General features: G+C 53.6%; 7 protein-coding genes across 7 annotated transcripts; 4 read left to right on the top strand and 3 right to left on the bottom strand.

Moving 5' to 3' along the window:
- Window positions 1–4898: 4898 nt before the first annotated feature.
- On the top strand, window positions 4899–7319 carry CCL17 (C-C motif chemokine ligand 17). The gene is made up of 3 exons (XM_032424029.1): window positions 4899–5076; window positions 6308–6425; window positions 7045–7319. Exons 1-3 carry the CDS (start codon window positions 5007–5009, stop codon window positions 7154–7156), a joined length of 300 nt encoding a protein of 99 aa, XP_032279920.1. The 5' UTR covers window positions 4899–5006; the 3' UTR covers window positions 7157–7319.
- A 6308-nt stretch (window positions 7320–13627) lies between these two features.
- CIAPIN1 (cytokine induced apoptosis inhibitor 1) lies at window positions 13628–29967 on the bottom strand. The gene is made up of 9 exons (XM_032424350.1): window positions 29872–29967; window positions 24791–24973; window positions 24016–24168; window positions 22591–22667; window positions 20741–20909; window positions 19307–19380; window positions 18355–18470; window positions 15282–15363; window positions 13628–14754 (listed from the first exon to the last, which is right to left on the bottom strand). Exons 2-9 carry the CDS (start codon window positions 24945–24947, stop codon window positions 14644–14646), a joined length of 939 nt encoding a protein of 312 aa, XP_032280241.1. The 5' UTR covers window positions 24948–24973; window positions 29872–29967; the 3' UTR covers window positions 13628–14643.
- Window positions 29968–29994: 27 nt separating this feature from the next.
- COQ9 (coenzyme Q9) lies at window positions 29995–42477 on the top strand. Its single transcript, XM_032424349.1, has 9 exons — window positions 29995–30101; window positions 32311–32479; window positions 33811–33946; window positions 37454–37596; window positions 37880–37964; window positions 39465–39569; window positions 40942–41097; window positions 41417–41470; window positions 41792–42477. Exons 1-9 carry the CDS (start codon window positions 30029–30031, stop codon window positions 41825–41827), a joined length of 957 nt encoding a protein of 318 aa, XP_032280240.1. The 5' UTR covers window positions 29995–30028; the 3' UTR covers window positions 41828–42477.
- Window positions 42478–44127: 1650 nt separating this feature from the next.
- On the top strand, window positions 44128–57684 carry POLR2C (RNA polymerase II subunit C). Its single transcript, XM_032424431.1, has 9 exons — window positions 44128–44287; window positions 44472–44521; window positions 47031–47099; window positions 47246–47298; window positions 54710–54838; window positions 55211–55262; window positions 55486–55654; window positions 55789–55863; window positions 56336–57684. The coding sequence occupies exons 1-9, from the start codon at window positions 44202–44204 to the stop codon at window positions 56478–56480; spliced, it is 828 nt and encodes a 275-aa protein (XP_032280322.1). The 5' UTR covers window positions 44128–44201; the 3' UTR covers window positions 56481–57684.
- Window positions 57685–57828: 144 nt separating this feature from the next.
- DOK4 (docking protein 4) lies at window positions 57829–64684 on the bottom strand. Its single transcript, XM_032424430.1, has 8 exons — window positions 64328–64684; window positions 60788–60895; window positions 60512–60626; window positions 60084–60203; window positions 59810–59999; window positions 59028–59166; window positions 58789–58912; window positions 57829–58696 (listed from the first exon to the last, which is right to left on the bottom strand). Exons 1-8 carry the CDS (start codon window positions 64391–64393, stop codon window positions 58578–58580), a joined length of 981 nt encoding a protein of 326 aa, XP_032280321.1. The 5' UTR covers window positions 64394–64684; the 3' UTR covers window positions 57829–58577.
- Window positions 64685–89667: 24983 nt separating this feature from the next.
- On the bottom strand, window positions 89668–103399 carry CCDC102A (coiled-coil domain containing 102A). The gene is made up of 8 exons (XM_032424426.1): window positions 102809–103399; window positions 100481–100707; window positions 97752–97860; window positions 95634–95750; window positions 95049–95258; window positions 94648–94818; window positions 92666–92769; window positions 89668–90449 (listed from the first exon to the last, which is right to left on the bottom strand). The coding sequence occupies exons 1-8, from the start codon at window positions 103397–103399 to the stop codon at window positions 90320–90322; spliced, it is 1659 nt and encodes a 552-aa protein (XP_032280317.1). The 3' UTR covers window positions 89668–90319.
- Window positions 103400–115884: 12485 nt separating this feature from the next.
- ADGRG5 (adhesion G protein-coupled receptor G5) lies at window positions 115885–131644 on the top strand. The gene is made up of 12 exons (XM_032424033.1): window positions 115885–115922; window positions 122126–122227; window positions 122417–122495; window positions 123151–123317; window positions 123696–123823; window positions 124558–124671; window positions 126164–126316; window positions 127053–127174; window positions 127422–127690; window positions 128477–128594; window positions 130871–131148; window positions 131544–131644. The coding sequence occupies exons 2-12, from the start codon at window positions 122164–122166 to the stop codon at window positions 131642–131644; spliced, it is 1593 nt and encodes a 530-aa protein (XP_032279924.1). The 5' UTR covers window positions 115885–115922; window positions 122126–122163.
- The last annotated feature ends 6631 nt before the right edge of the window (window positions 131645–138275 follow it).

Below are 138275 nucleotides of genomic sequence, written 5' to 3' on the forward strand. Positions count from 1 at the left end.
GGGAGAAGTTTGGTCATGAATAAAAGGAGAAATAGGAGGACAGCACGTTGGGGAGTCAAGGAGGGTTTTACAGAAGCAGAGACCCTAGATCATGTCATCAGCAGAGGGGAGGAGACCATGGAAAGGGAGAACACAAAGAGCCAGGAGGTGGGAGTGTGACTGAGGGAAGGAGCCCTTCCTGGGATGAAGAAGGAATGAGAGCAAAGCCACGGTCAAAGAAATTTAGGTTTGACAGAAGGCAGGAAATGGCCACAACCCACAAGGAAGTTGGAAACTAGATGGGAAAAGAGTCAATGAGTGCCTTGGTTGGATTCTTCTGCCTCATTTATGACAGGAGAATTCAGGTGTGTCTCATGAAATGGTTGGACACACTGGACCAAAAATAATGTGTTCTGGAGTGAAAGAGACCCTGGGATAGAATGTAAGCTGTGCCCAAACTGTAGTTCAGAAATTTGTAAGTGTCCATCCATCAACCTATTCATTCCTCCATCCTTCTACCCATCCATCTGTCCATCCATTCATCCATCCATCCATCCATCTACCTGTCCTTCATCCATCATCCATTCATTCATTCACCCATCCATCCAACCATCCACCTCTTACCTAGTCAATAAACATATTTTATTGAGCACCTACTGGGTGCTAAGTCCTAGAGCTACAAGTAGGAACACAGAAGAGATCCTGTTTTCAAGGAGTTCACAGTCTTCCATGTAAGACCCGGCAAACAAACCAGTGATCACAGTGTAATGTGATGAGAGCATGAGAGGGAAGCCAGTGACCTGTGAGGACACAGAGGAAGGTGGGGGCTGAAGGAAGGAAGTGAGGGTTTAAGCTGTGATCTGAGGAGGGTAGGAGTGGAAGGAAGTGCGGTGTGGGGGAGCAGGAGAGAGAGTTCCAGACAGGGGGAAGAGCTATACAAAGAGCCTGGCATTTTCAAGGAACTGAAAGAAGGTCCATGTGGCTAGAATAAAGTAATGGGGTAGATGGTGGGGCTGGAGGCAGAAGTTGAGGCTGGAGTTGTCAATGAGAATCTGGACTTCATCCTGAGGGCAATGGGGAGGTATGGAAGGATTTCTGAGAGGGGAGAGCCTTGCTCAGATTTGTGTTTTGGAAAGACCTTGGGGCTTTAGAGAGGAGGGTGGATTGGAGTGGCAAGCCTGGGAGCTGGGAGATGAGTGTGGGGCTGGAGTCCAGCAGGGAGATGGAGATGGGGGGCCATGTGGATGGTGACAAGGGAATTGGTTCAGGACACATCCATGTGGCCTGCTGAACAGGTCTTGCCCATTGACCATGGAGGGGCCAAGGAGACTGACGACCTGTCAGGGAAGGTTGACTCATCAGTGAGCACATCAGGCCCTTGGGACAGGGGAGTGGGAGGTATTTTGGGATTGGGGAATGAGGATAACATTTGGGACCTTCACATCTCAGCCACCATGGGAAGGACGAAACGAATCTAGCTTCAGCTGTCAGAGGACAGAGCTCAATGGACAAAATGCTAGATCCTTACTGGGAGGCTCCAGGCAAGTCATTCTTCCCCCTGGAGCCTCAGCTGACATGGGCTGCCACCTCAGTGACAATTGTCATGTGCAATTGGAAGATGACAGAGAGCCTCCATCCTAGCAACCTGGCCCCTGCTCAATGGTTTGGGGCTAAGTTCTTGGGGGTTGTGACAATAGCATCCCTGGTTCTGCCCCCGCCCACGGCAATAATAGAGGTGGGGCAGAAGAACTCCCTCCCTCCCTTTCAGGGTGAGGTACCCAGAATCCAGCTGGTGCAGCCCCTTCAAGCTAAGGTGGGGGAACTTTGATCCTCTCTAGTCCTTAAGGGACTCCCCGTGGCCTCAGTCTCGGGCCCTGGGGCAGCAAGGGTGGCAGGTGCAAAGGCGGTGTGTCTGGCCAGCTTGAGTCAGAGGTGTTGAGACAGGAAGTCACTCTGGCCTCTCCTTTCCGCTCAAGTCCAATTCCCCTTTAACTCTGTTGTCCTACTCGGCCTGCATCTGGCCTGCTTTCCCCACCTGTGACCTTGCCCTTCCTCTGGCGCCCTCTCCCCAGCCAGCCTCCGTAGAACTCTGCCTCCCCACTGCCTCCTCCAGGGAGCATTCCTGATTCCCCTGCCCGACCTCCTAGCCCTAGAGTCTGCCCAGCACCATAAAGGTCTCTTGAGGCCCTTAGCACGGTCCCAGACTCCAGGACATCCCATCTGGAAGGTCCCCGGGAACCCATTTCATAGCTGGGAGAGCCGAGGAGGAATAAGCCAGTTAACCCCTGGCAAGGAAACCACCTCAGAAATGTCCCTGGTCTGTGTTGTCTCCAAAGTGAGGTACTCTCTGCGGCTTCTCCCCAGGCTCTGGGTCCGGCTCACCTCCTTGTCCTTGTTCTTCGTTCGTCCCCTCTGTCTCGGTCAAGAGGGGGCTGTGCATAGGCGCTGGGATACACACGGTGGCAGACGTGCCCCCGTCGTCACAGAGTTTACGGTCTGCATGTCACATTGGGACCGTGTCCCCCCCTCCCCCCAGAGCTCTGGGCTGCTTCTCTCACTTATCTCTGCACATTCCCTCCTTTGCGCCCATGCTAAGCGCTTCCCTCCTGTGAAATGCCCACCCCTCCTTCTCCTGGTGTGAATCCTCCCAGCCACAAGGCCCAGTTCGCTGACCACCGCCTCCAGGAAGCCCTCCAAGGTCTCTCAGCAAGAAGCAACCTCTCCCTGCTCTGGGCCCACAGCGCTTTATGTCGCATGCACATTCCTGTGTTGGGCCGGGCCTTGTTCCCCTCCCGCCACAGCCCCGGGCAGAGTACCTGACACGCAGCGGGTGCCCACTGACATGTTTGCTGCTCTGTGCCCTCCCTTGCCAGGCATCCTGGACCAGGCCAGAGCTAGTCCAGAACCTTCTGCTCCTGCTGTCACAACCAATTCCCTAGAAGGGATAGGGGAATTCGGGTCCTTCTGGAGAAAAGTTCTGAGTCTGTGGCAGAAGAAGGGGGAGACTCAAGCCCCACTCAGGGAGTTTCCCCAGCGGTGGGGGCTGGGCAGCCTCGCTGGTAATAAAGTTGCTAATCATCATTCTCACAGACCCCTCTTGTCTAACACAGGAGAGCAATCCATGCCCCTGTGGCAGGTGGAGAAGCCACTGGGCAAAGAGCCTGAAGGACGGAGAGGGTCAGGAGACACTCCACCCACGAGGGGCAGCGTCGGCAGAGAAATCCTCTGCCCCTCCTGGCACCCAGGCCCTCCCCAAACACCTCAGGGTTTTTGCATCTCCTCTGAGCCCAGGTCTTCTCCAGGCCAGAGTGGTCCTCTCCCAGGCAGGCTCACGAGGGCACCAGCACCCCTTCCCCAGCCCAGGCTGGCCTCCTCTGACTCCTCAGGTTGGGGCCTCTGTTTGGGGTGGAGGTTGTCCTTTGTGCAGGAAGCTGAGTGCCCAAGATGAGCACAGGCAGGAAGACCCCACTCCCCACCCATCCCCTCTGCTGCACATGCAAATTGCAGCCTGTCCCAGAGACAGGAAGACTGGCCCAGCCAGACAGGCTGGGGGCAAAAAACCCCCCTGGCTATGGCTTGAGGAGTGGGGGACATGACCCTAAGAGAAGCAAGGAAATGCTGGTGTGAGAGCCACTGAGAGGACCAAGCTATGTCAGATCTGCCGTTTTGGCGGGGCCCCCTGGGACAGTCTAAACATCCCTCTACCAATGATGATGTGAGGCCCAGAGAGGGTCTGTGCGTTGCCCAAAGGCACACAGCAAGACGGTGACAGATGATCCTGCCCAGGGGACGTCCTGCCGTGGACAGGGCACTCCCCTGACCAGGACGAGAAGAGGGCCCAGCCTGCCAAGGTGGCCCTGGGGTGGGGCCGGGGGGGAGGAGGAGGAGCCCTGCGAGGACTGGCGGGGTGACAGTCTGAGCACCACCCCTCCCCCCATCGGGGTGGCTCCTCCACAGACAGCACCTGCTGTGGTCACCATCCCTGCTGTAACAATGGCCCCAGGTTGACACAGAGCCGGCTGTGGTGAGAGGAACACGTGCATCCCATGGTGCAGGCCCGGGTGTCATCTGAACGGCTCCTGCTGTCATCGGGCTGTCATCAGGACTCCTACCACCCGGCCCAGGGGAGCCCGAAGCAGACCATTGGCCATTTTCTCTGGTGGCCAGGGGAGGCGCCCGATGCAGGGATGCTGTGGCCCATGGTGCATGGAAAGTCTGCTCGCAGCTCACGTTGGACCCTGACCACGTGTCCACTGCAGACTGGGCCCTCGCAGATCCCTGCAACCCGGGGTAAGGGGCCCCATGTTGGGTAGCTGGGCTCCCCAATCTATAGAAGGGCCAGTTTGGACTAAATGGTGATTAAAACCTGTCAAGCTCTGGTCTTCTGCAGTTCAGGGCCCAGCTTGGGGAAGCACCCACAACCAAAGTCATCTGGGCCCTGGGCCTTTCTCAGAATGAGTGGAGCTGGGGTACCCCCTGAAAGATGCCCTGTGCCCGTGCAGCCTGCTGACCCCCCACCCCCACCCAGGAGGCCTGCCCGGAGCCTGGGAGCTCCTCCAGGCCCAGGCTAGGCAGCTCCTCTTGGCTCCTATCTTGCTGTCCCCTTCGTCCTCCACACATACAGGACACCATGCATGAAGGAGGCTCACCAGCCTCAGGGCAGAGGCCAACCCAGTTTACGATAGAGGCTTTTCAGTTCTGCTTAATAGAGGAACCAAGAAATGTTCCTGTGAAAGGAGAAGTATGTCACTGTTGTGGCCCCCGGACACACATACCCCACCTCTGTCCCTAACGGAGTGTCCATTCTCTGGAAAGCCACAAACATTCCAAGACTGGACTTGTGCTGAATCATCTCAAAATCTTCAGACTCCACTGGTGTAGGGAAGAATGTATGGGGGAGGTGACAGGAGGTGGGGCAAGATCCCCAAAGAGGTTAAATAGGTCACCTCCATACTTGGCTGCCATCCTCACCTCCCCCCGAGCAGAAGGACCTACACTCACAGGTCCTCTCCTGGGCTCCTGGCACCATGACCCCCCTGAAGATGCTGCTCCTGGTCGCACTCCTCCTGGGGGCTTCTCTGCAGGTCACGCAAGCAGGTGAGAGCCGAGAAGAGGTGGCCTGGGTCAGGAGGGGTGGGCGCACCAAGTTCAAGTTGCAATGCCCACTATTTATGCATTAGTGACAGCCCAGCTATTCCTCCAGGGACGAGGAGGCTGGCAGCAGTAGGATTTTGAGGGAGGCATTCAAAGGAAAAGGATGAGGCATGGGGAGGAGGATGCCACCCCAGAGCTTGGGGGTCAGCTCAGTGAGGAGCAAAGTGCTGGCCCGTCTCTCTCTGCAGTGACTGAGAGGCAATGACCTGGGTTGGGTTTTGACAGTGGAACATGACCTATTCTCGGAAGCATTGGTTAGCGTCTGTTTTATTCCCGGGTCTTTCTCGACACCGAGGGCATCAGCATGAAGGCAGGAGCGCTGCTTCCCGGGGCGCGTGAAGGGAGAGATGTCTATCCGCAGGTGGAAGAGAAAGGCCGAAGTAAGACAGCCAACGTGGGAACACGGCCACAGCGCCACAGCCTTCACCCGTGGCTCTCACTTCTGTAAAACGCAGCTCAGGGTAGCTCTGTGAGTTAGTCCAACCCAGTTATATCCCCGCGATGGCCCGAGGACAGTTGGGGGCTTCTTAGAAAACACTCGAGCGTGGCATTAATTAAAGCCACGCATCACCGGTTTGCCGATTTGCAAGTGTTGGATACTTTTTCTTGTGCAAAGAGAAGGAAGCTGAGGCCCAGGAAAGTGTTTTCGCACCTTGGGCTTCCATGTAATCATCTGTAAAATGGGGTCGTGGTAGTACCTGTCTCTGGGTGCACCGTGAGGGCTGAAGGATCTCCTGCAGGCGGAGGCTCAGCGCAGAGCCTGGCCCAGAGGAAATTCTTGGGTGGTTCCGGGCTGGTGTTTGAGTGTGTGCACTCAGGGCCCCCCAGAGCACACAGAGAGACCTCACACACACGAATGTGTCCACACACAGACGCACACACACACACCACCATGCAAAGACACACACAGAGACCTGTGCACACAAACCCTCCCAAACACCCGCACATATATGCACAGAGGGACCTACAAGCCCACAGGGATCCCCAAAGTGCGGAGACCTCGGGCACACAAATGTGCACGTACGGACACACACAGACGCTCACAGGACACTCCCCTCTGAGAGACTCCCAAACACACACACGGACCCACTGCGATACCACACGCGCACACGTGCACACACACACACACACAGACGCTCACGGACACACCTGCTCCTGCTTCCTTTCTCCATAGCGCGAGGGACCAATGTGGGCCGGGAGTGCTGCCTAGAGTACTTCAAAGGAGCCATTCCTCTCAAAAGGCTGAAAATGTGGTACAAGACCTCAAGGGAGTGTCCCAAGGAAGCCATCGTGTAAGTGTGCCCGGCCCCCTCACCCTTCCCCCCAGCCGTGCCCCTAGGAGCCGAGTCTGGGAGAAGGCGGCCCTTAGAGCTCCCAGAAGGGCCACTGGGGAGAGGAGAGAGCGGGGCCTTCGTGGCCCCCTTCCCACCCCGAACCTGCTCCTCATAGCAGCTCCTGCACCCCACACTGTGAGTCCCAAAAGGCCCCAGGCCATGAGGTTCAACCTCTTCACCGATTTATGGGGAAACTGAGGCCCCGAGAGACAGGGCAGCCCCATGTCACACCGGCACTCAGAGTGACCGGTGTGGTCACTTCCCACGGCTTGGACCTGAGCTGGGCACCTCCTGGGCACCCCTAGTTCCTAGGCTTTCGGTGGAAGTGAGCGAGCTGAAGTGGGGGGCAGAACGTCCCGCAGTCCTGGCTCCCCGGGAGGGACTGGCAGGGACCTTGGGAGTCAAGATCACTGCCGACAAGCCTGATGTCCCAGATCTGTCACCGAGGTGCTGTGTGACTTCAGGTGCTCCTCTTGGCGCCTCAGGGGCCTGGTCAGTGCAGAGCAAGACTGATTCCAGGGCTCCGGAAGGCCTTCTTGCCCTGACACCCGCTGACGGGTTCCTCCCTCTTGTGTAGGCTTGTAACTGTCCACGACAAGTCCATCTGTTCGGACCCCAAGGACAAGAGGGTGCAGAAGGCAGTCAGATATTTAAAAAGCATGCGGGACGCTGGGCTCCAAGAATCCTGATTTCTGCCTGGACCATTTGGAGACCTCCAGCCTCAGTGTTCACTACCCCAACCCCGAGCTGCCTGAGTCCAGGGGAGTCCCTACAAGGACAAAGGGGACCCCTGCCCCCTTTTCTGGACTGGAACCATAGCAGAAAGAGCCCAGATTAAAGTCTCTCCTTCGTGGACACCTGGGTGGCTCAGTCGGTTAGGTGTCTGCCTTTGGCTCAGGTCACGGTCCTGGGGTCCTGGGATGGAGCCCCACATCGGGCTCCCTGCTCAGTGGGGAGCCTGCTTCTCCCTCTCCCTCTGCCTCTGCCTCTTCCCTCTGCTCGTGCTCGCTCAAATAAATAAATAAATAAATAAAATCTTAAAAAAAAAAAAAAGTCTCTCTCTTCCTACCTTAGTCTGGGTCAGTGTGTTCTGGCCACCAGCCTGTCACACTGGAAGAACATCTAGTCCTGCCCTGTCCAGGCCAGAAAGGGAAACTGAGGCCGAGAGGGGGACATGGCCACTGCAGACCACACATGAGGGGTGAGAGACAGTCCTGGTGAGAGAGGCCCAGGCTGGGGAGCTGGGGCTGTCCGTGGGATGAACCCAGCCTCCAGGAGGCCTTCCCCAAAAGCTGCCCATCGGGTTCTCTCTCCTGCTCTGATTCCTCCTACTCTTAGGGACCGGAGGGCAGCCTGCTGTGATGGGGTTGTTCTCCCAGATGACCGCTGTGCGGGTCTGTCAGTCCTGGCTCCTCCGTTAGAGGGGAGCTCCATGAACCACCCTGAGCGCCCCACAGCCTAAGTGCTAAAAAGGATGGGGGATGGGGAGGTTATGGACTCCCTACCCCCAGACCCCTCTGAGCAAGCCCAAGTCAGGGCCTGAGCCATAGTGTGCTAGGTGTGGGGGAAACAGGGTTTTTGGATTTTAGTTCTGTCTCACTCTCCTGATCAGCCATGGCTTCTCTCTCTGGGATGCACTCTGGGGGCAGGGGCAGGGGGTCCTTCTCTTCCTAGGATTCTGTGATCCGCACTGAGAGGGCTGCCAATTACGCGTTATTTTCAGCAAAGTTTTGCCTCCTGTTGCCCCCTTGTGGTCAGTCGTCTTATTGCAGGCCAGATGACAGACCCAAGCCCGCTTTCTAGTAGGAGCAGGAATAAAACAGGACAAACAACAATCATAATGAGGCTGATGATGGTGAACTGGCTTCTTTGTGACCCCAGGGTTTCCTCGACCATAGGTGGGCTCTTCCCCGGCCCTGATCCCGAGGAGAATCCCTCCAACAACTGCCTTGGATCCGGAATCCTGGGGGCAGCTCCGTCTGAGTTCTTCTGGATCCACGGGGTGGGGCTGGGTGGGGAGTGGAGGAAAGACGATCTCCAAATAGAGGGAGGCAAGAAGGAGCTCCCGTGACAGCAAGGGAGAACAAGGGCTGGGGCCCGGATCCCTCACCTTTGCAGTCCTGAGCTTAAAGACACTCGAGAGGACACCAATTTCATCCATGTGCAAAGCATTTTAAAAGAAGCAAAACCTTTTTGTCTGAGTGAAATCGTCCTCAGAGGCCCATCTGTAAGCTCAGAGGAGTTCAGCTTCGTGGAGAACTGTGAGGATGTTTAACAGCATGATCAGGTTGTAAGGGGGTGGGGTGGGGGGACAAGATGCAGGGGATGGGAGCAGCCACCACGTCCCTCCAAAAAGGGGCCATCTGAAGGAATCGCGACTTGGGGACTCCCCTGACTGGCGAGAAAGAGGACTGGGCAGGGACCAGAGAACAGAGAACATTGTCCCTCCCACCTGGAAAGGGCGTTCCCTCCTTCGACTGAAATCCAGACCCCCTTCGGAGCTCAGCTTGGCTGCACTGACCCTCCGCCAGCTCCCGCCTCCGGCTTCAGCCTCACCTCTACCACATTCTGCCCCCTTTACTATACTTACTGCACCTTTGTCTCACTGGTGAGCTCATGGGGGGCTGGTATTTGGGTCAGGCGACTCAGTACCTGACTCATTTATAAGGGGGGGGGCGGTGCTTTGTGCATAGTGGACATGTGATTTACACATCTACATCAACCAGCCCCCGGCTGAACTCCACGAGGGGCACGAACAGAGAAAGGGAAAACCCGGAGAAGCCGATGCCGTGATAACCGGGCTTCAAGCTTGGTCTTTAAGTGGAATTTAGAACTGAGTTGCTCTGCGCTTGGCCACCAGAGGGCGCGTCGCCACCCCCCCCACCGCCCCATAAAGATCAAGCGGGAGGTGCCTGACCGCCGAGGCGCCCCGCCTCCTCCGCGCGGTCCCCGGGGGCCGGGTTACCCACTTCCGATGGTGGCTGCTCGGGTCCCCGGATCTGGGCGTCTGCAGCTGGTCAGCCCTTCTCCCGGGGGAGCAGAGGCCCGTAAACCACCAACACTCTGCCTGGGGTTAGCGGGATGAAGAGGAAGAAGCAAAAACGCTGTTGGGACGAACAGGGCGGCCCCTTCCAGCCGCGACGTGGCTAGCGCCCGGAGCAGCGCGCCAGGGCTCTTCTCGCTGTGTTTTCTTAGATTCCGTATTTGCCCGTTTGGCCTCCAGTCATGACAGGGCTGAAGCCATGGCCGAAGCTAGTTACACCTCCCCTGCGTTCCAGCTTTGGAAGGCACGCGAAAATCACACGGCAGACTCTCCAGCCAACCTGGAGCTCATTCCCCTAAACGCCTCCTTTCTGTAACTCACACCGCAGACCACTGTGTCCCCTGCCCCAGATCACCCGGGGCCGGGGACCAGACCACTAGGGACGGCCCCCTGCCCAAAGCCTGTCGGAATTATTCACTGAAGCCCACCCTCAGGAGTTTCCCCTGCCGGGAGGTGCTTTTCCCACTCGGACCCCAATAAAAGCTTGGCCTCTCTGTTTTCTCCTCTGCCCGGAGTGGTGGCCCACAACCCCTTCTCTTGGGAAGTGTCAGTAGTCAGACTAGCACTGACCTCTCTCTGTCAACGCAGTTCCCTACATAAACTAAAACCCCACAGGTACATTTTCACACAGGGGTCAGGGACCTGCCCAGTATCTGCTCTGGTCCTGACTGGCTGTGGGGTCTTGACACAATCACTCCACCTTCCTGGGCCTGTTTCTCCCTAAAATGATGAAATCGGACCCTTCTCTAATGGGCTTGAGAATGTGCCCAGTCAAGAGAATGAGGGCTTACAGTCTGCTGCTTTTCTGCTCCCACATCGCCCGTAGGGGATCAGAGTCTGAGAAAACCTGCAGTTTCCTCCTCACTGAACCGGCATTTTATTGATTTGTAAAACCTACCTATTAACCAAGACTAATTACTTGTCTCTCATATATGTGACAAATATGTTTCCCTAGTTTACTAGGTTTTAGCCCTTGCCCATCCCTCCACCTTTAGATTGAAGTGTTTACTAGTTCTATAATAAAACTTTTTGATCGTTAAAAAAAGGGGGGGCATGCTCAGTGCATATATGCCCATGTTCATAGCAGCACTATCCTCCATAACCAAGAGATGGAAGCAGCCCAAATGTCCATCAGGGGATGCGTGGATACACAGCGGCGTGTACATACAATGGAATATTATTCAGCCACAGAAAGGAGTGAGTACTGATAGGTGTTAGAGGGGGATGAACTTTGAACACATGCCGAGAGAAGCCACACACAGGTCACATACTGCATGAGTCCATTCATATGAAATGCCCAGAACAGGCAAGTGCCCAGAGACAGACTGCAGATGGGTGTTTCCGGGCGCAGGGGGGATGGGGGATAAAGCCCAGATGTTGGACAGGTACAGGGCTGCCTTTGGGGGCGATGGAAACGTTTGGAACTAGACAGAAGTGATAATTGCACAACATTGAGGATGCACTGTTGTTCCCATTAAAATGGTTCATTTTATGTTATGTCAATCTGACTTCAAAAAAGGGGAGCAAGCTTCACATAAGCCCTTTTCTGCAGAGAAACACCACAGACGCAGCATGGGTGTGCTGGGCATCACCTTCAGGAGAGAGAAGCCCTCTGGGGGGCGCAGAGAAGAGAAGGAAGGGGGCAACACAGCTGTAACACTTCAGTTATTGAAGACTAGAGCTATCTGAATGCAAAACAACGAATCCAGCTGTGTTACAGTGTATCTCACTCTATTTGAAAACTGGCGAAACGTACAAGACAAAATGTTTAAGGGATGGTCAACGAAGAGAGAAGGGAGAAAGGGAGGGAGGGACTTAGCGCCTCGGAGCCCCGCTGAGCCTAACGCAGCTTCCGGGTTGTTGCCGGGCTTCCTCACAGGTGTAGCCGCGGGCGGTGTGACCGGTGATCGGCGCGCACCTGCCCCGCCCGGAAGCGAGGCCGCCAAGGGCTGCGTGCAGCCTCGCGTCCCTAGCCCGCTGTCCGGCCGGGGGAGTGAGAGCCGCGCTGTCCCCACCGCGCGCGCCCCGGGTCCCCGCCAGGTCTGTCACTGTGACGGGACAGCCGCGCAAGCAAGGACAGACTGAGGGAACCGAGAGGATAACACAAGCACAAACCAGCAACTTTTCAAGACCACAGAAATCTTCATTGCGGTTACTTACGGAGAGCGCCACCTTGTTTCAGAGGTAAGGGGACCTGAGCATTAGCAGCGCCTCCTGGAGATCGCGCCGCCCGCCGCCCGCCGCCCGCACAGGTCCAGGGACCGCAGCTAAGAAAACGCTTATTTTTTTTTAAAGAGATTTTATTTATTTGTTTGTTTATTTATTTATTTAGAGCGCACGAGCACAAGCGGGGGGAGGGGCAGAGGGAGAGAGAGAATCTAGCGGACTCCCTGCTGAGCGCGGAGCCGGACCCGGGGCTCGATCCCACGACCCCGAGATCATGACCTGAGCCGCAATCAGGTGTCCGACGCTCCACTGACTGAGCCACCCGGGCACCCCGGAAAACAGTTATTTTTTAGAATTGAACGTTCTGTGCCACTTTTGCCTTCAACGTAGAGACCCACTCTTGCTTGCTTTCTGGAAACTTCCTGGAATTGTCTCTTTCCATGATGATTCTGAGATACTGTGTTTCTTTTACCTTCTGTGATTAATTGTTGTCTCGCTGCTCCTTTTTCTCTCTTCGTGTCCATCTCATTTTCGTTCGTTTTCTTATTCCTGTCCTCGCTGCCCCTGTTTTTAGCACTCTCTGTTCTTCCTAGTGCTCTCTCCCTCACGGCCACTTCCCCTCTGGGGTTTTATGTTTCTTCGCGTCTAGCCTCAACTCTGCCGTATGGGGTCTCTGCCACAGGAATCCCTCCCTCTTTATGCCTTAGGAATCATGCCCTTGAGCTCGTGTCTCTGCGCTCTACTTCATCCATGTGTGATCCGCAGCAGGTTCTTTTGGCCACAGATAATATCCATCTGCTTTGTTATTGTTAGGATTAGCGTCGGTTCCACTTTTACAATTTTGAATGGAATTTTAACTTGTGCCAACTATTTCCTAGAGGTTCGTGTCAGAGAGGTGCAGGACTGCGTTCTGGGCTAGCAGGCATTTTCCTTAACACGCAGGGTTTTATGTGTGGGTTTTCCTAGTTTTTTCTGTTTTGGGGGTTTTTTTTGAGAGAGGTGAGGGTGAGGGGCCTAGGGAGAGAGAGAATCTTAAGCAGATTCCACGCTCAGCACAGAGCCTGACGTGGGGCTTGATCTCTGAGATCATGACCTGAGCCGAAACCAAGTGGGTCACCTAACCGACTGAGTCACCCAGGCACCCCTTCCTAGTTTTTTTTTTTAAATGAAATTTCTTATAAATACAAAAGTAGATAATGTATACGTAAGGTATACAAACCGGTAATAGAATAAACACGTGTATAGCCACCAGCCACCTTAATAAACAGAACTTTCCTTCTGCTTAGAAGCCCCATTTCCTCTCCTTATAGAATGTCATCTTCCCATCAACCTCCAGAGACAATTATGTTCCTGCATTTTATCATTCTTCTTGATTTCCTTTAGTCTGTCACATGTATGTGTGCATACATAGTATATGTAATATATATCCCTCCCGCTGATGCAGCTTGTGTTTTCAAACCTTGCGCTCTCTGGGAAAGGTAACATACCGCATACACACTCTCCTGTAATTCGCTCTGGTGGCTGTCCGTGGGTGGCCCCCCACACCGACGGGCACAGCCACGGTGCACCATTTTCCACCATGAGACGTCACAACTCGTTCATCCATCCTCTTGTTAAAGGCCATTTGGACTATTTCCAGGTTCTTGCTGTTACAAATACCATTTTTTAGCTTGTCTTCTGGTGCATGTGGAAAAGAACTTCTCTAGGGCAGTGATTCTCAATCCTGGATGCATTTTTTTTTTTTTTAAGATTTTATTTACTTATTTGACAGACAGAGAGACAGCGAGAGAGGGAACACAAGCAGGGGGAGTGGGAGAGGGAGAAGCAGGCTTCCCGCTGAGCAGGGAGCCCGATGTGGGGCTTGATCCCAGGACCCTGGGACCATGATCTGAGCTGAAGGCAGACGCTTAACAATAGCCACCCGGGCGCCCCTTTTTTAAGTAATCTCCATGCCTAACATTGCACTCAAGCTCAGGACCCCAAGATCAAGAGTTGCATGTTCTTGTGACTGAGCCGGCCAGGTACCCACCCAAATCCTGGTCTCTTAAATCCATACGATCTCTCCGACTATTTGGCAAGATCAATTCCAGTCTGTGTGAGTGAGTAACAAAGAGAATGAGAGGTCTCCTGGCCAGAGAGATTTATTATTGTTTGATTTCTGTCCTGCTTCCCTTAAATCCTCATCAACCCGGTCTCTTCTCAAGTAGATGAGGAGAGGCGCTGATCCTTAAGTGTAGGACTGGCCCCACTGGTGTGACACCAAGTCTCTTCAACAAAGAAAGTTCCGTGGTCCAAGCTGCGCTCAGATGGCCGTGTCGGACATCCCCCCACACACGCACGCACACACGGCCCTCTCCACAGCGGACGTGCTCAAGTACACAACTTTAATAACTGTAGGTGAACAGAAACCACAAGACAGATATAATACAGTAAAACAGGGGTGAGGTGGGGATGGAGGGGACAGAGGGACACGGAGTATGATCACAGCAACCAATGGGTGAGTCCTTCGGTGCCCCGAGGAGGCCAAGAGACACGTGACTCCTGTCACCACCAAGTGCGTGTTGAGGGGCCCGCCCCCTCTGGAAGCCCGCTAGTGGTACTACTGCCGAGCCCGGAAGTGGGGCGGGGGCCTCTTTGTCACAGAGCGGTAATACTCCAGGGGGTCTGGGCTCCGAGTGACAGGGCAGCGTCGACGTCGGGAGAGCGGCCTCTTCAGCACGCGTGCCCTAACATGAGGTGGAGAAACAGGTCCCCCCACTCGGAGTAAGCAGGCCCCGTGATACAGAGCCGCACCGCCCAGCACTGCGCCCCAGGGCCCGCTGCACTCTGTTTACCAAGCACGCTCCCTGCGCACGGAGTTCAGGCGGAGAGCGAGCAAGTGCAGAGGAGCCGGGAGGAACCACAGCGGTGGGACTGGAGGGGCGGGGGTCGGCCGGAGGAGCGGACGTGCACCGTGTCGGGCCCCCCCTAGGCGTCACTGAGGTTGGCGCCGCTCAGGAGCACCTGCTCCCCGGGTCGGAAGGCCGGCATCCCGAGGTAGGGGCAGCTGGTACAGCGGAAAGCGTCGCCCAGGTAGCACTGTCGAGAGAAGAGACGATCACACAGGGAAGCTGAGTGTCCGCGCGTCCCAGAAACACGGGCAAGAAAGGGACCCCTAAGTTCGTAACATGGCCACAGTGGCCTGATGGAAATGGCTGGCTGCATTTGTGGGTCCAACTGAAACCCAAATACTAAGAGTTTTTAAGAGCTTTGGTTTTATGAAAAGCAGTGGTCTAGAGAAGTTCCTTAAGGAGACTGTGCTTCTGTATTCTGAGCAGTTCAAATCATAGCCGAGCTCAGCCAAGTGGCTGAATGGCATCAGGCCACTACAAGGTCGGAAGAATGGGGCCAAAAATAAATGACAGGAGCCTCCCCTACCGGCATGAGCATGCTAACCCCCTCCCAGGAGATGACCTCTCTCCTATATAAACGTTCTCACATATTTACCCATTATTAAAATATTTGGGCAGTAACTGAGAGCTGGAGCTAGTCTGTGTTGGGCTTAGGATGAGGCCCAATACCACCGGGGGGGTTTATGAATATTGAGTAACGATCCAGATATTTACATTTCCACAAGCCGACTTGGGCTGGGAGCTCGCCTGTTCCCTTGAATTCTTTTTTTCCAGTTCTTCCGCGAGGCCACAGGTGCTGGGGGAAAATCAGGCGCTTGTGAGTGAGACTTGCCACCACCCAGGGGCTCCAAGTCCATGACAGAGCCCAAATTCGCTCTAAAACGTCTCTCTTTACACCGGGACGTCTTAACTCACAAACACCCACAGGGCCAGGCTGACAAGGTAAGCGCGTGAGGCTGTTTAGGGAGACAGAGTGGTGGGCAACAGGAGACCCAGAGGGGAGATGCCCTGTCTACACAGGCCGGCCACTACTCAGCTGCAGCTGATTAATGCTGTGGGGAGAAGCAGACCCCCTGTTTCCATTTTCCAAAGCTAAGGACAGAAAAAATTTGGATTTTTACTTGAAATCTCCTGATTTGTGAATGCTGGCAACTTTCACACTTAAAAAAACACTGATGATTCAGCAAGCCCACACACCACCAGTTAACTTTTTACCACCTTTTTCGTCCGTAAAATGAATGCAAAAATACCAACACTGAGGTTTTCAGGTTAAGAGGACAGACTGCAGGCGTCTACTTTACTTTCTCTCGAGGTCTCACCGAAACGTCAGTAAAGACCTAACCTGCAAAGAAAGGGACTATGGGGAAGGAGACAGCAGTCAACACAGCGCTGGGAACCGTAGCGGGAGGGGGGGAGCGGTGACTCCAACTGAGGAGAGCCCAACTCCGAGCAGGCGGGGACGTAGCCACCACCCAGCAGGTGGCCGACTCTCAACCTGCATCACACCCCAAAACCGCCAAAGGAACAGGTAGCACCCGAAAGACCCTTCTCTGAGAAATCTAACCACCCCAAAGGGAAAGACCCAAAGGTGCTGACTTTGCGGTATCCCCCACAAGCCCATTCAGGCTCCCTCACTAAAGCACAGTCAATAAATTCCAGTTCAGGGCTCCCAGCTTTCTGTCCTCCCCTCTTAATCATGGAGACAACGGAGCTTCCCGGGAGGTAGAAAGCCTCCTAAAAGAAAAAAGCAAGTTAGGGGTGCCTGGGTGGCTCAGTCGGTTAAGTGTCTGCCTTCAGCTCAGGTCAAGATCCTGGGGTCCTGGGATCAAGCCCCACATCGGGTTCCCTGCTCAGCGGGGAGTCTGCTTCTCCCTCTCCCTCAGCCCCTCCCCCCCTTCATGCTCTTGTGCTCTCTCGCTTGCTCGCTCTCCCTCTCTCTCAAATAAATAAATAAAATCTTTAAAAAAAGAAGAAAGCAAGTTGGAAGAAACAGACTATCCAGGGAGGAAAAAAACCTCCAAAGAACTATCACGAACCTCAAGGGAAAAGAGAAGAGATCACACCTGCAAAATAAAAATAGGACGCTATACTAAAAAAAAAAAAAAAAGTCAAAACAAAAAAAAAAGGAATCACGGAAATTAAAAACACGATAGTAGAAATAAAGTAACTCAACAGAAATTTTGGAGGATAAACCTGTAGAAACTTCCCAGAAAGTAGAGCATAAAGAAAATGTAGAAGCAAAGAAAACGATAGGACCAATTAAAGAGGCCCAATGTCTGAGGAACAGGCCACAGAGAAAGCAAAGAGAGAAGACAAAACTCACATACAAAATCAAAGAATATTTCTCAGGACTATGGGCATGACTTCTAGACCGAAAAGCTGCATTGAATGGCTAGTGCAAAAGATGCGAACAGACCCGTATACAAGATACATTACAAAATGATACCACGGATAAAGAAAATTCTACAAACTTCCATTAAGAAGATTCTACAAACTTCCAGAATGGAACAAGAGGTCTTACAGAAAGGATCAAGAAACAGAATGGCCTCAGATACCTTCGTATCTGGAAAAAAGACAGAAATGTCTTCAAAATCATGTAAGAAAATTATTTCCAGCCTCTAGATTTCTATACCCAAATGACCAATCGTTTATGAGAATAGAAAAAAGACATGTTTAGCCACATAAAGTCTGAAAACAAATCTAAAAAAACCAAACTTGCCTCTCAAGTAGCCTTTCTAAAGCAGCTACTGGAGAATGGGCTCCACCAAAGTGAGAGAGAAAACCAAGAAAGCAGCAGTGGCTACAAAAGCCAGAAAAGCTAACATAGGTCAGAAAGAGGGGAGCCCCGAGGGGAACAGTGCGGGGGACCCCCAGACGTCAGCTCTGCCGTGGACAGAGTCACACGTGCGCACTGGAGTGGGGGCCCAGGAGACGGATGGGCTGACGGCTGCCACTGTCACAAACCAAGCCGCCGTCATACGGTTCTTTGTCCCTGAGCGCAGGCAAGCCAGCCCAGACCCTGTCCCGTGCTTATCTCGACCAGGCGCTGCTAACACGCGGCTCTCCCGTCCCTCCCCGCGCTGCTGATCTGAGGACACGGGTGCTGGGCTCGGCTCCGAGGAGGAGAGCTCCAGCCCCAGCGGGCCTAGAGCAGAACAGCCCGGGCAGCCCACGCCCTCTGACCACACTTGGGCTGGCTGCCCAGTCACCGCGGCACGCCACAGCCCTGCCCGGTGTTCCCTCTGCGCATGCCCCCCGGGTCCCAGGGCTCTCCCACGACTCTCCCTACTGACAGCCCTGGGAGGGACTCCAGGAGCTCCTCAAAGCGCCCAGCCCAGAAGATCACTGAGAGCCTTCACAGATGGAGGGGACTGACGTTTCCTTGTCTCGCCAGGGTTGGGCCTCCTACTCCGTCCTTCACAACTCAAGAATGTATCACTTGGAGCTTCACACTCGGTGGTAAACTATCAAATAAGCCAGGAATGATTAACACGAACTTGGGAGGATGGTAACCTTTGTGGGGAGAGGGAGCAAGATGCAGCTGAGGAAGCATGGAGAGATGACTTCTAAGATACTAGTCATGTTTCTGATTCTTAACCTGGGTCATCAGTACACAGCTATTCATTTTTATTACTCTTTAAAATGTGCCTGATTAATCTACTCCTCCGTATGTATGATACATTTCACGATAAAATAAATATTTCAACAATAGTCAAGTATTATGATTCCTTGAGACTCAGAAGCCACTAGAAGCTGCCCGGCAGACTCTGCTTATGCTAACACTTACCAATTCTTGCAGGCTTTCCTCTTTTTCCCTTCTCCACATGAAGGAGCCCGCAGGGAAGCTGGATCTGGCTTCTTAAAATCCTCTGGATCCAGCAGCTCGTCTGAGTCAATGAGATCCTAGAGAGCGTTCAGAGAAGTTAGTGACACAGTCACGGTCTCTGCTGCTAGAAGGCTGAATAAAGGGCTGTGGTGGCGGGTTTCTACGGCCTGTGTAAAGAGGGCATCCACAGACCTACTTCGGGCTGATCACCACGTTCAAGCTGACCACCACGGTGAACTCAACTACGTCCACAGAAGATGCATGAAATTTGAGGGGGCTGGGAAGTAATTTACAGTGTGTAGACAATTCGAGAGTGTGTGTGTGGGGGGGGAGGGAGCAGGAAGAACAAAAAGAGAGATGTTGTATTTATTTCTTTGCATATACGAAGGGCTGTCATGTGAAAAAGGGAATAAAATATTTTCATATAGTTCCAGAGAAGACAAATAACGGTATATACATTTGTGTAATTCTTCGATAGACGTGTGGACAATTCATCTATAAATTATACGGGGACATGAATCATGACCTGTTTTGCTATGACTATAATGTCAGCAGTTGCAGAAATGAAGAACTTTTTAACAGACGGTATTGATCAAAGACGGACAAGTACTGCTTTTAAGACAGTGAGTGTGCAGGGACTTGCCCGGACCAAGGAGCCAATAACATATTTCAGCCGACAAACTCTTCTCAGGTTCACACATGCCCACCAGAATCTTTAACATATCACATGAAGTGAGAACAAGAAAATCTGTGGGGAAAAGAGATGCCAGAAAAGGATTTTAAAATGCCACCAATGTGGAGTTTCCTTCTCAATCAAAACTGCCAGCCACGGGCAGAGCGCAACACTGGGCTTTACCCCTCCACGTGCCCAGAGGCCACGCCAACGCAGGCCACGGACCGCAGGCCGACTCACCACGCTCTCATCCTCCATGTCGTTGGCGGACAGGGTCCAGAGCTTGGCCGCGGCAGGGTCCACGGCGGGCTTCACTGAGTCCAACCGATAAAAGAAAGAGCTCCGTCAAAGCAGCAGAAACCACCACAGGCCTACTACGTGCGTGCTTTCTCCCGAGACTGCAGAGCACACGGGACTGGGAGCCCGAGGCCCAGCTCCCGCACTTGGAGCAGGCGTGGCCCGGGCCCAGTCGCCTCGCAGAGACGGACCCCAGTATCTGCTAAGCACCTGCTCTGCGCGCCCTGTGGAGTAACTCCCGCTACGACTCTTTTAAGGGGAGTACGTGCTCTCCTAATTCTGTAGGTGAGGGAACTGGCTCTGACATTTGGGCCACTTCTACAGAGCCACACAGAGGAGTCTGTCCGACGTGCCTGACCTCACTCCACATCGCTCTGTCCTCATCTTAGTTTCCGTCCCCAGAACCTGGGGCTGGTCGTCCTCCCTAGACCTACTGCAGGAGACCGGAAGATCAAGCGGGAAAGTGTGCCAAAGCTTCTGCCTCATGGGAAGCCGTCACGTACGAGGAAGCCAGCTCCAGAGCCGGGGGCGGCGGCAGACGCCCACGTTCGCCCCTGTCGACCCCGTCTGTGCAGGAAGGGCCCTGCGAGCTGAGCCCAGAGTCAGTGTGGGCGGGCCCTCAGATGGGCCTGGGGGGGCGGGTGAGCGCAGCCCTGAAGATCCCTCCTGCAGGGGGAGGCTCAGACGGTCCCCGGGCCAACTGCTCCTCTGAGCCCTTCCTGCCCATTCCAGAACCATGAATCCAAAGGCTGCGATTCCAGCGGATTCTTAAAGATTGTGGCTGGCCAGGCAAGGCAGAGCAGTGTGAATGTACCTGCAAATTTTCACACACCTCAGAGCTGGGACAGTTCCTCTCAATTCGGGAATCATGAAATAGTGATGAGGTGAGGGGGTGAGGGGGCGGCAAAGGGCAGGTGCAACTTTCTGAGAAGAAATATTTTTACAAGTGGTTTATGCTCCTCAAAGTAAGAAAGGCTGACTTTACTAGCACAGAAAGGACACGTGGGAAGAGGAGCAGGGCACTCTTATCAACCACGACCACCACTGTGAGATCTCCTGAGGACAACTGTTGTAATTCTGGGGCGTGGAAAGACGTTGTTAGCTAAACCATGTGGCTCAGGCCTCTAGAATCTGGGGGCCTCAGTGTCTTCTGGTGCAGGGGCTGAGCGAGATAACAGCTATACGTTATTTCACATCTGGATCTGAATATGCCCGGGACAAGAGAACATTAAACATTCTTCCATTTGGAAATGACAGAAATGAAGGAAGGCCTAATCCTCTGGAGACATCACCGCCTCCATCTATTTCTCTGGTTCAACGTCAAAGATGTCCTTCGAGGCCCACCCGGACAGAACAATGTCCCCGGGCCAGTCCTACCTGGAGGAGAAGTCTTCTTGGCAAGAGAAAGCTTCAGTTGACTAGAAGAACCCACTTCAAAGTTGGGTTTTTTGCCTGTGATGCTCACAGAGAGCAAGCTGTCGCTTTGGTAATCCAGGTGTTCTTGGACAGACTGTATTTCTTCGGGGCTCAAGGACTCCCGCTGCAGCTGGAATTGAAGACATCAAAAGGATTAGGCCACACTCTTTCCACAAAATAATGTGGTACTATGCCCACCCGTACAGGCGTCAAATACTCATTTCTGTGTTATTAAGCATATGATGGCGGGAGATGACAGATGTCACCTCATGCCTCACGTTCAGTTTCTCAGTGATCTGTACCCTAGAGAGCGTCATTTTGTCTATGTGCTTACTTTGAGCCAACCCTCTGGGAAGTTTTAAAGTGTTTACCAAATCGCTGTCTACTAGGTACAAGGCACCGTGCCAGTCATCCCACGGGTGTAACGACTATGAATATAAAGAGGGGTCAGACATGCTGAACAGGATCACAGTCTACAGCAGGGACGCATGCCCACAATAAACCTAGCAGAAATGAGAGAAAAAAAACCACAGAGGGAGGGAAATGTTTTCTTGGGAACAGGTAGCAGATGCTAAGATAGAAAAAAACGGGGGAGTGCCACCTGTGTGTCCAACAACTACGGAATGGTTAAATCAATCATAGCCCCTCCACAGCTCTCAATATTGTTACATCATTAAGAAGACTGAGGGGCGGGGCGTCTGCCTTCGGCTCAGGTCATGATCTCCAGGTCCTGGGATCGAGCCCCATATTGGGCTCCTGGCTCAGTGGGGAGCCTGTTTCTCCCTCTCCCTCTGCCTGCAGCTCCCCCTGCTTGTGCTCTGTCTCTCTCTCTCTCAAATGAATAAATAAAATCTTAAAAAAAAAAAAAAAAAGAGTGAGGGGCAATGAGCTGAGGTGGATAAATGTGGAAGATATTTAAAGGTGGGAGAAAAAGCTAGTGATTGAATAATGTAGACATATGACCTGATTTACATTAAAAAAGTACGTCTCTCTTCCTCTCTCTCTCTCACACACACACATACACACACCCGTAAATACATAAAAAGGTCTGAGCAGCCACACACACAAAAAATGTGTTGGTGACTTCCTCTGAGGGAGGGAAGCATGAGGAAGGCCTGGAATGTCACTTTCTAATTCTATATTCTTCAGTATTAATTGAATTTATATGAGCATCTCTTAATTTAGATTTAAAAAACAGAAAACCCTAAACGAAAAAGAAAAACAAGAAAGAGTGGGCATAAAAAAACTAAGGCCCTAGGTCATGCTGCAAATCGGTGGTATAACAATTATAATGGTGTCGCACCTACCTCTCACACAAGAAAATTTCAACATCAAAGAAGGATATAGAAATAGAATCACCTCTATTTAATCTAAATATTTTTACTGAATTGTCAGAAATGGGATAGTCTCTCCCAACCCACTCCAGCATCCACCAAGTATCTGAGGACGATTCAGGTGCCCGCATTTCACTTGAACCTAGGATCTGTGTCATTAGGGGACCTGTGTGGCCCTCTCCCTGCCACTGTGGGCGGCGCCACTACACAGTACGGAGACCAGAATGTGCCCCCACCCCCGTGGGCCCGTGCGGAGCCTCTTCCAAGGAGAGTTGTTCCAGAGGTTCTGTCCTTTGAGGCATTGCGTATCCTCCACACAAAGCTCTTCCCAGCTTGCTTCCCAGCCCACGAAACATAGCACACCTCACCTTCAGGGCGCTACTCCCCTCTGATTCTCTCCAGATCGACTGACAGAGATCCTGGGTGGGGTCACCCAAGCTTTCAAATCCCAGCAAAGAAGGTGGTCGACCAACATACCTCTTTCACTTCCACGAGGCCGGAAAGAGTCAGGGCCGAACACAGCTTAGAGGTCGTCCTCACTTTGCTATTGTTAACTGCCAAGAGGAAAACCCCAATTAGTGGCTTTATGGGTCAAACCAGGAAAAATCATAAAGGCTCCACCCTATTTGGGGCAGGCAGCCATAAGACAGTAATGGTGATGGTATTTTAATTTGACAAATCCCTTTGGTTGTTCAAAGTGCTCTTACCCAAGCCCTTAAGGATCATATAACAATTCCATTGTTATTGTTCCGTATCACCCTTGGCTTCTTGGAAGGACCTTCCCAGGGATGCTGAACACTGAGTGAGAAGGAGGCTGAGGAACTAACTGTAAAGCACATGGGTGTTCTCTCTGCGGGGTTCTGACAAAGAGGGGTGGTGGGCAGCCGCCCACGGCCTACGCGCCCAACACAGAACGCCGGTGTCCACTGTCGATGTCACAAGCTTGTATCTCCACACATCCACCTTTACGCATTCCAAAATACTTTCATTCTCTGACTGTATTTACAAATCAAGTCCTCACGTACGGATGGGAAAGGTTACAAGTTCAGAATTGCACGGCTCTTTGGCAGCTTCACCCACCACCAAGCCAAAAGGAGAGGTTTTCGCTTCCTGGATCCCACCCTTAGTTTCACATGAGTCGATAATTACGATTCATCACTCCCAGACTTCCAGTTGTTATTTTCTAACTTTTTATTTTGAAATCACTATAGATGCATAGGAAGTTAAAAAAAAAAAAAAGAAAGAAAAAGAAAAGAAAAAAAAAGGATGCTTCACCTCCTTCCCCCCATTGGAACACCTTCCACAAGTGTGGCAGGCTAGGGAGGCCGGGGAATGGTCACCGGGGGTCCGCAGAGCTACCCAGGTCTCACCGGCTTCACGGGCACTTGTGTGTGTGCGCACGCGCGTGGGGGCCTGTGAGCACGCCCACAGTCACAAGGAGCCCTCCTGCCACCCCTTTCCAGCCTCACACATCCCCTGCCTCCTATTCCGAATGCCTGGCAATCATCAGTTTGGGCCCCATCCCTAGAACTTTGTTATTCCAAGAATGTTATATGAACAGTATCACGTAGCATGCATCCTTTTGGGACTGGCTGTTTTCCGCTCGGCATGATCCAAGTTGTTGTACCAATGAGTGGCTTATTCCTTTTTATTGTTACGAAGTTCTCCATGGTACACATGTACCACAGTTTAACCATTCAACCCGTTAAAGGACCCAGCCATTTTCCACTAGGCAGTCTCCTTCTATTTTACTACCTACTGGGTCGGTCAAAGATCACAGTTCCCTCACATGCATTGCTTCAGATTTTTACACCAAGGAGAAGGATCTCCGAATGACAGCCCCTGCATACCTAAAGATTCAAGGCTGTTAAATTCTGGTCTTCCAAATGAGGATTTCCTTACCTACAGCGGTCTCTACTGGCTCTCTCAGAAAAAGACTTCCACCAGGCCGCAGGATCCGGGCCATCTCAGCCAAAATCTCAGCGTTGTGCAGAGCGGTACTTCCAGGAATTACACCCGACAAAATAATGTCAAAGCTAGATTCTTTGTGGGCAGCTGAAAAGAAGGAAGATTCTAATCAGCAATCACCTGGGCCCCCGAGGCAATCTGCCCAGCCCCCCCAAGACCCCTGATGAACAGCTACCTGTCCAGCAAATGCTATCATACCACCATTACTAGCAGGAGCGCGGTGAAGCTGCTGTTCTCCCTTGGCCTTATTAACTTAATATCCTTTTACATGTTCAGAAAAAGAAGCAAAAAAGGAAGCTGAAGAGTAAGCTTTTTAAAAAAATGTAGAATATCTGGGCGCCTGGGTGGCTCAGTCGGTTAAGCGTCTGCCTTTGGCTCAGGTCGTGATCTCAGGGTCCTGGGATCGAGCCCCGCATTGGGCTCCCTGCTCGGCGGGGAGTCTGCTTCTCCCTCTGCTCGCGCTCTGTCTTTTGCTCTTTCAAATAAATAAAGTCTTTAAAAAAATGTGGGATATCTAATAAGAAACAACATACTTATATAAATCAACTACACTCTTAAGTCTACCGTATCTCAACTGAAAGACAACAGGGTGACCGCCCACTGCCATCGTGTGCCACCCGGAACAAAAATTCAGATATCGAGGAACCACAGTCCTTGCACTCCCATCAAGCCCCGCAGCCATATAAAGACAACGTGGGTAGGTACTTACATTGCAACAGCTGGTTGATGTTTTCCACAGACACTCGGCCCTCATTGCCGGTTAACGTTCGAAGCTTATCCACCAGATCTTTCAGAGCCTCCACGGGGGATGACTTATCCCAGACCACAGCCACAAACTGGCCAGCTGAGATCCCATAATCTGCCATTCCTGCCGTGCTGATGGACCTAAAACCTATGGGCCAGAGGAGAGTCAGGACTGAGCAGAGACAAAAGCACAATTCAATCCCTGAGGTACCAGCAAATTCGATTAGAATCACCACCTAATTCCCACCTCCCACCACGGCATGCTGACCATATAAGAACATCTTCCTGTAGACGCTAGAGAGACTGAAATAATGAACCCATTATTATCTTAAGGATTCATAACCCCAACATTTCCAAACGAGGCAGGCTGCTTCCTTGATGAGAGTCTGGACTTGGCAGTCAAGTAAGGAGGTTGAAGGCACAAAGATTATTTCTGCTTTGATTTGGGACAACTCAGCTTGAGCACAATATAAAACATACAGGACATTAATTAGGCAAAAGTATGACTCAGCAAAGGCGGCAAATAAACTGGCAGACATAACGAGCTTAATGTTTTTTCAAAAAAAGAGACAACATATTTAAATTTGGCCAATTGAATAATGATATCTTCCCTTTCAGCAAAATACAAAAACTCAATCCCATTGAATCTGCAATGATCAATAGTCCTTACCATGACCTTCTGTCACATTTACTATTACCCAGGCTGTTCAAAGCACCTTGTGTACATTATCCCAGCTGAACCTCGGCACAACCTTAAACTCGGTTATTATTCCCATTTTACAGACAGAAAACTGAAGCCATTGACTTTGCCGGATCACACAACTAGTAAATGTGGGATAAAGCAAGACCTGGAATTTGAGTCCAAATCCATGGGGCTGTAAAGCCCCTGCTTTTAACCTCTGGAGATCCCCCGCCCACCGCCAACACCATAGGTCAACTTTCTCTTCCACTTGAGACAGGGAGGAGTATAGAATGTGCTCATGATGCAGTTAGGTCAGGCGATAGCACTCTACTTAGCTCTTCCTTTCTTTCTTCAACATTAATGCCATCAAGTTCCCGACTTAAAACAGCTCTAATAAATGGCATAAAGGCAGAAGCCACGGTAGACGGGTCAAGCATGGCTCAGTCTCGTGCTGAACACTTCTTTCTTCTGCAGAAGTTGCTAACTCGGTCACAAGGATGCCACCACAGACACTCTGGGACTGAATTAAGCCACGTCTGTTACCCCCTTCCTTCAAAAATATTCACTTCAAATGACTGGCTCCTCTGCCTAAAAAACACAGCCAAGTTAGCCAGCCATCCTTAAATACCACAGTACTTTGATTCTGTCATCCAGTTCCTAAAGACGCTTCCTTTCTAGAGAGAAACCAAAGCTCATTCTTCTGGAATCAGGTCCTCCATGATCTGCTCCGTCTGTATTCCCCACCTCTCCAAAGTGAATCCCTCCTTGTTCTATGAAAAACCTCCGCATTTTTGCTTCAATCATGCCTTTGATCTATTTGCTTCTTTTTTTTTTTAAGATTTTATTTATTCATGAGAGACAGAGAGAGAGAGGCAGAGGCAGAGGGAGAAGCGGGCTCCTGAGCAGGGAGCCCGACGTGGGACTCGATCCCAGGACCCTGGATCAGGACCCGAACTGAAGGCAGACGCTTAACCAGGGACCCTATCTATTTGCTTCCACGTGGAATGCCCACTCTTTATTATCCTGACCTGACTGCAAGCCCCAGGGAAAGGATACCAAGTGTTATCAGATAAGCAAGATTCCTTAGTCACTGCATTGTTTTTAAAGCCTTAAAAAGCACACAATCAAGAACTGAAACTTTTAAGCTTTTAACTCTCCTATGATGTTGAGGAAGAACTCCCGCAAATCTTTAAGGTAAGCAACTTGGGATCAATGTCCCATTTAAGAACCAGTCAGGGAAGACAGGAATATGGATTGCTGGGCATTAAGTTATAAGAAATAAAGGACCTGTTTCTAGAACGATACTGGCAGAGGTTCTCCCCTGGGACAATAGAAAGGGACAAGCTCCCTGCCCACCACCACCAACTACAACCTTGCACTGTACTCACAGAAAAACCATCATGAAAGAAAGGAGGAGCAAAAGGTTACTTGTAGGCCAGAGGAAAATAAAATGCCAGGTGTCTAGACCTTTCTGGCAACCTTAATGGAGGCAGTTTTTTTTTTTTTTTAAAGATTTTATTTATTTATTTGACAGAGAGATAGAGAGAGAGCACAAGTAGGCAGAGAGGCAGGCAGAGGGAGAGGGAGAAGCAGACTCTCCACTGAGCAGGGAGCCCGACGTGGGGCTCGATCCCAGGACCCTGGGATCATGACCTGAGCCGAAGGCAGCCGCTTAACCGACTGAGCCACCCAGGTGCCCCTATGGAGGCAGTTTTAATGCACGCAGATGAACTGGGGTTCTATCTACCACTGGATTGTCTACTTAGGAGCTCCATGACCACGGGTCAGTTATAAGCCTCTCCCTTCTCTTATCAATGAAGTAGGAATAATAATGTTTTGCCAGGCTGCTGTAAAAAGTAAATGAGGAGATAAAAATATGCAAAGCACTCAGCAGGGCCTGGCACACTGTGCTCAACGAAATAATGTTCTAAGGGAACTCTTAGTTCTTGGTGGCCAGTTTATTTGCCTTTGCTTCAAAGAGTCCCTATAAAACATATTCTTTCTCCTCAGCCATGCCTGCTGAGGACTCCCTAGGGAGAGATGTGAAGCTTCCTTTTCATTGTTAGAATTACACAGTACAACAGCTGCACTTTATGGCATCGTAGACACTGCTCCCGTGGGACCGTGTCAGTACATTCAAAGAATGTAAAATGCCTTGTGTTCCATATCCCCCCCCAAACTAATCTTCTCCGGCAAGAGGGAGCTCATAAAATGCACTTATTAAACATTAACCCTCAAAACACAGACACAAGCCACCACTCTCGGTCAGCATTTTCCAAATAAAACGGGAGACAACATTCTTCTAGGTATCTAAAAGCCAAAGGATGATACTGTTCATCGTCAGAGTTTTATGTTGTTGGCAATCTGTCTTTTTAAAAAACTAGAAGGAAAAAAATGTCTGGCGCCTGAGCTGACATACTCAGAAGTGTGACTCAGAGCCTAGTGTCATATCTAAAAAGAGGTGGGGTTGAAGAAGTCATTGTCACATCATGGACCTTGTTTGTCAACCACCTCGCCGGCGCTCACTGCTGTACACACGCGCCCATGGGAAAGCAGAGGTCTGCAAATATCTTCTGGAGATGCACTTGTTTATTTCAAAGGTACCCAATAAACATCAAATCTTGAGGCATCTGGCTCCTCTTAAGGATGAAGGGGGCCAAAACTAAAAAAAAAAAAAAAGACTGAAGTTTGGTTATCAGTTCAAACCAAGGATCAAATCCTTTTGAGTCAGGTGCATAAAAAAATTCTGAGAATCCTGACCCTTATCAGAAAGGAAAATTTTAAATGTAATGAACTGACTGAAGCAAGCACACACGCACACATAGGAAAAAAGGTGAGTCAACAAGGAAACAAGAAACTCAAAGGTAAAGAAATGGAAGACTGTCTCCAGGCAATTAGGTGTGTGTGTCAAGAATTGGGAGTTTCAGGAAGGATACCCCAGACCTAGAATTTCCACACGAAAGGCTCATTTGAAGATGGGTGGACAGAACTCAGAAAACAAAACCTCATGGACAGATCAGTAGTGTTTTAATGAAATCCAGAGATGTGGATCTGGAATTTTAACATTTGGGGAGTAGTTTTGGCTTAGGAGGGCTTCCCCCACACCGAGGTAGGAGAGGGCAAGATGTTTTGAAAAGGCTAGAGTTGATAAGGGTTGTGCAAAACAGATACAAAGACAAGGGTCTAACTGCAAACACAAAATTTACGGAATGACATGCTTAGCTCCTGCCATCACTTATCCCTAATCCCAAAATCACTTAGTTCTCCCTATTAATATGAAGTCTTCCCTGATGACAGATATCACAGTGAGGCACTCTGCCTTTACACTTCAGTTTGGTGCCTAGTCCATGACCTCCCTGAGTCACTCAGAGATTAGCACTCAATGTCAGAATGAACACCAGCCTTTCTCAAACTTCAGATCCTACAAATCACCTACAAATCCTAGATGGTTCTTTTGATCTGGCAAGTTCGGGAAATTTTCAATTAAACTATTAAAAGAAGCAAACAGGCCCCAAATGGAGTCACTTGTGTTAAGCCCACATCATCACCAAACAGAAACTAATACCTAACCTCACTGCAGTTTCAACCTTCTCCAGGAATTTAATCTTATGCGGTCAGTCTGGACTTTTCTGGTCAGCATTAGTAAGGTAAACTGCCTAATAGACCCCATCTGTCCCCCAAAGGAAGGTGACCTTGCCTGAAATAATCCTTTTCTCCCCTTATAACTTCCCTGTCTCACCCCCTCTGCTTTTTAAAAAACCCTTTTCACTGTAGCTCTTTGGACCTCCTCTCTACTTAGATGGGATGCTGCCCAATTCATGAATAGTTCAATAAAGCCAACTAGATCTTTAAAAGTTACGCGGTTAAATGTTTGTTATTTAACAACACCAACTCCACACTTTGGAGGTTCTGGCAAGTCACTGGCTCAAAATTACAATCTGGGGGGGTTCAGGTACCCCCAAAGACCGAGACTTCAGCTCCCCCAGTGTTTGAGACAAGGGACTGAGGCCCAAGGTCACAACGGCTGGCTATTAGCAGAAGCGGATCTTAGACCCCGGTCATCAAGGCTCTCCACCCCCTCAGCGAACCGTCTCCGGGGCTTCAGATCTATTCCGGCAGCGTGGGAGACGGAGCAGCCCGGGAAGCGCAAGAAGCCACAGCGCCAGGAGCCCTGGACACGCAGGGCCGGCCGGTCCCCTACACCGGCTTCCCCCGGCAAAAGCCCGCCGTGCTCCCCAGGGAGGTGGTCACGGTTCGGTGCCCACCGCGGGACAGGACTGGGAATAGAAAACAAGAGGCTCTAGGTACAAGGGTGGGACGGTTGGCGAGATCGGGCTCCTGGGCCGCACGCACACAACGCTCACCTGCCTCCCGGCGCTCGCTCCCGGCTTCTCCGGTGCCGCCGGCTTCGCACCTCGCGCCTCTCGCGAGAAGAGGAGGCTGCGGGAGCGCGGCAGGGCGGAAGTGGCCTTGCCGAGCCCCGCCCGTCGCGTCACAGTCGTAGGCGTGCCCGCTTCCAAGATGGCGGCAGCGGCGATGTCCGGCGCGCTCGGCCGGGCGGGCTGGAGGCTCCTGCAGCTACGGTGCCTGCCCGGTGAGGGGGCAGCCGAGCCGGGGAGCGGGGAGGGGGAGGGAGGGGGCACGAAGCCGACTGGGCTGGGTGCGGGGCGGAAGAGGTCGTCGTGGCGGCCCGCGAGCAAGGTGATGTGAAGGGCATCGGCGCGGAGCCGCCGGCGTCTTGGACTCGAAGGGGCCGCCCGGCTGATTCCGCCCGCATTCTCGAGCTCTGAGGGGCAAAGAGTAGCGGAGCAGGGCCTGTCACTCCCATTTAGCGAAGTTAACAAGGCCTCAGAGAGGGCTGTGTGTGCCCAAGGTCACACAGCTGGGCAGTTGCAGACTGGTAGACCCGGACCCAGTCTTTTAATAATTTGTACATCCGAGTTCTTAAAACTATAGATGTCTACTTTAGAAGAGGTTACTTTATGTTGCTACTGTAAATGGAAAAACCAGTGTCACCATCCGTAAATAGAAGGAACACATTGACGCATTAACATAAATATATAATTAATGAAATAATTTCCTGTATTTCATCAGAAATCTTTTGCAATCCTTAGTGGTTCCACAGTTGTGCTTTGGGACCTCTCCCTCCTTTTCAAAGTTTTATAAGTATTCCTTTTTTTTTTTTTTTACAAATAGTAAAATACTGATATTTTTACACATACTGTTCTGCATTTCTTTTAAGATCATTGTTCCCTGAGTTAGTCCATAGATTAAAAAAAAAAAGTGTCCTTTTGTTTTTATACAAAACTCCAAACTACATATGTTTAGTTAAAGTAATGCCTATGACCCAGCAAAGCCACCTAGGTATTTACCCAAGAGAAATGAAAGCATATGTCCACCAAAAGTTCTGCAGAAGTATATTTATAGCAACTTTATTCATGATAGAAAAGGCTGAAACAACCCAGGTGTTCAACAGAGTAGTGTTTCTTAATGGAATATTACTCAGCAATAAAAAACCATTTCCACAAAACTAATCCATCTAAAAAAGACGGTGCAAAAAAAGTTTTACACAAAAAGGATATACTGTATGATTCTATTTAGATGAAATTCTAGGACAGGTTAAACTAGGGTGAAAATTTCAGAACAGTGTAAGTAGGGAGTGATTGGGAAAGAGCATGAGGGAACTTTGTGGGGTGATAATATTCTCTAGATAGAAGTTCAGATTATGCAAGTGTATACCTTTATCAAATCTCAGAATTGGCACAGTTAAGATTTGTGCATTTCGTTGTATATAACTGTCACCTCAATGAAAGAACAGTAAATAAATCTTGAACTCTAGTTAATGGTATGCATGCCAGAATGTATAGAGGGGAAGAATACTGAGGGCTGCAACAAATGCATCAGAAATAAGCTGGATTAAAAAAAAATAAGCTGGACTGATGAATGAAGAGTGTGATAGATCTGTAGAACCTAGGTGGTCGATAAACAGGTGTTCATGCCATAGTTCTTTCAACTTGTATGAATTTTTTTTGTAACAGGGGCACCTGGGTGGCTCAGTCGGTTAAGCATCCAACTCGATCTCAGCTCAGGTCTTTTTTTTTTTTTTTTCTTAAGGTTTTATTTATTTATTTTAGAAAGAGAGAGGGAGAACACAGAGGGAGAGTGAGAGGGAGAAGCAGACTCCCCGCTGAGCAGAGTCCAATGTGGCACTCAATCCCAGGACCCTGGGATCATGACCTGAGCCGAAGGCAGACACGTAACCGACTGAGCCACCCAGGTGCCCTCAGCCCAGGTCTTGATCTCAGGGTCGTGAGTTCGAGCCCTGCATGACCCGTCTGAAGACACTACATATAAACGCTGTGGGAGTCAGTACTTGGACCTTCTAATTTCTAGTCCAGTGCTCTTGGTATGATATAAATATGTAACATTTTCAGGTCACTTTCACTTTTTGATTGGGCTTCACAACACTCCCATTGAGCAAACAGATTGTTACTCTTAATTTGCATATTTAAAAATCATGCTCATTGTGGTGAAGTGGTTTGTCAATTAACACAGTTAACAAACGATAGCAGCAGGCCTAGAAACCAGGTCTTCTGTTACCTGGCTCATGCTTTTGCCACCACATCATATCACAAGGTTGCCAACTTACCCCAAATTTTTGTCTGGGACTCAACAGTTGGATAAGTGGCTCTGGAGGAGACTCAGCCCTGCTTTTCCTATCCCCCATCCCTCACACCATTCTGGGTTTCAAAGAGTCTTCTCTGGTAAGTGTCCCTGACTGACCAGACCAGTTTTTGTTTCAGTGTCCCGTTGCCAATCAGCCATGGTGTCACGTGCCTTCCATGCTTCAGCCATGCAGCTAAAGTCTTCAGATGAGCAGAAGCAACAACGTCCCCCATCTTTTTCTCAGCAACATTCTGAGACACATGAGGCAGAAGAACCCAATCCAGAATCTTCTCGTTCACCCCCCAGGTATGCCCCAGAACTCCCATTCATCTGTTTCTGGCCGTTTTGCATGCTTGGGTATGTCTGTCCTATCTCTCCTTCCTCTCTTCTTTTTATCCCCCTTTTCACCTTCTGTCATTTTCAAGGCTATCCGTGAAAGGAATCTATGGGTTTTTTTGAAAATTGTGCCTGTTCATTCTAAAATATCTAAACAATACAAAGAAGTTCAGAAAAATAAAACAAAAATGACCAGGAATCACAAACCCAGAAATAACTGCAACATTTTGTGACTATCCTTTTAGATGTTTTTCTAAGTATATTCCATGTATAAATCTATATATAATAATTACACTATACATGACATTCCAGAACCTAGTTTTTCACTCAACAATACATTTTTAATGTTTTCTCAGTCTGTATGATTGTAATGGTTGCATAATATTCCAGCAGAATGGCAGTATTAAAATTTGGCAGTATTTTTTTTTTAAGATTTTATTTATTTGACAGAGAGAGATAGCGAGAGCAGGAACACAAGAAGGGGGAGTGGGAGAGGGAGAAGCAGGCTTCCCACGGAGCAGGGAGCCCGATGTGGGGCTCAATCCCAGGACCCTGGGATCATGACCTGAGCTGAAGGCAGACGCTTAACGACTGAGCCACCCAGGTGCCCCTAAAATTTGTCAGTATTAAAATTTATTTAACCTATCTTTTATTGATGAATATTTAGATTTCCTTCACTGGTTAAAAAAAAATAATGGGATTACCTCTCAGCATTGAGAGCACTGAATCAAAGGATGTGCACATTTAGCATTTTGTTACGTATGTGGGGCCAAATTGCTATCTAAGAAGGGGATAATAGTTTACATTTCCATTATATGTTTTTTTTTCTTAATCCTGCCACTGAGAAGTTCCTCTAGCTCTGAAATTAGGGTGTTCCTGTCATTTTTCTGGTGTCCTGATTAAAATACTTTTCAATTCAGCAAATACGTTTTTAGGATCTACTTTGTTCCAGGCCCTGGAGTTATCATTTGGTACAAATACAGATAAAGAAACAGTGTGCTAAGGGCTATAAACGGAGAGATCCAGAGTGCTGTGGGAGCATTTGCCTTCCCATGTCGTGGCCTCCTCGCTCACTGGATCCCTTCTGTCAGTGACTGTATGAGAGGAGAAAGATGACCTCATTTTTGCCCCGTCGGTGTGGAAATAGCGATATTGGCACAAAAGTAAATGTCTTCCCAGAGTGTGCTGGCTGGAGGCACCGAGCCTCTGGGTTCTGGTCAGGCACCTTTGGCCTATCAGGCAGCAGCAGTGAGAGGTGTGCTGGGCTCCGTCGCCACGTCTCTGTTCCGTGTGGGTCTCAGGTACACAGATCAGGGCGGTGAGGAGGAGGAGGACCACGAGAGTGAGGAGCAGCTGCAGCACCGCATCCTGACGGCAGCGCTGGGCTTCGTGCCTGCCCACGGGTGGACAGCAGAGGCCATTGCAGAAGGAGCCCAGGTGTGTATGGGATGGGGCGGGGGCGGGGCAGCCTGACCGGGATTAGCCAGAGCAGACGGCCCAGCTCGAGCCCCTCACTGCTACAGGATTTTCCATGGCGGCAGGTGGGGGGGAGGTTGTTTTTTCCCCAGTAGGGTGAGATGGCTTTATTTTTTAGTATAGAAAGATCATACCATGGAGTTGGTTCTTGCGAGCTAGGTTCTAAAGGCACCCCATTAGGCAAGCATTGCCAATGATCACAACTACCACATTTCATTGACTCGAAGATGGCAGTGGTTGTAAGAAGCACCATTATGTCATGCATCACTAAAAAAGAAAAAAGTTACCTATTAAATTAAGACATGTAGTCAATTGCATAATTCACACTGTTTAAATTGAAAAAATGGGGGGCACCTGGGTGGCTCAGTCAGTTAAGCACCCGACTGTTGGTTTCGGGTCAGGTCATGATGAGGGTCGTGAGATTGAGCCCTGAGTTGGGCTCCCTGCTGAGCCAGGAGTCTGCTTGAGATTCTCTTCCTCTCCCTTTGCCCCTCCCTCTGCCTCCCCCTCAAATAAATAAATCTTAAAAAAAAAAAAATAGGGCACCTGGCTGGCTTAGTTGGCAGAACATGTGACTCTTGATCTTGGGGTTGTGAGTTTGAGCCCCACGTTGGGTGTTGGGATCACTTCCAAATAAAAATCTTAAAAAAAAAAAGATAAAATAGGTGCATCTTAGAACTGATGAAATCTGATGTTTGAAAACTCTAAGAAGGCACCATTGGTCGGCAGCTCTTCCTGCCCATGGGCCCTGTCCCCGTGCTTTAATAAAACGACCATTTTGTACCAAAAAAAAAAAAGAGCACCATTGAGGAGACCATTAGGGAGACAGCTGATTTTTCTCAGTACATTCCTCCTGCCCAGGAACAGATGGCTGCTTTAGATTAAGCCGCAGGCTCGTCCTGAGGCCGTGGCATACAGAATGGTCAAGCAGAGCCAGATACTGACCTGCGAGAGCTCTGTGAGAACAGAGAGCAAAGGAACTCGGGATTCACTTCCCCATCCCAAGCTTGCAGGGAGAATGAGGTGGAAGGATGAGCATGTTTGAACATCGGCCAGAAGAACCCAGAAACGAGGGTGAGGTAAAGGTACAAGAGAAAGTGGCAAAATCAAAAGTGCAAAGTCCCGTGAGGGCAAGAACTAGGAGATCCAGAAAATAAGTGGGAGGACTGTCGTAGGTGTACTAGGGGTGAGGTTGGAGAAGACAGCTGCAGGTTTAGTTTCTAGAATATTGAGGGAGTTCCAGGGGGACAGCTTCTGTTCTCTGTGAAGTAGGAGTGGTTGTCTCGTGAACCTGAAGTTAGGAAAGGGTCGGAGGAGACAAAGAGTTGAGTGTGGCAGAGAACGTTCGAAGGAACCATTCCAGGAAGCGGTGGAACAAGTAGAGGACAGCAATGTACCAGGACTGTGTGGAAAAACACTGAATTATTCTCTGGGTAACTGGTCTTTTCCACTCTGTATCTCTTCATTTATAGGGCTGCATAGTAGCCGTTGTGTTTACTTCACCTCAATTGATAAACGTTTGGGTTGTTCCCAATTTTTTAGTGTTCTAAACCTATTTGTACAACACATTTAAGTGCATTTGGAGAAGTGGAGTGCTACTTCGGGGCGCGTATTCGTCGGGACAGAGACTATGCCAGTTATTCAGATAGAGAGAATTTAATACAAAGAATGGTGAGCTAGGTGGAAAGTTGATAACTGGGCCCCTGGCAGCATAAGAAGAACCCTTTAGGGTGTTACGGAGGCTGCCGCTGCAGGAAGTGGCTCCCATCTCCAGGGCTAAGGGGACAGAGGGAAAAAGTGGAATTGTTAAAACGAGAAGCTTGAAGGAGAGCCCCTGTGGAGGCAGAACTCAAGCCTACTCCGCTGGCACTGCTGTCTCTGAGCTTGGAGAGAGGGTCTCTGGGGGCAGGGGTGGGTGGTGGTTGGCTGGAACCCCAGATCCTGCGGGGGCCACGCTGAAGAAGGTGGTGAGGAAGCGCGGCGGGGGAGATGCCCACAGGAGCCGCTAGCGGACGGGAAGGTGACAGGAAGGGGCAAGTCCCTTCCTCCCCCTCCAGCCTCGCAGTCTCCCTCCGACCACCCACCACCCAGTCGATCTGCAGAGCCTAACCTGGAGCCGCCGGGCTGGTGGGCCTACAGCCCCTGCGTCACGAAGCTGAGGGCAGCCTTGGGGCTGAGACACTGACTCACTACGTAGTCCAGACAGTGTATGTGGATATACGTGTGTGCGTATATATATTTAAATATTTGTTTAATCTCTCCACCCAGCGGGGAGCTTGAATCCACCACCCCAGGATCAAGAGTCGCATGCTCTACCCACTGAGCCAGCCAGGCGCCCAAGTGTATTTTTGAGGGTCTTGTTAGACACATAGTAGAAGCGGTATAGCCTGTTGGTGAAGAGCTCTGGGCCTCAGTTTCCTTGTCTGTAAAACGTGGGTGAGGATAACGCCCAGCAGCTGGAGCTGCTGGGAGGCTGCAGTGAGATCGTGTGTCGTGTGCTTAGCCGAGTGCCTGACACCCTGAGCATCCAGTCCCCGTCAGTATTGATGCCCCTGCACGGCTGTTGTGAAGCCTGCCGAATTGCCTTCTGGAAAGGCTGTGTGAACAGTGGGACTGTCTCGGCTCCCAGCACTGGGGATTAGGGTTAATCATTTTTTTGTTCCTTCTCTGCCCTCTGTCCTTGGTGCTGTCAGAGTTCTGCCTCTAGTAGATGCTCAGTGGGTGCTGTATATCAGGAATAGCCGAGCATCTTCGTGGCTTTGTTAACTTCCTAACAACTCATTAAGAAAAATGTTCTTTGGTTTTGTTTTTTTTATAACTGAGGGGCCTAATTTCCAGGAGATTTAGGTTAAGTGAATTGGTGAGAAAGAGCTGAGTGCTCTTCCCAGCCCTCTTTTTTATATTAGGACTTTGGGTTACGAGTGTCAGAGCTCAATTCTAACTGGCTCAAGCAGGAAAGGGAGTGTTTGGGCTCATTTAATAACAAAAGTCTGGAAGTAGCTCTGGCACAGCGTTCTTAGATTGTGCTGTTGGGGATCGTCTCTTCATCCTGTCTGCTTTCCTCTCGGTGAGCTTCATTCTCAGCAGGGGCTTCCCATGCAGGACTAAAAACGGTTCAGCAGCGCCAGTGAAAAGAGAGCACTTCCTTCCCATCAGTACTAGCAGAAGCCCAGAGGCGGCCTCTTAGGGCCTGGATTGGGCCCTGGGCAGGTCCCTGAGCTAGTCACTGTGAACTCCAGTTATCCAAGCCTGGGCCTCATGCTTTACAGTACACCAGGGGGCTTGATGGAGCGTGGAGGGACTGGTGGTCAGCTTCACCCAAACCACAGGGACCAGGAATGAAGAGTAGGGTTAGCCCATAAAGAATCAACCTGCTGTTACTAGAAAAGGAGGCACTCGTGAGGAGCCGGCAGTACACGTCCACTGCAGCTGTGTGCCACTCCCCTGTTTTCCTCTCTCCTTTTGTAGTCTCTGGGTCTGTCCAGTGCGGCAGCCGGCATGTTTGGGGATGACGGCAGTGAGCTGATCCTGCATTTTGTGACCCAGTGCAACGCTCAGCTCACTCATGTGCTGGAAGAGGAGCAGAAGCTGGTACAGCTGGGCCAGGCAGAGTAAGTCCTGTGGCATTATTGCTCAGGGTGGCAGCTAAGGATCGGGGTAAGGGGGGTCAGGCCCCACCAACTGCCCCAGGAGGCCAATCCGAGCAGAGCCAAAAGAGAGGAGCATGGAGCAGCCCTGCCGCTTGGATGGGCCTGGAACACAGCTGCCTGTCTGTGACAGGCCAGCATTAGGAGCTGGTGGGACCCCCCCCCTTCCCTAGAGCCGAGTAAGCGGTGTAGCACCGAGCCCATGCCTTTGACCCAGAGACACACTGTTTTCTTTTCCATCTTCCAGGAAGAGGAAGACAGACCAGTTCCTGAGGGACGCAGTGGAAACCAGACTGAGAATGCTGATCCCGTACATTGAGCACTGGCCCCGGGTACAGAGTCCATATCTAGGCCCCAGGGCAACAATGTATTATTCATGGTCTTAGTTCTCAGCGCCTAGCCATCAGAGGACCTTGCACATTCTGCAGAAGTTAGCTCGTTAATCTGCACAGACCCGGGGATTCTGGGATTCTCAGTGCACTCGGTAGAGCTCGGGAGCATAAACTGGGGCATGCCAGTGGGAGGAGCAGAGCCACCTGGGTCTCAGTTCCTAGAAAGGCGAGTGGCCCAGGGAACTAGGTCACATTCGTGTTGGGTCCCGGTGGCCCAAGTGTGCCACCAGGTCTTCAGTGAGGAGGAATCCATGACGGAGATTAGAAAACAAGAGGAGTTTCTTGGCCGTCGCCAATAACAGGCCTGAGGTGTTGTAGATGTCTGAGGAGTGGGATAGCTTTGCCAGTTGTCCACGTGGTGCTTGAGAATTGGAGTATTCGTTCCAAGGGCTTTTTATCCCCTTTTTGGAAGCTTCCTTTTTCCGGTTTCCAAGCATGTCACCATGTGGGCCATTCTCTTAGTTAAGAAAGCGGAGTCCAAGCACATCAGGAATGAGAGGACAGCCAAGACCGTCCCGTGTCCCCCACCCACTGGGATACCACTGAGCGTGTACTGTCAGTCAGGGGACAGGCGTTGGAACACCTGGGCCTGAGCCCGGGCTGCGTGTGGAGGGAGTACAGCGAGCGAAGTCCCGTCCCCTGTCCCCTGCCTGTGCCCGCCACATTTGATCTTCAGACCTCTGGCCTGGACTCATTCCACCTTGCAGTTAAAGCAGTGGAAGTACGTGTATTGGGCCCCAACTGCCTTCTGATTCAGCACGTTTTTCTTCTGGGCTCCTTCAATAAAAGAAAGCTTTCCAGCCAATCCAGGGCCTCTGACCAGCTCCCACAGGCCACAGCCAATGGATTTTTGAGTTGGCAAAGTGACAAGACCTTATCCTCTCAGGAGTTATGTCTGCTAAGGAAAAGCTCTGGGTGGTGCCATTGGTTGTATGGGTTGAAGGATTTTTGGTTTCAGGTACCAGAAACCAACTTGAGTTAAGTAAAACACCAGGGAGGCTGCGATGGGGCATCGAGGGCAGGAATGCTGCTGGGCCCTGGGAATGGCCTGGGATTTGGACTTAGAAACCACCCCCAACCTTCCTCCCATATCTGCCTCTTCCGCCATGTTACAGAACGGGGTGCACTCCCCCATCCTTGCTCTCAGTGCTGTTAGAAAGACAGCTAGACCCTCTGGGTGCCCGCCTTCCCAAGTCCACATGCTGGGGATGGAGAAGCTGAGTGAGCCAGCTGAGGGTAGGATCTGCCCCTGGCTCCCATCAGCTGTAGCCAGCATTGTCAGCTGCCAGGAGCTCACCCCAGCCAGGTGGAGATGGTGGGTCTCAGCAGGAGAGTTGGGCAGGCCCTCTTACACACCTCCACGGAGGGGTGAGTCGCCATCCCACCCGTGTGCTGTTATTTCTGTGTGTGGTACCTATTTCTCCGTCCTTCTCTCCTCAGGCCCTCAGCATCCTCATGCTCCCTCACAACATCCCATCGAGCCTCAGCCTGATCGCCAGTATGGTGGATGACATGTGGCACTACGCTGGGGACCAGTCTACTGACGTGAGTGCTTTCTGCATACCCACAGGATACCGGAAAAGGCGTGGGTTAGGCATTTCTTCGGGAGGGTTGTGTAAGTTCTTTGATCACAGATCCCTTCAGGGGGCCTGCAGTGCCATTCCTGTCATGGGAAGGAGAGGCTAGGCGTGGGGAAGGTCCCTCAACAAGCCACAGTGGGAGCCAGGTCCTCACTCGAGGGCCAGCACCCTAGCCACAAATAAGCAGTTGTTCCCTCTGACCTCTCGTGGTGACTGGGCTGCCATTTTATAAGCATTTTTCTCCTCAGTCTCCTAAGATTCAGATTCTGCGTGGGCTTTTTCAGTGTGTGGTTTTCACCAGACTGATTTAAAAAAAGTGGGGCCCCTGGATAGCTCAGTTGGTTACGTGTCCGACTCTTGATTTCACCTTGGGTCTTGATCTCAGGGTCATGAGTTGAAGCTCCATGCTGGGCATGGAGCCTGCTTTAAAAAAAAAAAAAAGAAGAATGCCATGGAGCCACCAGTTGCTTTGAAAAGGAACTCCCTCCCCCCAGCCCACTTTGGCCTGCTTCGCTAAGAGATCAATAAGCCTTTAAACAGGCACCAGGAAAGAATCTGACTTGTTAATGCTATCATATTTCTGGTAGGAAATTAAAAAATAAAAAGTATACCTTCATAAAAGAAACTAATTTGTGATGGTGCTTTGTGGAATCCAGGCTGGGGAGGCAAAGAGATGCTCCTGCCACAGTTCTAACAAAGGACTTCAATAAGCTTCCCCCGTGTGGGAGTACAGTCACCAACAGAGCTGGTGACAAAATGAAATTAGAAAGCTGAGAAATTAAAGGAATAAAACACGAAGCAGCTGAGCTAGTGCTCCGAAGAGCAGTTTGCTGGGCCAGCCCGAGTGGCCGAAGGACCGGAACCCTCAGCTCCGCCCAGGTGTTCTGATCTGTCCATGGTCCTGTCTCCACCCTCACGTGACTGATGAACACACCACAGTGTGCTCGTAACTGGCTGACCATAGAGCCTCTCTGGAATTTAGGTGGCCTAAGACTTGGTCTTTTCACCAGCAGTTTCAAAATGGACTGGATGTAACAAAATCACCTGGGATGCTTATCAGACATCCAGATTCCTTGCACTTTCTTCAGACCCCCTGACTCTAAGCTCTAAGAGGTTGGGCCCAGGAGCTTGCATTTTAATCTCCCAGGTAATTTTGATGTGCAGCCAAGTTTGAGAACAGTACTGTTATCCAGGGGGGGACAAATGTATCTTCGCAGGAAAGAAGAGATCAGGAGGGAGCCCGTGTGTGCCCGTGGCTTTGGGTAGGAACCACCCCAGACTTCCCCCAGTCCACAGCAGTAGTGGTGACCCACCTTCCTGGGTGGGTTTCTTTGCAGTTTAACTGGTATACCCGCCGAGCTGTGCTGGCTGGCATCTACAACACGACAGAGCTGGTGATGATGCAGGACTCCTCTCCAGACTTTGAGGACACTTGGCGCTTCCTGGAAAACCGGATTAATGACGCAATGAACATGGGCCACACTGCCAAGAAGGTAGTTGGGGCTAGCTGTTTGGGAAGCTGCCTCATTAGACACACCACCCTCCTCAAGCCACAGCTGGTCTCCTGTCTTCTTGCTCCCCTTTGGCCTCAGAGGACAGTCCTGAGGGCCTGCCCAGGGAGTCTGGCTGGCTCTTCCACATACCAGCCCTTCCCTAAGAGCCACACTTGGGTCATTTGTGGTTGTGTCCATAGGCTCTTCCTCCAGTCCACAGGGTCCTCATGAGCCGCCCCCCCCTCCCGATTTGTCCTGCCTGTTTCACCTTTGAGCTTGTGTTGGGGGCTTAAGAGAACCTGACCTTGACTCCTTCTAGGTAAAGTCCACTGGAGAGGCACTGGTGCAGGGACTCATGGGTGCAGCAGTGACGGTGAGTACTGCCCCGCTCATACCTGCCCTCCTCCCATTCCACTCCTGCCCTGTGATCCTTACAACATGTGTCGAGGATCCCAAAAGCCTTAAGCCGGAAAGCTACTAATAAGACTGATAGTGGTTCAGCCCCAGTCTCTGATCCTGAATTCCCCACCTCTTTTTTTTGCTGCCATTAAAAAGCATGGCTGACTCCCAGGCCCCTGGCATGTCAGATCTCTGGGTCTTAGCTGTGCCTGCCACCTTGAAAATCCCAATCTTTCCCATTGGAGTCCTAGGGACAGGGCAAGGCCTCATCATTCCCTTTTCTTCCCTTTATCAGCTCAAGAACTTGACAGGTCTAAACCAGCGCCGGTGAGCGGGACAGGGTGTGAGCTAGAGTGCCCAGAAGAAAAGCTGCAGGTACATTGAAAGGGCTTTGAAAAATATGAAGTGCCGTTCAGGGTGTTAATGAGAAAACGCTGAAGGACTCCTTAGTCACTCCGACAGCCACCTGGAAACCAAAGGGCACTCGATACAGCTGTAGCCTGCAATCGGGCTACCTCTTCAGTTCCGAATACCAGGCCAGGCCTCCTGATGCCTTTCTGCGTTGCAGCTGTGTGATTGAAAAATGAAGCTCTCATCCAAGCCATCAAGCCACAGAAACCCAGCACGTCCCTGTCATGGTCTCACAGATGCCTTGATCACGTCTTAACCTTCCTAAAGTGTTCTCTGGGGCTCCCAAATGAGAGTCAGGGTGTGGAGCCATTACAAGGTGGCCGCCCACCCCCGGCATGGCTCGACTTGTGCCCACAGGTGTTCCTCACACCACCCCCCCACCCTGGGACCCTTCAGAAAGCTGCCTCACCTGAGACTGGTGCCTCCAGACAGCGGTGCTCAGCCTGGCCAGAGGCGGGAACCCAGGCCCTTTGTCGTGTTACACCAGCACGTGTGGCAGGGCTAGTAGTGAGCTTTAGAGGGTAAAAACAGTAATAAATATGTTTGAAGCCATTTCATGTTGGCAGTTCGTTTCCATCTGGGCCACAGCAGGTATCCAGGACCCCAGAGGGAGACAGCAGTGATGCCGGAAGGGCTTGCGGCTGGCAGCCAGAAGGCCTGGGCTCTGGTCCTCGTGCGGCCTACTGCTAGTGGGTGGTCACAGCAGGTCTGCCTCCCTGGGCCTGTGCTTCCCTTCTGGAAGTGTGGGTGATGGTGGCCTTCCCTGCACTGTTAGCTCCCTTGGCTGCTATTTTCTATGACTGATCATTTCAGGGATCTGTTCTTTGGCATTAATAATTGTCTCTACACTGGCTAGGCTCCCTTTGCAACTCTGGTTAACTCTGTTGTAGTCTTCTCGAGCTACTATAACAAAATACCATAGATGGGGTGACTTAACAACAGAGATTTGTTTCTCACAGTTCTGGAGGCTGGGAAGTCCAAGATGAAGGTGCCAGCCAGTTCCTGGTGAAGTCTTTCTGACTTGCCACCTTTTCTCTATGTTCTAACAGGGCAGAGAGAACGCGAGCTCCAGTGTCTTCTCCTGTTCTTATAAGGGCACTCTTCCTATCAGGAGGGCACTATTCCTACCCTCCTGACCTCCCAAAGACTCCATCCCCAAATACCACGTTGGGCATTAGGCTTCAGCATTTGAGAGGAACACAATTCAGTCCAGAGCATCTGTCTTCTGCGTTGCTCTGTCTGACCTAAAAATGGACAGGGTATTGATGGGGGAAGTCACCAGCTAATAGGTGTTTCCAATCTTTTGGCCTTCCACTCGCCCCTTTCTGCACCTCTTTAATTCTTTGTATCATGACTCCCTGTCAAGTCCCCTACGTACCAAATTTCATTCCATTCTCTCCAGAGCATCCCTCTTGTACTCAACAGACAACCTTAATCCTTAATTTCCTGAGATGACACAGGCTGTGAAGCACAGGCCCCCTCAGTGCCCTTTCTTTCTGTCTCAGGAAGAGTGTCACCCCCAGCTAAGGCAAACTCTTTATCTCCTCTCTTACTCTTCTGCCTTAAATGTAGTTCCTGCTAAGTTCTATTTTAGAGCCTCTTCTCTGTTATGAGCAGGTGCCCAATCAGAGCTTTCTCCAGGCTATGTGTGGGGTGGGGTGGGGGGCTTTGGTACTCTCCATTGAGCATTTGCACACTGCCAGGCATGTGGAGATGAAGAGCCCCCACCCACCTGCCACAACTACACAGACTGCAGATGATGCACTGAAGTGAAAGCATTGTATCTTCCTGCAGTTTCAGGAGAGCGTGAGCCAGACTTTGCTGAAGTATACTTATGTTCTTCCATAAATGTGCAGATTTACTTCATTTTCTTAAAGGCATCGTAGTATTCTGTTTTGTATATTTAACCTGGTCTCTGTCAATAGATACCTAGTTTTGTTATCTTTTGCTGTTACAAACAGTGCTGCAGGGAACGCCCCCGAACGTGTAACTTTGCTGACAACGGCAGCCGTTTTCGTAGTAGGAATTCCTAGAAGTGTTATTGTTGAGTCGAGGGCGTGCACAGGTTTTGCCAATTCCCGCCCCCGCCCCTCCCACGGTTGAACCTGATGCACTTCCAGCAGGTGGGAGTGTAAAACGCGGCCCGGAGCGGCAACGGCCTCCGAGCGGCAGGTGGCGCTGTGAGCGCGTGTCTGCGGAAGCGGCGCGGGCCGCGCTGACCCACTTCCGGCGGCGGCGGCGGCGGCGGTGGCGCAGGGAGCCGAATCCCGGGAGCTGGCGGGCTGTGGGGCACGATGCCGTATGCCAACCAGCCCACCGTGCGGATCACGGAGCTCACCGACGAGAATGTCAAGTTCATCATTGAGAACACGGACCTGGCGTAAGGCCCCTGAGGGAGGAGGCCGGCGGCTGTGGAACGCGGGGGGCTGGAGTCGGGCCGGGCGGGGGTCACGGCCTTCTAGAGCTGGGCCCCCGTGGCGGGCCTTCCGCTTTGGGAACCGTGAGCGCGGGGCTTCGCCGTCGAGGCTGCGGCGTCCTCACGCGGCTTGATTTTCATCCCTCAGGGTGGCCAACTCTATACGGAGGGTCTTCATCGCCGAGGTGCCCATAATAGGTAAGTGAAACCGGCCTGTCGTGGCCAGCCCCCTCCGCACACCTTGGGGCTCCTGCTCCTAGCGCTTGGTTAGGCCGGGGCGGGGGGGCTCCTGGGGTGGCTCTGAGAAGACAGCAGTGCTGTACCGTTGGCCCAGGGCCGCTACGGTCCACTCTCACATACGCGTCGGTGAGGAGCGTGGGTTCGCGAGTCTGCGTATTTGGGTTTGAATACCGTTTTCACGTACTGTCCCTGTGAAACTTGGGCAAGTTTTTCAACTGTGTGGTGCGGTTTTCTCTGTAATATTCGGACATTAATAGTACTTACAGGGTGATGGCAAGGATTAAATGAGGGAATCCCTATTAAATGCATTGTGTTCAGTACCAGTAGGTGTCTTTTTATGAATCCGTTCCTTCAGCTGCACTCAGAGAACATGTAACTGCCAGGCAGTATGCTAGGAACTGGGAATGCAGAGCTGCATAGTGCAGGGTTCTTGCCCTCGTGGAGCGCCCGGTGAAGTTGCAGGGCAAAGGCGAATCCACAGATAACAGTACTGCAGGATAGACGTGGATCAGTAAGTAGCTCAGAAGTGTAACTACAGTGCTGTTGGCGCTTAGAGGAAGGAGGGTCTGCTCTGGTTCCAGCCACCCTGCTCCAGGTGTTTTTCACATTTATAAATATATTACAAATATTTACTGAGTGTCAATTCAAAGTTTGGGTTGGAAAAAGTGTAACTCAAAGCTGCTGCACTCCTAAGGAAATAAGCAGGCCAAATGATTGGTAAACAAGAGAACATTGTAGTTTCCACCACTACCATCTCTAGTCACTTCTTCAGCTCAGAACTGGGAGTGCTGGTCCAACCCCTCCCTAGTCACTCCTTGTCTGTGGGCCTCAGTTTCATCATGAGTAAAATAAGGGAGTTGTACTTTTTTTTTTAAGATTTTATTTATTTGGGAGCGAGCACACAAGCGGGGGTGTGGCAGGCAGAGGGAGAGGGAGAAGCAGGTTCCCTGAGGAGCAGGGAGCCCGATGCGGGGCTCCATCCCAGGACCCTGGGACCGTGACCTGAGCCGAAGGCAGACGCTTAACCGACTGAGCCACCCAGGTACCCCATGGAGTTGTACTTTGAGGCAATATGACATTACAAGTCTAAATGCCATTTTTCCCACAAATTCAGTTCTGCAGATAGTAGCACCTGCTACATTCCAGGCCACATTGGGAATGCAAAAGTTAAGATATTTGAAGACTCCACCCCAAGGATTTTTTGAAGCTGGGAGGTTGAGACAAGATATATACAAATACGATAGAAGGCAAAATATGACAGGGTAGGGGTACCTGAGTGGCGCAGTTGGTTAAGCATCTGACTCTTGATTTTTGGCTCAGGTCATGATCTTAGGGTTGTGAGATCAAGCCCAGCATCAGGCTCTGCGCTCAGTGTGGAATCTCCCTCCCGCCCTTCCCACACTCGTTTTCTCTCTCTCTCAAAAAATTTTTGAAGTATATGTATAATACGTATATGTACATGACATACATATTGTGTGTGTGTATATATATGTAACAAGTGTCTTTAGGCGGGGCAGAGTCTTGTGAGGGAGGAGCTTGTAGGGAGGGAGTGTTCGTATCTGAATCCTGGAGGTCAAGCAAAGCTTGGTTTATAGGAGCCTCAGAGGATGTTAACCTGCACAGGAGAGGGTCGGGGCATGTGGGACGGGGAGGGGGAGGGAGTGAGGAGGCAGGGTCAGAAAAGCTTGGCTCATGGTCCTCCTTTGGCTTGGGTTGGGGAAGCAATAGAAAGCATAGGACAATGCAGATTGGGTCCTAACTGTCTGGTCCTCTTCTGACTTCGTTTCTAGTGTCCACGCCCTTTGTTTGGTGGTTGGCCATTTGATTTATGAATTTGTCTGCATGCAGATGTTTATTAATGAATGAATATGTGTTTAAGTCAAGTGTGTGTGGTAATACAGTTCTTATCCTTTTAGCTCATTGCTGGTAAGCATTGGGTTTGATATTTAGTGTACTGTTTCCATTAAAGGAGTTCTCTAAACATTAGTTGATTGAGTGATAAAGTGTTAAATGGGCCAATCTGGTCATTGCATCATAAAATGAGATATGGACCATAAGTCTGTCTTGAGATTTTTTTCCCCAACTTTTAAGTCCCTGAGTAGTTTGTGTTCTTGGATTTGGTGTTGACATGAATAACAGACGTAAATGCTTCTCACAGAAATATTTAGTTCAAATAAACATGTTCCCACTCCCATGAGTATTCTCTAAGTCAGTATTTTGTATGGAACAGGAACACCCCCCACCCACATTAAATCTACCTGAGTAGGAAAGGAGGGGGTGTTGCATGTGGTTCCTGTTAAAATGCGGATCCCTGGTCCCCACTTGAGCTGCGGAATCAGCCTCTGGCAGCCTGGCCCAGGCTTTTGTAATTTAGTAAGCATCAGGTGTTTCTTAAATCTTGAGAACCACTGCTGTAAGTCTTTAAGTGAATTTGGTGGCTAAACTGCATGTCTGCTTTATTTTTTAGCCATTGACTGGGTTCAAATTGATGCCAATTCCTCAGTCCTTCATGATGAGTTCATTGCTCACAGACTTGGTGAGTGTGGGTTTTGAAAGGTGAAAGGTAGGGGGGCTGTGCCTGGTATCAGAGGAAGAAGCCTCCTCACTCCCAAGGGGATTTTTAGGTTCTCTTTCTGGCGTGGCCATTTGGACTTCTTTAAAGTGCTTCTTTGTTTCTTCCAGGACTAATTCCCCTCACTAGTGACGACATTGTGGACAAGCTGCAGTACTCCCGGGTATGCGGTGTGATTGGGTGGAAGGGGGGCGGGGGCGGGGGGTTCAGTTCTCAGAGGCATTTTCCCCCACCTCTTACTTCTAACTGTTAGCGTGGAGATGTTGCCTGGAGCCTAAGCAGACATGGGTCCTCCGTTCTGACAGGCCTCAGATTGATTAGGTTCCAGGGGCATCAGGGAGTCTCTCCAGCCAGCCACACAAGACCAGGTATACACCAGAATTCCCATTTATACTGAACGGTGGGGGTTGGGCCTTTTCAGACTCCGATCTGTTCAGACTCTACTTTCCAGGGTGTGTTTTCCGAGTGACAGGAGGCTGGGAGGCTAAAGGGAGTCAACAGAGGGTTGAGGGGTTAGGAGGGCGTGAGGGTGAGAACAAAGGGAGTGAGAACTGGCCCCCACAGCAGCACCTGAGGGACTGGAAGGCAGCTCTCTGTGCCTCTCCCCATAGGTGATGCTCGTTAAATGAGGCCCCTTCCTCTAGGATCATGTTTGTTCTCTGATGGTATGTTAACAGGCCTTGGACTTAGTGGGGGCGGGACAGGATTAGGTTCCCTGCTTCTTTTCCCCAGGGCTGCGTTAGGTAACAGCTTGAGACTTCCCTTTTGGTGGCTTTGGGTGATCCTGAATCAGCCCATCTTCTGATATTCCCAAGGGCATATCATTTTTGTGGTAGCTAACTTGATACATGTTATAAATCTATATTTTTTAAAGAGATGTTTAAGCACACAGACAAGCGTGGAGTTTATCTGACCAGTACTCTCGCTCCTGTCCAAGAACTTGTCATATTCTAACATTTTGCAATATCTGCTTCACATCTCCAGATTTTTGTTTGTAAGAAATGAAACATCGGGCGCCTGGGTGGCTCAGTTGGTTAAGTGTCTGCCTTAGGCTCGGGTTATGATCCCAGGGTTCTGGGATTGAGTCCCGCATCAGGTTCCTTGCTCAGTGGGGAGCCTGCTTCTCCCTCTCCTCCCTGCTTGCTATCTCTGTCACTGTCTCTGTTTCTCTCTTAAATAAATAAATCTTTAAAAAAAAAAAAAAGAAACCTCACAGATATTGGTGGGGATAGTTGTACAGCCAGTTGAAGAGCAGTGTGGCAATGTCTTGGGTAAAGATATGCATGCCCCAAGACCTAGCTTCCGTCCATTAAATTTTTTTCTAGTATTTACTGAACAAAGATGGTATGGATCCCCCTACCCTGTTTTTGGCTTTTTCTCAAAATCTGCAGAAAAGTTAAAAACCTCAAATAATAAACAGCTATTTATTTTTCACCTTCAGTTGCCAATTGTTAATATTTTGCTACATTAGCTTTATTTATCCTATCCATGTTATTTTTGCTGAACCATTTGAAAGAGAGTTGCAGATACCATGACACTTCTCATCTACTTCAGCATGCTTGTTGTAAGAGTAAGGGTATTTTCCCACATAACCACACTATCATGCCTAGAGTATTAGCATTAACTTGTCATGTTTGCACCGTCCTTACCCAAATTTTCCTAGTTGTCCCCCACACGGCCTTTCTTGCTTTTTGTCTGTGGGTCGGTCATTCATCCAAGATTCATGCATGCATTTGGTTGTTACACCTCTTTAGTCTCTTAATCTCCGATTCCTCTCCTTTCGTTAAATACATTTTTTTTTAAGGTTGTGTACCATTTCATATTTTTATTTTTCATGACATTTTGATTTTTCCATTTCATATTTTTAAGTTTCGGGTTTGTTAACATAATGTATTTGTTTCAGGTATACAGGTCTGTGATTCATCAGTCTTACACAATACACAGCGCTCACCACAACACATACCCTCCCCAGTGTCCATCACCCAGCCACCCCATCCTTCCCACCCCCCTCCACTCCAGCAACCCTCAGTTTGTTTCCTGAGATTAAGGGTCTCTTATGGTTTGTGTCCTTCTCTGGTTCCGTTTTGTTTCATTCTTTCCTCTTTTCCTCTGTGACCCTCTGCCTTGTTTCTCAAATTCCACGTATCAGTGAGATCATATGATACTTGTCTTTCTCTGATGGACTTATTTCGCTTAGCATAATACCCTCCTCTAGTTCTGTCCACGTCATTGTTGCAATTGGCAAGATTCCATTTTTTGATGGCTGCATAATCCATTGTGTATATATATACCACATCTTCATCCATTCATCTGTCATTGGACATCTGGGCTCTTTCCATAGATTGGCTATTGTGAACATTGCTGCTGTAAACCTTGGGGTGAAAAAAAAAAAAACAAAAACCTTGGGGTGCAGGTGCTCTTTCGGATCACTACATTTGTATCTTTGGGGTAAATACCCAGTAGTGCAATTGCTGGGTCATAGGGTAGCTCTATTTTCAACCTTTTTGAGGAACCTCCATACTGTTTTCCAGAGTGGTTGCACCAGCTTGCATTCCCACCAACAGTGTAGGAGGGTTCCCCTTTCTCCGCATCCTCGCCAACATCTGTCGTTTCCTGAATTGTTAATTTTAGCCATTCTTACTGGTGTGAGGTGGTATCTCATTGTGGTTTTGATTTGTATCCCTGATGCTGAGTGATGTTGAGCACTTTTTCATGTGTCTGTTGGCCATTCGGATGTTTTCTTTGCAGAATTGTCTGTTGATGTCTTCTGTCTATTTCTTGATTGGATTATTCCTTGGGTGTTGAGTTTGATAAGTTCTTTATAGATTTTGGATATTAGCCCTTTATCTGATATGTCATTTGCAAATATCTTCTCCCATTCTGTCGGTTATCTTTTGGTTTTGTTGACTGTTTCCTTTGCTGTGCGAAAGCTTTTTATTTTGATGAAGTCCCAATAGTTCATTTTTGCCCTTGCTTCCCTTGCCTTTGGCGATGTTTCTAGGAAGAAGTTGCTGCGGCTGAGGTCGAAGAGGTTGCTGCCTGTGTTCTCCTCAAGGATTTTGATGGATTCCTGTCTCACATTTAGGTCTTTCATCCATTTTGAGTCTATTTTTGTGTGTGGTGTAAGGAAATGGTCCACTTTCATTGTTCTGCATGTGGCTGTCCAATTTTCCCAACACCATTTGTTGAAGACACTGTTTTCCATTGGATATTCTTTCCTGCTTTGTTGAAGATTAGTTGACCATAGAGTTGAGGGTCCATTTCTGGGCTCTCTCTTCTGTTCCATTGATCTATGTGTCTGTTTTTGTGCCAGTACCATACTGTCTTAATGATGACAGCTTTGTAATAGAGCTTGAAGTCCAGAATTGAGATGCCACCAGCTTTGGTTTTCTTTTTCAACATTCCTCTGGCTATTCGGGGTCTTTTCTGGTTCCATACAAATTTTAGGATTATTTGTTCCATTTCTGTGAAAAAAGTTGATGGTATTTTGATAGGGATTGCATTGAATGTGTAGATTGCACTAGGTAGCATAGACATTTTAACAATATTCTTCCAGTGCATGAGCATGGAACGTTTTTCCATTTCTTTGTGTCTTCCTCAATTTCTTTTTTTTTTTTTTTTTAAAGATTTTATTTATTTGAGAGAGAGAATGAGAGACAGAGAGCACGAGAGGGAAGAGGGTCAGAGGGAGAAGCAGACCCCCCGCTGAGCAGGGAGCCCGATGTGGGACCCTATCCCGGGACTCCAGGATCATGACCTGAGCCGAAGGCAGTCGCTTAACCAACTGAGCCACCCAGGCGCCCCCTCAGTTTCTTTCATGAGTATTCTAAAATTTTCTGAGTACAGATTCTTCGCCTCTTTGGTTAGATTTACTCCTAGGTATCTTACGGTTTTGGGTGCAGTTGTAAATGGAATCGACTCCTTAATTTCTTTTTTCTGTCTTGTTATTGGTGTATAGAAGTGCAACTGATTTCTGTGCATTGATTTTATATCCTGCCACTTTACTGAATTCCTGTATGAGTTCTAGCAGTTTTGGGGTGGAGTCTTTTGGGTTTTCCACATAAAATATATCAGCTGCAAAGAGTGAGTGAGTGACTTCTTTGCTGATTCGGATGCCTTTTATTTCTTTTTGTTGTCTGATTGCTGTGGCTAGGACTTCTAATACTATGTTGAATAGCAGTGGTGATAGTGGACATCCCTGCCGCGTTCCTGACCTTAGGGGGAAAGCTCTCAGTTTTTCCCCATTGAGAATGATATTCGCTGTGGGTTTTTCATGGATGGCTTTTATGATATTGAGGTATGTAACCTCTATCCCTACACTGTGAAGAGTTTTAATTAAGAAAGGATGCTGTACTTTGTCAAATGCTTTTTCTGCATCTATTGAGAGGATCATAAGGTTCTTGTCCTTATTTTTATTAATGTAGTGTATCACATTGATTTGTGGATGTTGAGTCACCCTTGCAGCCCAGGAATAAATCCCACTTGGTCGTGGTGAATAATCCTTTTATTGTACTGTTGGATCCTGTTGTATTTTGGTGAGAATTTTTGCATCCATGTTCATCAGGGATATTGGTCTGTAATTCTCCTTTTTGGTGGGGTCTTTGGTTTTGGGATCAAGGTAATACTGGCCTCATAAAATTAGTTTGGAAGTTTTCCTTCCATTTTTATTTTTTGGAACAGTTTCAGAAGAATATGTATTAATTCTTCTTTAAATGTTTGGTAGAATTCTCCTGGGAAGCCATCTGGCCCTGGGCTCTTACTTGTTGGGAGATTTTTGATTACTGCTTCAATTTCCTTGCTGGTTATGGGTCTGTTCAGGTTTTCTATTTCTTCCTGGTTCAGTTTTGGTAGTTTATATGTCTCTAGGAATGCATCCATTTCTTCCAGATTGTCTAATTTGTTGGCATATAGTTGCTCATAATATGTCTTATAATTGTATTTGGTGTTGGTTGTGATCTCTCCTCTTTCATTCATGATTTTATTTTATTTGAGTCTTTTCTCTTTTCTTTTTGATAAGTCTGGCCACGGGTTTACCAGTCTTATTCTTTGAAAGAACCAGCTCCTAGTTTCGTTGATCTCTTCTACTGTTCTTTTGGTTTCTCTTTCATTAATTTCTGCTCTAATCTTTATCATTTCTCTTCTCCTGCTGCGTTTAGGCTTTATTTGCTGTCCTTTTTCCTGCTCTTTTAGGTGTAAGGTTAGGTTGTGTATTTGAGAACTTTCTTGTTTCTTGAGAAAGGCTTGTATTGCTATATACTTTCCTCTTAAGACCACCTTTTGAACAGTTGTATTTTCATTTGTTTCCATGAATTTTTTTTTTAAAGATTTTATTTGACAGAGCAAGAGAGCACATGCAGTGGAGGGAGGGAGAAGCAGGCTCCCCGTCAAGCAGGGAGCCCGACACAGGGCTTGATCCCAGGACCCTGGGATCATGACCCAAGCCGAAGGCAGACATTTAACCATCTGAGCCACCCAGCGCCCCGTTTCCATGAATTTTTTTAATTCTTCTTTAATTTCCTGGTTGATCCATTCATTCTTTAGTAGGATGCTCTTTAGCCTCCATGTATTTGAGTTCTTTCCAACTTCCCTCTTGTGATTGAGTTCGTTTCATAGCATTGTGGTTCGAAAATTTGCAGGGAATGATCCCAGTCTTTTGGTACCGGTTGAGACCTGATTTGTGACCCAGAATGTGATCTATTCTGGAGAATGTTCCATGTGCACTAGAGAAGAATGTGTATTCTGTTGCTTTGGGATGGAATGTTCTGAGTATATCTGTGAAGTCCATCTGGTCCAGTGTGTCATTTAAAGCCCTTATTTCCTTGTTGATCTTTTGCTTAGGTGATCTGTCCATTTCAGTGAGGGGTGGGGGGTGTTAAAGTCTCCTACTATTACTGTATTATTGTCGATGTGTTTCTTTGATTTTGTTATTACTTGGCTTATATAATTGGCTGCTCCCATGTTGGCATAAATATTTATAATTGTTAGATCTTCTTGTTGGATAGACCCTTTAAGTGTGCTATAGTGTCCTTCCTCATCTCTTATTAGAGTCTTTGGTTTAAAATCTAATTTGAGGGGGCGCCTGGATGGCTCAGTCGTTAAGCATCTGCCTTCAGCTTAGGTGATGATCCCAGGGTCCTGGGATCGAGCCCCACATCGGGCTCCCTGCTCCATGGGAAGCCTGCTTCTCCCTCTCTCACTCCCCCTGCTTATGTTCCATCTCTTGCTGTGTCTCTCTCTGTCAAATAAATAAAATTTTAAAAATAAATAAAATCTAATTTGGGGGTGCCTGGGTGGCTCAGTCAGTTAAATGTCTGCCTTCAGCTCAGGTCATGATCCCAGGCTGGGATCGAGCCCCACATCGGGCTTCCTGCTCAGCGGGGAGCCTGCCTCTCCCTGTCCTCCCAGCTCCTGCTGTCTCTCACTGTCTCTCTCTCAAACCTTAAAAAAAAAAAAAAAAAGTAAATCTAATTTGTCTGATAGGAGGATTGCCACCCCAGCTTTCTTCTGATGTCCATTAGCATGATAAATGGTTTTCCACCCCCTCACTTTAAATCTGGAGGTGTCTTTGGGTCTGCAGTGAGTCTCTTGCAGACAGAATATCGATGTGTCTTGCTTTTTTATTTTGGGTTTTTAGGTTTTTTTAAGTTATTTTTATACCCGATGTGGATCTCGTACTTAGGACCCCAAAATCAAGAGTCGCGTGCTTCACGGATTGAGCCAGCCAGGCGCCCCCTTCCATTTCATATTTCTGCTAAAGCTCTAGGTTACCTTCCTGCCTCACCTGTGTATGACTGCACACTATCCAGGTGTGGCCCCTTGTTCTTCCTCCTCATCTCAGAAACATCAGAAGCATGTTAGATTTTCCTGCTGGTGTGAGGGGGAGAACAGTTTGCTTGGTTACATTCCAGTAACTCTTGCCTGAAGTTACAGTGTAGCAGATGGTCCCTAACAGAGGCATGGGTTGTTTCCAGCATCGGTTGCTTAAAGAACTATTGATGATTATTGAAGCCGAGTGATGGTTACATGGTAGCAGCCTCTTATACTTGCTCTACTCTTGTGAATATATGAAATTTTCCATAATGGAAAGATTTTGTTTTTAAGAAAAGGTAAGTAGTCTAGAACTTGAAAGGTACTTTTTTGTGTTGTGCCCTGGATCATTTTATTTTAAACGATGGTGACCTTCCCAAGCTAGTCCACTTAGTTCAGGGGAAGCTGCCCTATAAAGCATGAAAGCATCATTCTCTTACTTAACGCCTTGGTTCTTGGCAGAAGAGCACCCCGAGGGCCAGGGTGGGATGTTAGCACAGCGTCTCCCTGCAGTGTGGTCTGGCAGCTGGCGGAGGTGGAAGGAAAACATGGGGGGCAGTGGGTCTAGATGGTCTCTAAACTGGGAAGTGCGCGCACTGGGCAGCCCGTGAGAATGGTGTACCAGATAGACACGGCCCCCCAGTGCCTAGAGCCTGGGGCCGGCTGTTTTACAGCTGGAAAAATGGAAGGAACGGGGTATGAGAAACAGGGAGCTCAGCATTTGCCATCTCTCCATGGACTCATTCCTGCTTCTCTTCCTCCGTCAGGACTGCACGTGTGAGGAGTTCTGCCCCGAGTGCTCGGTGGAGTTCACCCTTGACGTGCGCTGTAATGAAGACCAAACTCGTCACGTCACGTCTCGAGACCTCATCTCCAACAGCCCCCGGGTCATTCCAGTCAGTGTCTCACCACGTCCTCCTCCTTTTCTCTCAAAGTGGGCCAGACTCGGGTGGTTTGTTACAAGATGCGGATATTCCTTGCGTTACCCTCTGCCTTCCTCTGTCTGGTGCCTAAAAAGTGCTAATAATCCTGGACACTAGTCAGGGTGGACAGGAACACGGTAGGTGCTGTGTGCCCGTCCTCTGCCACCCAAGGACCCTTTTAAAGGCCATGGTACTGTTCTGACTGAGAAGGCAGTCCCCATGAGGTTCTAGGAGGCACTTCTCTCCCCTCATTCCCAGGTTTGACAGGTGCTGGAACATAGTTGCTGGAAGAGGTGACTGGGGAGACCAACAGCTCATACATGCCTCTGTTTGGGCTCCCTGCAGGTGACCTCCCGGAACCGAGATAATGACCCCAATGACTACGTGGAACAGGACGGTAAGGGGCTGGAGAACATGTGTGCATGTGTACCCGCCCTGTCATTTTGCAGGCCAGCACGGAGGCCGAGACCCAGCACAGCCTCTCGTGCCGCCTGCTCTCCTTGTCAGCTGACCTTTGAACTGTTTGTCCAGATCGTGTGGGCCTCCAGGGGCCTTCCAGGTCAAAATTCAGGGGTCCGTGTCTCTACCGCCCCTTGACGGCCTTAAACCTCTCCCTGCAGACATCCTCATCGTCAAGCTGAGGAAAGGCCAGGAGCTAAGACTTCGAGCCTATGCCAAAAAGGGCTTTGGCAAGGAGCATGCCAAGTGGAACCCAACTGCAGGAGTGGCTTTTGAATATGATCCTGACAATGCCCTGAGGCACACGGTGTACCCCAAGCCCGAGGAATGGTATGTTCTCGTCGGAGTAAAGGCAGGCCTTTAGGGTGGGTTGATGTGGACAGGGCTCTGAGGGAGCGGGGTGGGGGTAGGCTCCCTGTGGACAGCAGCAGTAGCTGCCTGTGCTGACCTGTATTTGACCTCAGGCCAAAGAGCGAGTACTCTGAGCTGGATGAAGATGAGTCCCAGGCTCCCTACGACCCCAACGGCAAGCCAGAGAGGTAAGACCCTCGTCCGGCACCTGAAGGTGAAGCATGGAAGAACATAGGGTTTTGGTGCAGGCTCTGAGTTGGGGAGACCCTTCCCTCTAGTCCCGGTGCCCGCGAGCTCAGGAAGGATGGAGAACAGTGGAGCCCGTGCCACGTGCATGTCCCAGGGCAGATTATCCTCCCCTAGTTATTGGGGCACAGAGGAGCCCTCCAGTTAGCCACTCTGCTCCTACTCTTGATATTCAACCCCCAGGGAAGGGGACCAGGCCAGAGCCAGAAACGGACCAGTCTTCTGATGGTGAACATGAAGCTTTTTGAGGTGGCTGTGGCCTTGAAGTCCTGTAATGTGCAGCAGGACCACTGTTAGCTGAGTTCCAGGTGGGAAGGGAGTCAGGACCTAGAAGGGAGAGCGCATGATCCAGGGCTGAAGCTCGGGCTAGTGAGCCTGCCTCGTGGAGGGCTCTCACCCGACTCTTCCTCTTAGGTTTTACTACAACGTGGAGTCCTGTGGCTCTCTGCGTCCTGAAACAATTGTCCTCTCAGCCCTCTCTGGATTGAAGAAGAAGCTGAGTGATTTACAGACGCAGTTAAGCCACGAGATCCAGAGTGATGTCCTAACCATAAACTAGCAGCAGCTCACCTGTTTTGGCAGAAAAGGGGTGGGGGGGTGGGAGTCTAGGCCAGCAGCTGGCTCTCTGGTCTCTCCAGAGCCTCTTGTAGCTTCTGGGTCTGGACAGCTGTTGCTCAGGCTTCTTGGCAAGCCATCAGTACCCCCTAGGAAGGTAGCCAAGGGGAAGACGAGTCCCCTTGCAGCCTTGCGCTGTTGCAGACGGATGGCCAGGGGTGCCACTGGTATCTGAGGCAGGACAGTTTTTTACTAGACCCCTAGGATCCCTGGCCCTGCCCCCTGATTGCCAGTAGCAGCCCCAGAACCTCCCTTTCAGCCCATTTCCTGATGTGCCTGGGCGGGGTGAGAACTGCAGAGCTGAACTCTCCTCTGCTGGTCATTTCAGGTCGCAGACTCTTTCTGTCCAAAAGTTGTTCTCACATTTGTACGTTGGGCTTCCGGTGAGTACTAGAACCCTCATTCTGGTTGCCTACGAACCCTTCCAGCCCCTGCCCAGAGCCAGCCTACTGGCACTTAAATCCCCGAGTGTCCCTAAGTTGAGAACCCTTAGAGAATAGTGTTAGACACGGGCTGCCCCCCACCCCAGATAAACCCCGTTTTTCAAACTTCACTGCCAGTGGCCTGATTATTTAAGATTGGGGGCTGGGGAGGAAGGGCCTTAATGAAGGTCTGGCCTTGACCCCTTACCCTAGAGGTAGAGTATGCCCAAAGCAGTTGATTAGGCAGTCTGGTAGGAGAAGCCAGGAGAAAGCCAGAGAGCTGGTGCAGAAAGGAAGGGATATTTACTAACAGTTGTTGTCTTTTTAAAAGTTTTTATTTTTGGCAATAAAGAGCACAACAATCTCCTTCATGCGTCATCGTGCCACTAACTTGAGCCAGCCCAGCCCTGCCTCCCTCTCCAAGGCCTTTGGCCCCAGGTTCCCATCTTCAGTCTAGTTTATTCCTCTGGGTGGTCATTCCCTGGGTCAGGTTTGGAGCCGAGCTGGCTGTGGCCCCCTCCCCGGATCCAGGGCTCTGGGAGGGGCCTCTGGCTGGATCCTCCTGTCACAACTTGAATAGTGGTTATTTACAACAAGGTCTGTTCCCATAACTCAGAACCCTAAAGTATTAAAAAAAAAACCCACACACGCAACCCAAGGTTTGATGGGAATAGAAAGATAGCCCTTCTGCAAGGTAGTCAATAAATACCAGCACTAGAAAATCAATTGCTTTAATTGCATTTCAGCAGGGAGCCTCAGCACCATGTGGGGAAGAGGAAATGGGAAGGGCTCGGTTTCTGAGTGCTTTTGGCTGGCCAGAGGGGCTCCCTCTGCTGGGACATCACCTACCCTCGGTCAGTGGGGGGGGGGGGGGGGGGGGGGCAGCAGGGGTGCTCCCCACAGCAGTCCTGCCGCAGCCTGCCCTCCGGCAGGGAAGAGCTCGGGACTGGCCACCCTCCGTCTGACTGAGGGAACCAGCACCCCTGCCCCTGGGGGATCTTCTCAGCCTATGAAGCGGGAAGGAGCCTAGGCAAAAATTACGTTTTAAAACCAGATTTTCACCTGAGGTGTCAACCAGCTGTCACCTCTGCTCAAAGCTCTCAAGTGCAAGGCTGCGAAACGGCACCCTGGAAGCTGATCCTTCCCGTGCCACCGAGGCCCAGAGGAACAGAGAAGCCACCTGCTGTCTTAGCCCCTGGGGTGCTCGGGGAGTGCCAGCAGTCCCAGCGCCAGCCTCGAGCTGTCCCCTCCTCTGGCCCCGGCAGCGGGAGGGCTGTCCCACAGAGGACGGGACCGCTGCCCTCACGTTCAAACACAGCCTTGACTGGGACCTGGTCATGGGATTAAAAAATGTGTATGTGGTGGGGAGGGGGAAATCTCATTAATATAGAATATGTCATAAGCCATATATATTAAAATCCTTAACAGTATACAGTCCCCCAGTAGCTCCAGCCCTCACACATGCCCTGGTGCTGTGGCCAGCCCTGTGCCTTGGTCCAGGCTCACCCCTGGGGGCAAGGAAGGGACAGCTTGCTCCATTTCTCCGGGCTCCGGGCTGGCAGCCCCCAGCGGCTGTCCACGGTACGCCGCGGCGGTCCTGTGGTGCACCAGCCCCGCCGTCACTGGGCTGGGGTCTTGGCCTCGCCGCTGTCCCCCTGGCTGGGCTTTGGCTTTAGCAGGATGAATCGGTTGAGGAGGTCCGTTTCGGAGCTGGCCTGGGCTGCCCCGTACCCCTCACCTGTGGACACAGGCAGGCTCAGGCCTCAGGGGCGGGTCCGAGGAGCCCCGTGCAGAAGGCAGGGGAGCGGGGGGGGCCCGGCGGGGACTCACCGGCGTAGCTGGAGGCCTCGGCCATGTTCTGGGAGCCCGTGATGTGGTGCCAGTAGGCGCTTCGGGGCAGCATGGCGGTGGGCGTGCAGGGGTACGAGTAATGTTCCGTGCCCTGGTTCAGCAGCTGCGGGGCAGAGGCCCTCCCGTCAGCTCTGGGGGCCGGGGCTTCCTCCCAGCCGTCAGCCCTACGGCCTGCCCGCCCCCTGGCTTCCCGGACTGGCTGATGCCCAGAGTCTCACCCGCACGTTCTTCTCCATCTCCAGCAGCACGCGCTTGTGCTGCTCAGCGATGGCCAGGGTGGCACTGTGGACCCGCTGGTAAATCTGTTCCCCTTCCTGGGTCTGGAAGGTGTAGAGCCCTTCCCCAGCATCGCACATCCTAGGGATGCGAGAGGCACAGAGGGCAGCGTGTGGGGGCCGCACCCCCGGCCTTCTGGGGAACAGGCAGGGCTGGTGGCCGGGGGGGCCGTCCGCACAGCCCAGACATGCCGGGCCGTTTGTGGGTACCAGGTGAGCTCAGTGCTTGACAACCCGCCCACTCGGTCTTTCTCTTGCCCCTCTGGTCTGCGCACCGTCAGGCTTCCTCCGTCTGAGCTTTCTCGAACCAGTTTGCAGAGGAAACAGGCACGCAGGCAGGCAGTAAGCAAACCCGGGGCGTACAGAGGACTCCGCAGCATGTACGTCGAGGCCTGCTGGCTGCGGAGTTCAAGCTAGAGGTTGCCCAGTCCTCACTGTAATGCTACGAGGGGGCGTGCTTTTCTGATGCCCTATTCGGCAGTGAAGAAACGGAGCCCCTGCCCACAGACACAGCTGTAAGCCCCGGCACCCGCTCTGACTTGAGCCCAAGCAGCTTGACTTTGGTAAACAGCTGCGCCCTACCTGCCTGCGTGAGCCTTGACGTGTTCATCCGTAAAATGGGAATCTTACATTCCCTTCTGGTTTTCTGTGCTGACAGATAACTAAAGCTCCCAGCACCGTGCGTGACCGCGGTGGGTCAGGGCAGGGAGGCGAGAGGGTCCTACCGGCCAGCCTCGAAGGTGAAGCGCGTGGCGTCCCGGCCGTAGCGACGCAGTGAGCACAGGGGCCACGAGACGAGCTTGGCGCGGGGGTTGTGTACGTCCCAGAGGTAGATGTTCTCGTGGGTGATCTGCAGCTTGCACTCGCCGTACACGTCCAGGTTGGGGCAGGGCAGCAGGAAGACGTTGAAGCGGTCTGCAGAGGGAGAGGAGCAGGCCTGGAGCCTCCCCAGGGAAGGACCCCCCCCCACCGCCGCCCCTTGCCAGTGCCAGGCCTCACCTGTCTGCTCACACTGCACCCCCGGGGCTAGGAGGTCCGGCTCGCCCAGACTGATGTCGTTGAGTCGCGAACCCAGGCACTCCACGGACAGCGTCTTGTACCATTCCTCCGCCTCCAGCTCTAGAGAAAGGGGTAGCTCGTGCCAGCCCAGGGTCCCCCAGCAGCCCACCCCATCTGCCTCAGCTTGAAGTATTCCCACCATGTAGGGCAGGGAGGGCAAGGCCAGTGGGTCCTGCCTGCCTGTCCCACCTCATCCTGGCGACCTGCTCCCTCAAAGGCCACCCCCTACTTTCACCCCAGCCCAGCCCTGCCTCCCTCTCCAAGGCCTTTGGCCCCAGCCAGGGCTGGTCCTGCTCTGCCTCCTCCCGACTGGACCATGACTGGCCCCGGGGGAGGCTGGACGGAAGCCCGCAGCCCCAGCTCCTCACCTGAGTCGCAGGTGAAGGTACGCGCCGAGTCGTCAGTGAATATGATGGCCACCGCCTGCCTCTTGGTCTCCTTGGGGAGCCGCGTGACACACTTGACGTTGCTGATCTCGGTCACCTGGGACAGCGTCCACAAGGGACTGAGCCAGGCTGGAGAGCCACCCTCTACGTCCCCCCACCCCCAGTTGTGCCACCCCCAGGAGGGTGCTCGCGGACCTCAGGACTCAGCAAATCATCACTGCTACAGACCGGGGGAGCTAGGGCCCAGGCCCCCCTAACCTTGGGGCAGCCTCGGAGGCACACTGACTTCTCATCCGGATACTTCTCCAGCCGCTGGGGCCCCTTGCTGGAGGATTTCCGGAACACCAGCCAGCACCTCCGGTAAATCTGTGGGGTGAGACAAGGTGGTGGGGGGAGGGGGGGTCAGGCCTCCTGGGACCACTGCCGCCCACATGGCCCTGAAGTTACCCTTGCCTACCGCAGGGGGGCAGTGCTACCCAGCCTTCCCCGGAGACCCGGCCCAGGAGACAACCTGGGGATGGCAGGCACCAGCAGTGACACCCCTTGGGGGACGGCCCCCTCCCCAAATTGAGAAAGCAGGCATTTCTTCGCTGGCTCTGAAAGGCTGTCCCACAAACGGTACTCTGAGTCACCAAGTACTGTGCGCTCAGCTCTCAGCTTAACAGAAACAGCCAACCAGCATTTACTGAGTGCTTCCCTTTTGTACCCAGCACTCCTCACGGTTAACCTCAGGGTCACTCTGGAGGTTGGTTTATCATCTGCACTCTACAGATAGGGAACTGAGGCACCAAGAAGTTAAGTCACAGCTGATAAATGTTGGGGCCAATATTTTAAAAAGGCTGGCTCGGCCCAGAGCTGACACATGGAGCCCACTGCATAAACGTGCTGTCCGGGCCTCGGCCGTGTCGGCCACAAGGGAGGGCGTGTCCTAGGGACAGGGACTAGCCCCCTGTGCGGGCTCGCAGCCTGCACGTCACCCCGGCCCTCGTTCTCAGAGCCGGCGGAGGGCTCTGGATGTGGATCATACCCGCCCCTCCCGTCCCTGGCCGCCCGCTCTTCCTTCTCTGACACCCTGGACTGCAGGGCGCCAGGATTAGTTCCCTGTTCCAGGTGGGAAGCCAGAGGCTCTCAGGTAAAGGGGCAGTGCCAAGAACCTGGGGTCACCCCAGAGCACGGGGCCTTCCCAGGCACGGCTCCCTCCTGTCCAACCCCGCCAGTGACCCTGTGCCTGAGACCGCCTACATCCTCTGCAGCTTCATGCACTCCTCCCGACAGGCGAGGAGCCAGGGGCAAACCGGCTGGGCAAAGCCCCTGAGGGGCGGCCTAGCCACCTGCCCAGGCTGCTGACTTTTCCTTCCCGGCCCCCTCAATCCCAGGCTCTCTTCCAGCCCAGAGTCTGGCCGGGATGCACCCACTCTGTCAGCGAGCACTCCAGAAGCCTGGCACAGCCCATTCCCAAGGAATCTCCGGTTCACCCTCTCACTGGCAACCGTAGGGAGGCGGAGGGGAGCCCGAGGGGAGCCAGAGCAGAGCGGAGGAAGCAAGGGGGCCACAGCCCCAAGCCCGCGGCCCCTCCACGGCCCGCTCTGCCATGCGGCCACCAGGTCCCCATGCCAGGAAACCACTCAGAACCATTAATGGCTCCTATCTGGGGCTCTAGGAGGCATGTCTGCCCCCGTCCGCATGGCCCTGGCGCCACCCCTGGCCTGGCCGCCTAAACCACAGCAGCCCCAGGTCTCCACTGGGCAGCTCCTCTAGGCCAGACTGTTTTCCTCTCAGAATCTGCCCTCCCGTCCTGGTAACCGTGCCAGCACAGCTCTGCTGAACGAGTGCAGGACCATACGAAGAGCCCATGAATGAACGCACGGACCAGTGAATGAGCCTACCAGCTCGGGCTCCGTGCGGCCTGCGGCCTGCGGCGTGGGGGCAGAGGCCCAGGGGCCTGAGCACCCTGGCGGCCTGGTTACAGACAGATACACACACACACACAGCCCCGGGGAGCCACTGTGCTCAAGAGCCCTCTTTCCCCACTTCTCATGGTCTTTGATCAGCACTTCCGAACTCTGCCACAGCTCTGCCAGACGAAGGCCCTGGCGGGGAGAAGGGTCTGCCCCCCTCTCTTTCCGCCCCTCCCACCTCACCTTTGTGAGCCGAGACAAGAAGGGCCGCCCTGGGACGAGAATGGCCGGGTGACTGAGCCCCTCACATCAGACCTGCAGGGGGAAGCTGAATCCCCCAGGCAGAGGGAGACCCAAATTGGGTCTGGCCACAGCCCACACCCCGGCTCCCAGTCCCTCGCTGTGCCCACCTGCAGGCCACTTGGTTCCCAGGTCTCCTCCTGGAACAGGTCCGATACTGAGCCCAAGTGGCGGCCTCAAGGGGCTTGCCTTTCTGGTAAGCTCTGCCCAGTACAGGGCCTGGGCCCAAGTGGCCCCTGGCGACCGGCTAGACCCCGGCCCACAGGAACGAGGAGCCATACTAGAAGCTGGGCCCCTGCTCCCTTGGGCCCCCACCTCAGCTTCAACTTCTCTCCTTGTTCTGTGCGCCAGGTGGGCTCCCCTCTCCCCCCCACCTCTCAGCACAACAGCAAGGCGGCTGATGCCCACCAGGGCCCGACTCCCAGGCTGGAACCCAGGTTGGGATACAAATTCAATTCCAGCCAAGCCTCCCGACGTGCCCACAGCTCAGCCACTGCACTCGGCCCGGACAGCACACACCCCACAGGGGCCGCAGGGCCACAGACGGGGAGGAGGGGCAAGAACCACCCTTCTCTAAGGCCAAGCCCTGTTCAGTCTGGTATCCGGGCAGGGAAGCCGTATCAGAGCTTTACTCCTCCCCCACCCCACTCAGGCTGAGCCAGGAAGCCTTGAGCACTCCGATCCCACCCCACCGCCATCAGGGCAATGGGGGAGGGGAGGAAGAGCGAGACAGGGAAGGGGGGGCGGGAAACACAGACTTGGGCCAACTCCGTTGGGAGGGCTACCTTCCTACTGGGAGGGTGCGGCTACCAAGACCCCTCACTGGAGGTGGGGGAGGGTGGGCAGGGGAAGAGAGGCAGCTCTTGGACAACCTCACCAAGATCACTAAGTTGGTCCCCGGAGCCCCTGCTCAGGCCCTGCGGGGCGGGCAGAAGAGGTGTGTCTGAGGCCTCATCCCCACAGACCCGCTGAGCCCCCAGTTCTGGGCCAAGCACCCCGCGAGCAAGGAGCCTCCGCCGACAACTTGGGAGGCAAGCAGCCTGTCCCAGAGCCACCGGCCATCCTGCCCTAAGTTCCCATTCATAAGCCACATGAACACCAGCTTCTGCACCCTCCGCGCCCTCCCACCACTGCCCTGCCCCGCCGGCGACTGCTGTCCTCTCCCAACACTTCTCTAACAGTGAGAGCAATAACCAAAAGAAACACCGAAGGAGCCGCACACAGAAAGCCACGGGCGGCTGGGGGAGACGACGGACGTAAAGGAGGCCAGGCGAGGGGAGGGGAGACGCGGGGCGGTGAGGCCGGGAGGCGGCCGGGGGAGGCGGGTCTCCGCTCCGACGCGGCCCCGCAGCCGCCGGCCGGGCCACAACTTCAACAATGGCAGGGGAGCCGCCTGCCCGTCGGCGGCCACCGCTGGCCCAGCCACTGGGACGCCGGCCACGGCCGCCTGGGGGGGGAGCGCAGGCGGCACATGCCGGGCAGCCACCGGCCACAAGCCTCGAGACCACGAGTGCGCGACGCCGGCCCCGCGGGCATCCGCGCGCCAGCTCCCCCCACCCCGGGCTCCCGGCCGGCACCCCCCCCCCAGCCGGCGGCTCACCCCCAGCTTCCTGCTCTTCATCTTCACGTAGCCTTGCTTGACGATGTCGTTGAAATTGGTCGCCATGGTCTCCCCCCCCGCCCAGCCGGGGCGCCGGGCCGGGCGCGGGGAGGGCTGCCCAGGTGGCCTGGGTTTCCGGATCCTCCTATCACCTGTTCCAGACGCTCCGTCGGCGGGGCCGCGCCGGCCGCTCCTCACCTCGCCCGCCTCAGCATTGTTCTAGCCGCTCCTCTGCCCGGCGCCGGCTGGAAAGAAGAATGACAGGGAGATTCGACAGTGACATCTTTCTCTTCCCCTGGCTGTCTCGCTCTTTTTTTCCTTCCTCGTCCCACACTGCTCCCTCCCTCCGCCCGCCCTCCTTCCTTCCCTTCCCTCCCCACCCCGGGACGGCAGAACCATTCAGGAAAACCGAGGTGGAGGCCGCAGCGAGGAAAATGGTCCAGCCCAGTCCCCTCCCTCACGGCTGGGGCTGGCGGTTAACCCCTTCCTGGGAGGACTGGCGCTGGCTCCCACTATGGAGCTGGGGACAGAGGGAGGTGGCCCGGGAGCTGCGGTCCCGTGTCCCCTGTCCCGTTACAACTCTGGAGCAGACTTAGGGTGACGGGCCCAGGGCCAGGCCCCCTCCCATGCCCAGGAACCTCACGGGAGAGCCTTCCACGAGAGGGGAGGCGGGGGTTCCCAGGAGATGGCACAGAGTCTGGGGTCTGAGTGAACCCCACACTCCCCGAGGTTCGAGGTTCGTTCAGGACAATTTGCCTTGTCAATCTCAGTAGACCCCTCTGCCCCACCCCATTCTATACCTGGTTCTCTCCAGCCCACTCAGGCCCTCCTCCCGGCCCCTGAACTCTTCAGCAGCTCCTCTGGGTGCTGCTTCCTGGGTGGGAGGGCAGAGTCCGGTGGGGCGGGGCGGGGCGGGCCCCCAGATAAGCCTGAGGAATGTGCTGGGCCGGCTGGAGGTGGCCACTGTGGAGGCAGTCGCCTCGGCCTGGCACTGTGCTAGGAAAACCGGCTGGTCTGCAGGGCCGCGGGCGCTGGTGCCCCACGTCCTGAGCATGGGCGGGAGTTAATTACAGAGAGAACCAGCAGTCACCCGGGCCTGGGGTTGAGGACACGGCACCAAGGGGGATGCCAGCAGGGCCGCTCAGGAGCGGGCAGATAAAACACATAGCTGGGACGCAGACTAGGGGAGGCGGGGGTGTCTCAGCAATGACGCGGTCCAACATACCCATTCTACAGATGGGGAAAAGAAAGTTGCCTAGAAAGGAGAAGCAGCAGGGCTGAGGTCACACAGCAAGTCTAGGGCGCAGCCAACGATGAATGAGAAGTCTCGGAGCGGGTGACGGAGGCAGGCCCGGGGGGTGGGAATGTCCTGCGGACACGTCCGGCTGCCTACCAGCACTGAAGCCCTCTCTGCCCCCCAGGCGCAGCAACACGGCCCCCCGTGTCTCCAGGATTGCTAGGTGGGAACGCGGCACCATTTCTGGGGTCGGCTGGGCGTCTGTGCTGTCAGGATGAAGCCCTGGGGCCGGCGTGCTGCTGCATCTGCCAGCAACATGGCATTAATTCTCTCCCGAAGGACTGTCTGCTGAGTCCCTAACAAGGAACAGATGGGCCTACCCCAGTGGGCACACACAAACAAGGGGAGGGGCGGAGAGGGTAATGCTCCCCTAGCCCACCTGCACCCGAAAGCCTCTTCAGCACACCCTCAGCTGCCTCCCTGCCCACTCACTCCCGCTAGCCCAGCCCCCTGGGGCCCAAGGCCCTCCCAGATGGGGCACCCCAGGGCTCTGCTTTCCGCCTGTGAAGTCTGGTCTAGGCTCCCCTCCCCAGCACTGGCCCCAAGCAGCCCTGCCACACCTGGGCTCTGGCCGGCAGACACTGGAAAGTCGGCGAGGACCCCCCTCCGTAAAATTCTCCTCCAAGATGACAGCAGGCTGGCCCCTGGCCACAAGGCCTCTGGGTTCACTCACGGCAACCTGGGATGTGGCACAGCCAGGAATGTGAATCTAGCGGCCTGGCGGCTCTGGGTACCCACTTCACTTCTCTGTGCCTCAGTTTCCCCATCTACTTTAAAAGAGGAAATAAATCCATGGGCATCTGTCTGCCCACTTGGGACCCACAGCTTCTGCCTTGAAAACTAAGGCTATTTTTATTTTAAAGGCTGTGAAACCACCCTAACCCAGCCTTCCACCTGCCCGGTGCAGGCCCCTTGTCACGGCTCCACCGACCGGCTACCTTCCCAAGCGACTGCGATGCCAAGCTCTCAGCACCACTGCCGTGGCCGCCTGTGCGCAGGCCCGCGCCCCGGGCCCTAGAGTCAGCCCCGCAGAAGTAAACCAGCGGAAGAGCAAGCTGACACGGGAAGCCTGGGTAGCAAAGGGCTTGGCGGCTCACCTGGCCACACTCAGTCCCTAATGGAGTTTGCAAGACCAAGGCCCAGCCTGGGAGCCACAGGGGTACAGCAAAGGGGAGTAAGGGAGGGAGGGGGAAAGGCCAACAGGTGGACCCACAAATCTGACGGGCAGCGGGATCAGGCGTGGGGGGTACCCCGCACGAACACATCCCCTGAGGGACTGCACTGCGTGGAGCTGGAGAGGGAGGCCCCGGCGGGGAGTGTGGCTCCGTGGTGCTCGGAAGGCCAGGAACAGGGCTGAGGCCACTTTCCCCATCACTGCTGAGCTCCCACCTGCTCGGCCTCTCACGAGCCCGCCTGCGGCCGGGAAGAATGCCCCACTCCTTCAAGGCCTGAGGTCTCGGGCCTGGGAGCTCAGCTCCGAATACCCCGAAAAGCTAAGCAGAGTGCCCAGCAGGGCCCCCCATTCCCCCCTCCCAGTTCGGCGTCAGCATGGCCGCTCAACCAGACACAGGACCCACCCTGAGCCGGGCCACTAAGGGCTCCTGTCCAGAGAGGGCCCTTTCCCCAGCTCTCCCCAGGAAGGGCAGGGGTCCTGCGGGGCAAGGGCACGGAGACTCCCCGGTGCGCAGCAGAGCGGCGGGGACAAGGCCCATGCCCACTTGCCCCCTAGGGCAGAAGCACGCCCTCCCTGCACCTCGATTCTGCCTGGGGGCTTCGGCTCTGGGACAGACGCTACTTGCCGCTGTGGGCAAAGCAATGGCTGAGCAGGAGCGGCTGCCTGCCTGGCTGGGCCCCCCACCCCAGGACAGACAGGATCCTATCAGGGCTTCAGGGACAGCCCTACCTGCCCCCGCTGTCATCTCGCCATCTCACCCCCGGCAAAGATCCTATCGGCAGGATTCTCTCCGGCACCAGGGACATTTCCCATCACCTGTACTGGGGCCCTCTCCCCCCCAGCGTGATGCTTATCAGGGGCCAGGACGGGATTCCCCCATCCTACCCTCTGCCTCCACCCCTGCAAACCCCCTCACGGGGAACCACCGCCCCTAACACGGCAGGTCTCATCCCAGGTGGGTGGCAAAGACAGATCTGGACAGAGAGGAACAGAGGGAGGAGGGAACATCGGCACAGCCACGGTGTTAAGGGCCCTTAAGTCAGGAAAGTGATGCTCTGCTGGCGCATACGCCACCCTGCTCTCTCCTGGTCCCTCGCCCAACGCTCTGGCCTCATCTCCCCCTGCAATGTATGCATGGGCGCCTTCTATCCGTTCCTCAACAGGCCTAAATCCTTCCCACGCAGGACCCCTGCACTTGCTGCTCCACGCCTACAACACTGTTTGCTCAGACGGTCCAAGGTTCATGCTACTGCCTCATTCAGGTCTCAGCTCAAACGTCACCTCCTCCGAGAAGCCTTCCCTGACCACCCTGGCCAAAGAAGCCTGCCAGTCAGTCTCCATCCAGCCTCACTGTCTTCCATCACACACATCACTATAGGGTTGTCTTCTTCCTTCATCTCTTCCTTTGCTGCTCGGCCACTCTCTGTCTCCCAGAACACTCTAGAACATCAGTGCCTTGTCTGTCTAGTTATATATAGCTCCATCCCAGTGCACAGACTGGTGCCTAGTGCAGAGTAGGTGCTCAATAATTGGGGACTGAAAGCATAATTGTCTCCAGGATTTGTCCTCCTCCTCCTCCCTCCCACCACCACTCATATCCACCTGGCAGGACCCAGCTCAACTTCCAGAGGCCTGGAAGCAGCGACGGGCTCCCACTTCCCCGGGTCCCAGGGCTTTCACAGGGCTGACCGTCATGGCCAGCAAACTGTCGTTCCTGGAGAACCGGCCGGGCCCCAGACCCAGCCGAGTTCAAAGCTGCCTCGGGGGAGAGAGTACTGCTGACGCTGCGTCCAGGCCTGGCCAGGCTGCCCCCACCTTGGTCAGAGTTGTAGGGTGCCCTGCCCGGAAGGAGGATTGAAAAGTAGGCAGCACCCAAGCACACAGAGGCGAGCAACGGGGTGGGAGGGGGCACAGCTCCTGACAACCCATCCTGGAAGGGGGGCAGAAATGGCCCGCGCTTGAGCCCCCTCTCTCTGCCAGGGGCTAGAAAAGAATCCGCACTAAACAAGACCAGCCTCTAACCACTGCCGTGAATCCTGCTGGGCCTCTCTCACTGCCCTTGACTTGCAGCCCCCTAAACCCCAAATGCTCCATCCAAGTGTCCTGGCAACTGCCATGCACCCACAGCGTGGGACTGGCCTGCACAGAGGCCCTGCTCTGCCCACGTCACCCAGGTGCTCAGCCTCTCGCATCCCTCTTTGCTGTGACAAAAAGCATTTAACTGGAAGCAGGGGAGGGCTTGGGGGAGAAGGTGGGCAGTCCCCCAGGGCCAGGGGAGGAAGGTTCAAGGAAAGGAGGGGAGCTGGCCATGAGTTTAAGTTGTAGGATAGCAACCATTTGCAGGTGCGGGCGGGCAGTGAGCAGCTGGGGTAGAGAAGTCTCTTGGAATTTGGGGAAGCTGAGAGAGAGCAGGCCATGGGGAGCAGGAAAGTGGGGAGGATGGGGGCTGCGATGGGCTGGGATATCCCCTTGGGGATGGCAGGCCCAGAACAGCGAGCACAGGGGCCTGGGCGTCTCTGGCTTGTGTGGGGCAGGGGCGAGGGCAGGCCCCGACCTGGGCTCCCCTGGAGAGGAGAGCTGGGGTAGGTGGAGCTCGGGGAGAGTTTCAGGGGCCCGGGTGGGGGCGGGCGGCCCGGGGGGCGCTTTTGCGGGCGGGTCCCCGAGGGCCCCTCCGCCGACAGGGTAGGTAGGTCCCAGGGGCTTGGAGAGTTCCCGGGCTGGAGTCGCCGAGGGTCTCGCGGGCTCGGGCGCGGCCTAGGGCCCCCTCCCCGCCTCGCGCCCCCCAAGTTACCTGGGCGCCAAGGCCCGGGCCCGGGGCGCTTGCTCGGCGGGCGGCGGGCCAGGCTCATGCCCGCGTCACGGCGCGGCCGGCGGGGGCAGCGGGGCGGTGGCGGCGCCGCTCCGGGCGTGGAGCGCGAGGGAGGCGCGGCCGCCCGGCGGGGCTCCGGCAGAGACTCGACTGCGTTGCCCCCGCCGCCGGCGTCCCGCCCCGCCCCGCCCCACCGCCCCGAGGCCCGCCCCCGCCGTATTCCTCCGAGCCGCGGGACACCTGCTTCCGCCCCGGCCCCCACAGCTCGCCGGCGCCGCCCCTTCAGGTCGCCCTCGGCAACCTGCCCAGCCCCACCGCCCCTCCCTGGGTCCCCAGTCCCAGCCTCCTATCGCCTCCCAGCCCCTGAAAGCTGAACCCTAGAACAGCTCCCAGCCCCCAAATCTCAACCCCCAATTCCTTCAGGAATCATACGCGCGCGCACGCACACGCACACACACACACACACACACCCATTGCTCCCCTATCCCCAGTAGGACTCCCAGGTCCCTCCAAGCCCAGCCTCCCCAAAACCTCCTCAGCGGTGCCCCCAACCCTCCACACACGCACTCGTAGCGTCAACAGCACCTCTACCCCAGAGGTCCGCCCCCCTAGCAGCCTGCCAGTCTCTCCCTCCCCTGGCCTCCACTCTACCCTCAAAACACCCAGTACTCCCATTCTCAGTCCCCCTGAGACTTTGGCCTTAAGTCCAAACCCCATTCCTCCGTGTCACGCCCCAGCGCACGCACTCCCCTCCTGCCCCTCAGGCCTGTCGTGCGGGTGTCCGGTGGCTGGCCTGCTGGAATCCCAAACCACAGGCCCCCTCAGCTGTGCCAGGCGGGGGTGAGGACCTAGGGAACTTCCTGGGGAGGGAAGGTCTCACCCCTCTGGTTTTCCTGTCTGCACCCCAGTACACCAGTGGTTCTCAAAGTGTGCTCCCGGGGCCAGAAGGACCATCACCAGCATCACTCTGAAACTTACTAGCTATGCAAACCCCCTGCCCCACCCCAGATGAAATCAGAATCTCTGGGAGTAGTGCCCACAAACCTGTTTTTTATCAAGCTCCTAGGTGATTCTGATGCACCCTATCGGCTGCTTTAGACCAAATATACAAAACAAAACAAAAGGGCAACGCTCTCAGGTCCCCTCCCTCCTCGGAGCTTTGTACCATCACTTTGCTATTGCTCAATAAACCTGCTTTGCTGCCCACCGAAAAACAAAAACAAAAACAAACAAACAAAAACCCCCAAAACAAACAAACAAACAACAACAAAAAGGAAACAAAACGCTGCACCTGGACAACAGAAACCCTGTGAAAGGAAAATGCCTCCAGGTCGAAGCCTGGTCCAGGTGTCCTCAGAGAGATAGGCCTAAGGCATGGAGGGACCAAGAACCACCGCACTCACCCGTGGCATCCACGCCCCTGCCTCTAAGACACTGGGCCTCAGCCTTGCCCAGGCTTGCCCAGGGAGCTTCTTAGTGGGCTACTTCCCTTTCCCTGAACATTTCCCTGCATAGTCACTGTGGTGCCCGGGACCACCAAGGGTGCCCCCAGGAGCCCCAGCAGCCTCCCACCTTAGGCCTGAGCTAACCAGCCCCACACGGCCAGGGGAGGAAGCAGCTGCACTGGTCCCTGCTGGCCAAGCTGGCCTGGGTCTCGACCTTCTGAACTCCCCATGCATCTCCCAAACTTGACCCCACCTGCTTTGCCTCAAACCCCAGCCTACAGAGCTCCCAGCACTTGATCCATTACAGCAAACTGTTCTTGACAGAAACCTCTGGAGGACTTTTGGCCAACCATCCCCACAACAAAAGTGTTCACAATAATCTTCTTGGAGTGCCTGGGTGGCTCAGTCAGTTAGGTGTCCCACTACTGATTTCAGCTTGGGTCATGGTCTCAGGGACGTGGGACTGAGCCCTGCATGTAGCTCTGCTCTCAGCAGGCAGTCTGCTTGAGGTTCCCTGTCTCCCTCCCCCTTTGCCCCTCCCCCTGCTCGCTCATGTGTGTGCGTGCTCTCTCTCTCTCTCTCTATATATATATCTTCCTTCTCCATCTTCATCATTTTCACCCAGTCTACTCTCTGTGTGAACTATTGTCACCTAAAGATTTTTTTTATTTGGCAGAGAGAGACACAGTGAGAGAGGGCACACAAGTAGGGGGAGTGGGAGAGGGAGAAGCAGACTCCCCACTGAGCAGGGAGCCCGATGTGGGGCTCGATCCCAGGACTCTGGGACCATGACCTGAGCCGAAGGCAGATGCCCAACCATCTGAGCCACCCAGGCGTCCCCTAAAGATTTTTTTTAATTAAACGTTTTGAGATAGTTGAAGAGTCACATGAAATTGTAAGCTACAGTGCAGAGAGATCCATGGACCTTCACCCAGTTTCCTTCAGTGGTGACATCTGTGTTAGAGTACAATATCACAACCCAGATACTGACATTGAAACAGTCAAGATACGGAACGTTTCCATCCCCACCAAGGTCTATCTGTCATGTTGCCCTTTATAGCCACAACCACTGCCCTCCCACTCTCACACTCTCACCCCTCCTTCACCCCGGGCAACCACCAATCTGTTCCCTATTTCTATACTTTGGTCATTTCCAGAATGTTATAAAATTAGAATCATAAGTATGTGATCTTTGGGGAATAGCTTTTTTTCACTCAGCATAATTCTTTGGAAATTCATCCAAGTTGCTGCGTGTATCAATAGTTCATTCCTTCCACTGCCAAGTAGTATTCCATGATATGGATGTACCACAGTTTGTTTATTCATACATCCATTGAAAAACGTTTGGGTTGTTTCCAGTCTGGGACTATTATGAATAAAGCTGCTATAAACGTTCATGTACAGGTTTTTGTGCAAACATAAGTCTTTATTGCTCTGGGATAAATGCCTGGGAGTGCAATTCCTGGGTCATATGGTAATTGGGTTTACTTAAAAAGAAAAAAACCACCTGCCAAACTGTTTTCTTGAACGGCTATACCATTTTACGTTCCTACCAGCAATGTATGAATGATCCCGTTTCTGCACATCCTTGCCAGCACTTATGGTTGTCACTCCTCTCTTCTCCTTTTTTCTTTTTTTAAAGCCATCCTGATAAATGTGTCATGATATCTCATTACAGTTTAAATTTGCATTCCTAGTGGTTGATGTTGTTGAACATCTTTTCATGTGCTAATTTGCCATCTGTATGCCATCTTCCGTGAAATATTTCTTCATGTCTTTTGTTCATGTTCTAGTTTGATTATTTGCTTTTTTGTTGTTGAGTTTTGAGAGTTCTTTATATATTCTAGATACTAGTCCTTTCTTGGATATGTGTTTTACAAATATTTTCTCCCAGTCTGTAGCTTGTCTTTTCATCCACTTAACAAGATCCTTCACAAAGCAAAATTTTAAAATTTCAATGAAGTCCAAATTATCAACTTTCCCTTCGATGGATTGTGCTTTTGAAGCCAAGTCTAAGAACTCTTTGCCTAGCCCTTGATCCTAAAGATTCTTTCCTATGTTTTATTCTAAAAGTTCAATAGTTTTGTGTTTTACATATAAGTCTGCGATCCATCTTGAGTTCAATTTTGTAGGAGGTACAAGACATAGGTTGATATTGTTTTTCCCCTTTAGCCTGTCCAATTGTTCCAGCATCATTGTGAGATTCTCTACATAATCATGTCATCTTCACATAGAGAGTTTTCTTTCTTTCTTTCTTGTCTGTATGTCTTTTACTTCCTTTTCTTACCTTTTTGCATTGGCTAGAATTTTCAACACTACGTGGAGTAAAAGTAGTGAGACCTGACATCCTTTCCTTCTTCTTAATCTTAGGAGAAAAGCATTTAATTTCTTGAGTGGATTGTCATATAAATATTGATTGGATATTTGGTGATGGTGTCACTGAGTTCTTCTATATCCTTGCTGATTAACTCGTTGTTCCATCAATAGTTGAGAGAAGGCTATTGGTGTCTTCAACTATTATTGTGGATTTGCCTATTTCTCTTCAGTTTTATTAGTTTTTTTTAAGATTTTATTTATTTGAGAGAGAGTGAGCAAGAGAGAGAACACAAGCAGGGGGAATGCTAGAGGCAGAGGGAGAAGCAGGCTCTCTGCTGAGCAGGGAGCCCAATGCGGGGCTTTATCCCAGCACCCTGGGATCATGACCTGAGCTGAAGGCAGATGCTTAACCAACTGAGCCACCCAGGTACCCCAAGTTCTAGCAGTTTTTGTTTCACATATTTGGCAGGTCTGTTGTTTGGTACATACTTATTTAGAATTGTTATATCTTCTCAATAGATTGATCTTTTTAGTAGTGTATACTGTCCTTCTCTGTCTCTGTAATTTTTTTCTTCTGAAGTCTACTTTAGCTGATATTAATATAATCACTCCTGCTTTCCTTTGATTCGTGTTTTCATGATACAACTTCTTTCATTCTTTAATTTTCAATCTGCCTATATCATTACATTTGAAGTGAGTCTCTTGGAGATGGCATATATTTGGTTGTGGTTTTTAATCCAGTCTGGCAAATATCTAATTTTTAACTGGTGTATTTAGACCATTTGCATTTAGTGTAATTCTTGATAGGCTAGAGCTTCAATCTGCTGTTTCATTTTCTGTTTTGTCTGTTCTTTTTTTGTTTTTGTGTTTTCTTTTTCATGCCTTCCCATGAGTTACTTGAACATTTCTTACAATTCCACTTCGGTTTACCTATTATGTTTTTGAGCGTATCTTTTTGTACAGCTTGTTAGTGGTTCCTGTGGTATTGCATTGTCTATAATTTGATGTCTACTGGTATGATCATTTTGCCAGTTTGAGTGAAATAGAGAAATCTATTATAGAGACCTCCCTTTAGGTCACTCTACCAATTTATAATTTGTTTTTAAGTTTTTCTCTTTATGTATTTTATTTTATTTTTATTTTTATTTTTTTAAAAAGATTTTATTTATTTATTTGACAAAGAGAGACACAGCGAGAGAGGGAATACAAGCAGGGGGAGTGGGAGAGGGAGAAGCAGGCTTCCCGTGGAGCAGGGAGCCCGATGCGGGGCTCGATCCCAGGACCCTGGGATCACGACCCGAGCCGAAGGCAGACGCCTAACGACTGAGCCACCCAGGTGCCCCTCTCTTTATATATTTTAGAACCACACCAGGTGGTGTAATAATTTTTGCTTTAACTGTCAAATATAGTTTAGAAAACTCAAGAAGAAAAAGAAAGATGATTGCATTTACCCACATTTTTGCTTACCGTGTTCTTTCATCCCTCTTGGGAGATGTTCTAAGGCTCCTTCCTTTGTTGTTTTCTTTCTGTTTAGAGAATTCCCTTTAGGTTTTTTTTTTTTTTAGGTAGGTATAAATTTTCTTAGTTTTCCTTCATCTGAAAATGTCTAGATTTTCCTTTATTCCTGAAGAACACTGCCAATGGGTATGGGATTCTGGGTTAACAGTTCTTTTCTTTTAGCACTTAAAAATTATTTTGCCCCTTCCTTCTGGCCTCCATGGTTTCTGATGAGAAATCTATTGTCATTCCAATTGTTTTTCCCTTATATGTAAGGTCTTGTTTTCTTCTGGCTGCTTTCAAGATGTTTTCCTTCATCTTTAGCTTTCAGAAGTTTAATTTTGATGTATCTCAGAGTGGCTTTGTTTGGATTGTCCTCTTGGCATTCATTCAGCTTCTTGAATCTATAGGTTTATATCCTTTACCAAATTTGAGAAGTTTTCAGCCATTATCTTCAAGTACTTTTTCAGACCTGCCCTCTTTATCCTCTCCTTCTGGGACTCTGATAAAACAAGTATTAAATATTTTGTTACAATCCCACAAGTCCCTGAGGCTCTGTTCCTCTTTATTATTATTTTTTTTTCAGTCTACTTTCTCTCTGTTGTTCAAACTGATCAATTTCTATTGTTCCATCTTCCAGTTCACTGGTTCTTTCCTCTGTCTCCTTTATCCTGCTGTTGAGCCCACCCACTGAGTTTTTTATTTCAGTGATTGTACTTTTCAGTTCTAAGATTTCTATTTAGTTTTCTTTACACCTTCTGTTTGTTTACTGAGACTTATATTTTCATTTGTTTCATTGAACCATTTTTTAAAATTATGGATGCTTTAACACTTTGTCAGAGAATTCTAACATCTCTGTCATCTCAGTTTTGAAATTTCTTGGTTGTCTTTTTTTTTTTTTTTAAGGTTATTTATTTTAGAGAGAGAGAGAGAGAATGAGCAGGTGAAGGAGAAGAGAGAGAGGGGGAGGATCTCAAGGAGACTCCCCGCTGAGTGCAGAGCCTGACACTGGGCTTGATCTCATGACCCTGGGGATCATGACCCGAGCCAAAACCAGGAGTTGGACGCTCAACCAACTGAGCCACCCAGGTGCCCCTTGGTTGTCTTTTTTTATTCATTTGTGATCTTTCTGATTATTGGTATTAGTGATGTTTTGAAATCTGGACACTTTCATGAGACTCTAGATCTTATTTAAACTTTCTGTTTTAGCTGGTATTCTCTGATTCTGCTCCAGCAGGGGATGGGGGGTGGGGGCCAGCCAGCACCTGGTTACAGCCAAGTGGAGATAGAAGTCTAGATTCTCTACTTGGCCTCTGTTGACAAGTGGGAGGGCAGATCTCCTCATTCTTGTTGGGTAGGGTTGTTCTTGACTGACACCACAGGGGAGGTGGCCTCACTTCTTCAGGGCAGTGGTGAAAGTCCTGAGTTTCCACTAGACTTCCTCCGATACCACCCCAGAGAAGAGGGAGAGAGGTGCCTCATTATTGTCAGCTCCCCATGTGGTCTCCACTGACACGGCAGCAGGGAGCCTCATTGTTGGTTGGGGATGCCTGCTGAGGGTGGAAGTCTGGGCTCCCCATTGAGCCTTTGCTGGTGTGGGTGAGGGTGGGGCCACATTTTTTTTTCTGTGGTTTTTGGCTGGCGTAGATGGTTATCATCTAAAAGTTTTCTGTCTTGCCAGGATGCCCCTTTTCAGACTAGATAGAGCAGGCTTTTGTTGGAGCTTTCTTTTAGTCTGTGCCCGTTGGCAATTCCCGGTGGCTGACTGCCTTAGCATCAAGAGGGCAATGTACGAGGCAGAGCGAAAATCCAAGGAACTCACCACATGTTCGTGCTTGGGTCCCACCTTTCCTAGCCTGTCTGCCTTCCCCGTGCTGTTGTTCAGAGTCTTCTTGTATTTGTTTTACATATAAGTTCCAGGGTTTTTAAATGTACTTATTTGGAGGAATAGAGAAAAGTGGGACTACTTTATCTTTCCAGAAGCAAAAGTGCCAACTCACTTAAGAAAAAAACAAACAAACAAACCAGGACGCCTGGGTGGCTCAGTTGGTTAAGCGTCTGCCTTCAGCTCAGGTTGTGATCCCAGGGTGCTGGGATCGAGTCCCGCATCAGGCTCCTTGCTCAGTGGGGAGTCTGCTTCTCCCTCCGCCTGCTTCTTCCTCTCCCCCTCTCATGCTGTCTCTCTTGCTCTGTCTCTCTCAAATGGATAAATAAAATGTTTAAAAAAATAAAAACTAAATAAAAAACCCCATAAACACCACTCCTGCTCTGCCCTTGAATTAAGTAATACTATTCATCAAATCACAGATTGGATGAGTGCCAGTTTATATATATATAAATATATATATATAAAAATATATATACACACACATATATATAAAATGTACTATATATGTATATATAGTGTATTATATATACATTAAAGCTTTATTGAAGTGTAACTGAGTTATAATAAACTGCACACATTTCAAATGTACGGTGTGATGCGTTTTGATATAGGTATACTTATCAGCGCAACCAAGATAGTGAATATATTCGTTTTTCCAGTTTCTTCCCTCCCTCTCATTTCTCCTCTGCGCTCCCTCACCCCCATCAGTCCCCAGGCAATCACCAGTTTGCTTCCTGTTGCTAGATATTAGTTTGCATTTTTTGCTAATTTTATAGATCCACACATACGGCAAAATACAACAGTAATAAAAAGAACAAACTACTGATAGTGCCAACGACATGGATGAATCTCAAAATAATTATGCTGAGGGGCACCTGGGTGGCCTAGTCGGTTACGTGTCCAGCTCTTGATCTCAGCTCAGGGCACGGTCTCAGGGTTGTGAGTTCGAGCCCCGCGTTGGGCTCCACACTGGGTGTGGCGCCTACTTAACAAAAAATAAATTAGATTAAATAATTATGCTGAAAGTGAAAGGAGGCAGACAAAAAAAGAGTACATATTGTATGATTACAAACACACGCACACACGTATCACAATATCACATTATAACAGATTCTATATTATATATAGATTATAACACATTATAATACACACACCACATCTCAAAATATGGAACTGTTTCATCCACGTGCTACCCCAAATCAAGTATTTGCGAACTACTACTCTGAACAATCTTTCTAAGATCTGGTTTCCAAATCTGAACTCAGACGTTGTACCCAGGTGGTGTTGGTTCAACCCTTGGGTGTAGGTGCGGAGAGGGGAGGTTGGGGTGCGGTGGGTCATGGGGAAGAGCCTTACATGGAGCCTGGAGGCCTCCAGCTGTGAGGACATTGGCAAATCCTTTCCCTTCCCAGACCCAGTGTCCTCATGTTTAAAATCAACTTCATGAGTGAATGCCCAGCTCTGTCCTCCAGCGCCGACCAGGGGAGGTTGGTGCCAAGTGGGTGCAGCTCTCCAGCTCACGGCTGGGGGTCTCCAGCCCGGTTCAGTCTGGCATAGATGCTGGGCCTGGGGCCGGGACAGGGCTGGGCAGGATCCTGATCTCCGGTTGTGTTTGCTTTATTAGCTCTTTCAGACCCAAGCCTGCTGAGCTACAAGGCTGCTCAGCCTCACCAGGCGGACTGATTTTAATTTCTAATATTTTCATTTTAATTTCTAATATTTTCATTCTGCAGCCAATACTCCTTCCTGGTTGGGAGACCAGCTTTGCTTCTTGCCTGGGCATTCTCAGGGTTTCAGTTGCTCGGGGCCCGATCGATCTGGGAGAGAATGAACTAGAGCAGCTACAACGGAGAGCCAGAGAGGACTGCCCCTCTAGCTCTACTCCTGGGCTGTAAACACTGGCCATACCCAGGGCCTTCCTTCCTTCTCTAGCTCCCCTGGTCCTCCCGGGCTGGAAGGGAACACCAAAGCCCAGGCAGTTGGCAACTCTGGTCAGGATGAGCCGCCCAGGGACACTTGGGCAGTGGATAAGGGACAAGGGCTTGGCTGTGTGACCTCAGCTCTGTGACTCTATTTCCCTCTGCTGATGGAGGGGGAGGGGTTGCAGACCCCATGTGGCCTGCTGAGGGCTGCACTCTGAAGGATGGGAGGGCTCCAGGCAGAGATGGGCAGTGGCTTGGGCGTGTGGGCTCTGGAACCAACCACCTAGTTCCAGCCGTGCTTTCACTGCTGGGGCAACTTACCCAGCTCCTTTGTGCCTCAGTTTTGTCATCTGTAAAGTGGGGGTGACCAATTCTGAGGACATACATACAAAGCCATTGGAAGGGGACCCTGCACCTGGGAAGGGGTCTCCCCAGACAGGTCAGTCCTCATCCATAGCTGTTGTTTATTGTCGTCTGTTGGTTTCTGAAATTTCCTACAATGGCCAGGTGTGAATTTCTCAATTAAAACAGCTGCTTAAGGGGCGCCTGGGTGGCTCAGTCGGTTAGGCGTCCGACTCTTGGTTTCAGCTCAGGTCATGATCTCAGGGTTGTGAGATTGAGCCCCAAGTCCAGCTCCGCGCTCAGCGTGGAGTCTTCTTGTCCCTCTCCTACTCCTCCCACCATGTGCGCGCTCTTGCTCTTTCTCTTTTTCTCTCAAATAAGTACATAATAATAAATCCTAAAGAAAGAAAAAACCTGTTTAAGTACAAAATGTTAGTTGGAGTTAAGGGATGTGATCACTCCCTACCCTCCCTCGGATGGGGCTCCTTGGGGGTGGAGGTGTGGGCGCAGTTCTCTGGAAGGGCTCCTCCACGGGATTCTCATCACCGCCGTGAGCCTGAGGACAACCCAGGCCTCAGGACCTGCCTGACCCGGGCGTCCGGCCAGGAGAGCGCAGGAAGGAGGGCGCATTCACAGGCACTTGATAATCCTGATGACAGAGGCGGGGAAGCCTCTGGGGGTCCATCGCAGCTCTGCTGCAAGACCCTTCACCATCTGGACCCTCAATTTCCTCCTCCAGAAACGGGAACAATGAAGGTGACATGAAATACTATTTGTGGAAGGATCTGCCCGGTGCCTTGTGCACAGAATGGAAGGGGGGCTTTATCACGTGTTACTATTTTTAAATCATTTATAGTACACTCTGACCTTAGCCCCTCAGGCCTGACATTTTCTCCCAGGAACTGCAAAGCCCTTCTACCGAGTTGACCCTTTCGGTCCCTCACCCTGCTCCCGTGTTGGTACATCACTTGAGAGTTTACGAAGTATTTTCACCCACACCACAACAGGATAGCCCAGCCACTCCAGCCCCTTGGCGATTTTTTGCCCGATTCAAGCATCTCTTGTACTATTATTGACTCAATACTTTTTCTTTAAATCGCCTCACATTTTTCTATTTGCCTTGCGAACAATCTATATAAATAAAATGCCTAAAAAATAAGACAAATGCATTAAATACATGCTGGCTAGCATGGCCTGCCTGACAAGCTCTTATTAAAAAAGGAGCTGAGCGAGTGGGTACTAAACCCACACTACCGCTTGTCTGACACTTTCCTTGGCAACCGGCAGAGGGTGAAAAGAAAAATGAACAGGCAATTGCTTTCTTGTTGTGCGACCCAGGTTGGTTCAGGCTGTTCTGTGGAGTGTGACCCACATCATCCTATTTACCATGCTGGTGTGAGTCCACACTTGGGGAAACACCGTACCAGCCTACTAAACCTCACAGTAGCAATCCAGAGTATATACTGCAATCCCCAATTCACGGGTAGAAAAACTGAGGCCCCAGTAAATAGAAGAATCTGTTCAGGATGACGCAGTCATGTCAGAACTTGAACTGGGGACCATGCGGTCTCTGTTTCTTGGGGCCTTGACATTACCTAGAAGGATGGGAATCCTTGTCCATGTTGGTCCCCTAGGAGGCCACCTGCAAGTTCCTCACCCGCCCTCCCCACCGCTCTTGGGAAAAGGGCGGGCTTGACAGAGCGAGTGTCAGAGGAGGTGAAATCTGGAGGCTCGAGGAGTCCCCGGAACGCTGAGCAAACCGGCCGCAGTCCTCAGACTGATGACTTCTTTTCAAATGGTGTTGGGGGGATGCTGGCGTTTGTGGGAGCCCCAGGCCCTCTGCCCTCCAAGGTCAGTTCACCACTTAAGCTGAGGCCCCAGACTGTCTCCCTCCCCCAGCTCCACAGTGACACAAACCAGCCTCCCCAGGAACCTTCACATCAAAGGGGACCGACCAGGAGGTGGTTGGAGAGGAAGGAGATGGGGCCCCCTTGCTCCCTCTGCTTCCTCTAAAGGAGGCTGGGCCAGGGGCAATTTCGTGGATGCAGAGAGCAGCTCTCCGGAAGGAGGCAGCGTTCCAGCCCCGCCTCCCAGCCCACGGCTCTGCGGGCACTTCTCCTGGGTCCCCCAGGCTGCCTTCCCCCGAGCACTCGTGTGATATGCTAATAGCAGGTCTGACAGGCTGGTCCCTGGACGGGCCTGCTAGCCAGCCAGGGAGGGAGGCTGAGTGCTTGAGCCAGCCTTCCCTCCTTGGTTCATTGACTCATTCAACAAACATGTGAGCACCTACTCTGTGCCAGGCACGGGGCACAACGAGAACAAGCCGGCCCTTGAGGAGTTCATGGTCTAGTGAAAGCGACAGGCATTGATCTCAGAACTCAGTTGTAGCTGCGACTGTGGGAAGGGCAGAGAGGGTGAGGGAGGGGTTATCTGGGGCTAGAAGAGATACGGGGAGAGCTGACCTGTCTGGGAAGGTGTCCCGAGAAAGTGATGAAAGCAAGAGTGAGTTAACTAGGTGAAGAGGGGAGGAGGGTGGAGTGTTCTGGGTTGGGGGAAACTCACGTGCAAAGGCCCTGTGGCAGAAGAGATTCTGTTCTGTATATGACTGTGGGAGGAGACTGGAGTGGCTGCAACGCAGAAGAAAGAGGGGAAGGATGGTGCTTCGTGAGGGTGGCCACACAGAGAGCCCTGAAGGCCGGTTCAAGGGTTTGGTGTTCATCTTAATAGAAATGGGGAATTTGTCAAGGGTTTTTAAATAGGGAAGGAGACAGGATCCAACTCCCATTTTGAAAAAGTCCTTCGGGCTGCCCTAAGAGACTGGATGGAGGGGCCTGAATGGAACTGGGGTGGGAGGGGCAGGGGCAAGACAGGAAGCCAAGGCAAGTCTTGCAGGAGAGAGGCGGTGGGGCTTGGGTAGTGAGAGGGGTGGCGGCAGGGGACAGATCCTCGGGAAGTCAAGTGTCTCTGACCCCTTGGTGACTAGCCACCAGGAGCCAAGAGAGTCAGGGAGAAGAAAGAAGAAAAACCCAGAGCCCAACACCATGGTATTGATTCTTCCACATGTAGAGCAAGGAAGCCAAGCCCATGTTGTGCGCTCCACTCAAATCTGATTCTGCACCCACCCCCTCTTTAACAAGGCCGATTTGGCTGATTGTCTGGCGTCCCCCAGGAGAAAGGTAACCTCATTTATTTGACTGGCCCCCGACTGCTGGCCATTTAGCTCTCTCCGCATTTGGCTTTGTAAACAATGTCACAAGGAGCCCGGTGTGGTTAAACGTTTGCAGCCATGCTTATATGCTCCGTGTGCTTCCAGGCTTCTGCCAGTGACCCGTCTGTTTTGGCTACATTGTGCCAGGCTGCTCTGGGGTGGGGGAGAGCTCTAACCCTCTGCCACCTGAGTTCATGCACGTCTCCAGGGCCCATGAGGCCAAAGCAGCTGTAGCCGCTGCCTGAAGAAAACCCATGTAGACCAAAGGCTAGTGTGAATTCCATGGATGGCTTAAACAGACTTGTGCCTCATCCGCTCTGAGGTGTCCAGAGGGCTACTTGCCAGGAGTCGTACCTATCTGGGGTAAACACATGGATCTGAGGACGCCCTTGTCTTCCTCTGAGCCCCCACCCCAAGTCTGAGACGGAGAGATGCCTGGAGAAGATATTCCCCACTAACGTGCTCGTCCTCTGGGGGGCCCTCACAGAGAGGTGATGAGAGCCGGGAGGGCTTCTGAGCTGAGGGGGACGTGGGGAAGGTGGGGAAAAGATATGGGGATGAGGTTAGTCCTCCGGGGAGCTGGTGATGGCTAAAGGCGGGGGTGCTCTGCCCTGGGGACCCACCCTCTGGCCATTGCCGGAAGCAGGTCCGTCCCTTGGAGCAGAACTTGGTACGTAATCGGTGGGGCCTAGTGCAAAATAAAACTGCGGGACTCCCTTTAGAATTAAACAACAGAGCATTAAACCAAGCAAGAGGTCCTTCCGAGCACTGGGCCCGCTGTGACTGCACAGGCCACAGGCCCTGCTTGGCCTCTCCCTTCTAGAAAAGAGATGTCAGGAGCGTGGAGCAGCAGAGAGGAGGTGAGGGAGGCCAGCTCATGGGCGCATCAGTTAAGAAAGAACCAGGGGCCAGCCCAGCCCAGCCCAGCCCCATTGTCACTGTAGCGGGGACCCTCTGGGGCCACCTGTCAGGCTGACCGTGTGGATGGATGGGGCGGGGAGCGGAGAGGAGGGGAGAAGCAGATGTGGCCAGAGACCTGGCAGACCCAGAACACGTCCACGGCCACAAGTTTGGCAGCAGGGCACAGGGGCTGATTCAGAGCCAGAGTCAGAGGAAGCAGAAAGAAGGTGGCCAAGGTCCCTCTGGGCGGGGAGGGGGTGTAGATCTGAGGGCTGCCTGCAAAGCCAGGAGAGGAATGCTGAAGTGAACAAAGGTGTGAGCAACAGTGGCCCTTCCTGGCTCTGTGCTTGGCCCTCAAAGTCTGCCAGTGTCACCCCCTCTGGGAAGAAATGACAGAACCTAGAGGTGCTGACGCCTACCCGCCTACTCTTCCTTGTCTACCTGTAGCCCCACGCTGCAAGGAACAGATGGGGAGCGGAGGTCTGGCGTGGTGGGGGACTGGCCACCAGTGGCAAAGGGGGGCTCCCAGGGGTCCCCATTCCCACAGTGGGATCTGCCTCACAGCGGTTGGCTTACACCCTTATGGAGCCCCCACCTGCTCCTCCTCCCTTCACGCAGGCCCGCGGGGGGCTGGGGGCAGCGGCAGGTGCGCGTGTATGTTCAGGGAGGGCAGGGGCTCCCCCTCTTCCCCGTATCCAGATCTAGGGCCAGCCCCGTGGCCAACTCACCTGTCCTGGTCGACCCCTAGATGTTGTCCCTGGCGCCTTGGTGACTGTTTTGGGATGAGCCATGCGGTAGCCTTTCCACTCTATCTGGGTTTGATCGTCCATAAAAAAAATTAATGGTCCCTGCAAATAAAGAAGCATAACAACAGAGGAAGGCTTTTTAGACAATCAATTAAAAGCCTAGGAGAGGGATTATCTCATTGAAATATCAATTTTTAATAGCACTGCATCTTTGAGTTTCCTCTCAAAAAACTTTGCACACTCCATTTGCCTGCCCTGCTTTATAACTTCATCTCTTGCTGCCTCTGACCGACCTGAGCCTCTGGGACTGGCCTTGGGCACAAAGAGCAGGGGCCTGAGAGGGAGCATGGAGGGTCCCTCATTCATTTGCTCATCCGCTTACTCATTCATTCATCCATTCACTGAACACTCAGTGAGCTCCTTCTAGGTGGTAGGTGTAGGTGCTGGTTACAAAGGTGACTAAAAAGGACCCAAAATCCTAGCCCTCAGAGCATTCAAGGGCTGGAAGGGAGTGGGAAGTCAGCACCAGCCAGGTGAATAAATCGGCAATTGCAAAAGGAGAAGCCGTCCAGAAAAATCAATGTCAAGGGACTGAGATGGAGGTTCATGGGCACAGGAGAGGGAATTTCCGTGAGGCTAGAGGAGTCAGGGAAGGATGTGGAGGGAAAGAAGTTTCAGGGTAGAAGGAACAGCATACCTAGAGCCCTGAGGCGGGAACAGACTTGGGGTACTGAAAGAGTAAAAAGGAAGCCAGCGGACTGGGATGCAGTAAAAGAGGGGGACATAGTGGGAGATGAAAAGAGACGCCATCCAGTCCTCCCAGGGCCCCGGAGGCTGGGGAGGGGCACGTGGTACATGCAGAGTGCCCCAGGAGTTGCTGGTACCGAGGTTCCAGCACCAGCTCTGGACAACAGTGGCCCTGGTCCAAATCCTGCTTCTCAGCGGCTGGGACACCTGGGGAAGCCGCTGGGGGTCTCAGCCTCAGTGTTCTCACCCACTAAGGTGGGAGAATAATTGTGACACCTCACCGGGCTGTCATGAGCATCAAAGGAAGTCAGAGGCAGACTGCCTGGTGTGGCACCTGATTTCTCTCTGACCCCACCCTCCTCCGCTTGGCAGCTTCCTCACTTCAGCCCTTGGGGGCACTGGGGGATCAGATAAACTTTATCCCATAAGGGATTCCCACCAGCCACATCCCAAGGGATTTCATCACACACAGAATTCCAGTTTGTCAGCCACTGGGGTGGGGTTGGTGGGGAAGGAGCTGGTGGTCCAGGCACGGACTAGGTGCCTTCATTTTCCCAGGGCTACCCCCCTGAACCTCATTCCATCCTGGAATCAAGAGACTGGGCGACTGAGCGGGGCTGAGGGGGCGGTGCATGCAGCTGGAGGCAGAGCCCAGACAAAGATCCCGAGATCCCCACGCCCTAGGGACAAGTGCACGGCGCTTGCACACAGACACGATGGGGCCCTTGGACAAAAGCAAACTGTACTGCTGGGAGCTGAACCCCGTGCTGGGAGCTTGGCAAACGGGCTTTCTAATCCCCACAGCACCCCACGGTACATGTGTAGAAACGGAGGCAGGCTCAGGAAGGCAGGTTAGGGGTACAGGCGCCTAGCAGGGGTAGAAGAGCGCCACTCGCTGTCTTGACTTATTATAATGGAGGTCAAAGGAGTGAAAGATCACAACACTATTAAAAGGGCCTGGGGCGTCCCAGGTCATGGTTGCTGGGGGACCTTGCATAGGCTGCTTTGCTCTCTGGACCCCAGTTTACTCAGCCAGGTAATGAGATTCCCCACTCCGAGCTGCCTAAGTTAGAGGCGAAAGTGCGGTGCGGGAGGAGAGAGGGCCTTGCAGAGTATCTGCAGGGAAGAGGGCTTGATGTCCCCGGTTCTCTGCATCATCAGCTTCCTCCTCCCTCCCTCCCTCCCGCCTGCTCTGCACCGGCTCAGCCCCCAGCCCCCAGCCCCACACTGCAGGCTGTAGCTGGGAACAGCGGCCTGTAGACTTGCCTGGGTTCAGATCCCTGTCCTGTCATCCACTGGCTGGTCTCTTCCCTCTCTGGGCCTCGCTTTCCCCGTCATGCCATTGCCCACCTCCCAGGTTGTAAAGACAAAAATTAAATGACTCCCTGGAGGAGGAGCGTCAGCTCTGAATGATCCCCTCCCTCCTCACTTGGGGAGATCCAAATTCCCAGAGGCAGGACCCCTGCCCTCAGAGCTGGAGGGCCAGGGGTGAGCTCGCCACAGAGCTGTCACCCAGTCCGACCAGGCCACTGGTGCAGGGGCAGAGACAGTGCTGGTGAAGCCAGTGGGGTTGGGAGAAAGACCATAGCAACGGGCCCGTCTGGACCTGAGACCAAGGAGACTTGGGGAACGTGCTTAAGGGCATGTAGAGAGCACCCCCAAGGCCAGGATGTGGAGTGAGACTATTTGTCCAGCAGTGGGGAGCCACGGCTAGTTCTTGAGTGGGGGAAGGAAAGGCTAGGATGCGCTCCTCTGACTTTGGGAAGCCTGGGAAGTGGGAAAACCACGGAGGAAGGCTTCATGTTTACACCTCTTTAGGCTACCTCCTGCGGAAGGGCGGGGGGGGGGGGGGCTGAGCACCATGGAGACAGCCCTCAATGCAGCTGGGTCTGTGCAGTTGGAGGAGAGCTGGGAGGCTTTCCAGGGAGCCCTGCTCCATGGGGAGGAGTCCGCCTGGGGCCTGGGAGGAAGCTGGCATCTCGCAACCCTGCAATTAGTAGGCAGAGGAGCTGGGTGGTGGTTGGGTAGGGGGCTGAGAGCTGCAGCTGGTTCATGGGTGCCGCCTCTGCCTCCAATATCCCCCTCACTGCCCCAGAAGGGTGCCCAGGGTGGCTGGCAGGCCCCAGGCAGACAGGGCACTGGGTTCTTGGGAGGGAATGCAGAGCAGAGGAAAAGCCAGAAAAATAACACTAACTGTAAAGTCATATTATCGGGTGTGGGTTTGGACAACCCAGTTGCTATTGTGCTCATTTTACAGATTGGGGAATGAAAGCCCAGAGAGGGACAGGGGCTTGCCAAGAGACACAGCCGCACCTCCCCCACACCCCCATCTGAAAGAGCTGGGGCTAGATGCCACGTTGATCTGGAGGGCTGGGGTGCAGGGTCACTCCTGGGCCCGAACTTCCATGCAGGTAACCCTAGAGACTGCCCCCCACCCCCCTAGAGTCAGGCTGGCAACATGACCTCTGCCGGAGGGAGAGCAAGGGGCGGCCAACCCCAGGGCCCCCAGCCCATCCCTGCAGGGGGAGGAGGGGCAGTCTGGCCCAGCCGGTTCTCTAGCCTGCCCGGGCACTCCAGGCCCTGCCCCTGCGCTGCTGGGGCTTTTGGTACTGGACCATCTGCCCTGGGAGACTTCTTACCTGAGCAGCACACGGACCCATCCAGGACCGGTCCTGCAGGCACTGCGGTGGGGCTGGAGTGGGGGGGGACGGCGCGGTTCTGGCTTCAGCCTTCTAGCATGCCATCCGTCTTCCTTCCCTCCCTCCCCTCCCCTCTTTCACAGATGCCCACTAAGCCCAGGCTACCTTGCTGGCTGCTGGCAGGATTCTCTGGCCTCCAGGAGCATCTGGTGGGACGGCAGAAGCAGACAAGTACACAGCCCGCTACCACTCTTCGAATGAACCAAGTAGCTCAGCTTGGAAGGGCTGGTGGGACTTTGACAGGGGTGGGGCGATTCTGGTGGCCTCGGGGAGCTCAACGGGACTGGAGCTGCAGGCTTTTGGGCCAAGTGGAGGGTGGTGGGGCCACAGCGGAGGGCAGGGGCCGTACCATGTGGGGCCTTGCCTTAGAGGGGTGGGGTGTGGGAGCCGTGATCAGGAGCTCGGGCTCTGGCCTCCGATCCATCTGACCTGAACGCCAGCATCCTCACCGATGAGCTGTGTGGCCTTGGGCTAGTTACTTGCTCCCTCTGAGGCTCTGCATCCTTGATCAAAAGAGGGAAGACACGGTAGGGCCAGCCTCAAAGGGTGTGAGGCACGTGGTGTGGCTCCGTAAGTGTTAACTGGTCTTGGCAGTCGCCCCTGCGTGCACGAGCTCGGAGCCCACGGCCGACCCATGGGCCCGGCCCCCCAGAGCTCACGCTGACTTCGGGCCAGTGGAAGAAGGCTCACATGGCCTCCGGGCGGCCATATATAAATAAGGCGCATGCAGAGTAAGGCTGCAGGGAGTGGTGGGGACTGTGGCCCCCCGAGGTGCCTGTGCCCCGCTCCGGGCAGCACCCGCTTCCCTGCCCGGGGGCCACGACCCCACGGGAGTGTGAACCCAGCGTGGGCCGACGTCCTGACTCCTCACGAGAAGGAAACCTGCATTTTTCTGAGAAACTCCCCATTACTAAACTAGCATGCATATAATAGCGTTTTTAAAGCATGTCGGGAGCCACAGCTGACGCTTCTGTTGGCAGAGGCTGCCCCCGTGAACAAAGGGATGCAAGAGAGGCAGCGCATTCCAGGCCTGGAGAATCTTCCAGCCCTGTGGTCCGTGGCTGTGTCTCCCCTCCCGAGACTGGTTCTCCTCTGGACAGTGAGGTGGGAGGCCAGACCCTCTCCTCGCTGACATTCTCTGGAGCGGCCCTGCCCGCACACAGGGGCGGGAATGGGGCCCCTGCTCAGCACTCTGGCCGGAGGTGCCAGGCAGTCTGGGGGAGCCTGCTGCGCCGCGGATCTGCTCTGTGTCTGGGAATGGCAGGTCCGCCTGGGGCCTGGGGAGGCGGCCCTCAGGGCTGTTGTCAGTGAGGGCCTGGCTCCTGGGGGGGTCAAAGGGCAGCAGTTCAGCCTCTTCTGGGGCCAACTTCCTGTTTGGGAGAGAAAACAGAAAGACCCCTGGCAGGAAATGGCCCTCTTCCCACAGCTTTTTTTTTTTTTCCTGCGGGCCCTGGCTTGTGTGGAAAGACCCGTGGCGGATGGCTCCCCGTGGCCGGGGGTGGCCCACTCCTTCCTTTCCCCTCAGAGCCCAGGAGGGAACCTGGGGCCTCTCTGCCACGACAGCAAACCCCACCTCACCAGTTTCAGCCCTAGTTTAGGCGTGGCAACAGCTGGACCGTTCTGGGCCCGGATGTACCACCCGCTGGGCTCTGGGCCCCTCTGCGTCCCAGCACTGTGTCCTTAGGGGCCCCTCAGACAGCCACAAGAGAGAAAGCCATTGAGTGAGCTCCCCTCCACAGGCACAGGGCCTCAGCGGCTCCTTGCACACCTCTCGGGCACAGGGAGCTCACCTCTTCCGCTGGCTAAGACCATGCGGACAGAGCCTCTTTCTGCAGAAAGCAGGCCTGCTGCCGAGAATTCATCTAGAGCATCTCATTAAGGGCAGGTGTCGCAATGCCACCTCGACCTGCAGATGCGAAAACGTACACTATTGTGTTCTGAATAACAGTTTCCACTGGATTTAATATAAATCTGCTGGTTATAGAGGGTTTAGAAATTAAGCATCAAAAATAAAATTAAAATCACCTGCAATTTCATTACCTAGAGCAGAGCTGGGGGAAAGATAAAAGGATTTGTTATTTACTGTGTTTATGCCTACCTCTGGTCGCCTGAACTTCATCCCTTGTGACAGCCCATCTGGCAAATACCTCCTCTCCTAGGCATACGTTCAAGCATTTTAATAATAACTAACCTTTACTGAGTTCCAGATGAACTCAGCTTATTCTCATGATAGCTGTAGGAGACGCCTCAATTTAGAGATGGAGAAACTGAGGCTCAGAGAGGTCAAGTCACTTCCCCATGGTTGCACAGCCAGTAAGGGGCAGCGGCAGAGATTTGAATTCATCCGGTGCAGAACTGCAGCCTCCTCTCCTCCAGATTAGACACACACCATACCTTTTCCTTCCCCTCACAGAAGCCGGATTCCAGACCACTGAGCAGCTCAGGTGTTCATCCATTCGTTCTTTCTCACATTCGTTCATTTAGCAAGTCACTTGACATTCCGGAACTCAGGCTGGGTGCCAGACGCAGGCTGATGCTGTCCCCTACACCACCTGCCCACATCTGCCACACTCTCAAGGACTCTGCCCCGAGAACCCAAACTCCATTTATTACAAAAGACTGGGTTTATCACATTGTACTGTAAACAGCTCCACCTGACCCCCAAGGTTCAGAGAGGCAGCCTGGGCCGAGGCCCCCACAGCCCCCTTTGACATCCCCCTCGCCCCTGCACGAAGGTCCTGGGTGGATGGGGGTGCTGAGACCGGGCCTTGGAGTGGTCCCGTGTTTATAAGACCAAATGGGTCCAAGGATCCCGTGCACATATATAAAATATACACATATAATGTATACATAGGCCATGGCTTCCCTTCCACGGGGTGTTGCTGGGGTGGGGCCGCCGGCGCCCACCCTGGGAGAGGCAGGGAGCACAGGCAGTTTCATCGGTCAGCCCGGGCACCCAGGGGCCTGCGGCCACAGGCCAGTCCTGTCCGGCCCTGGGAGCTCTAGGCCACCTGGATCTGCAGGTCCTCGTCCTCATCCAGGTCGCTGGCTCCGTCCCCGGCCTCCTCGGCGCCGAAGCGAGCGCTTCGAATCTTCCCGAAGAGGGGGGCATTCTGCTGTTGCCTGCGGAGCCTGTGGGGCCGGGAGACAGGAGGGTCGGGGCAGTCAGTCGATCACCGGTGCTGCAGGCAGCTCAGCCCTTCCCTAGCACGTCCCTGCTGCCAGGCGCCAGCTGGGGCCCTTCCCCTCCAGTACCTGATGTCACAGCACCCTCCCAGAGGCTGCTGAGATGTCGGGGTTGTTACTGTCACCCTCGTTCGACAGACAAGGAAACTGAGGCACAGAGCAGTCAAGTGATTTGTCCATCCCCCCAGACAGCAGGGAGTGAGGCTGGGCTCCGCCGTGGGCTGGGGCCGGAGAGGTGAAGCAGCCACTTAAGGTCACCCTGCTAGGATTCGAACCCACGCCAGGCTCCAAAGACCACAGAGAGAGAGTTTGGGGGTGGGGGGCCTGAGGTCCCCTATCCTCCCCCCCAGCCATGGAAGTGAGAAAGGGCTCCGCCCTAGTTCTTCCCCACACTGAAATTCCTAAAGCCCAAATTTACGAGGGCTGCTGGAGGAAATGCCCATCCCCCAGCAGAGTGGCCGCCTTGGCTCCATCTTACTGGAAGGCATGAATTATTTACACGGCAGGGAGGGGGCCAGGCGGGGGCCTCCATTACTGGGCCGTGATTTAGTGAGCTGTCCCCGGAACATTAAAGCACAAAAAGTTGGAAAATAAAACGAGGTGGCGGGCCTGGGCAGCCCTGGCCTCCCCCCGTTGGAAGGACTCGGGAGGCACAGCCTGCCTGCCCATTTTGGAATGAATGTGGCCGAAGGACGCGGCCAACTCTGCGGTAAAGCCCGGGGCTCAGCGGCCTCTGAGGGCTGTCCCCTGAGAGGGGTGTGTGTGTGTGTGTGTGTGTGTGCGCGTGCAGAGCGGGCAGCGCTGGTCAGACACGGAGTCTGACCTGCACTCACGCCTGGGCCCCCATGCAGCATTTTATGGGCATCATCCCAGGCAGATGGGGAAACTGAGGCAGGTTGGCTATGTCCCACAGCTGTTAGGCCTGGCTCCACGGCCTGTATTCCCAGCCACAGAAACTCAGCACACGGCAGCGCACAGTATATGCTCTGGAAATCGGGGTGCTGGTGGCCGGGGGGGCGATCCAGCCGGACCACCTGCCAGATGTGTGGCCGTGGAGACCCTCACCCTCTTAAGGCCTTACTTTCCTTGTCTGCCAGCTTCCTAGAAAAAAATAGCTTCCACTTCCCTTCTCTCATGGGAGAGGGATTCTTGGCGGGACCCAAATGTAAGGCCCCCCCTGCCCCACAGCCCCCAGCTGCTCCCCAGGGGGGAAGTAGCAACAGCACTTATGACGTGCCCCGTGCTTTTACAAGCTCACTGAATTCTCACAATAAGAGGCAAGACCTGTATCATCCCCATTTTACAGATGAGGAAATGGACACAGAGAGGTCAAGCGAGTGGCCCCAGACCACACAGACCACTTCCACAGCTCCTCAGTGCAGATTCCCACCCACCGGGGGAGTCTGGGTGCAGAGCCCGCGCCGCTCTGTTCTCTGACATCAGAGGATGCGACTGACAGCCTGGCACGGGCCTGGCACAGGAAGTCAGCACAGTGGTCCTGACGCCCCTGCTGGTGGGGCGCGTGTGGAGTAAGGAGGGCCTTGGACTTGGCTCTCTGTCACCTCATGGGCCTAGGGAGAGTGCAGGGAGAGGGGGTACCGCAGAGTATTGGGATGGGGTGGTCAGGGGAGGGAGAGAGAGTGTGCTGGGTGGGTTCCCCAGAGACCCTGCGGTCCTCCCTCACGAAGGCTGCAGCTGACGGATTGGGCCTACCATCAGGACTGGGGCTCCCCCGCGCATCCCTGCCTTCCCATTGCTCAGATCCCAGCTGGCCCAGGGACCCTGGGGGCTGCTTATTCTTCCTGTCCATGACTCCCCAGACCCTTTGGCCCCGCCCCCTGCCCCACCTTGGACCTGCCCTCTTTGGCCCCCCTTCCTTCCCTCTCACCACCCTCCCACCGGCCAGCCAGCCAGTCACACACAGATGATTCCAGGGCTCTCAGCTGGTCTCACTTCCTGCACTCCCCTTCCCTGGTTTCCTGGCCTTGGCCCTTCCTGCCTGGATGGGACAGGGTTCTGGCCCCAGGGGTCCCGGATCTCTTCCTTTGATGCTTTCCCCGCTAGCCTGGGCTGGGGCTCCAACCTTGACCGGGAGGAAGTCTCTCCCTGCCCTGCTTCTGTGTCCGGCCAGGGGGTCCTCCCCACCAGGGCGGCACGCCCACCTGGACTGCAGATGCTCCAGCTGCACTTGTAGGTTCTCGCTCTGTTCCGTCTGCTCGTCCAGCGACCGCTGCAGCTTCCGTGCCTGGTTGTGGGCCTCGTCCAGCTGGCGGGGGGGGGCAGGGCCAAGAGCGTGAAGGTCACCTTGGGTCAGCCTGGCCGTCTACCCAGGACCAGCCCCTCCCGCCATTCCTCTGCCTTTCCCAAGAGCAGTCCCTGTCTGTTCTTTGAGGCCCAGACCAAGGCCCACCTCCTCCAAGGAAGCATGCCTTTGCCCCTCACCATTCCTGCTGCCCCTGCCTTCCAAATCTACACATCTTCCGACACCCCAAGCCACTGATCCAGCCATCAACCTGCCTGCCCGTCTCTCCCCATGGGTCTGTTCATCTGACCATTCATCTGTGGAATGACGTCTGCCCATGGAGATGCCTACCTACCTGCTCACCACTGCTTATTCTACTCAGCTACCCATTCACCCCATCTATCTGCTTCCACTCTCCCAGACACACCTATCATCCCATCTGTCCATCCTTCTGTCCTTCTCTCTGTCCATTCATCCTTCTACCCGCTGATCCAATTTAGTTATCTAGCCATCTTTCCACTGTCCACACAGTCCTCTATTTTCCTGTGCATCTGTATACTCATCTGACATTCATCCACCCACCCACCCACCCATCCAGTCACCTACCCATCCACCTACCCATTCACCCATCCACCCAACCATCTACCCACCCATCTATGCATCTACCCACCCATCCAGTCACCCACCCATCCACCTACCTATCCACCCATCCATCCACCCACCCAGCTACCAATCTATCCACCCACCCACCCATCCATCCACCCACCTATCCAGTCACCCACCCATCCACCCACCTATCTAGTCAACCACCCATCCAGTCACCCATCTATCCACCCACGCACCCACCCATCCACCTACCTATCCACGCATCCATCCACCCACCCATCCACCTGTCCATCCACCGACCCAGCTACCAATCTATCCACCCACCCACCCATCCATCCACCCACCCACCTATCCAGTCACCCACCCATCCACCCATCAATCCACCTACCCACCCATCCACCCATCTACCCACCTATTCAGTTACCCACCCATCCATCCACCCATCCAGTCACCCACCCATCCATCTACCCATCCACCCATCCATTCATCCAATCACCTACCCATCCACCCACCTATCCACCCATTCATCCACCCAGCCATCTATCCATCCACCCACCTATCCAGTCACCCACCCATCCACCCACCTATCTAGTCAACCACCCATCCAGTCACCCATCTATCCACCCACGCACCCACCCATCCACCTACCTATCCACGCATCCATCCACCCACCCACCCACCTGTCCATCCACCGACCCAGCTACCAATCTATCCACCCACCCACCCATCCATCCACCCACCCACCTATCCAGTCACCCACCCATCCACCCATCAATCCACCTATCCAGTCACCCACCCATCCATCCACCTATCCAGTCACCCACCCAACTACCTATCCAGTCACCCATCCATCCACCCACCCATCCAGTCACCTATCCCTCCACCTACCCATTCACCTATCCATTTACCCATCCAGTCACCTACCCCTCCAGTCATCCATCCAGTCACCTATCAGACATCTCTTGTTACATTTCATCCATCCTCCCTCTCCCCCTCCCTTCCCCATCCACCTGTCCCTCTATTCTCTCATCCATCTGCTCATCCATCCACGGAATTACTTTCTTGTTGTTCCATTTCCACATCTACGTGCCACACGGACCACCTACATGTCCGCCCACTCATCCATCCGTTAATCTATTCAGCTACTCATCCATCCTGCCGTCCGTTCTCCTTCCCACACACCTATCTACCGTCCACCTATCTACCGTCCACACAGTGACACGGGAGGGCCCTGCAGCCCTGCTGCCACTGCCGCTGAGGCCTGAGGCCGCCCCATGGGCCCCAGCGGGTGCTCACCTCATCCTCGGCCTGGGCCAGCTCCTTCTTGAGCTCCTCCACCCGCAGCCGCAGCTTCTTCACCTCTGCTTCGTGCTGCTCCACCCGCCGGTTGGCGTGCGCCAACTCGGCCACCTTCTCCTGAAACTGCTTCTTCAGCTTGCCGTGCACATGCTTCAGGTCGGCCAACTCCTGCGGGGGGGGCGCTCAGGGTCACGGGGCACCTGCAGGCTCCCTGCTTAGCGGCCAAAGCGATATCAGGAACGTGGCCCACAGGGGACGCCCAGGAGGAGTGGCTTCTGGGGCCGTCGCCACCTCCGTCCTTCGTTGTCACTTCAGGGGTCCCCCGCCCCCCGTGGGCTGGAGCTGGACACATAGTGGGTGCTCTGCCCCGGCCCTGGCCGTACCACCCGCTACCCCACCTTGTTCTTCTCGAAAAGCGCAGCCTGGCTGGCCCGCAGGTCACAGTCCAGGGCGCTGGCTGTCTGCCTCCGCCGGCGGGCCAGCGCCTCCTCCAGATCCCCGACCTGCACCCGCAGCTTCTTGTTCTCCCGTTCCAGGCCCAGCTTCTCGGTCTCCAGCCGCTCACGGCGACCCCACTCGGCCGCGTTCTCGGCCTGCAGCCGCTCCATCTGCAACAGTGCAGGACAGGGTCAGGGCTCCAGGGGGAAGGCGGACAGGAGGGCCTAAGCTGGATGCTCCCCCCACCCCCCAGAGCCATTTTTGGCTCCAGGAAGCAGATCCAGCTGCAGCAGCTATAATTAACCTGGGCTGATTTCACGGTGTGCAGGATGTGAGGGCGCTTCTGGTCTGTGTGTGGGAGAGAGGCCCGCCGCCCCCTGCAGACCAGAGCACCTTCCGGGTGTGGCTGGTCCCTGCCTCAGCGTACAGACCTCCTTCTTGCCCTCTTTGGAGTGGTCGGCTGATGGAGGCCAGGCCCCTGCCTCCCTCCTCCCCACCTCCCCGCCCCAGCCCCAAGCCCTCCCAGACCCCACCGGTGGCCTCACCTCACCCCTCAGCTCTGCCATCTTCCTGTCCATGCTGGACCGCGCACCTAGCTCATCCTCCAGGTCTTCAGACATGCGACCCAGCTCGTCCTGGTGGGCCTCCTTCAGGATGCTGAGCTGCGGGACACAGTGCAGCCTGGTTCCATGAGAACCACCTGGGTCTATCCCGGAACCGGCTCCGGGGGATGGGCGCTGGGGCAGGAGTGCTCAGCAAGGAGCCCGATGTGGGGTCCAGATGCGCCACGGGGTACCCAGAACAGAGCCTGGATCTGACTGCTGGTGCCGCTTCCGGCATTTCACACCTCCTACCTCATGACCATCTAGCCTCCCAGTGTCCACTTGTGGCCCCTGGCACTCCACTTCCACGACGGTAGCCCAGAATGAGCTCTTTAAAAAGATAAGTCAATCATACCCCCATCCCTGGGTTCCTTAGGATAAGACCCGACCCCTTTCTCTGGTTTCACAATATGGTTGGACCCTTGCCCATCTCTCCTCTCTCCTCTTAGTTCACAGTGCTCCAGGCTCGAGTCCTCAAACACACCAAGCTCCTGTCCACCACTGGGCCTTTGTACATATGGTTCTCTCTACCATCACTCTTTCCAAGTTGTTTTACGGGATTGACTTTTTGCATTCTCAGGCCTTGGCCTAAATGCCCCCTCCTCAGGAAGGCCTCTCTCCTCCTCCCTGACTACAAGAGGTGCCCCCTTTACTCTACGTCCCACTCCCCATTAGAATGTGAGCGCGGGAGGACAGAGAGCTTGTCTGTCCACCTTTGTATCCCTATATGGCCTTAGCACTGGGTAGCCCTGTGAACTGACTGAACGCACTCAGTGGATCTGAACAGGGTCTGCGCGTGCGTGCAGGCTTGGCCACACAGGGATCGCCTGGGGTGACGGGGGCATAGTGCAGATGCCTCGTCGTACAGCAGGGAAACCAACAAACTGTCACTCTGTGCAATGACACGGGGGAGCTCAAATCCGTAACACTGAGGGAAAGAAGCCAGCTACAAAAGAGAATCTTTATGACTATCTGCTAAACTGAACATTCATGTTTTATTCACTTTTCTGCAAAAGATTCCACTTCATAATATGGAAAGATTAAAAAGGCAGATTCCTGGACCCATCCCCCAAAGATGCTGCTTCCGGGGACGGATGGTTTTAGGACATTCCCTGAGAGATTCTACCATGAGACAGTCTTCGTTGCTTCCAGGGCAGTTTTAGGCTCTGGGGTCTGGAGGGATCTTCGCACCTTCTGCAAATGCAGCGGGTCCAGCAGACTTTCTCTGGGTGGCCTCGCCCCCTGGTGGCCACAGGGGCCCGCACACGAGGCAGTCGCGGCCACCCAGCAGGACCTCGGCCTGCCCTGAGTCCCCAAACTGCAGCGGTGGAATTCCCTCTTGGCCCACTGGAGCCTCAGTTTTGTCCTTTATAAAATGGGGACCCCAGGGTCCAGCTTCGTTGACTGCCCTGAAGCGTCAGTGAGATGGAGAACATTCTAGACACCATGAATGCTACATCCCAACTCCTCCCCTTCAGCGTGGTCTACGAAGCCCAGTGAGGTCTGGCTCCCTTGGAACCTCATCTCTCACTTACTTCCCTCCAGCCACACTGCCCTCTGCTTTCTGCACATGCTAGGCTTACTCTGGCCTCAGGACCTTTGCATGTGCTGTGCCTTCTGTCAGGAACCCTGCCCCCATATCCTCTCAAGGACAGCTTCTTTAGGTCTTGCCTCAAATGTCACCTTCCCAGAGAGGCCATTCTTCTTTTTTTTTTTTAATTTTAATTTTATTTATCTACTTACTACTTTCTTATTTTATTTTTTTTAGAGATGCCATTCTTGACCCACCACCACCTCTCTTATTCTGTCTGACTCCTTCAGAGCTTATGAATTGATCTGGCTGCTTACTGTTGGTACTCCCTGTGCCCCACCCCGTAGCCCCCACAAGGTGAGCTCCCGAAGCCAGGGACCCTGCCTCCGCCAGCACTCAGAACAGCGGATGGAGCGTGGCCGGCATTTGATGAGGAATGACTGAACTCCCTCCTTTCTCCCACTCCCACTGCTGAAATCCAACAGTGTAATGCTGCTTCCTCTAAGAAGACCGCCGTCTCCAAGACTCACCTGCTTGAGCATCTCCTGCTTGGTCTTGTTCAGCTCCTCATACTTGATCTTCCACTGGCTCAGCTCCCCCTCCAGCTTCTCAATGTTCCTGCTCAGTGCCAGTTTATCCCTGGAGAGAGGAGGAGGAGAGGCAGACACGGGGGTGAGCCCACCGAGGCCCTCTGCTGAGAGTCCTGTGCGGCCTGCACCTGGGAAGCCGGTGTCCGAAGTCCTTGCCTCGGCATTCAAGGCCCTGGCACCAACCCCCCCCCCCCCCCCCCGCCCGGAGTTTGCACTCCTTTTGCAAAGAGCTCTACTCCCCACCTTCTGCACCACTGCAGGCGCCCAGCTCACGATGTGGGCAGGTGACCAGGACTCCAGGACACTCTGGTCAAGTGTCTCAGGCTCAACTGCCCAATATGACCCCTGTTTCTGTTTTATGTACGGTTGTTGCCTGTAAGGCTTGGTTTGAACACATGGTTCTGGGGTCAGAAAAGCTGGAAAACACTGTCCACTGGGTCTCAGATGGAGGGGTCACCTCTCGTCGTCCTCACTGGGTGGGGAATATCTCCCACGATCCCCACTCTGCACTCTGCTCTGTGCATGAGTGAGATGCTGTGGGTAATGAGCACGGGGCCTGGCCCCAGCACACAGTAGGTGCTCAACGTTATCCTCACTCTTCAGCATGCTGTGCCTCGTGACCCCCCGCCGACCAGCCTCCCTCTCGGGGAGTCTGACATCTCCCGCCTCTAACGTGGGCTTCTCAGGAGACAGTACCACCCTCTAGGAGGCATTTCTGGTAACCCTGCATGACCCGGTCACTCGGTGGGCAGGGACAAGGGGTGCCTATGTCCTGCACTGAAGGCCCAGGGCCATCCCACCCTCCAGGACTGATCCCGCATCCCCTGTAATGCGTGCATGCCCTGCCAGACACCCCCAGGTGTGCAAACCATCTGAGCCTAGACCCTCCCTCTGATTCACACATCAGCAGAAAGTATCTTTTGTACTCACAGCGTCTCCCCAGGAACAGATCGCTGTATAAATTGAAAGAACGGTGCGCTATGCTTGGCTCAGAACTTTACCAAAGGCTGTTCCTCTCTCAGGAAATCTCGTCGCCACCTCGACGGCGCTTGTGTATCTGAGTTGCGGACCCCACACACCTGCACCTGCTGTTTTGGTAGCTGTCCAGGGAGGTGACTTAACTGAGCCCATCCACACAAAGCCTGACTCAGAGTACGTGCTATGTAAGTATTGGCTGGGAGGGTTATCACTACCCTTCTTCGTAAAGGCACCCGATTCTGATTACCTCTGCCCCTTGAACACCCTGGGTTTCAACCGCATGGATCCACTTACACGCGGGTCGTTTTGATAAATACGGTACAGTATTGTATTTTCATCCCTTTTTCTTAATGTTTTCTTTCCTCTAGCTTCCTTTATCGTAAGAATACAACACGTAATACATAGAACGTACAAAACACATGTTAATCGACTGTTTATATTATCGGTAAAGCTCTGGTCAACGAATTACGTTTTGGGGGATCAAATCTGGGGGGTCAGATTTTCAACTGCGTGGGGGCGGGGAGTGTCAGTGCCCCTGACCCCCATATTGTTCAAGGATCAACTGCACTTCGTTATTTCCTCTAGTGGAGCCGGGCCTGAGCACGTCCATGTCACAATATGTATATTATACTATGTTTACATTCCTGCTTTATATTTCAGTTAGTGAAACAGGCTGCTATTTGTCCATCTTGCTTAAACAGAAATTTATGGTCTCACAGTTCTGGAGGCAGAAGTCCAAGATCAAGGTGTCAGCAGGGTTGGCTCTGTTTGAGGCCCATGAGAAGGAATCTGTCCCCTTGCTTCTGGGAGTTTGCGGGCCATCTCTGGTTCTCCTTGACTTATAGAAGCATCCCCCTGATCTCTGCCTTCATACTATCTATGCATTTAATTTCTGGACAGAAAGGGAGTGTTACAGAATGTTCATTATAATCAGGCCTGTGCCCTGATCAAGGTCACCGGCGACCTCCACACTCTAAGTCCTCTGGTGAGCGCTTAGTCCTCTTCTTCCTTGACCAGCTGTTCACTCCCTCCTCTGTGAAACAGGTGCTGCTGGTTTCCCCGACCCTTCCCGGACCCGCTTCTCCTGTCTCCTCGCCGCTGGGCTCTTCCTCTGATCTCTAAAGTCGGAGGGCCCCAGGGCTCCATCCTCTGACCTCCCTCACCCAGCTCACGGCTTTTGAAATCACTTATTCCCTGCTGACTCTTGCGTTTTTACCTCCAGCCCACATCTGCCTCGTGAACTCCAGACTCATTCACATACGCAACTGCCTCCCTGTCATCTCCATTTCAACTGGGCCAAACCCGATTCCCATCTGCAACCCCTCAACCTCCCTGACCCTCCTTCCCTGCTCGTACCTTTGCCCATGACACAGTCTCCCCACTAGCACATAAGCTCCATGAGGCGGGGAGTGGGGAGGGTTTGGGCTCATTTACGGCTATATCTTCACTGCCGAGCACAGGTCTGACCCAGAGCAAATGCATGATATATGTTATTTGAATTAATAAAACAAAACTTGCATGGGGTGCCCCAGTTAGGACACACTGCTCTAAAGTTCCAAGACTCAAGCCTAAATAGTGCCACGCACCTTCAGCGAGTCTCACATTCCACGACGCTGACTTTGTGCGATTCTGAGGGTGCCCTGGCGTGGCCCGGCCCGCCCCCGGGGCCCTGCTTCCCTGCCGGGACTTACTCTCGCTCCTTGAGCAGCACCTTCTGGGACTCATCTAGCCGCAGCCGCAGGGCGGTCAACTTGGATGCATCCTCCTCGATGGTGGCCGTGTCCTCCCAGGGCAGCCGGCTGCGCTCCTGGCGGCCTGAGCTGCCCCGTGGGCCCCCGGCCCCCACGCTGCGTGCCTCCCAGCAGCCCTCAGGCTCCTCTGGTCTGCTCTTCAGCAGGCTCTCCACCAGCTCCAGCTCCTGTAGGGACCAAGGTGGAGGAAGGACCAGTGGCTGCTGAGCCCTCACTCTCTTGGCCGACCTCATGGCCTTTCCCAGGCCCTAGGTCTGGGATCGGCTTGGTGGGTAACCTTGGGCAAGTCACACAGCCCTCTGGGCCCCAATATCCTCTTCTGGAGCCTGCCTCTCCATCCCTGGAGAGGGAGAGACACCCCCTCTTCTGGGCCTCTCCCCTTCACCTCCTGGAACTGCACACAGAGTCAGCTACTACAGTTCCCTGTATCTTAGAAGATTTCCCAGGGCAGGTGGTGAGCCTCTCTGTCATCGGAAGTGTGCAAGCATATGGTGGGACACTGATGCGAATGGCATGTAGAAGCAGGGACTCCCACAATGGATAAGAACTAGATTCCCCCAAAAGGAATTCCGGCTCTAAGATCCCATTCTTCAGGTGCAAACACTAAGGCACCAGGAAGTAAGTGACATAAAAGATGCACAGGAAGGCAGCCCCTGTGAGCAGAACCAGCTCCCAGACAGAAAGTAGTGAGAGACTGTTAACTCAGTGCCTATCCCCTGAGCTTCCCATTCCCCTTTGCCCCTCCGGACTGCCCCTGCTGCACCCAAGGCCTGCCTCTGACCACAGACCTGAGACATCCATGGCCTCTGTCCCAGCCTGGCTTCCCCCGTGACCTTTCTAGAGGAGTCCAGGCCAGCTCCTTCCCTGTCTGGCCCTCAGTTTCCCTATCTGGATGGGGACAGTGGCCCTGAGAACTACCTGTGGACAGAGATTCTACTCCTAATGTATCTCAGACTGTCTGGGTGGGGGCCTCAAACGTCACTCAGTCCAAAGCCTTATTGCACAAATGGGGAAACAGGGAGGGAAGGGACTGGTTCTGGGTCACAGAACACAGAAGTGTCTGGGCTGGAGAAAAAACTGACTGTAACCTCAAGGCTCCTGCCACGGTACCTGCTACCTCCTGAAGTGTGACTGACAACCACAGCAAGGACAGGACAAGAATAGCACCACGAGGCTGGCTGACAGGGGCTGTCGTCGTCTGCCCCAAAGAACAGCAATGAAGGAACGCCACCTCCAAACACCAGGCAGGCCTGGGGACGTGGGGGCTTCAGCCACCAGGAGGCAGCAGTGCCCACCCTAGCCTAGAGGGGTGGCAGGAGCTGGGCAAGGGAGGGGAGAGGGCAGCCAAGAATCTTAGCTGCGGGAGCTGGACCATCTGGGGATGGAGCTGGGAGGAACCTGAGCCTGGACTCTGCTCCTAGAAGGCCTGCTGGGTTGGGGGATGCTGCCCTCCACCCCCACCACTCACGCTCCAGCCTCACTGATGTAATATTACCACGACTCCGGAGTTCACCTGGGTTCAACTACCCAGCACTGCAGTCACCAGCTGGGAGACATTGGTACTTAATCTCCCTGTGCTTCAGTGTGCTCATCCACAAAGCAAACCCCTCTTGGGATTGTGAGAATTAACTAGATCCTGCATATGCGGAGCTTAGCGCGGTCTGCAGGTGCCCACAGAATGATGGGAGCTGTCATTCCCGGCCTCTGGGCTTTTGCATGCCTGCACATTTCACAGAGAATTCCTCCATAACCTCCTAGTCTCCGCTGAAACGGGACCTCCTCCAGGAAAGCTTCTGGGAAGCCCCATCTGCAAAGCCTGGTTCAGGGACCTTCTCTGTGCTCCTCGTGCCCTGACAACCTCCCACCTCTCAGCTTTGACTGATGCGGGTTATAAATGTTTACCCCCCCCAACCCCCCCCCCCCACTCAAGTTGAACGAATGACTAGATTCGGCTCTGCTGCTAATAGATGCCTACCAGGCACGAGCTTCGATCCCGCTTCTGCCCCAAAGGGACGATTTTAAGGTTCTGTTGACGGCTCAGGTGCGGGAGTGGAAGGACCACCAGATGCCAGGCCTCTCCGGAAGAACGCCGTCCTCAGGCCCCGCGAAGCAGAGGCCCGCGCAGGAGAGTGAAACTTCCCAGGGGACCAAGCCCTTCCTATCCCCCTTCCTCAGTCCCGCCGCACCCCTTTCTGGACCCCAGCGCCAAGGGCCTTGCCCAGGAGCCCGCCTCCTAGCCAGCCCCACAGCCCCAGCCGCGCCGCGCACCTGGCTGCCCTGGGGCACTTCGCACCCGACGTCGCGCACCGGCTCCTGCTCCCTGTCGGGCTCGGGCTCCGGCCCGTCGGGCGTGCGGTCGGCGGCCCCCCGGGCGCCCCGCAGCCGCGCCAGCTCGCGGCCCCGCGCCTCGCACTCGCCCTGCGCCTCCTGGCGTTCGCGCCGCGCGCCGGCCAGCTCCTTGGTGAGCGCGTCGAGGCGCTGGCGCAGCTGGCGCACCTCCTCGCGCGCGCGGTTGCGCTCGGCGCGCACCTTGCTCCACTTCTCGCGCCAGTTGGCCGTGCAGTCCGACCACCAGCGCATGGTCTTCTCCATCTGCGCCGCCCGCGCGCGCGCCTCCTCCAGCTCCCGCAGCCGCAGCTCCTCGCGGCTCTCCCAGTCCCCGTCGGCCAGCAGCGCGGGCGCCGGCGGCAGCGGCAGTGCGGGCGGCGGCCCCGGCGAGGGCGTGCCGCTGGGCGGCGTGGGCGGCAGCGAGTCGGCCGGCCCCATGCGCTCCGGCGACGGGCTGCCCAGGATGGTCAGGAGGCTGCCCTTGGACAGCTGCGGGGACTCGGCCAGCCGGGGGCTGGGCCCGTGGCTCATGGTGCGGCCGCGCGGGCGGGCCCCGGGTTCCAACTCCGGGTGGGACTCAGGGGCGGCACGGGGGATGTCCGGAGCACGCGAGACCCCTGTGCATGCTGGCCACCGCTCCCCACCGCTCCTCCTCGGACCTGTGGGAGAACACAACCGTTAGTAGGCCGTGGCCCCCACCTGTCCATACCCATAAGCTCAGCCATGGGAAAGGCAGAACGGGCAGCGGAAACAGCAAGGGCAAAAGCGGGAGGAGAGAAACGGTCTGGCCCCGAAAAGCCCCATTGAGGCTGTAGTGGTGAGCCTGGGCCTGTAACTGCTTCCTCACTGGCCTCCAGACACCCTCCTGCAAGGTCCTTTCACCCTGCAGCCAAGGCAGCTGATCTGAAACCTTGATCTGCTGTCCCTGACCTTCAAGTCCCATGTCACCCAGTGAATGACTTGTACTACTCCCCATCTCTACCCCAAGTGCAGCATGCTTGCACACTGACTGCCAGGACTGCCTTCCCTGCCTCTTCCTGCACTGGGCTAACTCTTCTCAGGCTTAAAACTTATCTGACTTATCACCTCCTCCTAGAAGTCCTCCAGGACCGCCTCAGGCCAGGTGGCCCAGCCCACCTGTGTCTCCATCACTAGTGTAATCAATCTCACCTACCATTTATCTGTGTCCCCCCCCTGCTCCCCGTCCTCACCCCAGGCTGTGAGTTTGCTGAGGACTGGGGCTGGCTCTTGGCCACTGTCTCCATCCCAGCATATGATACCAATGGCAATGACATTTGTGGAAGTCTGACTGCAGGCCAGGTGCCATGCCCATGGTCTTATGTGAACTATCTCATTTATTCTTCTCAGTAGACTCCAGGGAAACGGCTCCCATTTACTCCAGAGGAAAGTCGAGGCTCAGAAAGGTTGAAGCCCAGATTTGATTCCAGGTACAGGGTAAGGTGGGGGTGCTCTGGTGTTAGGGTGGAAATAAGCCAGAGTCTAAATGGCGGGGGTGAGGCAGTGGTGAGAGGTCCCACTGCTGGGCCCTGCTATTCTGGGCCACAGCACTTTAAAAAGAAGTGAGAGGGCGCCTGAGTGGCTCAGTTGGGCGCCTGGGTGGCTCAGTTGGTTAAGCGACTGCCTTCGGCTCAGGTCATGATCCTGGAGTCCCGGGATCAAGTGCCGCACCGGGCTCCCTGCTCAGCAGGGAGTCTGCTTCTCCCTCTGACCCTCCCCCCTCTCATGCTCTCTCTATCTCATTCTCTCTCTCAAATAAATAAATAAAATCTTTAAAAAATAAAAATTAAAAATTAAAAAGTGAGACACATGTCCTTCTCCTCTCTGTCCCTAACCTGTCACCCTCTCTCTCCATGGTGGTCTTACCCTGACCCCCTCCAGCAGCCCATTGGGACGTCATGCCCCTCATGCTCTCCCTTCCCCATTCGGCTTAGCCTCTCCCACAGACCCTCCCCCCAGGCCCCTCTGCCCTGATGGGCAGCCCTTCCCCTGTTATGCCCCGCTGGTGGGGCCCTCATCCGCTCCACAGCCAAGTGCCTCAACACCGACTGCTCCCAACACCGCACGGCCAACCCTCTCTGTCCCCTCTCCACCCTCCTCCCACCTCTAACCCCTCACTCTCAGCAGGTGATCTCATGTCAGAGTTCCCAGGAAAAGGGAAGCCATCAGATGGGCATGCCCTCCAGGTCCTGCCCCCAGGCCTGTGGCCCCCTCCTTCCTGCCCCTAAGAGGCTGGAAGGGCTCTCCCTCTCTCCAGCCCAGGCTATGCTCCAGAACCCCTGTGCACCTCTATCATGGTGCTCCTCAGATAACTCAGACTCAGCCTCGTCAAACTGGAACTCATCTTCTCCTATTCCCTCCACAACCGGCTTCTCCTTCTGGATGCCCCCTCTGGGAGAAGAGCACTTCCTCACCCCTTCACGCTGTGGAGGACGTTCTAGAATCTGCACCCATCCCCCCCCGTCACCTCCAAGTCCTGTCCAGTCTGTCTGCCACACATCACAAGGAGCTAGCCACCTTCCTCCTACGCTGCCACTAACCTGTAGGCCACCACCATCACCTTCCACCACCTGGGCGACCCTAGCCACTGTCTCCCTGTCCTGTCCCCCGGCAAGGGGAGGGCAGAGGGAGAAGCAGGCTTCCCACTGAGCAGGGAGCCCCATGCGGGGCTCGATCCCAGGATCCCAGGATCCCAGGATCATGACCTGAGCCGAAGGGAGACGCTTAACGACTGAGCCACCCAGGCGCCCAAGCTGTGCCTTCTTCAAATCCATTTGGAACTGCAGCAGCCAGAGGGAGTTTTTAAAAATTCCGTTGGGCGTCTGCCTTCGGCTCATGTCATGATCCCAGGGTCCTGGGATCGAGCCCCGCATCGGGCTCCCTGCTCAGCGGGAAGCCTGCTTCTCCCTCTCCCACTCCCCCTGCTTGTGTTCCCTCTCTCGCTGTGTCTCTCTCTGTCAAAAAATAAAAATGCCAACCGGATCACACCAGTGGCCACACCCTTTGTCATCAGCAATAGCTGCTACGCTCTCTAGTGTCAAGGCCAAGCTCACGCTCTCTAGGAGTCCAACTCCAAAACTTCTCCGGTCCCAAAAGGGGCTCCAGCCCCTGATCCCACCACTTGTTCACTGTCCCCACCGCCCACCCCAGCCCCTCTCCCCTTGCCCAGCGCCCGTTCCATGGCCCTACTCTCGCCCTGGCCAACGCCTTCGGTGCCCCAGCCCCTCTCCTGTCCTTTTCTCTCCAGGCAATGCCAACCCAGGGCACCTCCACTGCTCTGCCTATCTCGCCTCCCTGTCCCAGCGGGCACGGCTGGTTTTCCCACCACGTGGACGGGCGTCAGGACCATTAGCGTGTCAGTGTGGTCCAGCGACCCTACTGCCATTCTCTAGTCTGTTGGCTGTTTGTTAATTGCCCCCACCAGGCATCAGTTCTAGGCTCAGCTCTGTCACGGACCTCATGTATGCCACTGCCCCTTTCTGGGCCTCAGTTTCTCCACCTGTAGAAGTGGGATGGGGTGGGGGTGAGGGAGACCAGTGCGTTTGATCAAGGGGTCCTTCAGATTCACGTGGACACTTGTTTAAAATGCAGTTCCTGGGCACCCCTCCTCCCCTGCCCCGACTCATGGTCAGCAGGCGTGGGGCTGGGAATTTGCATTTTAATAGTCCAATCTGGGGACACTTGAGTATTTGGTGATGCCTTGTCACCACCCAGAGTTTCATACATACAAACTTGTACGTCTCAATGCCAATAACACCTGCAGAGACCAAGCTGCACACCCAGACACGGCCACACGGAAGTAGGTTCCGTACACCACTAACTCCCTGGCAGGCTGCATGCCCTGTGACTCAGTCTCCCCACCCGTGTGGTGAGGTGGCTGGCCGAGATACCATCTGCATTCACAGACATCTCTGCACGCCCGTACCCAACTGCAGACACACAAACACAGATACGAAGACATGGGCAGACACACGTACCCTCAGAGATGGACCATATGCACCCACAGCTCTACGGATGCACAGAGATGCTAACCTGGAGAGAGAGAGAGTTACAGATGCACCCGGAGACACACGCAGGCCAACACACAGACAGATACAGACAGAGACATGCAGATACTCATCCCTAAGACAAACACGGACATACACAAACACACAGACGGGCACTCACACTCCTCCTCTCCCCATTTTCCTGGCCCAGCTCCACGAGGAGAAACTCTTGGAAAAGAAAAACAATGTGAGAGCCCGAGGGGGAGGGGAGGAGGCAGGAAATCCCAGGGTGCCTGTCGGGCGCCCGCCATAGCGGCTCTGGTTATGGGGAGTGGTAGGAAGGCCCTCCGGGCTCCGTCTGCTGGGCCCTTCTGGCCACCCCTAAGCGGACAGGGCGGCAGGGAGGGGGCCACTGCCATGTCCTCTGTGCCTCTGGGAGCCGCCAGGCCTGGCATGGGGCTCAGTGGGGTGGGGGGGGGCTCCTTCCAGGAATCGCCAGCCTGTCATGCAGGGGCAGGGCGGGTGCCACCCAGGCCCCTAATGGCTTCCAGGCGCCCACACTAAAGGCAGGGGTGGGCTCCAGACTCAGCTCCTGTTGCCCTTCCCAGCGGCCTGGCCCAGGCCCTCCTGGGGGCTGGGGGAGGAGGAAGGGGAGCAAGGGGGTAAGAGGAGCTCTGGACAGCCCTCCTGCCTTTCCTCTTGCAAGCCCAGGGTGCCCTGGAGGCTGTGTGTGCACACGTGGGGGAAGGCGTGGGGGTCCCAAAGCTGGTTTTCTCGAGAAGCCCGCTCCCCAGCACACCAGGAACCCTGCACCCTGTGTAGACTCAGGGCAGCCAGACCCTGCCTAGCAACGCCTCCCCTCACCCCCCGGCTCCCACCCCATTCACATGACATAGCCTTAGGGACACACACACATAGCCCTAGTAACGTCACATTCTCTGAGAGTCCTGCAACACAGAAGCTCAACACAGGCTCTGGCTGCCCGGCCCGGCCCCTCCCCACTAGGCTCAGTGTCTTCTTCCCATAGGGTGTGGCATTTTGTATGTGGGGTGGCCTCCTGATTCCCCTAGGGTGTCACCCCCCCCCCAAAGAGCAGGTTGGGGAGGGACCAGCCACCACAGGCCCCAGAGAGCCTTCTCCACCCCACCCTCCCCTCTCCTGCCTCCCACCAGCCAGACGGGTCTATTCCTGCTCTAATCCTCAGGCTTTCTGCTCAGGCTGTTCCCCCAACTCGGAATGCGCCCCCCCGACTCTGAAACCCCCACCCGTCCTTCAAGCTCAGGTCTACCACCTCCAGGAAATGCCTTGATCTCCTCAGCCCCAACTGCTCCCCAGGGAGCACAGCCCTACAAACTGTCAGATCTGGCCGACTGCCCTCTCCTCTTGTAACGCACGCTTCCCTGACCCAGATGGGACACTTGTGCCATCCACCGCTTCTAGGACAGGCCTTGAATACAGGATTTGCTTAAAGCTGGCTGGTGGGGTGGCCAGCAGAAGGCTAAACCATGACCTTGCATCCCCTTAGTTGGGCAGTCCCCCCCCCCAGTGGGACTCAGATCTCCTGAACCCCAGTCTCACAGCCATCCTCATTGCCCCAGGCAGCTGCTGGCCCACTCTAGGACAGAAACTAGAATGTTTTGATCCCATACTTGCCTCAGGCTAGGCCCTCATCCACCTTGTCCACAGAAAGTGACCAGTGGTTCCTGCTGCTTGTGGAACTGTTTAGAAGGTCTCTCCCTCCTTCTTTCTCCATCAGCAAAATCCTACACATCCTTCAAGACCCTCTTCTGGGAAGCCTTCTCTGACTTCACACAGAGTATGTTAGTGTTCCCAAAGCACTGGGACCTCCCTGTTCTTCAGCAGTAGTCACTAGGAAATCTGGGTCTCTCTGGCTTTTAGCACAGGGCCCAGCATACAGCAGATGCTGCATAAATGCTTTCTAGGCTGATGGATAGAAGATGGACAGTTAGGGGTTCCCTAGTGAAGAAGGAGGATTGAGTGATCCTAAGGATAAGGAGTCATTTTGTGGCCAGGCTCCGAAACAGGCAGGTGTCTGAAACTGTCTGTGGCTAAGGTCAAAGCCAGAAGTCATCTCATGGCCAGGTCAGGGATCAGTCCTCTTACCCGAGGTAGCCTAAGTGGCCCACAGGAGAACAACTTTGTGTTTTGTCCTTAGCGTGTTTAGATAACTCTCAATATCCAGTGAGAGAAGTGAGCAATGCTGAAGCCTGGATGGGGGCCAGCTGAGGGGTTTGGGGGTCGCCCGTTGGCCCAACTCTTCCCTCAAACTCAGAAACCCCCTATGTCCTTCCAGAACCTTTCAGGTGGCGCTCTGGAGCTGCCCATGGCCACAGGCCTGGCTGTGGGCAGGGAGCAGAGCCCAGCAGGAAACCGCAGAGGACAGCCTGATTGGATAAATGCAGGGTCCAAGGCTGGTCAGCCCACAAACTGCGGGCACCTGTCCTTCGGACGTGCTGCCTGGGCTCCAGCCCCTGGATCACCAGGAGAGGACTGAGAGGAGGGAGGGAGGTAAGCAGGGCCTGTAGGCTAGACCTGAGCCCCGGGGTAGGCACCCCTGGCCTGTCCCAGGTATCCCCATCCCAGACTGAGGAGCCACAAAGATGTCCCAGATCACATTTAGAACTCCATTCTTTATAATGGGCCAACATGGGCCCAGAGTAGCAGCTACTTGCCCACATCCACACAGAGGACCAGCAGCAAAGTGGGGGTGACCTGGGGGGTGGGGCTGGAGTGCTGGGATTGGATGCCTCCCCTCCTGGGTTACGTCTACCTAAGGGCACGATGCCCCTGGGCACACTTACAGGATGGGGTCCTCAGGCATCAGGCCAAGTGGCCAGGCATAGATGGTATGGAGTGAGTGAGTGCCTTTCACGCGGGCCAGCTGGCCTCTCAGCAACTCCTTGAACCTAATCTCTCTGCTAGAAAGGACATCCCACCAGTCCCGGCTCTGCCACTGATAGGCTGTGTGATTATCTGAAACTTTCTGCCCTGTCTGGGCCTGTTTCCTTGCCTGTACCATGGGGAGACGCACTACCAAGATTCCTAAAAGCTCTGTCCAACAAGTGGGCAGACCCTGTGTCAAGGTGAACCAACCCGAACCAACCCACACTTAAGATACAGAAGCAGGAGCCTCGGGCGGAGCACGGGCTTGCCAGCTATCATCCATTGGCATCATCAGGACCGTGAGGCAATTGAGGCCCACTCCATTCTCCTCGCACTGAGCCATCGCTCTAACTGCCCCAACTCCTTCCAGAAATTCGCTTTCTGCCCTCCCACGCCATGAGTCGCGTCGGCCCTCACTTCCTCGCCCCCTCCCCAGCCGCCCCGGTCCGGCAAGGACGCCCCGCTCCCTCTAGCGGCTGGCGGAGGGCAGTGGGGGCTCCTGACCCCGCGGTCCCGCCCACCTCGCCGCGCGGCCCCCATTGGCGGCTACCTCGGGCGGGGGCGGCGGCGCCGTGCTCCCATTGGCTCGTGCGCCCGTCCATCCCGCACTCGCCATGGTGACCACGTTGGGTCCCCCGGGAGAGTTCCAAATTCCGCCCCCGCCCGCCGCCCCCCTCCCGTCCGGTCCCTGCCCGCAGCATTCCGAAGGCGGCCCTGCCCTCCCCCCCAACCCCCGCAGCCCCCCACACACGAGGTCCGGGACCCCGGGTGGTGGGGGGACCCCGGGGAGGGGGCTAGGAAGTTCTGCTGGGAGTTTGGGGGTTGCTGCGGACGCTGCGCCCCACTCCTTCAGCACGCCCCCAACTTAACCCCTTCCCTCCCGCGGGTTCGCCGTCTGGAGGGAGTTCCCGGGACGCAGTGGCTTGCCGCCCCCTGCACTGCCGCCCCCGCTCACCTCGGCCGGGGACCCGCGGGCTCCGGACGTCCGACCCGCCGCGGCTGGGCGGAGCGGGCACGGGGCTCGCGGCGGCCGCCGCCTGGAGGGCCGAGGGAGGGCCGCCGAGTCTCCTCCTCCCTCCCGGGGGGAGGGGAGGGAGAGGAGACGGCGGGGCGGGGGCGGTGGGCCCCGGCCAGCGGCGGCCCCAGTGTGACCCGGGCCCGCCGAGTCGCTGGGGTGGGGGCACCAGGCTGACTGTGGGGCGAGGCGCGCGGGCCGGGGCGGAGGGCTCTGCTGGAGAGCGAGCGGGTCCCGGCCGGAGGCCCCACCCCCGCTTGGGGCCGAGGGGGGGGGGGACGGAAGGCAGGGTCTGGGGGCCCCGCGGGGTTCGGCTTTCCCGCCTCAGGTTTCCCGAGCGCCAAGGACGTACTAGGCGCCCCGCAGCAGAAGTGGGCACCGCCTGTCCTGGGCTCAGCACGTGGGGCGCGCTGACCTAGTGTTCACTTTTGTTACCTGCGTTCTTCCTAGTGCCAGCTCTGTCGCCGAGTGGCCGCGGAGCAGCGAGGCTCTGCCCTTCACCGGGCCTCAGTTTCCCCTTTGTACCACAAAAGGGTTCACCAGAGTAACCTCACGCCTGTCGAGAAGCGTGGTGGGACACTTGGCCCGCCCGGCGGAGATTTTCACCGAAGTGCCTCGGTGCTAACCGCGGGCGACAGGGCCGCGCCGGCGGTCCCCGGGCAATTACGGTAAGGCGCTCTAGCGTGCGCCCCGCGGCTGTGGGGCTTCCTCTGCCCTTGGGAATAAGGTGTGTGCGCTTTGGGCGGGAGATGGGGTCGGGCGCCTCTCCTCACCATATCCTGTACCTGGAAGGCCACTGCAGTGAATTTTTTTTTCTTCTTCTCTTTTTTTTCTTTTTAAGTAGGCTCCACACCCACTGTGGGGCTTGAACTCAGGACCCTGAGATTAAGAGTCGCATGTTCCACCGCCTGAGACAGCGAGGCGCCCCTACGGTGAATCTTTCTAAAAAGATAACCAAAACATCACAGAGATAGTGAGGGGAACCAGACCGCGTTGGGACTTTGCCTTGAAAAGGAAACTAAAAGTGCTGAAGAAAAATTAGCTTTAGCTCATGATTAACACAGATTGTGATTGCAACCAGCCAGACGTTAGAATGAAGAATCGGCTCTTGACAGAAAGAGGGTCATTTTTGCAAATATATTGGAGAGTGTCACACGCAAGGGTCACTCTGAATCCTTTGTTAGTTAAGCAGTTCTCTCTGGAAGGACTTGGTCATTTCTAAGTGATGTTCTCTTCCTCTGTGGTCAGCTTCTGCTTCATTTTTGTACGGTGTCACATCAACTTCATGAAACCCCACACTTTTTTTTTTTAATATTTATTTATTTGACACACACAGAGAAAGCACAAGCAGGCAGAGCGAGAGGGAGAAGCAGGCTCTCCACTGAGCAGGGAGCTGGACGTGGGGCTCCATCCCAGGACCCAGGGATCATGACCTGAGCTGAAGGCAGCCCCTTAACCGACTGAGCCACCCAGGGGCCCCGAAACCCCATACTGTTTGCAAGATGTGCAGTTTTGCTTGTCAGTTCATTTGCTTCATATTTGTGTGGTTAAACTCTGATAGCATCTGATGGAGGCAGATTTGGGTGGGGGTAGGTGTTGTGGGAGAGGAAACCACTATGAATGTTGCAAGCCTGGTCTTTGCTTTCTGTGTACCTTGGGCCCAGGAAAGACAGATATTGAGTACTCAGAGGACAGGGACTCCCTGTTCTAAAGCTGAGAAAATGATCCCGGGTTGGGGGGGGGGGGGGCTTTTCGCTCAGACTTATCCAAAGTCCCATGGCTGGTAAGGACAGGAATGGGCCAAGAGCCCCTGGTTCTTTCCCAGCGCTTCTGGAGGCAGCAGGAGGGCTGGAGAAGGTTGAGGAGGCTTAGTCAGCGGTGAACCTAAGCTCCAGTTAGGACGTTGCAGTTGGGCCCTCTCTCTTAAGAAAGGGAGTAGTCCCAGGAATGTCCCTCGCAGCAGGTGGGGAGATCCCACCAGTCATGGAACCAAGATGGGTACAGACCAGAGGCTTGGCAGTTCATAGGAATTATCTCAGTTTTCAGGCACCTCACCAGCTTATAGTGAGAACAGTGAGAATCAGAAGTCAAGTGACAGGCCCGGGGTCACAAAGCCAGAAGGTCTGAGAGCCCAGATCTGACTCAATGTTACCCCTGTCACCACTGTTCCTGAACCCACATGCCCAGACAGCCCACTGGTGTCAGCCTCCCGGTGGCCCTCTGAGGGGGTTCCTTCCCCAGCTCAGCCCAGTGGAGTTTTCGATGGAGGACTAGATTGGTATTTTCCACATTCCAGCAGTTCTGTCTTGTACCCCTGCTGCCACTTTTTCCATCGATACCTAGCACATTTCCTGTGCATCCTTTTCATGTTGTAGGATGTATGGGTATTTCTGGGTAAGTAGGAAATCGGCATCGATTTTCACAAATAAAGGAAAATAGAAAAAATAAATCCTATGTAAACAAACAACGCCACTGAGAACTAGCTAGAAACTTGCTCTTTGTTAAACAGGGACGTGATTGTACACCTTTCACAAGAGCCAAAAGGTAGAAGCCACCCGAGTGTCTGTCATGGGACAAATGGATAAATGATATTGGTCTATCTATACACTCAAAGGAATATTATTCAGCCTTAAAAAGGAAGGAAAGGCTGATCCATGCGAAGTGAAATAAGCCAGTCACAGAAGGACAAATACTAGATGATTCCACTTCAAATTCATAGAGACAGAATAGAATGGTGGCTGCCAGGGGCTGCTGGGAGGGGGTGGAGGGAGGGAAGTTGCTACTTAATGGGGACAGAGTTTCTGTTTGGGAAGATGGAAAAGTTCTGGAGGTGGATGGTGGTGATGGCTGCATGGCAATGTGAATGTACTTAAGGCCAGTGAACTGTACGCTTAAAAAATGGTTAAAATGGTAAATTTTATGTGTATTTTGCCACAATAAAAAAAATCATTAAAAATCAGTTTCCTAGTTTTCTTCGTCCAATAAATGTTTGAAGAATGAAAAAATGAGGACACAGGGCAGTGGGAGAGAGGAGTTAGAGAAAATTTAGCTCTGAACGGAGGCTTCTCCTGGGTGCAACCAGGACTGAAAAACACTGAAAAGTAAATGAGTTTTGGGGGCACGAGGGTGGCTCAGTCAGTTAAGCGTCTGCCTTCGGCTCAGGCCATGATCCTGGGGTCCTGGGATCGAGCCCCGCGTCGGGCTCCCTGCTCTGCGGGAAGCTTGCTTCTCCCTCTCCCACTCCCCCTGCTTGTGTTCCCTCTCTTGCTGTGTCTCTCTCTGTCAAATAAATAAATAAAATCTTTTTAAAAAAATGAGTTTTTCATGGTGCGACTCAGTTGATGGCAAGTCCTGTTAGGGATCCCCCTTACTGTCCTCTCGCAGATCACAGGGTGGAGAGCCCCTATGGAGAGAGACATCCCTGGGGATGGTGTGCGGCTCTCCCAGAGAGGAGGGTGGGAGGTGGCCTGCTGCCCTCCTCCCTGCCTGGGGGTGCTGAAAAAGGGACTGGCATGTTCCTAAAGCTGAAGCATCTGGAATGTTTTACAGGGGAGTTGGAGACAGAGCAGCCTTCTCAAGGGACCCAGGACCGGTGACACGTGTGTGTCACAGCTGGGACAGAGCAGGGAGGTGGGTGTGACAATGGCAAGCTCATCCGGAACCGGGTGGACGCAGAAGCTGGATGGGGCTAGACCATGAAGTCAATGAAGGAATAGGGAGCCACTGGTGGCTTTTGAGCTGGGGAGTGTCTTGGCCGTGATGTCCAGGGTCTGGAGAGCAGGGTGAGGTAGAAGCAGCACTCCACAAGAGGCAAGACATAGAGAGGGCGGCACAGATCCCGGGGTGGAAAATAGAGGGGCATCAGGGTGAGCGGGGCCTCCTCCTGGGCCCTGACAGCAGCTGCCTGGGTTCACAAACAGCATGAAGAGGAAGACCGCTGGTGTTGTAACTGCAGAGGTGACTAGGAGACCTCAGAAGGAAGGGCTTGGAGGTCACGGTCTGGGTCATGGCCACAGAAAAGCAAAGTGCAGAGAAAGGCAAGGGCTTGCCCAAGTCATCCAGCAGGAGCTGGATGGGGTCGGGTCCCGGGTGCCTAGGTGTCCCTGCACAGCAGCGGGCCTGGAGGCGTGGGTCTGTGCTCCCCCCAAATATCACTGCCCTCTGAGGTGCAGCTCTCTTCCGCTTCCCGCAGAGGCCTGAGTGAGCTACCACCTGTGGGTTGTGCATGGGCCGGCGCCGGAAGGGCCTTGGGGTGGGGAAGAGGGGAGAGAGACCATGTGGGACCTGCCTGCTCTCTCCGCTTTGCTGCATCCCCATCTCACCCCAGGGGTAGGAAAGTACATTCCTGACTTGGACTTTTCCCAGGGAGTTTGGCTGAGCGAGCGAGAGCACCCTGCCTCCCACCAATGCACAGACACTCCCCCTCCCCCTCGGGGTTGTGCAGGGGAAGTAACTGGAGCAGGACAGGCTGACCAGCCCTCCAGCCACAGCCCGGCCACGTCTCCTGAGCTCTCTGTTCCCAGCGAGGCCTTTCCACGGCTGTGAAACACGTGTCTGGTGACTTTGCAGCTCTTGAAAGCACCACACTACCCCGTGAGGTGGGGCTGTCTTAGCTCCATTTTAGAGGGGAAACTGAGGTTCAGAGAGTTTCAGTCACTTGCCCAAAGCCCCCCAGCCAGTAAATGGCAGGTGTGGTATTTGAGGCCAGGCAGTCGGACCCGGCCCTTTGCCTGAGGTCGTGGTTATCTCAGTCTCATTGGTTGTCAGGTCAGGCGGGGTGCCTTCTCTCCTGTCTGGAGGTGCGGAAACAGGCCGAAGAGGCGCAGAGCGGAGGTGGGTCTTGAAACCTTGCCGGGAGCCGCGAGCCCCAGCCCTCCCCCCTCTCCCCACTGACACCAAGCACCTCTTGAAGGGGTGCCCTGCCCAGCTACGAGGAAGCAAAAAGGCTGCTGACGGGGGAAAGAAGAAGTGAAGTGAGAGTGTGGTGTAGCGTGCCCGCACGGGGTGAAGCGAGCAGGGGAGGGCTGAGGGCCGGGGCTGAGCGGCCCCAGCACACACATCCAACTTCCCTTTCTCCCTGTGGACAGGACGGTGGTAGCGGCCCAGCAGCTGGACGGCAGCGACCCCTCAGGTCAGCCCCCACCGTGCGGCTCTATTCCCCGCTCCCCCAGCTCTCTGTCCTCGTCTGCCCGGTCCCCAGCAGGCACCGGGCGTGTCCCTGCCCTGGCGGGCCCAGGATTGGTGACATCCTGGGGGCAGCCAGCTGGGGACCCACCCTCATTCCCTTCACTCTCTGGTGGCAACTCCCAAATCTCTGGGAATGTAGAAGTCTGTCTATCTATCTATCTATCTATTTTTTTTTTAAGATTTTATTTTATTTACTTATTTATTTATTTTTAATATTTTATTTATTTATTTGCGAGAGAGAATGAGATAGAGAGAGAGAGCACATGAGAAAGGGGAGGGTCAGAGGGAGAAGCAGACTCCCAGCTGAGCAGGGAGCCCGATGCGGGACTCGATCCCGGGACTTCAGGATCATGACCTGAGCCGAAGGCAGTCGCTTAACCAACTGAGCTACCCAGGCGCCCCTAAGATTTTATTTATTGATTTGAGAGAGAGAACATGAGCAGAGGGGAGGGGCAGAGGGAGAGGGAGAAGCAGATTCCCCACTGAGCAGGACCCTGGGATCATGACCCAAGCTGAGGGCAGATGCTTAACCTACTGAGCCACCCAGGCAAAGAGCAATTTAAATTAAGGACTGGTTAGACACTGGGTTCAAAACCTAGCTCCCCACCGTGGCCTAGGGCAGGTTATTAGACTTTTCTGGATTTCAGTTTCCTCATCGGTAAAATGGCGTTAATCCGGTGACCTGTACCTCGGATGACAAGGGCCTGCATGAAGTTTCTGCTGGGCAAATGTGAGCAAACGTGCCGTTCCTCTCTGAGTGACTTGGACTGGAGCCTGGGGATATTATGTCTCAGGGAAATGGCTCTGGGGCTGGCTTGGTCACAGAGTCCGTGTTGGGCCTTGGCGTGGCCTCCCTTTCCCTGCCTGTAAAATGGGGCTAAGAATGGTACTTGTCAGGGATTTTCCGCGGAGACCACCGGTTCACTCCGCACCCAGGCCGGGGTGAGGCCAGCGGCGGGAGCTCCAGCCCGTGTCTAGCAGGAGTCGCTGTTTGGAAGGGGCAGAGGGGCCACGTACAGGGCTGTGACTGGCTCAGCAGGCCTGGTGCTGTCGGAGACAGGGTGGGCTGGGGGGGGGCATGCATGGTCAGCCCCAGGGAAGAAGGCAGGGGGTCCCAAGTCTTATGCTCAGATATATCCCTGGCTGGGGCTTTGGGTCAGAGCCCTAAGCTTGTAGTGGGGATTGTGGAAATGTCTCTGAGTCTCTCTCCCTGGGAAATAGGTCTCTCTGGCCTCATTTTATGGACGAGAAACCCTGAAGCATGGAGAAGTGGACTTATTGCCCAATGTCACGGCCCAGGGACTGAATACTGGAGATGGTTATCAAATTTGCATCTTCCAAAGGCTCTGGCCTGCATTCTGCACGTTTCCTCATCTGTCTGTTGGCCTAGATAGAGTCTTACTCATCCGTAGAGCATCTCAGCCACCCAACCATCTTGGGGAGGCTGCAGTGCACAGCGTGGGGAGAGCACTTGACTTGGAGCCTGGAGCTCTCGGTTTGAGTCCTAGCTTGACCACTGGCCTGCTGTAACCCCAGGCAAACCCCTGTGAGGTTTCCAGTTTCCCCACGATCAACTGGAACCGTTCTGGACATCAGGTAAGGGAGTTCTGTTTCCCGGGGAGCCCCAGATAATGAGCTGCAGAGTGGATGGTGAGAGGGGCAAGGGTGTGGGGTGACAATGCATGGTGGCCTCTCTGAAGGGCTGGGGACAGGGGTGCTGGAAGTCTCAAGCAGAAGTGAGGATTGTGGTTTGCCCCTGGGAAAGGGAGTGGAAACCACAGCTATTTGGGGGTACTTGAAGGAGGTGTCACTTCTTCTTCGGCCTTGATTTCTGCAGCTGGTCGTGGGGTCAGGCCCCTCTTCCCTCTGTAGACACAGAGCAGGGTGGCCAAGGGCCTGGGGTCCAGTCCTTACGGTCCAGACCCTGGAGGTCAAATCCACATTATGATCTGGGCCTCAGTTTCCCCATTCACACAGTGAGGGGGGGGGGACAAGATGACCCAAGATCCAGTCTGCCCTATTGTGCCCTCAATCTTCTCATCTGAAACATTTCAAATTGTTTCATTCAGTGCTTCCCTTGTCTCGTCAAATCTTTTCCCTCCTCTCTTCTCTGAGGTTCTGAGAATTGCCCAAGGTAACACGGCCAAACAAATAACCAAGTGACCAAATGAATAGGAACCCAGCACTCTATGACTCCAACCAAAGTCTCTATTCTCTCTCTCTCTTTTTAAAGATTTATTTATTTCAGGGGCGCCTGGGTGGCTCGGTCGTTAAGCGTCTGCCTTCGGCTCAGGTCATGATCCCAGGGTCCTGGGATCAAGCCCTACATCGGGCTCCCTGCTCTGCGGGAAGCCTGCTTCTCCTTCTCCCACTCCCCCTGCTCGTGTTCCCTCTCTCGCTGTCTCTCTCTCTGTGAAATAAATAAAATCTTTAAAAAAAAAAAGATTTATTTATTTGAAAGAGAGAGGGGGTGGCACGGGTTAGGGGCAGAGAGAGAGGGAGAGAGAGAGGGAACACAAGCAGGGGGAGTGGGAGACTCCCCCACTGAGCACGTAGCCCGACCCCCACTGAGCACGTAGCCCGACCAGGGCTCAATCCCACGACCCTGAGATCATGACCTGAGCAGAAACCAAGAGTCAGATGATTAACCGACTGAATCACCCAGGAGCCCTTCTATTCTCTTTTCAAATAAACACATATATTAATAAATAATGTTAAGATAAATGGATGGGACCACCCAGAAAAAAACATCGCATCCCCATCTCATACTGTACTTCAGGATTGATGCAAATGGACTAGGGGTTCCAATGTGAACAATAAAACCTCAAAAGTCCTAGGAGAAACTTAGGAGAATTCCTTTGTAATTGGAGCGGGGTAGGCCCTTCTAGCTATGACTCAAAATCCAGAAGCCAAAAGAGAAAAATACAGGTAATTCTGATTATACACATAAAAAAAGACTTCTACACGACAAAAGGACTATATGTAATGTTCAAAGGCAAATGATAAACTAGGAAACATATTTGCAACTCACAGACAACGAGCTAATTTCCCTGCTATGTAAAGAGTTTCGAGAAGATGGTAAGGAAGAGTCGAACATAAAATAAAAATGGGCAGATGGTGAACTTGCACACGTGGGAAATGTCAGGACAGCTGCACTGTTGGAAGGAACCAAAGACCGGAAACCACACAGCCAGCTGTTCTGAGGGCACCTGCTGCATAAGTTAGTGCTTATCCCTCCAACGTTAGACTATGTAGTTGGAGAAGAGAAAGTGAAAACTCTAAGTACTGTTACGGGAAGCTCCCCCAGATGTATTTTCAAGCGAAAAAAGTGAAGTACAGAACAGTAGTGAGTGTGCTACTTTTTTTTTCATATAAGATGAGGAGAATCATATATGCTTATGTTTATTTGAAACTTGGGCAGATTCACCAAACACTAATAGCAGTAGTTATCTGGGGGTGACTAAGTGGGAAGGGAGTAGTTGGGTGACACAGGAGGCAGGAATACTTTGCATTTTATGCCTTTGTGGACTTACTTATTGCTTGGATTTGAAAGATGTAAATTTCTAAACTATCTGAAGAGCAGGGGCGCCTGGGTGGCTCAGTCGGTCAAGCATCTGATTCTTGATCCGCAGCTCAGGTCTTGATCTCAGGATCGTGAGTTCAAGCCCTGCGTTGGGCTCCACGCTGGGTGTGGAGCCTCTTTAAAAAACAAACAACAACAACTATCTGAAGAGTAAATAAAAATTGAGAAACGTGTAACTATAACATACGGGGTAACATTAGGAAATCTGGGCACCCAAAACAAGTAGACTCCAAACCTCACTACCCACAAGTGACCCCCGCATCTTTCAGAGCTTGCATATATAAGAAATGGGACTTTTACAAGGATTGGATTACATTGCTTTGCAACATGTTTTTTGTTTTTCATAAACAACATGCCACCATTATTTTTTCCATAATGGTAGTCATTTGGAGCATAAAAAATTCTAAGCATTAAAGACTTATTTTTCTGTTGTGAGGGTAATACATGTTTGCTGTAGAAAATTCGAACTCTACAGAAAACCTAAAAAAGAAAGGAATCCTCCTCCCCATATAACATTATTAACATTTTGGCGACCATTCTTCTAGATACCCTCCTAGGCCTAAACATGTATATTAGCATAAATTTCCATGCATGTGATTACATTATGTGTGTTATGTTCAGCTGGCTCTTTCTAGGCAGTGATACACGGTGCTCCTTTTTTATGTCACTATGAACATCATGATTTTTGATAGGGAAATGGCAAGCCGTTGTACTGAACTTTGAACTTTGACTTTTGAAAACAATGATAAATTCACAGGAGGTTGCAACAAAAATAGTACAGAAAGATGTTGTGTACACTTCATCCAATTCATCTGCATACTCTCCTCCTCCTTTTATTTGTTGAGGCTTCCACCCTGGAAACTTCTTTTCTCCTGTTGCCTTCTGGACAGGCTATACCCTGGTCCTGTAGTCCAACCAACAACCAGGGGAGTAGCTTCCCACATTTTCTGGGGAGTAGCTTCATCTCTTCTCTGGTGGGGTTTCCTATACCCTATGTTGTCTTTCATGACTTACTCCCTCATTCTCTTGGAGCGCATCCTCCAGCAGCCTTCTGATGGGGGTGTATGCTTTAAAATACTAATGATCCTTGGTTGACCATTCATCTTTAAGAGTGCAGCACTAAAGTGTAACTGCTTGTCAGGGTTGATGATTGGGAAAGCTTTAACCTAAGTTTGGTCCTGGCCATTTCACCGAGGAACACCAAAATATCTGTAGCTATAGGATACTTTTCTTGGAATGGCCAGTTCTTTAGAGAAGAATTTTCTCCTGCCTTAGAACATCATTGCCTGGCTGCTGCCGGCTTCTGGAAGCTGAGTGGAGGAGGAGGTGGGGAAGGAATATGGCTTAATTTTTCTATACCTGAATGGCATCCCACCCTTCCCCTCAGATTCTCTATCATGCACTGTCTCCAGGGAATGAACTTTATGTTGGGGTGGGGTTGAGGGTGGTAGGGTGGTGACAGTGGTCCTGGATACCCCAGGTGGCAGAGGAGATCTGGGACCCCAGCTGGTCACTTTAAAGACTCACAACCGGGCACTTGGGTGGCTCAGTCCTTTAAGCATCTGACTCTTGATTTCGGCTCAGGTCATGATCTCAGGGTTGTGAGATCAAGTCCTGTGTTGGACCCTTTGCTGAGCGTGGAGACTGCTTGGGATTCTCTCTCTCCCTTTTCCTCTGCCCCTTTGCCCCCCACCCCCTGCTCCCAGCTCATGCACACTCTCTCTCTCTCTTAAAAAAAAAAAAAGAGACTCATAAGCGTCTATCTCCCATTTTTTTGGCTTCATCCCTCATCCCTGCTTTCAGAGGTTCTCGATGCCTCTAGTTCTCAAGTGTTCCCAGGGTTGTGAGGCTTCTCCCTGTCCCCTCCCCTCTCCCCTCCCCTCACTCCACACCTCTCCCCACTGCAGGAACTCAGGTTCAACTTTTTATGGTCTGCTCGATGTAGGACTATGTGGCCACCTGCTTTGGAGCCTCCAGAGTTTTGCTAACATTTCTTGCCTGCTGTTGTCTTCTTTCCCCTTGTTCTGTCTTCCTGGCTCTGTGCCCATTTTATTCACTCACTCTCATTTTAGTGGAGTTTCAGGGGGTTTGACATAAATTTGCTATATTTAAGCAGAAGTTTCTTAGTTTATTTTTAAAACCACAGAAAACGAAGGCTGGGCGGGACAGACCCTTGCCTAAAGTCACATGGTGGATCAATGACAGAGCTGGACAGGGTTCCATGTTGCTTGCTCCCAAGCAGCTTCCCCTCTGGGTGAAGTCAGGGCCCCAGAGAAGCCCCCAGAGAGGCCATTTTTGGGGACAGGGAGTGATGGGCAGTGCTACAACTGGCCGGCATTTCTGAACAAACGGTCAGGGATTCTGGAGTCATAGAGACCTGGCTCAGGGGGCCTCACGCAGAGCAAGACCACTTGCGCCCTGAACCTCAGTTTCCCCATCTGTGAAATGCAGGAGTAACAAGGATCAATTAAGATGCTAGATGTCCTACCCTTGGGACATGCCAGACACCTAGAAGTGAGAGGTCACTCTCTTACTATAATGACAATGACATGCATCTTTTCTAGGGTGGGAGCCAGTTCTCGGAAGAGACTGGGCACAGGACATGGATTGCTGGGGGGCCTTTTTCCTCTGCCTATGCTTCATGACTTCTCAGAGTGAGACAATGGGTAAGAGGGTTCTGCTGAGCTGGGGGGCAATCCTAGCCTGGGCCCCTGGCTGTGATGTGGAAGGGGGATGCCTCGAACCAAGGGAGCTTGAAAGGGGGCACTGCGGCCTCTTGGGGCAGCAGCAAGGCTGAGGCTGGGGTGGAAGGCCCAGGGACAGAGGCCGAAGTGGAGATCTGACTTGCTCCACAGAGACATCCCAAGAACCCCTGCTCTGGATGGAGAAACTGGAGGTGATGGCCAGAAGCCGCAACTCGACTTCTCTTGCTGAGTGAGTCAGGAGGCCCTCCTGTCCGCCCGGATTCAGCTGTGCCTCCCACCCCCAGCTCGAGCCTTGAATCAGTGGTCCGGGGTTGTCCAGTGTGGACCATTAATCATTTATTCAACATGCATTTATTGAGTACCTACTGTGTGCCTGGCACTGGGCTTTGGAGATGCAGGATAAACATGTCCTGCCCTCATCAAGTCTGCTCTCTGGTTGAGGGTCTTTAACTATGGATGCCATGAAACCCGGTGCAGAATCCTGGGTCTCTGCATTTCTTTGGGAAGGAGCTGCAAGACTCGAATCGGGCTCTCGAGGGTCTGTGATCTAATGGCCACGCAGCTGCGGGTGAGGGGATAGTGCTGATGAGTGGCCAGGGAAGCACAGGGACCATGGGGCATTTCACTCAGCCAGCAGAGAAAAGCCAGAAAAGGCTTCCCGAAGGAGGTGTCAACAAAGCTGGACCAGAAAGAGAGGTAATCAGGAGACGTGGATGAGTGGGGTGGGGAGGTAAGGGGGTGCCAGGGGCGCTGTGTGCAGAGGTCCGGAGATGCGAGAGGCCGATGCGGTTGGGGGAGGCCCCGCCCTTCTAGCCGCCTGGGGACCCTGGTCAGCTCCCGCCCTCAAGCCCACTGCGGACCCTGGTCAGCTCTCTCGCCCTCAGCCTCATCCGGGGCCTGGAGTGCAGGCTGTTGAACGCCAGCTTCGGGGGCAGCAACTTGACCTTGCAGACGCCCACCATCCAGTCACTGATCTTCAAGCTGGGCTGCAACTTCGCAGGCCTGTCACTGAGCAGCGCCACCAAGGAGCGGGTCCCCCAGGTCAGAGGTGGTCGGGGGTCCGGGGGGGCAGCCAGTGCCTCTACCCCAGAAATCCTCCATGGACTCCCCTCCCCCCACCCAAACTAATCTGGTCTGGCCTCACAGCTGTGAGGTGCCTCCTCTGTAAAATGGGGCTGATGTTCCTCATGCGAATGATGGGAAAGGGGGTGCCCTGTGGCCCCTCAAGGGTGGCGTCCTCTTCCTGCTTTTGCAGGTCTGTGGGGGGTGGGGGAGGCAGCAGTGGGAGAGGCCAGGGAATCCAGGGTCCTAGGTGGTGGCTAGGAGGAATGAAATGCCTGGGGTAAGGCCAGGCAGGCTTCGTAAGAAGTGGGGGGCAGTGAAGGCACTGGGGCTGGCCCTGCAGGCCGTGGACACCAGGCTCAGCCAGTCCGTGCCCCTCCGCAGGTCTCACATGCCATGCAGTTCCCAGCCGAGCTGACCCAGGACGCCTGCAGGGCCCCCCCCAGGGAGCTGCGTCTCATCTGCGTCTACTTCTTCACGGACTACTTTTTCCAGGTCACTGCCTTGGTGGGCCAAGCAGGGTGGGCGCCGGCCCCTTCCTGGGGGCACTGTGGGCATCCATGCCATCGGCTGGCCTTGGGGCAGGGACCGGCACCTGGTGGGACCAGCCCATCGTGCACCCAGCCATTGCCCCTTCTGGGCCTCAGTATGAGGAGAATGGTGGGAAGGCCCACTTATAGGGAACCTACGTGTGCTCCTGTCCCTAGGTGGGAGATAGACAAAGGTGCCTTTTAACCTTGGCTTTGAAAGTGAGTTAGGATAGGGGCGCCTGGGTGGCTCAGTTGGTTAAGCGACTGCCTTCGGCTCAGGTCATGATCCTGGAGATCCAGGATCGAGTCCCGCATCGGGCTCCCTGCTCAGCAGGGAGTCTGTTTCTCCCTCTGACCCTACCCCCTCTCATGTGCTCTCTCTCTCTCATTCTCTCTCTCAAATAAATAAATAAAATCTTTAAAAAAAAAAAAAAAAAGAAAGTGAGTTAGGATAATGGTTAGTTAGGATGGAGGCTGGAATACACTCAACACATGGCAGAGAGTTGGGGGGAGAGGACAGCTTTCTAGGTGGAGGGGACAGCGTATGTGAAGGCTGCGAGGCTGGCCCATGCTGGACACATGACAGGCATGCTGCTTGCTCTCATTTGGGGGAAGGGGCTGGTGAAGAGGGGCTCTCAGCCCTCAGCCGGTCTCTCCCTGTGTCCCCTGCAGTCAGCCCTTCTTCTGCTGTCCTTCCAGAATATCAACTCATCTCTGCTCAATAACTATGTCTTGGGAGCCCAGCTGGGTCATGGACACGTGAGCAACCTCAGCGAGCCGATCAACATCAGCTTCTGGCACAACCAAAGCCTGGTACTTTTGGGAGGGCGGGTGCCCCCATTTCCACCTCACCCCTGCCCCCTTGTGGCTCTTCTGTTGAATTTTGGCTTGACTAAACCCAAATCTGTGGAAGCATTTTGAAAACAAACAATTTCAAATCTATCACAGTTTGAAAATTCCTGTCAAAGAAATCAGAGAGAAGCTTTTACTTACTGCAGTAGGCAGGATTTTTTTTTTTTTTCTCTTTAAGTAGGCGCCACACCCAGCGTGGAGCCCAATGCAGGGCTTGGGCTCAGGACCCTGAGATCAAGACCTGAGCTGAGATCAAGAGTGGGAAGCTTAACCAAATGAGGCACCCAGGCGCCCCCTAGGCAGGACTCTTTGAGTTGCAAGGGATACAAAGCCAAGTCAAGCCAGCTTAAGCACAAAAGGGAATTGATCGGCTCCCATAAATGAAATGTCCAGAGCTGTCAAGCTTCAGGCATGGCTGGATCCAGGGACTGATATAATGCCATCCTGGCTCAGCCTCTTTCCATCTCTCAGCAATGGTTTCCTGCCTTGGCTCTCTGCTCTGGCAAGATGGCAGCTAAAGTGCTGGACCTCTATCCCCTCTTCCCAGCAGGTTCTTCCTCATCAGTGCAAACCAGGGTCCCAGAACGGAGTCCTAAAGGTCCGGCTGGGTCACGTGTCCATCTCTGAACCAGGTCGATGGAACGTGTGGATTGGCCAGGCCCGGGTCACATGGCTCAGGGACTAGGCTGGATTCATCTGACCTGCCGTGGGGGGAGGCGTGGGTCCTCCAGAGAAGTGCAGAAGCTGATCCTGGAGGAAGGGAGAAGGGCTGCTGGGTGGGCATAAGCTCTGACGCCTCCGCTCTTCTGGCCCTGGCATTCCTGAAAAGCCCAGAGCCTCTACGGTCTGCCCTGACTTCCCGTCAGCCTCTTCAGGACTGCGCTGCACTCTCAATTTCTCCATCATCCTTTCCTTTCTTTGCTCTGAACCTTTGCCCCTGCAAAAGTTCTTTCCTCAGCGGTGTTCCATGGCACTGCCTGTGTCATTCCCCCCACCCGTCCACCCACATGGCTTGGCTTCAGGGTTGTCTGCATGTGAGTCTCTCCCCAACACTGGGCGTGGGTCTGCACCATTGTTGTTCCCCATGGGAAGGAGGGAAAAGGGGACAGTTGGTTATAGAGCACCTACTGTCCTGCCAGAGCTGGACCCTTAAGATTCCTCACTGACTGTAATTTAATACCATCCCTGAGACTTGGGTATAGATGATCCCATTTTGCAGATGAATAAACTGAGGCTCAGAGAAGCTCGACAACCTGCCCAGGTCACTCTGAGAGTCCAGAGTAGAGGTGAGGCTGGAATCTGGGTCTGTCTGATGCCAAAGCCCAGCCAGCGTCTGGTAAAATGTTGACTAGGGTGCAGTTGAATCAACTTTGGCCCCTACAGTTTCCAGACTCTGACCCACGGCCATCCCCCACACCCCTTGGATGCACCCAACCCCAGCCTCTCCCCTTAGGAAGGCTACACGGTGACCTGTGTCTTCTGGAAGGAAGGAGCCAGCGAACATTACTGGGGGCTCTGGAGCCCCGAGGGCTGTCGCACAGAGAAGCCCTCACCTTCCCAGGTGCTCTGCCGCTGCAATCACCTCAGCTACTTTGCTGTTCTCATGGTATGTGTGCATCCAGTCCTGGTGAGGGGAGTCAAAGCTATAAAGGGCCCCGTGTCTAAGCAAAAGGAGCAGGCAAAGGCTGGTGTAGGGGACAGAAAATCCAACTCAGATGGGCTTAAGGAGGCAAAAAGAAACTTATGAACTCATGTTGCTGAAGAAACTATGTTAGGCTTCAGGCATGGCTTGATCCAGACACTCAGTATCACCAAGACAGGGCTCTAGCTCTGTCTCCCAACTGTGCTTGCTTTGTGCTGGCCTAGCCTTCAGACAGGATTTCCCCACAGATTAATAATTTGGCTGCTAGCAGATCCAGGCTCATGTCCTACTAGCTTTTAGGCGAGTAGAACGAGAGCTTCTCTTACCCAATTCTGCCAGCTAGTCTTGGGATTAGAGTCCCACTGCCTTGGAGTGTGTCACATTCCCATCCCTCAACCAATCACTGGGCAGGAGGAGGGGGGGCTCTGATAAGTCAGGTCTGGTGCACCTGTCTACACACAGTGGGACCGCCCATGTGCGTAGACAGTGAAGGAGGGGAGGTTCTCATAGAGAAAGGGGAGATGGAGTTGAGGGGGGCAAAAGCCATTGTGTCTGCCAGGGCTTTTTTTTTTCAAGCCGGGACCACGGTGAGGTTTGTGGTGAGACAGGGAAGTTTGGAGATGAGGTCTTAGCAGGTCCCTGTCACCGTGGGGAGGGCATTTCCGTGCTTCTGTCTCCCATTCCCCCTTCGTTCCTGCAGCAACTGTCCCCAGCCCCGGTCCCAGTAGAGCTGCTGGCGCCTCTCACGTACATCTCCCTGGTGGGCTGTAGCATCTCCATTGTGGCCTCACTTCTCACTACCCTGCTGCACTGCCAAGCCAGGTACGCCCCTGCCCCCATGCCGGGCCTGCCCACCCACTGCTGCCCAGCACCCCTCCTTCTTACCTAACTGAGCCCCAGAGGGCGGTGGGCTTCTCACGGGGATGGAGGCTGGGAGGCAGGAGACCAGCCTTGCCGTGTGGCTGTTGTTCTGTCCCTGCCCCCCTCAACCTCAGTTGTGTGTCCATGAGGGGGTGGCACGGCCTGGGTGATGTCCCCAGGCCACGGAAGGCCCTGCTTCCACCCGCAGGAAGCAGGGTGACTCCATAACACGCATCCACATGAACCTGCATGCCTCCGTGCTGCTCCTGAATGTCGCCTTCCTGCTGAGTCCTGCGCTGGCCACGCCCCCCGAGTCTGGGGCAGCGTGCACAGCGCTGGCCGCCATCCTGCACTTTGCCCTGCTCAGCTGCCTTACCTGGATGGCCATCGAAGGCTTCAACCTCTACCTCCTCCTTGGGCGTGTCTACAACATCTACATCCGCCGATACTTGCTCAAGCTCTGTGCGGTGGGCTGGGGTAAGCAGAGCCTCCCTCCCCTCTTGCTTCCTGAGGCTTCCAGCCAGATAGGGCGTCTACCCCCTCCTGCCCTTCTCTTCTCTTCCTCATCCTAGTGACCACATCATGAGCACGGTTCATCATCCCTGTCAACACTCACCACTACTTTCTACTCTACTGTTCTTATCGATTGTACCTCCAACACCTCCATTGCCACCTCCACCTCCAATACCTCCATCCCCTCCACCTCCAACACCTCCATCCCCTCCACCTCCAACACCTCCATCACCATCACTTCCAACACTTCCACCATCACTACCACCTCCAACACCACCATCACTTCCGCCATTATCACTACCATGTCTACCTCCAACACCACCATCTACTGCTTCTACCTCTGACTCCACCATCACCTTCACCACCGCCTCCATCATCACCACCATCCTCATCCTCGTCTTCCCCACTCTCTCTGGCACCACCATCACTGGCACCTCTATCCCCATCCTAGCCCCTCTTGACTATCTCAGTTTCCTCACAAGTTCCCCCAACCCTCTGTCCCATTAGCTCTATCTCCCCACCACCACTGCCACTATCATCCCACCCTAGAGCCCTCACTAACACCATTTTGGAGAGCAGCCTCTTCTAAGACCTCCAGGCTAAGTGCTCTGAAGCTGGACCGTATGGCAGAGGCTAGGGCCTCTGAACAGTCCCTTCCCCTCCCTGCTTGCTCAGTGGAATTCTGTTTTAGCATGACCAGCCCTTTTTGGGGTCACCTGACATGTGCTGAGCCTCTGTCTCACCTCTCAGGAGTCCCGGCCCTCCTGGTGCTGTTCCTTCTTGTTGTCAAGAACTCAGTGTATGGACCCCACACAATTCCACTCTCCGACAGCCAGGGAAATGGCACGGGCTTCCAGAACATGTCCATGTGAGTGCTCTCAGGGCTGTGGCAGGCTCCCTGGCTCTGGCAGAAGGGCCCAGGGGCTCTGAACAGGGTGTCCTTGTAGGAAGGGCCCTGGCTGTGGGGCAAGGAGGGGGCCATGGCTCAGAGAAGGGGTGGTTGCCAGGGTGCTTTGCCATACCCCTTCTGCTGGATCCCCTGCAGAGGTAGGCTGTTGTTCTAGGCTGGCTACATCTAGGGAGCCCCGGCATGAACTCTGGTGCCTGCTCATGGGCCTCCAAGGCCAGGGAGGCAGCACCTCTGTCTCCCGGCGGAGCACAGAGGTCGGCCCAGCGCCCCCTCCTGCTCTCTGACCTTGAGCAGGGAGCTCAGCCTGCGCTGGACTCTGCCCTCCCTTCCCCACACCTTGCTGTGCTCGCTCAGGCTTCCGCTGCTCCCGACCTGTGGCTGGCATAGCACTGCCAGCCCTCAGACCCTCCTAGTCAGAGAGAGTGCTGCGGGGCCTGGGACATCCCAGGGACAGGGCTCAGCTTGTGTGTGCGCATCGGGCGGCCTGGGGGGTCTGCACGACAGACTCGGCTGCCTCTTCCTGTGCCCTAAGACATTTATCTTTTTCTTGTTACGAAGGTTCTCATAGCCAACATAGGGAGAATAGCTGAATGAACCCCTGCAGACCCATCTCCTGTTTAAACCTCGCAGCGAGGAGGAGGTCCTGTTGTCAGCCTCTGTTTACGGTTAGGGAAACTGAGGCACGGGCAGCTGAAGAACCCCACCCAAGGAAACCCAGGTGGTCCATGGCAGAGCTGAGACTTGGCCACAGGCAGGCTGGCTCCAGAGCCTGGCCCCCCCACTGCCCCTCCCAGCCTCCAGGAAGCGAAGCGGGTTGGGGTTTGTTCCTCTCACTGTGGGGGTCAGGCTGCTTTCTCAGAGGAGGTGTGACTTCGGGCTCCTTAGCCGTGTAGTTTTTATATACTGTGTGCCAGGAGCTGGAGGACTGGGGGGGGCAGGAAGCATGGTGTTGCTGGGCTGTCACGGAGTACCCCACTCTAAGAACCCGCTTCTCTGAGTCTCCCTCCCTCTCCCTCTCCCCCAGGGTTTTGTGACTTTTATTCTCCTGCATTTAAAAAGCCCTTAGGATGTCTGTTTGTGTTCCTGAACACAGACAGCACTAACCAAACCCTTGAAAGGAACTCCAATGCCTCCCCCCCCCCCCCCCCCCCGCAGGACAGCGGTTAATAGGTTGCGACAGAGCCACGCCTGCGGATGGTTACGTAGCAGTGAAAAGGAGTGATCCATGAGCACACTCAGCCCCTTGGATAAATCCCCCAAATAATGTTCAAGGCCCCTTGTGGCTGCCGAGGCAGGAGCTCACGGCGGGGGCCCGAGCAGGGGGCTGTGACAGGGGCACAGGCTCTGGCCTCGGAGCGTGGGGCTTCAAGTCCCACCTTTGCCTCTGACTAGTGTGTGCTCCTAAGCCCGAGCCTCAGTTTCCTCCTCTGCAGGGCGGGTATGACTATGCACCTGCCTTGTAGGGTCCTCATGAGGAGCGAATGGGCTCATCCGCGGAAAGCATATGACACGGTGCCTGACTGGGTGTCTTGGGGACACAAAGGGCGTGAAGATCTCAGGGAGGGTCTAGGAGCAGGGCTGGGGCCACTGCCAGGCCTCTGCTCTTTCCTCGGCCCTTGATGGCGTCTTCTTGCTCACTCTCCTCCTCAGTCCTCACCCCTCCACCAAGCCGCCCCAAGGTGCCACAGCTGTTGACTGCTCGGAGCGTAGAGTGTGGGCCCCTTCTAGGTGGGGAGGGGTCCTGGGGTAGGGCGCCCATTGCACAGAGATGGTGGTGAGATGGTGTTGACCTTGTGGTGGGTGGGAGGAGAAGTTTCCAGGGAAGAGGGCCCCGGGGCCATGGATCTGAAAGAGTATTGGACAAGTGGGCAGCTGGGGGGGCCATGGAAGGGGAGAGAGGCAGGACGGAGAAGGGAGGAGAGGAAGAGTTTTCAGGTGGGTAAAGGCATGAGAGCCCCATGTGGCTGGAAAGGAGAACATGGGGGGGGCTTCAGGCCAGGGGCCGAGGTGGCAAGGTGGGCCCTAACACGGTGGCCTGGCTGGAAAGCCAGGCCCAGAACTTCACCACACATGTGGTCAGACAAGAAACAATGGGTTTGGGCTGGGAGACGGGACCAGGTTCAGGAGCCCGTCCATAGGCCCAGAGACCAGGGTCTCCCCACCCACCTCCCTGCCCCCCGCCCCCCTGGCCTGGGGAGCCACGCCAACCCTGGCACTTCACCCCTCCCCTGCAGATGCTGGGTGCGGAACCCCTTGGTGCACAACATCTTGGTCATGGGCTACGGTGGCCTCACGTCCCTTTTTAACCTGGTGGTGCTGGTCTGGGCGCTGCGGGTCTTGCATCGGCTACGGGCCCGGGACAAGGTGCTGAACACGCGGGCCTGCCGGGACAGCTTCACGGTGCTGGGCCTCACTGTGCTGCTGGGCACCACTTGGACCTTGGCTTTCTTCTCCTTTGGCGTCTTCCTGCTGCCCCAGCTCTTCCTCTTCACCACCTTCAACTCACTCTACGGTAGGGCCCGCGGGAGGCGTGCAGGAAGCCCTGGGGGTAGTGTTCGGCCGGTCAAATGTTGACTGCTCAAGGCTTCAGGTCAAGGGGGCGAGTCAGGGGCTGAAATCGAGCCCCCGCTGCTGCTCCGCTCCCCGCCAAGCTGGTTTGGGGCTCCTTCTGTCCACAGGAAGGGGCATGTCCTCCTAATTTGCACAAAGGCGCCCTCTGGCCTCCTGACAACTGGTCGTCCAGCTTCTATGCTCTGCCCCTCCTGGCTTCCAACAGTGAGGGACTCTGAGAATTACTCCTGGGCTTTAGGGAAGCCCAGCTCAGCCCCACTGAGGAAGTCCCTGGATTCTGGGTGAGGCCCCACATCGCCCCTTCCAGTCTCCCACTGACCCGTTTTTCGCTCGCAGGTTTCTTCCTCTTCCTGTGGTTCTGCTCCCAGAGGTGCCGCTCCGAGGCAGAGGCGGAGGCGGAGATGGAGGCGTTCAGCTCCTCTCAGACGACGCACTAGGCTGGGCCTCCTCGCCCAGAAGCCGTGGCCTCTCAGGCCGCCTGCAGCCCGAGACTCCGGCCTCCCCCAGAGAAGGTGGCAGGCCAGCTGCTGGGCACCAGAGGCCACTGCGGCCTCCAGGGAGGCTTCTCAACCTCCACGGCTTCCCCAGGCCCAGAGCGCTGGGTGTTGTTCTGCCTCCCCTCGCTTCCTGGGGATAGGAGGGCAGAGCCTCTTTCCCCTCCACCTGAGCCAGCTGGGCCCGGGGCCTGGCCATATGATAATTGGGTAGGTTTGAATTGCCCCTGGTAGGTGTGAGGGTATGGAGTCCAAACCCAAGCTCAGGCTCCCGTTGTAGAGAATCACCATCGCCCTTGACCTCTCTGTCCGGCCCAGAGGGAGAAGGCTCCTGAAGCCAGCTCCATTCCCAGGCTGCACACCAGGGGGAGCTCTGGGCCCGTGCTCGGAAGTCATTGGCTCCCAAATCCGATCTGGAAATACTGTCACCTGTCCGGGGACGTGACACCAGATGGAGGGGCCCTGCTTCCAGGACTGCTCCTGCTGAGTGACTGAGGAGAGGATTCCCGCCCTGTTTACACAGCCACTTCTCTCTTCCCGACGCAGCTGTTCGCTCTGGCTCTTGGGGTCTTGGGCATATGGGGCACTAGAATGGGTGGGCGTGGGGAGGCTCTCGAGGCCCCGCTCCAGGCCGCCAGACAGGTAATAATGACTTTGGATGGCACGGTGAGGGTACTGGAGCCGGATCCCTTTTCTCCTGGGGGGATCCTCTGCCCTCTGTTCATTCCCTGATGCGGAGAGCCCTTTGCCTGCTGGTGAGGCCCGGAGGCTCTGGAGCTGGACGGCCTGGGCTCAAAGGGCCTTGCCACTTGCTAGCTATGTGACTGTGGGTAAGCCACTCAAGCTTTCTGTGCCTTAGTCTTCCCATCTGTAAAATAGGGGCAGTCGTGGTGCCTATTTTGAAGACGAAGAAAAGAATCCATAGAAAGAGGCTTAGCAAGTAGAAAGTGCTCAATAGATAATTATTATTGTTATCATTCGTATTTTTGCTATTATTTTTAACAGAGTCGACTGAGAGGGCAAGCCATCTAAGGTCCAGGGCCGGGTCTGCTCAACCCGACAGGCCCAGCTCCTCGCTAGGCACGCCTGCTGTCCCTCAGCTCTGTCACCTCCTCTCCCACTTTCCCTAGAGTGGCCTCTGCTCTGACTCTAGACAGAGTGTTCCCCCACCTTTTTCAGGGTGATGAGAGTCCCCATCCAAGCCCCCCTGTCCTGGTCAAGCCCTGTCCTGAGCGGTACCAGGCTCCTTGGGCCGTGGGGGGGCTCCCACACCAGTGGGGTGCAGGGGGATCATGGGAAGTCCCAGCCCCTGTCTTGAGCAGCTCCAGGAAGTGGTGACCCAGCTGGGCCTTGCCTGTGACTTGGCCCACCCCACTGGTTCAGGCCCAGCTTCTTAGACTCTACCAAGCCCAGGGCCACCCAAGGGAGGATATGGCCACAGTAACAAGGGATGGTTCTGGTAGTTCCAGGAAATGGGGCCAGGCTTGTGGCCCTGAGCATCATGGGGGTCCGGGCTCTAGGCAGGGTTCACTTCCCAGAAATGCCCCACCGGGTACGGGGGGGCAGGGATGGGGGAGACCTGCTGGGACTCCCTGCCCTCTCGTCACTCCCAGGAGGGTCCTGGCCTGGCCTAGCCTGGGCACTGGGCACTGGGCCCAGTTCTTGGGGGGCTTCCAGACCAGTGGGAAGATGGAATGGGTAGGAGGACAAATGGACGCCAGGGGGGCCATGTACTAGAGGTTTCTGTGTTGTTTAGTTGCTGCTATATCAGAAAGGCCTAGTGTGTGCATGTGATGGGGTGGGGATTGAAAGCAGGGTTGCCAGTTAAAATACAGAATGCTAAATTTGGGAGACATATACTAAAAAATTATTCATTGTTTATCTGAAATTCAAATTTAGCTGGGCATCCTATACTTGTCTTTTTTCCCCTTTCTTTTTTTTTTTTTTTTAAGATTTTATTTATTTATTTGAGAGAGAGAGCATGTGCATGAGCGGGGGTGGGGTGGGGAGGGGCAGAGGGAGAAGGGGGGGAAGCAGACTCCCTGCTGAGCAGGGAGCATGACAGGAGGGGGAACTCGATCCCAGGACCCCAGGATCATGACCTGAGCCCAAGGCAGACGCTTAACCTACTGAGCCACCCAGGCGCCCCTTTTCTAACCCTTTCTTTTGCTGTCTGGCAAACCTATTATTTATTTTTTTTAAAGATTTTATTTATTTTAGAGAGAGAGAGAGACAGAGCATGAGCTGGGGCAGGGGTGGGACAGAGGGAAAGGGAGAGGGACAAGCAGATTTCCCGCTGAGTGCAGAGCCTGATGCAGCTCGATGTGGGGCTCCATCCGGGAACCCTGAGATCATGACACGAGCTGAAGTCAGACGCTCAACCAACCAAGCCAGCCAGACGCCCCTGACAACCCTACTGTAAAGGAGCATCAGTGTGGGCGTCCAGGGTGTGTACTCTTTACCCTTCAAATGAACCCCATATGTGCTGACTGGGGAGCCCCTCTTTCAATTGAACAAGCCCTCACATTCAGGCTGACAGCGCCAGACTCCTCCCCAGTCCTCCCCTTTCCAGCCAAGGTCAAATAGGGTGTTTGAGGGGTCTGCCCTGTGCTGTGCCCTTACCCTGGGATCAACCCTGGTCCAGCCTCCAACACTGCAGAGCCTCTTCCCTGGCCTCCCCGCCTCCCCATTCCTAGTCCCCCCTTCACTCAGAAGCCAGAGGGAATTTCCACCCTGCAGCCTGATCACACCCTTCCCTGCCGACACCCTTCCACGCTCTGTCCCTCCTCATTGCCAAACTCCCCACAGGAGCTCGAAAGGCCCTCTGCTCCAGCCCATCGCCCACCGCTCCTTCCTCATCCTCCTCGCAGCTGCCACGCTGAACTATGTTCCTCCGGCAGGTTCTTTCTCTCCTCCAGGCCTTGGCATAAGCTGTTCTTTTCGCCTGGAACACCGTCCCTCAGGCCTTTCATTTGTGGAAAGATGACAACACAACCTTAAGCTCTCTGCTTTGTACCCTTCCCTGACCTCCTCGTGTCTGGACTAGGAAGCTGCCCCTGACCTCCAGCATCTAGGGTGGGGTCTTCTCTCGGCTCCACGAGCCCTCCCTCCCCCATGGCACTAGTTCTTTCTGTCTCCTGCTTTGTCTCACCTGTCAGCCTGAGAGCATGTGGGGGTGGGCACTGCCTCATTCATTCACTGATGCCTCACGTAATTGTGGGGGCACTTCTCCCATCCAGACACTGCACAGGTAAATGAGCAAGCCACCACATGGGAGGGGGGACATCCAATAAGCCATTTAGCAAATCAATATGATATCATTAGTGGTGCCTCATGCTATGAAGAAAGATAAAGGAGGGAGAGGGAATACAGGAGCTGGGGGCTTGGGTTCCAGCAGAGGGAGCTGGAGGGTGAACCCAGAGGCCATGGAGTTGGCAGAAGAGAGTCAGTGAGCTGGCCTGAGGGCTGCTTGCTTGGGGAGTCCCAAGGCCAGTGTCCTCTGGAGCTTTGGCCGCACGGTGATAGTGACCTTTGGGATCTAGGGATGGGGAAGATGGGAGCTTGTGTCTTTTGTGAGGAAAAACTCTCAAGGGGGGCAGGGTGGGGAGACGGTCCTGGGTTGGGGAGCCCTCTGCTCTTAGCAGGAGCAAAAGCAAACTCAATGTGGAGCAAAACTTCCCCCAGGTAGACCAGGAGGACCCCTGGCAGAGTAAGACCGGCTGATGAGCTGACATACAAGACTTACCAAGTCACAAGAAGGCAAGTTACCAAAGGAGCACCACAAGTGGACCCCCGGGGACAGAACACAGAGCAGCCACGTGGGACATGTTTAAATAAAGACAGGACGGGACGCCTGGGTGGCTCAGTTGGTTAAGCGTCTGCCTTCGGCTCAGGTCATGATCCCAGGGTCCTGGGATCGAGTCCCGCATCGGGCTCCCTGCTCAGCGGGGAGCCTGCTTCCCCCCCTGCTTGTGCTCTCTCTCTCTGACAAATAAATAAAAATCTTAAAAAAAAAAAAAAAAGACAGGACAAAGTCACAAAGGGGAGCATATAAAACAAGTAGGGATGAAGAGAGAGATCTGGGAGAAGAAGATATGGAACTTCTAGAAGTGAAGGACATAATTTCAAAATCTGAAATTTAGTGAATGGTCAACAGCTGGGTAGAGAATTCCTGGGCCAGCAGTTGCATATAAAGAATGCAGCAAAGAGAGAGAAAAGGAGGTGGATAATACGAGTGAGAGATTAAAAGAGACAGAACACAGAATGAGAAGATCCTACATATTGGAATCCCGCAAGTAGAAGATAAAGGAAATGGAGAAAAAGCAGCATTTGAAGGCATGATGGCTGCACATTTTCTAGAAACGGTGAAAAACAGATCCACGGCACCAGAAAGCTTGAAGTATCTGAAGCATAATAAACAAAAGAAAGGCAGGCATTACAGACATTTTGTTGGAACCACAGAGTGCCAAAGGCAGAGAAATGTTGAAGGCCGTCGGAAAGGACAAATCATCCAAAAAGGGATGACGGAACTCGAGCCGACTTCCCAGCAACCACAACAGAAGCTAAAAGGCTGGAATGATCTCTGAAAAGTAATAAGAGTAAATGAATGTCAACTCAGAGAGCGGCCCAGCAAAAGTACCTTTCAAGAACCAAAACAGAAAGAAAAGAAAAAAGTATTTATTTTTACATTTATAGGGAACCAGAAGCTGAGAGTGCATCCAAAGAAACTTCCCTAGGATGGTGCTTCAAGAAGGAAAATAATTCCAGAAAGTCAGCCTGAGATGCAAGAAGGGATGGTGAACCTATAGAATGGTAAATGTAGGTAACATCAATTCAAAAACCATCTGTGTAAAAGAATAATGACTTATTTCTGATGTTGAGGAAAAACAGGTCTGAAATGCTGGAAAATAGTATATGCGTGTGTGTTTGGGGGGGCGACCAAGGCAACGTGTTCTAAACATTCCTCCCTTGCACTTGGGAGGAATGGGGGTGGGTAAATATATTGTTTAACATTAGACATTGTTAATTAAATGTGCATGGTAAAAGTTAAAGGGTAACAACTAAAAAAAATAAAACTGGAATGTATACATTTCATTTCAATAGAGAGGAAAGGGTAGGATAGGAAAACAAACACATAAAAAGCTTTTTAAAAGGTTAAGGAAGGAGAAAAAAGAAATTGAGCAGGACTAGGGGTGCCTGGCTGACTCAGTGGGTAGAGTATGTGACTCTTGATCTCAGGGTCGTGAGTTCAAGCCCCATGTTGGGTGTGGAGCCTATTTAAAAAACAAACAAACAGGGGTTCCTTGATTGAGCAGTTGGTTAAGGATTGGACTCTTGGTTTCGGCTCATGTCCTGATCTCAGGGGTCATGGGATCGAGCCCCGAGTTGGACTCCACGCTCAGCAGGGAGTCTGCTTGAGGATTCTCTCCCTCTGCCCCGCCCTGCACTTGTTCTGTCTCTCTAAAATAAATAAATAAATCTTTAAACAGACAAATAGTGGGACTAACAGAAAAGGATAAACAGCTCAAGAGAAAAGTGGGCAAAAACCATGAACCAGCATTTCATGAATTATAAAACAGCTATGGTCAGAAAACATGGCAAGATGCTTACACTCTCTGGGGACCAGGGACCTGGAAATGAAGACCACAGTGACACGTTACTTTCTCCCCCCTATGATTGGTAAAAAGTCCAATGTCTGATGCTATTAAATGTGGGCGAGGATGTGGGCCAACAGGAGCTCTCAAAACTGCTGGTAGGAGTGCAAATTGGTTCAAGCGGCATGGAGAGACAGTTTGTCATTTCTCTGTGTAGATGGACCCTGGCACAACTGTGTCCTAGTCATCCCGCCCCCAGGATTCTAAGAGGAAGCCTTCTCGCATGTACACCCTGAGACCTGTGCAGCCCAAGGATGTTCATGACGGACGGCACTGCTTACAATCGCAGAAATGCTGGAATAATGCAGGTGAACCTGATACGTGGTGTGGGTATCAGGTGGTGAAAAAATCAAGTCCCAGGGACCATATACAGTCTGACGCTCTTTTCATAAATTGCAAAACCAACAAAAGTAAATAAAATCCAAGCATGTATATCACCCTAAGAGCAAGTGAATGAAACCCACACAATTCAGGAAGCCTCTGCGCTGCAGAAGGTGAGGAAGGAGAAGAGGAGAGGGGGCTCTGGAATTTGGACTTTATTTGAAGGCAGCAGAAGAGGGGGGTTGTTTCTAAGAAGGGTGATGTGATTCCACTGTGTTTTTTTTTTAAAAAAAAACAAACATGTAAGTAAATATACAGGTCGGGAATTGTCATACGTGTGAATGTTCAGGCTTTCCCTTTTCTGAGCCCCATTTTCTCTTTCTTAATGGTGAGAGGAAACCCTTACTATGGACCAGATGCTCGCTACATATAATATTTCATTTCATTTTCCTAACAACCCTGTGAGCTAAGGGGTTATTCTCATACTTGTTACATCCATGTGGAAACTGAAGCTCAGAAAGGTTAAGTGACTTGCCCAAGGTCACACAGCTTTTCAGTGCCGGAACCGAGATCCAAACCAGCCTGTGCTGAACAATGCG

Source organism: Phoca vitulina, unplaced genomic scaffold (assembly GCF_004348235.1).
Source record: "Phoca vitulina isolate PV1807 unplaced genomic scaffold, GSC_HSeal_1.0 scaffold30, whole genome shotgun sequence".
NCBI classification, from domain to species: Eukaryota; Metazoa; Chordata; class Mammalia; order Carnivora; family Phocidae; genus Phoca; species Phoca vitulina.

Coding starts and splice junctions, on each gene's coding strand:
- ADGRG5 (XM_032424033.1), top strand. CDS start 122,164: ATGGATTGCTGGGGGGCCTTTTTCCTCTGCCTATGCTTCATGACTTCT. Junction 123,318..123,695: donor GGTCCCCCAGGTCAGAGGTG/GTCGGGGGTCCG, acceptor AGGCTCAGCCAG/TCCGTGCCCCTCCGCAGGTC. Junction 126,317..127,052: donor GCTACTTTGCTGTTCTCATG/GTATGTGTGCAT, acceptor TCGTTCCTGCAG/CAACTGTCCCCAGCCCCGGT.
- POLR2C (XM_032424431.1), top strand. CDS start 44,202: ATGCCGTATGCCAACCAGCCCACCGTGCGGATCACGGAGCTCACCGAC. Junction 44,522..47,030: donor CGCCGAGGTGCCCATAATAG/GTAAGTGAAACC, acceptor TTTATTTTTTAG/CCATTGACTGGGTTCAAATT. Junction 55,263..55,485: donor TGACTACGTGGAACAGGACG/GTAAGGGGCTGG, acceptor CTCTCCCTGCAG/ACATCCTCATCGTCAAGCTG.
- CCL17 (XM_032424029.1), top strand. CDS start 5,007: ATGACCCCCCTGAAGATGCTGCTCCTGGTCGCACTCCTCCTGGGGGCT. Junction 5,077..6,307: donor TCTGCAGGTCACGCAAGCAG/GTGAGAGCCGAG, acceptor CTTTCTCCATAG/CGCGAGGGACCAATGTGGGC. Junction 6,426..7,044: donor TGTCCCAAGGAAGCCATCGT/GTAAGTGTGCCC, acceptor CCTCTTGTGTAG/GCTTGTAACTGTCCACGACA.
- CCDC102A (XM_032424426.1), bottom strand. CDS start 103,399: ATGAGCCACGGGCCCAGCCCCCGGCTGGCCGAGTCCCCGCAGCTGTCC. Junction 92,770..94,647: donor TGGCCCAGGCCGAGGATGAG/GTGAGCACCCGC, acceptor CCCCCCCGCCAG/CTGGACGAGGCCCACAACCA. Junction 90,450..92,665: donor CTGGAGCATCTGCAGTCCAG/GTGGGCGTGCCG, acceptor CCGGCCCCACAG/GCTCCGCAGGCAACAGCAGA.
- COQ9 (XM_032424349.1), top strand. CDS start 30,029: ATGGCGGCAGCGGCGATGTCCGGCGCGCTCGGCCGGGCGGGCTGGAGG. Junction 37,597..37,879: donor GTACAGCTGGGCCAGGCAGA/GTAAGTCCTGTG, acceptor TCCATCTTCCAG/GAAGAGGAAGACAGACCAGT. Junction 41,471..41,791: donor TCATGGGTGCAGCAGTGACG/GTGAGTACTGCC, acceptor TCCCTTTATCAG/CTCAAGAACTTGACAGGTCT.
- DOK4 (XM_032424430.1), bottom strand. CDS start 64,393: ATGGCGACCAATTTCAACGACATCGTCAAGCAAGGCTACGTGAAGATG. Junction 60,204..60,511: donor TACCTTCACCTGCGACTCAG/GTGAGGAGCTGG, acceptor CCCTTTCTCTAG/AGCTGGAGGCGGAGGAATGG. Junction 58,913..59,027: donor AGATGGAGAAGAACGTGCGG/GTGAGACTCTGG, acceptor TCTGCCCCGCAG/CTGCTGAACCAGGGCACGGA.
- CIAPIN1 (XM_032424350.1), bottom strand. CDS start 24,947: ATGGCAGATTATGGGATCTCAGCTGGCCAGTTTGTGGCTGTGGTCTGG. Junction 24,169..24,790: donor CATCAACCAGCTGTTGCAAT/GTAAGTACCTAC, acceptor CCTTCTTTTCAG/CTGCCCACAAAGAATCTAGC. Junction 18,471..19,306: donor ACATGGAGGATGAGAGCGTG/GTGAGTCGGCCT, acceptor AACGCTCTCTAG/GATCTCATTGACTCAGACGA.